The following is a 144,179-nucleotide window of genomic DNA, read 5'->3' as shown; positions in this document are numbered from 1 at the left end:
TTTGAACAAACTTGAATCTACACTACCTGAGGATGCTTTCACATGAGTTTCATCTTTCCTGGCCCAGTGGTTCTGGAGAAGAAGATTTTTTAAAGATGCCATTAATTTTTCATTAATTCATAATTATCTCCCCTTGGAAGAAGGCTTGGCCCTTCATTTGAACAAACTTGAATTCCCTTCACCCAAGGATACTTTGTGGCAAGTTTGGTTGAAATTGGTCCAGCGGTTCTTGAGAAGAAGTCGAAAATGTGAAAAGTTTACAGACAGACGGACGGACAGACGGACTACAGACAAAATGTGATCAGAAAAGCTCGCTTGAGCTTTCAGCTCAGGTGAGCTAAAAAATTAAATCTTCATGAGACAAAAAAAAAAAGATCAGGAAAATAAGTATGAAAAAATTCGTTCTTTCTGTATTTTTTTTTTTTTTTTGTCAATTGTATAATACATGTATGTTATTAAACTATGGAAAAAAAGATATTTCAAACAATAACATGATACGAAAGGGCTAGTCTTGTTTTACACGTGTTGAAGCACATGAGTATTGTATTTGATGGATATAGTTGATAAAATTTCAAGTCACACTTTGATTAAAGTGTGAAGGGAATGGAGAATATTTGAATTAAGATATTCTTACTAACTCTCAGTTTTATTATACCCCCCGCTTGAAAAGTGGGAGGGTATACTGTAATCGGTATGTCCGTTCGTCCGTCTCTCTGTTACGCTTTGGGGTACCCATCTCTTATCCGCAACTTCTCGCATACCAATGAAATTTAATGAAACTTTCACAGAATGTTTATTACATATTGCCATTGTGCACCTCCTATTTTACTTTTTGATCCGACACATATTTTGGGTTTTCCGGCCACAGCAAACATGGACTTTGCCATTACAACCACATGGGAGGCGGGGGGGGGGGGGTATCATTTATTGAGCTCATTGCTCACAGTTTCTCTACTTCACTTAACAATCATTATCATTAACAAGTCATTCAACTAAGTATGGAGAAGATCGCTATCAACAACGCCGGATGTGAACGGTTAACAGTGTATGCTTACTCCACAGGCACTCGACGTTACTTATTATACCCCCCGCTTGAAAAGTGGGAGGGTATATATTTTTCCAGAATACATCCGTCCGTCTGTTACGCTTTGGGGGTACCCATCTCTTATCCGCAACTCCTCTCAAACCACTGAAGGAAATTTATTAAACTTTTACAGAAACTTTAATACATATTGCCATTGTGCATCTCCTATTTTACTTTTTGATCTGACATATATTTTGGAGTTTCCAGGATAAAACATGAATACTGCCATGATAATTATATGGGAGGCTGGGGAAATAAGTGAGCTCATTGCTCACATTGAAGTTTTTTTTTAAAAACTGTAAAAATATAACTTACCTAGGAAATGGGTATATATTTTTTTATTAAAACAAAGCACAATTACTTTCACCTCTTTGGCTCCTGATACCAACTCTTGAAATTTCAAGGCGTCCGCGTTTTAGGTTTTCTTCACATATTTCTATTGCTTATGGATTGCGGTGGGTGGGTGGTGGGGGGGGATGTATCGATCATTGTTTGGTATCTTCACCTTTTACAAACTACTACACTACATGAGTATTTGCAATCTGTTAGAGATACCTTCATTCAACACAGTATCTTATGATCAGTTTCCATTCTCTTTCCCTCCCACCTCCATCCAGAACATAACCAAAATGTAGCTTGCATTATTCAATGTACACGCTGTGTTTACAGATAAGATCTGTTATTACCTTTTCCACACAGGCACCTGACGTTAATTATTTTTCTTTTAATGAAAAAAATATACCACTAACTAATAATTATTAGGCAGGGGTGTACTTTTTATTAAAAGAAAAATTACCAATAAATTATATTAATTTCTATCACTCTGTTGCATATGTTTACTGTTTGAAACAGTCCCCTGTTGTTAACAGCATCTTATTTCTCAAGGGATATCCTGACGAAACAAGGCATCCTATCAATTCGCGAATCAAAAAGAACGACACCCACACGACAATTAAATAGTCCGTTAAATAGTCTGATAAATAAGAGTATGTAGCACATTTATATAAATATTGTATTAAAAGGCTTAGTCTGCCCGGTATTTCTAAAATCTACAGTATATAATATTGTAGAAAGCACCAAATTTGGTCTTGCATTTAATTAAGAATTTTAGGTATTATTAGGCTTAATCACATGCGTCTTTTGTTATTTACTGAAAAAGATGTATTTCGTAATCCTAATTGCTTCCTTAATTTAATCAATATTTTATTATGTAAAGTCAGGTTACATAATTGGATTTGACATCAGGTATGGCCTATATAAGTTCTCTCCAAAGTCAAGGTTTCAAATGTTAAAGAATTGACAGTGGATTATTATGATGAAAAAAATCCTAAGTTATATTAATTACTTTTGTTTACAAGAAATGAGAAAAAAGTAAATTAGTTAAATTATATATAGAATAGTTATTACTAAGTATGTATACAAACTATACAATACAATGACAAGGAAAAAGACTGCAAATTAAGCACATAGGCAAGGTACCTTACCTACTGATAATTTTTCAAGATATTCTTAATTTAAACTTACAATACCATTACATGCTCTTAGACAAAAAAAAATCAGCATGCGTTACCAGGGGTTTTGCAAAGATTTCAAATTTTGAAAAAATTTTCATTAATCAAGGAAAAATGAACAAAAAATACAAAAAATAAATTCCAGATTTTTTTCATCAAAAACTGTTTTAGAAGAGGTGTACAAATCCATATATAAACATAAAAATATTGCACACAGGTCCTTCATTTAGTGGAACTCTTCAACTCCAGGGAAAACCCAATAAAGTTCGAACTACGTTGCGTATGACCTTAACAACAAAACAAATGAGTAAATATAGATAAAGTGCAAAAAACAAATACGCAAGGAAAAATACAAAAACGAAGAAAATAGTAACATTAAAAGATAAATAAATTTGGAGCAATCGACAACATTAAATGATAATAATAAAAAAAGAAAATGCGAAGAAAATGCAAAGAAAAATACAACATATACATGGAAATCTGAACTGCTTGGGAAGGGGAAAAACGAGACCTTGTCACCTTTCTGACTAATTACTTTACAGAGTTTCTCGTCTATCTCGGAATTAAAATCAATTTTGCTCGGGAATGGAAAAAAGAAATAATGACCCAGAAAGAGCGTGCTATCCGGGAAGAATTCTTCATAAATCACCATCAATTCATTTGCAGATGCTTTCCCATTATTAACGACTTTGCCTCGGGGACGGATTCCAACAGTCTCAGCAACAGTTTGTGGACGTCTTCCCACGTGACTAATGGCGTTCAATGCTCGACGGCGTAAAACCATTAGCCAAATGATGAAGACAGTACACGTGAAGCAGGCGTCTCTTCTAAAATCACATTGCCAAATAAATCGACGAGTCTGACGAATCACGCAATGAGTCAAGTGTATATATGAACTATTTGGTAGGCACGGTTCGGTTCATTGGTTCATACATATAAACTGGTAAATGCACATTCATGGATTTTATTATAGATATTCAATTACCAGTTATGTGGGAGGCAATTTTTTAGTGTGTAAAACACAGTTCAGAAAGATTTGTCTAATTTATTTTTAATATCTTGCTGCTAAGATTTGAAGCAGTTTGCCTCACAAATGTGCTGTGTTTGGATACTAGAAATAAAACATAATATTATTTCAAAATGAAATAGAAATGCTGATTGTAATTGTTTGAATTACACTTATTGTACATTTATATTTTAATGATAGGTCATTCTTTTCTTTTTTTTTTACTTTTCTTCACATAATGGTGAATTAGTTGAGATACTCACGTTCTGTGCCACATTTAAAAAAAACCCTAAAAAATCATATACATTTGCTCGGATTATTAAAAATATATATATGCATTCATATGCATTACTGCATTGGAAAACAAATTCCTGCTATTCGTTCAGAAATAGTTAAAATTGTGTTTAAATCTCTTTTTTAAACTTATCTCTGTTATTTCATCTTTATTAGCTTTGTTTATATTTAAAACTTGAAAATATTTACTTGTATGTCATACCTTTAAATAAGACAATGTTCTTTTAGTAAAAAAAAAAAAAGAAAGAAAGGTTAATAGATGAAATAAACAAACAAAATTCAATTTTTTTACGGATTCTGGAGTTCTCACAAGGACACGTCTAGTTGGTGCAATTAGTGAGAGAAAAAAATCAATAATTCTCCAGTCGCTGTACTCATGTATTCAATGTTACCAATTCCGTCCGCATATCGATTATCGGCCTTCTACAGGCAGCCGACATAAAAATACAAGCTTCACTGCGCATGTCTCAATTACAAGGACTGAACTCTCTGAAAGACTATTGATGTTTCCATAGCAATGATGTCATTGGATGTTTTATTATAATATACGTCTCCCATTTTGCCGGGATGGCCAATCAATATTCCGTAAAACTGTAGACAAGAATTTTCTTGGAATTATCCTTCTATGTATATACTGTTGACGTTTTGTGACTAATTCATATGGATCATGGATACAAACGCTTGTGAATAAGAAGTGTAAGAAGTGTTTCTTCTGGGAGTGGATTTTTTTGTATTTGTGTCCACTTTTTTCAGTTCTATTTGGAGATTTTCAGGGAATTATAGCTGACAATATGGGCACCGTCATGTCTTTTACACCTCGACCGCGGAAGCCGAATTATGAAGATCTTCACTTGCAGAATTTTGGATACGAGATGTTAAACAATGCTAAAAACTCGCAATCATCCCAGTCCAAAGACAAAATATATAAGAAACATACGGTGTTTTTGAGTGGACTAAGTTGGAAAAAATTGACCGTGAATGGCGGTAAGAAAAAAGACAAGAATTTTCTACTTCGTTCCAATGCTTCCATTGTTCCCGGAAAACTAGACAATAATTCTAATATAGACAATATAAACAGAAATATACCCAAATCTCTGTCGTTATACAACATCAAACCGGGCTCAGACGAAAACGTCCCTCCTTCCAGATCCACCGAGAAATCGGAGATCATCACCACAAGTCCCGCCAAACGCACAATTATCCAAGCCTCCACTTCGGAACTCCTCAAGTGTCTAGGAGAGTACTTATGTAGAAAGTGCAGAAAGCTCAAGACTTTTGAAGGCTGCGACCTAATAATGTGGTTGCGCACGGTGGATCGCTCCTTGCTACTGCAGGGTTGGCAAGATGTCGGATTCATCAACCCAGCAAACGTGGTATTTGTGTTCATGTTGGTTCGCGATCACTCGCATTCTGATATTGTCACTGAACAAGACTTACAAGCGACGGTGCTGACGTGTTTGTATCTGTCCTACAGCTACATGGGCAACGAGATCAGTTATCCCCTAAAACCCTTCTTAGTGGAAAACGACAAGGAGGCGTTCTGGGACCGATGTCTTTCCATTGTCAATAAACAAAGTAGCAACATGCTACGGATTAACAGTGATCCGGGCTATTTCACAGAGATTTTTGCTGAGTTGAAGTCTTATTCCCCCTGTATATGAACAATACCCTCACAGAGGTCAAGAAAATGTGGAAAATTTAGACAGCGCAATCTTATATTGGTATATATGTATTTAGCTAGATACGAGCCTTGTGATAGACATCTAGCGTTAATCTGTACAGTATCGATGTAAAACAAATTTTAATTTGAAATATTTGATATTTCATTATTTGCAATAATTTGCATGCGTAGAATTCAACCGCTGCTTTGACAATCCCATTTATTTTTGTCCTGGCATAGATAACTCATCGTGTGTATATGCCATTTATTGTATGACATATCATCTATCGTTACACATGTAACAAACCAGGTAGATTAATCAATATTAAAGTTTGCGAAAGTGCAAGGATTTTATCCTATTCAAAAGCTGGTAGCAAGGAATGTTGGTTCAAATTTGGCACAAATACCAATTCTAAAGAAAAAATAATCAATTTCCTCCAAAATATGCTCATTCTTTATTAAATTCGGAAAAAAATATATCCCGAGGAAAAAGTCGATATATTATATCCCTTCTTCCTACGTATTGGTACAATGTAATGAATGTATATTCGTCACTGTATGAGAATGTATGAATCGATAAATGTTTCTTGGCATCGGCGAAGCCAGAGAATTTGTTCCTTTTATACATATACCTTCACAATGGCTTCCCCTACGTATTATTTAGCTTATTAAGCTGTACCATGTTTGTGATATTCAAAAAGTGTATATTTCGTTAGTATGAAAAAGTACTGTTTTGGGGTTCTTGTTTAAATGGACTGGATTCTAAATTGTGTTATTGAAGTCAAAGGATAAGATATCTTTGTACTTTGTTTTTTTATTATTACTATTGATTACTCACCGAGCTGAAGTGGCTAATTTACAAGTCAAATGGAAGAAAATTCAAATAATTGATAAACAGTAGCTAAAGACGAGAAATATACATTTGAATTGAATCCAGAGAAATTTAATTATTTTAATTCAATTTCACCAAAATAGTCACACTTGTTTCATTGTCTGTAGATGAAAATGTTCGATAATTTCGAAGTCCAACCAATTTAGCAGAAGATCAACTTAAATTGATTCAATCAGTGCTTTAAATATTGTATTGATAAAAAAAATTACCAATGTCATTTATTTATTTATTTATTTATTCATTTTGAATTTTATTGATAAAAAATTCCTGCATCATTAATCCCTTATTCATACTGCAAGAGCACAAACTTTGTTTTCAATTCTGGAATCAAGAAATATTGATTATTTAGTACATCATGCGTACTAGTGCTATATGTTATGTGAAATCCAATTCATATAAATGATATAAATACTTAGAAAGGATAGATAATTCTTCATAATTTCCATACAATTTACAGACGTAAATAACAAATTGACTTTATCAATTTATGGAAGCAAAGGCATATTTTAAAGGTACTTCCCTTAAATTTCATATTTTGGGTACATACAATTATGTTATTTGCCATATTTGATTTTACATATTGTTAAATACTGTATAGATCACAGGATTGCTATGTCATCCTTCTTCCTATAATTAAGTTATTGATTTATTTTTTATCATTCTGTAATATGTCGTTATGTGTTAAAAGTTTTGCAATAAACGATTTTAAAACTTAGATTTGTATATTTATTTTATATACTAGTATATTTATATACTTAACACTACAGAAGTATGATATTTTGATTATTAGATTTTAAGAGAATAAACTCTTCTTTTTTTTTTTAAATCGATACTTAAGAGCGCCTTGCACTTGAAGTGAAAGTCACAAGCCTTTCAAATGAGACCTGTGATCATAAAATGTCGTCTTTTAATGAACATTATTTGGCAAATTAAAGATGAATCAAGCTAAAAATGTCAACAAATCTTTAACTTTTGTGTTTTAAAATTTTTTAAAGCACATACTTTATATAGAATATTAATTTTAATCGCATCAGCCCATTTTTTTTTTCTTGATAACCCCTCGTATTTACTTGAAATGGAGAGTTTTATCAATGGAAATTAAAACACTGGAGTTTATTTTCAAAAATGTCAAATTATAAAAAAAATCATATATTTGGGGGAAAAAGCAACTGAAAGAAAATGGGTGGAAAAGGATGTAATTTTTTCTGTATGTTAAGAGATAATATAAGCGATTTTACAAATCTTTAATACATTTAATTTCTCTCAAGCTCAGAATTATGAGTCATGTTCAATCGGGAAATGCTTTAAGAGATTTTATATTTTTATATTTGTTTCTGATTCGCATTTAGTGTTTAGTGCAGGGAAACGATTCTGTTCTGAGATAGGATTTTTAATTGGTTTTTAGGTCAGTATTGTATAGATTAATACAACTGCTAAAGGATCCTTTCTTTAAAAAAAATATGGTTTCTGAAAAGTATGGAAAAGATGGCCGAAAGACAGGTGTTTGTAACTTTGTTACCCGGGTTCACGTTCCAATAAACTAAATAGTACATGTATACAGATCCATCTTGTGGTCACTACTGGTATGTTACAACGCGAACTATCTAATTAAAATTAGATGTTAGATCCACTTGTATACTCGCTACAACATCCCATAGAGGGTCACGTCAGAGGTCAAACTCTATCAACCAATCAAATTGTCGCCTGCAAAATCATCGTTTATTGTTGAAGCAAATAAGTCTAGTGTAGTTCCGAGAGATGACCTCTGACGTGAATCTCTATAGGATGTTGTTAGATGTTAGTGTAGCGAGTATGCGAGCGGATCTAACATCTAATTTTAAATAGATTGCAATGTGAAGTGTAATAACAATAACGCAAATTATAATTATCCCGGTTTATTACATTTAACGCTGTTATTAAATTTCGCGTTGTAACACTGGTATACTGTATTAGAAAATCGAAAATCAGAAAAATAGATTTTTTCAGATATAATTTGCATAGCATTTATCAATCATACAAGTTGAATGAAAGTGTAATGTGCTTCAAACACACATATTTCAATAATTATAGTTATCTTGCAAAGCTTTCCGCATCTGAGACATATTTAATATTTCTCCATAGGTCTAATCTTCATTCGCCTCTCAAAAATCAATATCTCTTAAATACACAGTAATTAATTAGAATTTTTATCACGTCTTTAACACAAATATTACAACATGCAAACATGAAAAAAATCTACAGTCGATATTTAATTTTTAATTAATTCTAAAACTTTATCTTGAATCCAAGTTTGCTCTTTTCTAAAACTTAAAATTGTATATGCATGCTGTCTTTTTTAAATACCCTGAGAAAGTCAATATTCTATTAGTCTGATCTTCCATGTGGCGCAGTAGTTTGTGCGTCTGCTCTAAAGTCGCAAAGTAAGGAATTGATCCTTACGTCGCGTGTTCGAATCCCATTGCGCGATTAGGAGACCGGTCCTACATGTACGAATGAGACCGTATAAACCGAGGTCCCAGGTCGCAGTAGGTGTTGGCACGAAAAAGATCCCTTCCTGCTCAATGGCCGTAAGTGCCGAGTATGGGACGAAATTGGCAGCTCTCCACCGGCAAGTGGTGGCGTCTCCATATGAGCGGAAAATTCGAGAAGTGCGTTAAACAACAAACATTCAATCAATCAACTAGTCTGTAGACAAAGGCAATATCAGCTTTTCCAGCACAAATATATACATGGGAACACCTGTCTGTTGTTTTTCTCAAAGTACACGAATCTGTCTCCTAATTAACACTAGACAATGTAAACACTACGGAAAATTAAAACTTGTAGAATCATCCGTCAATTCGCCAAATCTACCCACACGTATACTTACAAGATATTGACTTCGAAAATTCATTGTTTGTTTCTTTGTTTGTATATTGTGTAGCGTCCCTCTCGACACTTCTTCACTAATATGGAGACGCCGGAAAACTCATTGTATAATTCATTTTATAACTGAGCCAAAGTTATATGAAAGATTGTCTTGCGATTTGAAACTTAACTGAAGATGTAATGAACGGCAACAAAAACGTGAATAGAAACTAATAAATAAAGGAAGGACTCCTGCAATTAGTATAACAAGTTCCTTCGGGTGAAACATAATGGAATATGAAGACAACGAACAGCAATCAAGCTCTGAAGTCCACAGAATCATTTCTAATTGGTTGCAGAGCAAACACGGACCTGTTAGAACACATCATCAGAAGTGGAATCAAATGTCGTGGAGAAATTAGCAACCCCTATTAAACGGTCATACACCGGACAAATGAAAAAAGACACAAATTCTTCAGTTTAAAAGTATACTCAAAGGAATTGTATGAAAAAACAGCAGTCAATATTCAACTTTAGAATTTTGCAAGAAGGTGCCTTTAAACATGTTAAACGAGACTGTTGATATTTTTGTTTCATCAACTTATTTTTGGAATTATAGCTTTTTGTAGAAATTTTGTACATAGGGTGTGTTTTGCTTATCAGCTGAGAGACATAAAGTCATGAATTACATAGACTAGTCAATAAGTTTATACTACTCTATAGTCGCGAAGCAAGCAGTTGATCCTCAGCCGCGGGTTCCAATCCCACTGTGGGAAAAGGAGACCGGTCCTTCGGATGAGACAAAATGAACTGAAGTCCCATGTCGCATTAGATATTGACATGAAAAAGATTCCTCAATGCTCAATGGCCGTAGGAGCGGAGTATAGAAAAAAAATTGCATCTCTCCAGCGGCAAGTGGTGGCGTCTCCATATGAGGGATAAATTCTCGAGAGGGACGTAATACAACATAAAAACAAATGAAATAAACAAAAAATATATACTGGTACCGGTCTCAGATGATAAAACAGACAGCTTCTTTTTCTTTATGTGAAAGGCTCATTATTTTGATTGTGTTTAACAGGAACTGGAGGATATTCTTTAAAATAATTTGTACGGAGAGCGGATTGAATTACAACCAGTGCATTTCAATAAAATTATCTTGCAACACTTTCCAAATTACCTGTGATTCGCGTGGCATCACATTGCCTCAAATTTTGATTAAGGTCTTACCGCGATTTGCTTCTCAAATGTCAATATTTCGTAGATTAAAATGTACTTATACTAACCATTTAATCAGACCATACGCTTAGTGATTAGTATACATAATTATGTGGCTTTCTTAAATATAAACTAGAGGTACTGTGACAACTGAGCTCACTATATGATACCCTATGATAACCCGAATGCTTCCCATATGATTATAATACATGTTTTGATCTGGGAAACCTGACATACGTGTCAGATCAAAAAGTAAAATTTATAGGAGGTGCACAATGGCATTGTGTAACAATAAATCTGTGAAAGTATCATTAAATTTTATTCAGTGATGTAGGAGGAGTTCCTGATAAGAGATGGGTACCCTTTAATATTATAGAAAGAATGCAGGTCAATGTTAGGCTATGGTAAGCCCAAAATATGTGTTCTATCAAAAAAAAATATAGGAGGTGTACAATGGCATTATGTAACAAACATTCTGTGAAAGTCTCAGTACATTTCATTCAGTGGTATAGGAGAAGTTGCAGATAAGAGATGGGTACGGACGGACACCCCGATCACTATATACGCTCCCACTTTTCAAGCGAGGGGTATAAATATTTTCTTGATGATTCATTAAAAGTCAAATAAATATTTTCGCATTAGTTAGAATCAAACACATCTCTTAAAAACAATTTAACGTGCTAATTGTTTCCTTTAATAAACAAATACTATACAATATTTTCGAAATTTTCTTTAAAAAAAAAACTAAAACGTTCACAATCTATAGACAACGAAAATGCATTTTTTTTCTTGTATACAAGTATATACAAGGGATAGGTCTTTTTGCCTGCCGTCTCTCTTCTCGAGTACAATAACCTGAAACATATTTTATGTAAGACATTGTAAACACTACGTCAAATACTTATAATTACGTCTGTGGATTTACCAAAATCTTCCCAAAATGCCAATGAGGTATAAGCTATACTTATTGAGCAAGAATACTAATTGTGTAATTAGATGAAAGAAACAAAAAAGAACAACAAATAAATTTGAAAATTATCATGATTATATGGAAGTTAAGATGAAAATTCTAAATTATAAAATGAGATGAAAATTATATGGAAATTTATAAATTCAAGAGTTTCATAAGTCTTTACGTGTGATTTAATTTACACCTGATCACAAAAACATGTGTATTTTGAAAAAAAAAAACACCATCGTATGATTTGATTTTAAAAAATTCAATGGTACGTACAGGTAGCAAGAATGCCCAAAGAGTAAAAAGTCCCTATGACAACAACATTGTACGAATACCTATTTTTTTCTATTGTTCCCGACTATTGTTCAACTAAAACAAAATGATATGAATAAGAATAAAATGTAATATTACTTCAACTGTAAGTTTTTTAAGTCTACAGACCCGATATTTCAAAATTGAAGCGATTTTTTCTCTAAATTTACCTGTTTCCATAGACATAAGTCTTCAATGATTAAAAACTGCTTATGAAATAATTTGAACAAACCTCCAAGGATACTTTCACGAAAGATTCAGTTTTTCTGGCCAAATGGATCTTGAGAAGATTTCTAAAGATGTTTCCTTTGTACATGTATTTTAAAGATGTTTCCTACGGCACATACAGCTCAACGCAGTTTTTAAACTCACATGGTTTTTCGCACAAATTAAAGTCACATTTTTCTTGCAATAAAACTTAAAATTATCGAGCTTCAGAACGAGATATAACCCTTATATTACTAAATATTTCATGTTAAAGGTGCATATTCTCTACAATCATCATCTTAAGTTTTAAAACTATGTTTTAAAAGGAAAGAAGTTTACAAATTGCATGATATTACATGTGTATGAGTCTACCATAGGTATTCAGAAATTAATTAATCGCGCATTCTTTGATACTATTTGGTTATATATGAGTATTTTTCTAAGTACTTTGCATATTTTCCGTACTTGTCTTGATTTTATCGAAATGCAGCACCGAAAAATGACATAACTGCATAAAGAAATCATGTCAAAGGATAGGATAATAAAGTATTGTCTATCTTTCAACATAATAAATTGTTACTATTGAAAAGAAGATTCTTTTACATGTGTGATCTCAAACTTTGAAATTTTGCATTGGAATATATCTTTCATGATGCTAGATTTCAGAGAGTTAACCTAGAAAAAATGTCTTCTTTTTAACATGGAAAGCAGTCGAACACATGAGAAATACTTCTATCACTTGCGCCATAGCGTCATATTAATGTACAAAAAATAAAGAAGTTACATGAACTCTACTGTTTCTGTTTTTAGGCAAGGCAAAGATATGCTTTAATATGAACGGATACAAAGACGGCTACATTTGACAAAAAACCATGAAAAAACCATTTGTGAACTGCCATAATCTATCATCCAAGAGCATATAAAAATCCTACCAATTATTATGTGTGAATTATGATTAAAGTTATGGAATAGGTTCAAAATTAAGTTATAAATCACTTTTAAAATATATTTTGTCGTCACGTTACACAATTTTGCATTATAACAATGTGACCTTAATTTGTGCGAAAAACGTGTGAGTTTAAAAATTAAGTGCGTTGAGCTGTAATTAAATCAATATAAAACTTGGATTTCCTATTGTGGTCCCGCTCTATCCCCAGGGGCCATCAATGAACAGTTTAAAATTTACACTGCCCAATGATGCTTTCACATAAGTTTCAGCTTTTCTGACCCAGTGGTTCATGATAAGAAAAAATTTCAAAGGTTATCTCTATTTATTTCATTGTAAAATATGTGTTCCGAAATGTGACCCCGTCTACCTGTAGGGGCCATGATTTGAACAATAGAAAAACCTATTCTACCCCAGGATGCTTCAAAATAACTTTCACCTACCTGGCGCAGTGGTTCTTGGAAAGAGATATTTAATAAATGTTTTATTTTATTATCTCCCTTTGAAAGAGGCTTGGTCCTTCATTTTAGCAATCTTAACTTCACTTACTTCACAATTTTACGAGGGGTGATCAAAAAGTTCGCAAACTATCTCTATATCTACAAAACCACAATTCAGATTAGAATGAAATTCGGTGCACACATAGCCATACACAAGGTCTATAAATAGCATATGCTGAATAAAGTTTCTCTCCTTGTTTGTGACGTCACAATGTGAAAATGACGTCACTGTTTAGGTCACTTATGACGAAAAATGGTTGTCTCAGTCGAACTCGTTCAACAAACGACTGTACAATTTATTGTAATATCTTAGAAATCCCTCTGCAGTATCATATAATAATTTGTACACAGTTTATAGAGATAAATGAGTTCCTATAAATTCAATTAATGATTGGATTAATCGTTTTAGTGAAGGAAGGCTGATGGTTAAAAATGATATTTGTCATCTTGCGCAGTGAAAGAAAATTTGAAAAGATATGCATTTTTAATTAAGCAATTTGCTATCAAAGACCTCCAATTAGCACTTTGAAAAATAGTAGAATATTTGGACAATGATATAAGTATTAAATATCTAAGATATCGTTTACTTTAGATTTTAAACATATTAGACATGTTAAAAAGGATGCATCCATTCTCTATCCACCTTGAATAAAGGTCTCTCCTGAGACAGAAGATTTGTGTTTTAATGGTCGCCATGCTTAATTTTGGAAAGGATGCTATTATCCACCCATTCTGTTGCCGAGATATGACCATTTCTGACAAATGAACTGTTCTTGTCATAAAAATTAACTCACATGGAAAGAAATATAAAACTCGGAAAAATCTTTCAACTTTTGTGACAGAACGCTACGGAGGGGGTCACGTGACCGCCAATATCACGTGATTCGCGCATGCGCAGAACGGTGGTTGATGTGCATTAAAATCGGGGAGGATCAATTTAAAATATAATCAACATTAAAACCAAATATTGTTTCTTGTATGGAAGTTATTCAATTAGTTTGCGAACTTTTTGATCACCCCTAGTAATTAAAGACATTTTCTTCTCCGAAATGTCTATATAGTTAATCTACATATGTTATCTGATAGATGCAAATGCTTTTACTTATTTTCTATTTATGAACCCTCTAAACGCATCTGCCGCCCGTGTGGCGTAGTGGTCAGAGCGTCTGCTCTCGAGTCGCGAGATTAAGGAGTTGTTCCTTACGTCGCGGGTTCGAATCCCACTGTGGGAAGGGGAGACCGGTCCTTCGGATGAGACCGTATAAACCGAGGTACCGTGTCGCAGTGGGTGCTGGCACGAAAAAGATCCCTCCCGGCTCTGAGTGCCGAGTATAGGTCCCCACCGGCAAGTGCTGGCGTCTTCATATGAGGGAAAAATTCTCGAGAGGGACGTTAAACAACATACAATCAATCAATCTAAAGGAATCATAGAGGGGAGATTTTCCCTTTATTATGAGACAATCCGGGAAAAGATATTCCGGTACAAGTCTTGTTTTAGTCATGTTCCGCTAGGTGGCGTTATTTTAGCTTAGAGACTATAAATAAAGGTGAATTGGCAAATTAATTCAATTGCGAAGTTGATGCTGAAGCGGTAAGACAAGGGGACCATTTGCTACGAGAGGTAATTTTAATTAATGATAATAAATAAATATTTAAAGCTTTCAGACGTGACTGAACAAGTCTTTCTTGGCTTTAGGTATTGTTTGTCATTAAAAGCGACAGTGGGAGCCAGCAAGAGCTGTACTACAGGAGCCAGCAAGAGCCGAACTGTATGAACTGCGCTGTAAGAGCCAGTATCAAAGAAAAGAGACTGTGGGAACCGTAAGAGCCGATCGCTTATGAGCCAGCATCACACTGATTTTTTGTACATAATTGATTAAAGACAAGTAGTCTAACATTTATCTGTATATATTGCTTAATCATATATTTGTATATATTGAACCTGCCAGGTCCTCAGAAAGTTAACTGAGGGGATTCAGCCGCCTCTGTTATTTGTTATCATATTATTAGGTTTCACGCTACAATTACATACTTCAGATTTAAGTTTGTTCATATAATAACTCCTGGAGGTAGGAGGGGGTCGAATTTTACATAGGAATATAAAGGAAATGTCTTCTTGAGAACAGCAAAACCATCGTTAGTCATATCATAAGTAAATTTCCTCAGGTTTTGTAGATTCAAGTTTGTTCCATTCATAACCCAAGAGGTAGGACAGGACCACAGCAGGGTCAAAGTTTATCGTAGGAATATAAAGGTCTTCTCATCTAGAAAAGCTTAGTCATTATTACTTATTAGTGGCAAGTATCCTAGGGAATTGATGTTGAGTTGAGTGTAGAAAATCTGAAGACAGTAAAGACAACCGGTTCTTATCTATAAATAGGCACCTATGGGAAGAAATACAGTGCAAGTAGTACCTTACCCAGTGGCGTCTCTATATAAGAGAAATCTTTCAAAAGTACTGTGTAATATACTGTATACAGGGGAATTTTCGCCCCCGTTTTATTTTCGACCCTTTCGCCTTAGCCTTATTTGGACGAATTTAAAACGTGGCGAATTCATATAATACAGTATAAGTACTTAAACAAAACTTTGACAGGGCGAATTTAAAACGGGGCAAAATTGTCCGCAAGTGTGAAAGGGCGAAAATAAAACGGGGCGAAAATAACCCTGTATACAGTACCCATAGACAGAGTTATCTTGATAATCATTCTAATCATTAACTCAGACAGAGTAAAAGGAAAACCCATATATTCCTAGTATGAACCTGATCATACATGTACGCTACATTAGGAAATATCTTTAGAATCTGCTGATGATCATGAACAATTAAGGCATTATTAGTCAAATTTTATATAAAACAAGCAACAGTCGTATGACCGTAGGTATTGTAGAATCAAGTTAAATCAAATTATGACAAAAATATAAAAACATTCACAGTCCACGTTGACATTCAGAGAATTTTTGAAACATTGTTAAAAGAAAACTATTACTTGTACTTTTATTTTTTTCTTCAAGTCAAAGATCATGCCATTTGAGTACGACAAACCTGCAACCCGTGTGTAAGCTGCTGATTAAATCAGAATTTGAAAAGGTACGAATAATAAGAAATAAAAAATTTAATTCTATTGTAGTTGTACCTCTGCACGTTTGTGAAGTTGCTAAAGTACGTGTATTCAAAAATTTCTGTTAATTCTTATAGGAAATCATGCCTTAATTGACCCTCTTTAAAAATTAATAGAATCCAAGATAACCTCGTCTTATTTGTGTCCTTTACAAAAAACACAACATTTTTCAAATCCAATTTACAAATTTGAACATTTCTAATCTAAGTAATAGAGGACATCTGTGTTATTTGGCATTAAAGAAAAATCATTAATAGTTAAAGAGATTTATATGTGAAGGTACCTGGATATTGACGCAAATCATTCGCCAGATTCTAGATAAAATGATATTTTATTAATTAAGGAATCTTGATTTTCATCCGACACATAAACTCCATGTAACCTTTTTGACACACTTGTATTCATTTTACTTAACTAAAATGACATTACAGATGTTTGAATCTATGTAGACGTTGTTCTATCGATAAATTTGTCTAGAAGGCTTCAGACTTAGAAGAAATATTTTCAAAATGTCAAAACAAGCATCATTTTTAAAAGGTGACATTTCTGTGTGTATATACTCAGTTTTATCTTCTCAAAATCTCGTTTTCGTGACATCTTTTTGTTAAGTTTTATAAAAGAAAAAAGAACTCTCAAAATGTGTAGGAAATATTACCAGAAACGCTTGTTAAATTTTTCAACAAGTGGACAAATAATTGATTTTCTTTATTTCACAATAAAAAAATAGGTAGCAACTGTACTGCACCAAGCACTCGGCACTTTGAAGTGAAAGTTGTGGGTCTTTATAGAGAAACCTTAAAAACCGAGGCCGCAGGTCACGACAGGCGTTGGCTGGATGAAGATCACTCACTGCTTGAATTCCATGAGTGCCGAGTAAAGGTCTTAATGCGATGCCCTTCACGGGTATATGGTGGTATCTCTATATGAGGGGAAAATTCTTGAATGAGATGTACATGTAAAACAACTTATAATCAATGCTCCTAAATTTACTAGTATTTTGCACATTTTGGTAGAGAATGAAGAAAATTTATATTTTTTTTTCAGCCAGTTTTGTTAAAAAGTGACAAAAGTAATCAGAAATAGTATATATTGCACAATATAAAGTGAAAGATATCAATTTTGATCGCTCATTTGATTTTTTTTGTAATTCAAAAAAAAGATATAAACTTATGACCTTAACCTATCAAGTTAGAGGGTTAATATAGGCTTTGAATGCTGCCCAATCCCATTCACTTTTGTGAATAAAATTTTGTATAAATAAAAAAAATATAAAGCCACAGTTTGCAACATCAAGGTATGAAAACTACTTTTATGTGTGTGTTTAATACCCTTGATGTTCTAGCAGGTATAAATAATTATGTTGTATGTAAGTACACGAGAAAATGCTATAATCTGTTTAAGCATAAACCCGATCGGTGCATGATTTATACTAAACCCCCGAAGCCCTTTCTCAATAATGATATAACTGCTCTTTTAAAGGACAAAATAACAACGTTTGGCGAACATTTGGCATGTTCGATAATGGGACAACCGATAGCACGTCATGTTTCACCGATCTGTATTATTTTGCCATGCAAAAGAGCAGAACCTCAGTTATTTTGAAAAAGTCTGTGAAAAGATCATAGCAGATTACAGCATTGATGACAGATATTTGGAAAAGATTAATATTATGTAATAATGTATAAGAAAATGTACTGAAAACTGCAAATAAAAAAAGACATAATGAAGAAATACACAATTCAATTCCATCCTCAGGTGTCTTAGATGTTGATTTCTCTTTTTTTTAAATTCTAAATTGATGCAGTTGATTTTTTTTTGCTCTTTATATCATATGTTCCATATGAAATATTCTGATATAGTATAAAAATATATATATTTTTTTCTTTTAAATCTTATTTACAAAAGTACAATTAGTTTTTCAAATAATTTTATAGATATGGACAGATGTAAAACGAGTTTAGGCATGTTTTTTTTTTTTTTTGTTGTTTTAAAATATATACGTCATTTGTATAATTAACTTTTATACTACATGTATTTTGCTGCTTTTCCTCTTTGTTCAAGAAAAATGAAAATTTCATAGGACATTTTTTTTCAATATGATTGTTTCATTTATTTAACTTTCGAAATTGTTCAAACTTACAATTTTAATCTAGGCCATACTAGTATACTTTTTTATATACTAAAGAGACATATTGAGATATAACATATTGTTTTGAAACTAACAAAAAACAAATAAAAGACAGAAGGGTAAATAATTTTGCCCCCTCCCATTTCCCTGTGGTAGAAGTATACGCAAAGATACATAACATTGGTAGAATTTTTTGAAAATCACTATAATTATTCTTTTTTTTTAATTTAATGAAACAGAAAGCAGTTCTAAGGGCAAAGAAAAAGGTCATTAATCTTCTTGTCACAAAATGAATCTTGTTATTGACAGATATATAGTATTACCAAAAGGTAGAATTTACTAATTTGTTTCTTAGAAGTACATTTAAGGTGGGAAGAAAACAGTCGGAGTCAGTTGGTCATGTCACGTGACTTGTCAGTCAAACCTGTTTGTTTTAACGGTCAAAGACTTTCATACAGAAAGTTGATGTTGACCAGTATTGATTTTATTAACCTATTTCATTTCTTGTTTTTAAGGAGGCTGGGGGGTCAACACATTAGCCATCAGATATAGCTTAATTTTTAAGATATGATATCTTAAGCTGTCAACTATCATTTGGCAAAGAAAAATGTGATACATTTTAGTTTTGAAATTTGATCATTTTTGTATACATGTATTTTTATATGGAGCTATTCTTCTAAAGGAGATCAAAATAGTCTGAAAATGGCTACACCCCGCAGCCCCATTAAGTGTTATTTTCTTATAAAAATTCCATATATTGTATTCCTTAAACTTATTCCACTTGGTATCTTTGCAACTAGTTTGTTTAACTAGAATTAAATGGTAGAATTTCAAGAAAATACCTCTTACTTATATACTACATGTAATTAGGTAATGAAAACCAACTGTTATTCGCATGCGAGTAAATTTCCCGATTTTTCGCGAGAGCCTCGTCATCACGAATTTCATATTTCTGAGAACTGGTCCTTAAAGTTTTTGTGTCTATTATCAAAAGATTCGAAAAAGGCTTGATCGCGAAAATTTATCGTCACAAACTACTTTACAACAGGTAAATCGCGGTAAATCGAAATAAAGTCGTCGCGATAAAAAGTAGGTTTACAGAATCCCCGTATGTTTAACGTATATTGTACTTATATGGTGTTCAAAGCACTCCATGGATGTATTCTTTCAATTTGTCTTAAACATGATATCAAAATTGGGAGTGCTTGGTTTAAAGTAAAAAGACAATTATCAGCATAGCTTGAACCTCATAACTTACAGACAGTTTTGGAAGAACTCTTTTATAATGCAAACATAATTATTTACCCAGAGAATTGTGTAATCAGACAAAATTTCACATAACAATACAAACTTAAATTGATTCTGAAAATCTAGCGATTCTGATCGAGCGTTAGAATTAATCATCTACTTACAAAATATCAATCACTTTTAACAAAGCATCAAGTTCTTATCCAATCTCAAATGACACTTTAACATTAATTCTTTTATCACATTCCGTTTATGTCACCCCAGTCGGCGTACCTCTGGAGGTTGTAGTGGACAACGCTGAAACAACCATTGAAGGAGGATCTACCTGAGAACGGGACCATGACGCATCAAATATCATCAGATGTATACAGGTATATGTTATGCCGATAATAATTTTTTTTTTAAAAGACGGAGTCTTCTTTTCTATAACTTATTGTACTGTTTATAAAACAGTTGCTTGAGGACAGGACCCCCCCCCCCCCTCGAAATAGACATTTTTTTCTCAAAATATCTTTCATCATATTTGTGATGTATACCAACAAATCGGAATATAAAACAAATGTTATAAAATCCGTATATATAAAAATTTTTTATATATAGAGAGTGGGGTAAAATTTTTATAAAATGTTTATTTAAGCAAATTTTCTAAATGGATAGGATATATAATATATCACAAATGTGTCATTCATATATAATTTATGTGAAAAAAAGTCTTATTGTACTGTTTATAAAACAGTGCAATTATCCATTCAATGAAATATATATAAATAAAGAACAGTTATAAAAATTCAATTGAAACACAAATCAAGAGCAGAGCAAACCATCATATGTAGGTTCAGGTGTCATCGAGGAGTGAGTATCCCCTGCCATCCTATCACAAAAGCTGCGAAACAGGGACACGACAAGGGATAGCTGTTCACCATTCTATTTCTTCATGATCAAAAATTCATTTTCTAATACACATTACGACGCCTAAATCATATAATATATATGTTACATAAAAGAAGATTTTACAATAATAATGTTATTGTGACTGTCAGCAGGAAGCTGCATATTCTATAGTTGCTGTAAGGTAGTGGACTTTTAAAGTTTAACAAAATAAGTCTTAATGTGAAATATATGGAGATAACGAACAGAATTCAAGCGCAAAAGTCCATTAAACAATACAAAATAAGAACAAAGCAAACATGGACCCCCAAAATATCAGAGGTGGGATCAAGTGTCATGGAGGAGTGAGCGTTCTCTGCCGACTGGTCACACCTGCATATCTGCAGCATCTGTCTAGAAACAAATATATGACAAAAATGCAGAGTTCAACAAGTAAAGTTTAGGAACTGTGTAATTCCATTGTTTTAAACTGACAGTATCTTTAATAACTGCTTTAAAGTACGTTCGCGTCTTTGTTTATCCATATCAATCAACTCATCTCTTTACTCTGCCATTTTGTAAGACATAATTCTATGTTGCCGGGAAATATGATCAAGGGATATAATATCTTCAATGTTTAGAAATGTCTTGCTACACTCCCTATGAATAAAGATCAATGATTAAACACAACATCCTGTTTTTATTCATTCAGTAACCTTCCAAGGAGTCGTTCACGTGCAAAAAATATAATATGTAACTCGTCTGTTTGCAACAATTTTCATAAACTGTCTCAGTGAACATGTAAAGTCTTCGATGAATTTTCATTCAACTGAGCACGTTTCTTACAAACACCTGACATATATTATTTTTGTTTGTGAAAAATATTTAATATAATGATAAATTTTAACACGTTATTGATTAACACAAAGAGAAAACGTGAAGAGCCTTGATATTATGAATAAACAATATCTTGATTATTGTGAAAATATTTCGTCTGAACATTTTAACATATGAATGACTTATACTTTCATTAAAAAGTAAGGTGAACAAAAGATTTTAATGAATTTAAATTTGTGGATCAGAGGAAAGGTCGTAGGTTTTATTGCCAAAAAAAAAACCAATAAAGAAACTTTTAATTTTATACATGTATCATGTGTAACTTACATGAACATCAGCATGCATACATACCGAGTTTAGGTAAATTTTATCTTATTACCATATTTTTTAGTCTGGGGTTTTTAATAGAATGTTTTATAAGACGGCTACATTTGCCATTGGATTAAATTAAAAATTGCAAAGTTTTACGCATTTAAAAGCAAGTTTTTTTTAACTTGATATGAGAATTTTTTTTTTAAAAAATGCCAGTTTAGTGTAAATAAACATTGGTTAATTTCACTATATTGCGCGAGGTATAACGTAGAAAAGCCATTGCAGTAGACCCTTCCAGGTACGTTATTAAAGAAACTCACAACTAATCCGAAAACTTGATTTTGTAAAATCGAGTTGAAGTGTCCATTATTTGGCTAAGACATTACTTGATTTTCAAGAGCTTTATTAAATTTTTCGGTGAAAAAGTCTTCTGATAGATGATAATGAATTACAGATGAATAAGTGGGAAAAGAGCTTTAGTTTTTTTTAATCTTTTTTGGTCATCAAAGATTTTATTGCTGTTAACTTGAAGTTTCTTAAGAATATACAGTAAAAACTATCTAATGCGACTACCATTAATTAACGTATTTAACTTGAAGTTTCTTAAGAATATACAGTAAAAACTATCTAATGCGACTACCATTAATTAACGTATTTAACAACAGTTCGGATTATAGAACATTTTAAACAATTTATATCACTGAAAGGGACATCGTATTATACGAGATTTTCGAATACACCTATTACAGGTATCATTATGAAATAAAGAAACATTTTTTTCTGATTCAAGGAAGAAAACATTTTTTTTCTTAATAATTAGTGAAAGATTAGACCTAAAAATCGATTAAATAATTTCTTTAGGCATGTATTATGGGGGTGGGGGGGTATGAGCAGGGGCCACTCTTTTTTCAACATTTCTTATTTACTTTTGTAAATGTTAATTGAAAGGATGATTACTCCCCTCTTTTCGTTGTAATAAGTCGAATAATGGTGTCGTACTATAAAATTAAATTTGGTCATAAAAGCCGTTGGACCGAGCAACGTCCATCTTCCCGCCCCTTGAATATCATTCTCGAGTGGGACAATTTTCTTTATTTTAGGCTTGCTTGATTTTCTCTTCCTGTCCTATCTCCTTTTCAAAAAAACTATACTAGTATATGCAGGATTTTCTGCCTTTCAAAAAAATTCCTGCTAGAAAATGACAGGAAAAAATGTTCACAGTTTACATTTTGAGTGATAGATGCAAAGATTAATTTTTCTACAGCTTTTGAATGCTGATGACAGATGCAAACTACAAAGGCATTGCAGCTATACTACACAACTTTTGAAGCTAATGACAGTACAATCTATACAAAAGCAATTCAACTAGACTATTTTGCTACAAATCTTTTTTTTCGATGTTATTTTCATTATAAATTATGTTGGTTAAATGTTTGTTGGCAGGGGATGCTCACTCCTCCATGGCACCTGATCCCACCTCTCATGTTTTGGAGGTCCGTGTTTGCTCTGCTCCTATTTTGTATTGTTTTACTGACTTTTGATCTTGAATACTGTTCGTTATCTCCATATGTTTCATTGCTTCTGATTATGTAGTTGGTTAGCAATTTTAAGATGTCCTCTTTCTACATAAAACTAACGTGATTCAAAAAAGTCTACTTTTGTGATAAAAAACACATTTGTCCCCAGAATGGCTGTTTAACATTTTAGAAATATCAAAATATTATAGTTTATAACTATATTCAGGGCATATTTAAACTGTCATATCAAACTTGTAATCTAATTTTGTCTCCACCTACCAATTTCCACTTTTTCCCATGGGTCTTGAAACGCGGTAAGCAACACGTAAGCAACTGATTTAACAATGGAATTACCGGAATATTGCTGATTCTATGCATGGCTTTTGATATTCATGTTATGAAATGCATTTTCTTGGACGAATATTAGTTTTACGTATTAATCTGGAAAAATCAGTGACAGCCGAAATTGCAAACATGAAGGGGGAAAAATCTTTCAATAAGGCAAAACGTGATCAAAGACTGCTTAATGGAAAGAGTGTTTCTGAACCGCATCTGTTTGCCATAATAAAATTGGCTCCATTTCTTCTTCAACTTTTCATTGGCTCTTATGTCGAAATCTGAGAAGGAATATGTAAAATACAATGTGAAATCAAAGACTGCGAAATACAACATATAAACAACATATAAATAACGCAGATAACAGCAGATACTGACATATACAGTTCTGAAATAAAAAAGATTTCTTAATCAAGTTTATTTAAATATAAGTAAAATCATTTTAAATTCAAAAATATTTGAACTATGGGATAACATGATTTATCCCAGTTTTACCTCTTTCTCTTATGGATATTACTCTCTGGATTTTTTTTTTTTTTTTGACATCCAACAGAATTTACTTTGTAAACTGGTTTTGCGTGAGAGTGAAGAAGTAAAGTAAAGTGGAGTCCGATATTGAACCGTGTAATACATTGATAATGCTGGATTAAAAATGGATAAAAATAATTTCCCATCAGTTGTGGTTGGATTTGATTTCTATCCAACTTCTTGTGTGTTTATATCCCTCACCAAGGCTTTGGAATAAATCTAAGTCGTTGGATAAAAAATCGTTTTCATATCTACAAATCATGGCAGATCTTAAATATATATCCTTTCCCAATGGGATAACTGAAAAATCTGAATTCATGTTCAGCACACAGAATTAGAGTTATTGGACTTTCCATTCTCATCTCAGAAGAGGAATAAAAAGTTTTCTGAGTAATAGTTTCTTTATTATTTTTATTATTTTTGTTTATTCTTTATAAAGAACGGCATGTTACATCTGCTGGACGCCTTGTATAATGATTTGAAAAGGAGCAATGATTTCTAAACCATAGTTTTAGTTGCTTTCTTAAATGTTAATTTGATGACATTTGAAAAAAAAGGCTTTTGTGTAATTTTTCAAATCTTCAAAGATTTCTTTTTGATATTATTGTCTTATTAAAGTGATATTTTTAAAGCATAATCTACTTCGGTATTGAAACAGAAACCTTAATATTTGTAATTGTTTTAATGCATAAAGAAAAGTGATTATTAGGTCATATTAACCACCTTGCTTCCCAAATTCGTACTAAGCTACAGTGTAGTAAGTTAGAAAATAAGTATTTACGTTAGGAAGTTTTTGTTGGTTTGATTTGTTTTACGCCCCTTTCAAGAATTTTCCCTCATATGAAGATGCCACCAATTAAGGATTGATTGCAAATCTCGACCTATATTGCGCACTCAGAGGGACAATGAACAGTGAGTAATCTCTTTCGTGCCAACATCTATTGTCATGTAAATATACGTTTCAAATTAAAAGTAAATGATAATTTTTTATACATTTGAAGGTCTCTCATCACAGAAGACGTTGGCACAAAAGAGATCACTCACTGGTTCAGTGTCACCGGGATACAACTGAGTTTGACACATCTGGTTCGTATTTGGATATTTTACTACAAAAAGACATTAATGGACATCGAACAGCTTTATTATAAACGTGATGACTGAAACTTTTCAATCATCAACTTCGAATTCCTTTACTTATACAGCAACTGCTTAAGGGGTTTATATCTCTCAGCTGTTTCGATACGCAAGAGCATTCTCTATGTATGAACAATTTCTAAAAACGAGTTTAATTATTGGAAAAAAAAAGTTTATGGAAACAAGAATATCAGTTTATGGAAACAAATATATCAGAAGTATCTTTAAAAGTCATCATTTCGTCATTTTGTATTGTTTCTATGATCGATAAAACGGCCTTTTCAGAATAAACAACTTATCGTTTTATGCAATACTTCTGTAAAATGATCTAGTCTGAAGCTTTTTGCGCTTATTACATGTATACATGATTATGATTATTATACACCCTTTTTTTAATTGCGAATTGTAAAATCAAACGGTTCTAAAAATATAAATCTCACTATTACATGCTTCTTGTTAAGACATTCTTCTATATATTAGGTTAAAAAACCCGCATATACATGCATCCTGAATGTGCTAGTTAATCCCAAAGAACTTGATATTTTGAACTGTATAACCTCTACTCATCTTCCATACAACTCAGAAATTCGGTGTCATGTCTGCAATGGTTCCTAGGGTCAGCACAACATACCTACAGAGATAGGTGGATAAGTATCCTACGCCAGGTCGGTAATTGTTTACACAGGAAAATGTCGTCTGGGCTTGTCCCGTTAGACCTACAAAGTTCTAAACCAGGAAGTTATTTATGCCATGTGTCTGCCATTCGGAACACCTCGGGTCTTTCACAGAAAAAAAGGCCCGAGGTGTTCCGGATGACGTTCCAAATTGTATTTGTGCAACACAACCAACTTTTGGTTATAATATTAGAAAGCTTTTATTAGTAGTAGTATTAATTAGTTTTTTTCACTTTATTTATGAACAAGGTAAATGGAAGGAATAGTTATCAATTGCAAAAATTCTGGAAAGAAGACGTATTTGGAACTTGGTAAATAAACGACAGATATCATATAGTATTGCTCCAGATGGCATATCGGTATATGGTATACATATATAGAAAATTGAGATTTTTTTCCAGTATTGTCAAAAACAATGTGATATAAGAAAATTCACCCACTTCCATCTGTCTACAATAAATAACACTGTGCTGGAGGTTGTTTAACATGAAATACGAAGATATTTTATGGTGACATTTAAAACATTCCAGTTATTGCACTGTAATAGTCCTAGGGAATTTACATCAAAGATGTCAAGTTGATTAATGCTTTTTCAATATCATTTGGATTTGATCTACCAGTAATAAAAAAAAATCTATCAGCTCCCCGTAGATGTTAAAGTCAAATTCCTCTGCATTAATTAATTTCTATCAGAATTTTTAAAATATAATTTGTTCCTGCAATGCAGATAACGAACAAACACCATCTTTGTATTGAAGAATTTTTTTTACCATATTCTCAATTAACAAACTTGAAAAAGACACTACTGACCTAATACAAACCTATTCAGTGAAACGTATTTGTTAATACAGTGAAAAACCACATTAAATAGCTAAGAAACACGTCTTCGATATCAGCTTTCAGAATATGATAAGAAGACATATAACTTTGCACGTATCAGTTTATACTTTGGGAAACTACCTCATTTGCCAAACAAATTGGTCAGTTCAATGCAAGATACTTGGCGTTATCTGACCAATTTGATCTCTTTTACAAACAAAGACAGACTTGTAATTTATATGAAATCTCTGAATTCTCGCTGAATCTGTCGTTGCTATCCATGAATGGATTGTCTTGTATTTTGATGTTTACTTATTAAATGTATTTTATGAGTTTTTGACGTAGAAAGTATCAATTAACCTTGACATTAATGTCCAGTGATTTGCCATGTAGTTCAATTAATTTCCACAATTACTTTTTTTTTACAATTTAATTAGAAAAAATTAAATTTTGTATTGATTACATAGAAAGAATCAACTTATCATGACTTTACCAGTTGCTGATCATAAAAAGCAGGATTTTCTATCGACAGTTTAAAATTCTTTTGTATCACACTACATTTACTGTGACCGTAAAATATTAGCGCAACAATATAATTCTCAACAGAGAACAAAAATATATCAAATTATACCTCTCCGTGACAGGGGATGATCTCTCACCCACGGCACCTGATCCTTCCTCATATGTTTTGGAGGTCCGTGTTTGCTCTGATCTTATTTTGTATTGTTTAATGGTCTTCTGACCTGAAAACTGTTTGTTATCTCCATATAATCTCAAAAAATCTCGAAATTACTTAACTGGAAAAAAAAAAGATTTTGGTATTCCTCATAAAAAAATTCGTTTAAATTTCGAACACCAGATCGTCCGAAAATAGGTTTAAATTTCGATTATCACTATTGTGCACTATTGTTGATAGAACTATTTTTATATTTTTATAATGCAGAATTTTAAACTCTTTCATTAAGAAGGGAAAGTTCTTGCGATGTCCTTCTAAAACAGACATATCACACGGCGGGTGTGACCGATCGGCAGGGGATGCTCAATCCTCCATGGCACCTGATCTCACATCTGATTTGAAGGTTCGCGTTTACTCCGCTCTTATTTTGTATTTTTTAATGGACTTTTGATCTTGAATACTGTTTGTTATCTCCATTTGTTTCATCGATGAAGATTTATATAGTTAAATATGTACTGACTATAGAGATCAAAAGTAACATAACTTTTTTTTACAAATGGGTGAATTCACTTTTTTTCCATCGTCAGCTTTCTTTATATATGAGACAATATTCCAACATAACCTGCATTTGGTTTTAGACTTCCCATTTGCAAGAGTATGCACTGAATACCCTCGCCTTTTAAACAGTGTAAACTATACTGAGATACAAGTTGATGTTACTAAGAGTACAACAATCACGTTTGAAGTAAGTTTTTCGCAGGTTTCACAGTCGATATTATAACCTTCATTATAGATACCACCTATTGTGTAGTTGTGTTTTCTAAAAAAAAAATCTAATTTCATACCATTTATAAGGTTTCTCTGGTTTTATACTACATGTAAGTTTCATCAGGAAATATTTCGTCCACATCTTCGTTAAATTGGCCTAAACATGCTAAAGGCGGGTGTGCAGTTGGCACTGGATACTTACTCTTCAAAGGTAATTGATCCTACCTCTGGCTTCCAGGAGGCCGTGTTTTTGTCCTGTTTACTAAGTGTTTTGTTTATTGGATTTATAAAATTAATAATATTTCATTATCTTCAGCTTTTACATTTTGCAAATTTTCCCTTACAATTCTCTGCAATCGCAACTTTTTATTACCAATTAATTACTCAGCTTCACTTTAAATACTACATATGTACTGTAAATATAAGATAATGTTCAATAGATTACAACGTCTTTGAAAAGCATTTGCATTATGGGTCAAAAATTGTGTACACCTGTTTTGTAATGTGTTGCAAGTGAAATTTTATTAGTTCGACCAAAAGCAAAAAGATTATGTAGATGAAGAGAGTTGCCCATAGAAATCTGTTATTGACGTCAACACGTATCTATAATTGATTATTTGTTGTTATTTTGCTATCATTTTATATCTGTAGTGAAATATCCAAATAAGAAACAGATATGGTAGACTCTCTTATTTACTATTCAAACAGATATCTTGATTCAACGTTTGAATGAAAGGCATATTGTTAACTGAATAAAGAACTTCGTTGTGAAGGCCAGAAAAGGTTTTTTTTTCCTTTTCATGTAGAAATTCTAATAGAAATTCTTTGTTTAGAACACACACAGTTGTGAAAAGAACGAGGCACAATAGGAATTCCAACAATTTTATTTAGAGTACTTGTTTATTGAATATTAGGATGTTATTCAACACTAGGATACCACAAAGCTGAACATCCTCTTACAAGAGCATATCTAAAAATCAAGTCAGCATTGGACATCGATCCCGATGAAAGTTACGTTTACTTATACATGTACTTCCGTTTTATACAGTGCTAACTCACTCACAAACGAACAAACAAAAGTAAGCAAATGGCCAATGTCAAAATATTAAATTTACAACAATGCACAAGTTCAATTTAATTAATGGAAAAATGCTTTTGATCTCAACATATCTAGGGGTTGTTTATGATTTTTCTGAGGGAATAGTAGTAAAAATGTTGGAGCGTCATTTGTTTTAATGTTTTGTGATTTTGAGAATTGTCTTACCTAAATTTTTCTTTTAAATAAAGCAAGCAATGCATCAATAATATCATCATAGAAAATATATTTTCTTATTTTGTGGTTAAAAGGAAATCACAAATTCCGTTAAGAAATTTAACCATAATAATATCATTTGTTTAAAAAAACAATTTACATATATATTTTCTTATAATGATGAGGTGGTTCTTACATGTGATTTATTATTAAAATCGTGTGCTTGGTTGTGAATGAAATATATAGAGAAAAATTCACAGGTGGGATCAGATGCCGTGGTGAAAAGAGCATTCCCTGCCCGCCGGTCACACCTGCCGTGTCATGTTCGGGAAATAACAGAAAATCCGTCGACAATCCAGTGTATATTAAATGACCTAAAATGCTTTTGAAAAACGCCAGTCAGCATTTGACTTATTATTGAATTGTATCGACCATAAAACTTACGAAATGACGATTTAAAACGAAACTGCTTATATCATTGTTTTAGCAATTTGTCAATAATTCAGATCATTTTAGAAACCATTCATACTTGAAAGTTTTGTGACCTTTCCATTGCCAGAGAATACCGTCTCCAATTATCTAATGGTACATCTTTCTGATTCAAATTTCTTCAGTATTTTTTTCTTTCCAGTATTCTTGCTATATAACTTCAAGAACCTTCAACCCTTTTGATAAATAAATTAATATCATTAATTCAGATGCAATTAACACAAGTAATAATATAACTAGTGCTAATTGTAACGGGAACCGTTACAGATGTTCCCCAAACGCTCCCCAACTCCCTTTCGGTGCCATATTCCCTGTAAGCTTCATTAAATAAGACAAACTCTGTGCATTTTTGACTTTAACAACGTTTTCTCAGAAGGAAACCAATTATATTCAATTTATAGCATTGCACCCAAGCGCATGTGAATGCATGTGCGTTATGACCATATCATCTTGTCTACACTATTTACATATTTTAATATACTATATATTAAAGCATTCAGCCAAAAAGTAATAAAAATCACTCATTCAATAGTATTTTTAAATATACTCGTTTCAAATGCACGCACGTGCGTGCACGTGCATGATGATCATACCTTCTTGTAGGAGTCCCTTACATCTATCTATGTTCTAAATCCCATCCTGTTTGGTTGAAAAACAAGGGAGTTATAGCCATTTAAAGTTTCAGCCACTCAGATTGCAGCACACGTGCATGCGCGTGATTTCATGATTTTTTTTCTATATCATTTTGTAGGATATCCTAATGCATGACTATATTTTAAATTTCAAAGAATTTCCTCAAAAAACAAAGGAGAAATAGCCATTTAAAGTTTCAGCCAATCAGATTGCAGCACACGTGCATGCGCGTGATTTCATGATTTTTTTTCTATATCATTTTGTAGGATATCCTAATGCATGACTATATTTTAAATTTCAAAGAATTTCGTCAAAAAACAAAGGAGATATTGCCATTTAAAGTTTCAGCCAATCAGCTTGCAGCACGCGCACATGCGCATGCTTTCATGAAAATTCTTATATATCATGCGGTAGATCTTCAAAATGTAGGACTATGTTCAAAATTTCAAAGGATTATGACAAGAAACAAGAAAGTTATTGAGACTTTAGTTTCAGCCAATCAGAGGGAAGCGCACGTGCATGCGCGTGAGATCTTGCTATTTTGACCATGCTATATTGTATATACTACTAATGTATCTTTACATTATGAGTTTCAAAAAATTTCATCAAAAAATAGAAAAGTTACGGCAATATCCATTATATTGGTAATTTCACATGTTGCACGTGCGCGCTCTTGCAAGCATGTGCGCGCAAAATGACCTTTGTTTGGCAACTCTACATAACATGCCTACTGACCCTAAAAAGGTTTCACCTAAGTCGGATGTGTAGTTTACAAGATCACTCGTGGACAAAATTTTCCCAGGAAGAAGAAAAATAATAATAAGAATAATAATAATAAGAAACAGAGTAAAAACAATATGTTCCCCAACTTCGTTTGGGGAACATAATTACCAGATGAGAAATTACGTGATATAACAGCAATACGGTTTGTTTATTTGGTAAATACTTTTCTCAGCTTTAAGATATTTTCTCCAATCATGGACTTTGAACAATTCCAAGATATCTCCTCTTAATATTATCAGACAAGTAAACACAGGAGAACATTTAATGTGCAGAAATAGTGCAATTGCGTAAGTATTACTCACGTTGTAATCAACGAATCATAAGTACATGTACACTAAACTTATCTCTTTCAAGTAGGCTTAGGAAACGGAGAGATGTTTAAATGTATACCTCTAAGAGCTCTGTATGAGCCAATAGTCATTCAATGTGTACATGCTTGTGCATGATAAATAGCAAATAATTATGTTTTTACTGTTAACGGTATACAGAATTTATATAAAGTGTACGCTGATACATGTACTTTTTATATATACAGCTCAACACACTTTTTAAACTCACATGGTTTTCGCACAAATTAAAGTCACATTTTTCTTGCAATAAAACTTAAATTTATCGAGTTTCAGTACGAGGCATAGCCCTTATATTATTAAATATTCCATGTTAAAGGTGCCTATTCTCTAAAAGTCAATGTTCTAAAGGGAATTTGTTTATAATTAAATTGTATGGTGTTAATGTGTGTGATTTTATCATAGGTATTTACAAATTAATTTATCAAACTTTCTTTGAACTGTTTGGTTGAAATGTTCAACATGACTTCTTACAGATGAGTAGTTTTCTAGGTACTTTGCAAATTTTCAATACTTGTCTTGGTTTTGTCGAAATGCAGCGCCAAAAAATGACAAAACTGCATAAAGAAATCATGTGAAAGGATAGGATGATAAAGTATTGTGTATCTTTCAACATAGTAAATTGTACATATTTAAAAGAAATTTCTTTTACATTCATGATCTGAAACTTTGATATTTTGCATTGGAAGGTACTTTCATGATGCTAGATTTCAGGAAGTTAACCTGAAAAAATGCCATCTCTTTAACATGGAAAGCAGTCGAACAGATGAGAAATACTTCTTTCATCTTGCGCCTTAGTGTAATATTAATGTACAGAAAATACAGAAATTACATGAACTGCTGTGTTTCTGTATGAAGGCAAGGCAAAAGTATGCTTGAAAATGACTGGATTCAAAGACGGTTGCATTTGACGAGAAACCATGAAAAAAATGGAAACACTCATAATAATGATATCATCCAAGAGCATATAAAAATCCTACCGATTATTATGTGTGAATTATGTTTAAAGTAATCCGCAGCACAGTTAAGGTTACAAATGGAAATATCGGCGATTTTTTAAGATAAAAAATACACATTTTATTAGGATGGACGAATCTTTTTAGGAATTCACTGTTATAAAAAAAATTAATGTGCTTTAAATCTACATGTTGGGGACATTTAGATTTTTTATTTAGACTTGTCATTTGATGTCGCCGTCACATGACTTTTGCAATTATTCTTGCAGTTTAGAGAAAAATTTCAATATTGCAAGTAAAAATCTTAGTTTATTTTATAATGCTTTTCAACATTATATGTAGTTTGTGAAAAGTGCTGCGAACCTATATAGATTCCCTTTTTTAATTGGTAAAATTTAATTTGTTGGACAGCAGGTTGAATATTTTGCTGGTCAATTACATTAAATATAGCTATAATTAATTAATTTGCAAATTTCAAGAGGTTCGCAGCACTTTTCAAATATCTTAATGCTTCTAGAGTTTATGTGTAAAATTTTGACAAGATACATTGATATGCAATTATTTAAATTACTTTTACAATGAATTGCATACAAACACACGAAGTATATAAATGCACGTACAGTTTATGAATAAAATACTAATATAAACCTCGCATCTAAGTTAATGGCTTTTAATTTTACTGCAAATTATTTTTTATTTGAGAACAAAAGACATTTTTCATTGTAAAAAATGTGACTTGATCAGCCTCTGACTGTGTAAAAACTGCGTCATTTTTGCGAGATGACGTCACATTGACAAGTGCATTGCGATCGATGCATCGTTTATATACTGTTGTGTGGGATTTAACAGACGACAAAACTGCAGGTAATAGTAAGTTTGTATGTAGTATACAGCTATCCAGCTGTTTGAAATAGCAAATAATTTCATTTTGTGGTATTTTGAAGACCTTATATTATGCGTGACGTCATAGGAAACATTTCCCGTACAAATTAGGCCCCGCCTCCTTACTGTAACCTTAACTGTGCTGCGTCGAATGTGATCAAAATTAAGTTATAAATCATTTTTAAAATATATTTTGTTGTCACGTTACACAATTTTGCATTATAACAATGTGCCCTTTATTTGTGAGTTTAAAAAGTTCGTTGAGCTGTAATTTATAATGAATTTGGACAAAGCTATAGTTTACCGGAATGGCACTATGTTACTATTGCACAAAGAGAAATATAGTAAAAATATTTTTAAATATTTATATCCCTCAAATATCAAAACGTGAAGATTGTAAATATAATGTAAATCTTAAGTGATGTCTGCTGCAATTTTTTTTTATTACATAATGTCTTTAAGGTTAAAGTCTGCCGTCAAAAAAAAGCGTTATTTAGCGTATAGGTCACAGTCAAGGCCACAAGGTCATTGACCACGGTGTCTTTTAGAATAGCTTAATAAGTGTTGTCTGTATACCAAATATGTAGTCTTTATCTTTCATGGTTCAAAAGTTATGGTGAAGGTTCAAAAAGCTATATTTAGCATATAAGACACAGTCAAGGTCACAAGGTCATTGACCTTGTTGTCATGTGAAAGGGCTTCATTAGTGGAGCATGCATGCCAAATATTAAGTCTCTATCTTTCTTCGTTCAAATGTTATGGTGAAGGTTAAAGTTTGCCGTCAAAAAGCTATATTTAGCGTATAGGTCACAGTCAAGGCCAAAGGTCATTGACCACGGTGTCTTTTAGAAAAGCTTACATTGTAATAAGTGTTGTCTGTATACCAAATATGTAGTCTTTATCTTTCATGGTTCAAAAGTTATGGCAAAGGTTATAGTTTGCAAAAAACCCATATGTTTAGCATATAGGTCACTATCAAGGTCACAAGGTCATTGACCTTGGTGTCATTTAAAGGAGTAGGCATACTAAATATGAAGTCTCTATCATTCATGGTTCAAAAGTTATGGCGAAGGTTAAAGTTTGCAGACAAACAGACAGACAGACAGGACAAAAACAATATACGCCTCGGATCTTTCGATCCGGGCGCATAGAAACAAACATTAAGAGTGTGTCTTTAAATACTTGTTTGCTGCTACGTTTAGAAAATGTAATCTGCATATATTTGGAAGGCCTATCATTTTTTTTTTATTTACACAATCCCTAACATTCTACGTCATGTTTCACGAAATTTTGTAGATTATTTTTCAGTTATTTAAATATTGAAATAGACAGAAAGTAATTAACGTTTAGACATTAAAATACTGTATTATAAAGAACCTCTTTCCAGGCTTTATTGTGGAGAAAATGGGGAGAAAATAATATCAACTAGTATAAAAGTAAGATATTTTTAAACGATTGTCCAGTATAATAAGACTTTGGATTTAAGAAAAAAAAAATTTAGCCAAAAGGCAAAAAAAAAAATATATTTGAACCACGTACAAGTTACAAAACAGATAACGTTTTGACCCTCTAAACGTAATTTCATTGATTTATATTGACAGTTTGATATAATTATTGTCCGAAATATTGAACTGTTTGAACTCCCATTTTACTCCGATAAACAATTCAACTTTCTTGTTCATTTTATATTTGTCAGAAAAGATTTTCTGTTGCCGGGAAATTTGAGCAGGGGGATTCTCTGCACCGAAGCAAAATGATTCGCTACAATCCCTTGTAAATTACAAACAAGTTATACGATAAAAACAAAGGTTTGTTACATTTGTGTGACACTCTTTCGAATGACATCAACAGGAAAAAATAATTATTTTTCAGAAATACTGTGGTGGTTTATTACACAATTTCGAAATTACTAACATCATTCTATTTAATCATTCCCTAAAATTTCAAACATAAGGGGAAGTTTCTCACACCTTTTTGAATCATAAACATCACCACGTGTGTTTTTAACATATACAGTGTAAAACATTTCAACACTGTTGTTAATGCACAAATAAAAAATCGTAGAACTGATTTTCCACTTAACTCAGTTCTGGATTTTTGAAAAAATAAATCAAAAGTTTTTTTTTTAAATATATTCATGCAAATCTGCAGTGTATGGATATTTTCAAATGTAAAATCCTGAACAAAGCAGAACAAGAAACAAAAGACAAATAAATCAGAGAAAATTCGAATTAAGTGTAGAAACGAATAAATTTTCTGAGTTAAACTAAAAATATTAGCATTGTATTATCATTTTAAAGTTGTATTACACTCACTGAGATATTCACACATTACTTCTCCATTTTGAACGACATTAAGAGAAAATTAGATGTCCGCCATTTTGAATCGCCATTTAGACCTCTTTGACGCCATTTTCATGAAGGCCAGCATATTTTTTTTTTCGGATTCAGCATACTCGAAATAGGTTTTAAAAACTCTGCTGGACCAAATAATAATTATTTGCCGTTAGATGTAATTTATAGCCTTCTTTTTAAAAATCAGGACCAGACTAAAAGAATTATCATACTGTTGTTCAAAGTAAGATAAGATGGACATAGAATATGATAATTTATCATGAGTATAAATCTAATTTCGGTATGTTCATGTGTGATGATGTGATGGTGTCTTTCTGAGAACAATGCTACAGGGACAGTAAAAAATTAAGGATGATCTAAACATGCTAAAGAGTCAAATTAACAATAAAGAATTCCTCTGTAGTCTGAATCTGACAATATTATAATCCATTTGGCTGCCCTTTATTTACACTTTACTGTCAGAAATGAAAACACCTATGTATACATGATGCCTATGGAAAGCAAAATATATTTCATTAAAAACGATCTTGACCTGGTTGTTATCAATCTTGTCAAGATTTAAACCTTTTTTACCATCTTGACCTGGTCAGGATTGATAAAAAATGATAATTGCAACATGGCCATTTTTGGCCTTTGAAAGGTGAACTTTTATAACACGATGATTGACAACATGGCCATCCTATCTTGGCCAGGTCAGGATTGAACATGGCGCAGTCAAGATTGATAACATGGCCAAGTCAAGATTGATAACATGGCCAAGTCAAGATTGATAACATGACCATCCAATCTTAGCCGGGTCCCCAATGTTGCCCTTACAACATGACCATCTATCTTGGTCGGTCATGATTGCATGTATATTACTTCCAAACGCAGTAAGATTTCTGTAAATGGTAATTTTAGTCATGTGTGTTTTTCTTTATGGTCATGATTGCATTGCGCCAGGATGTATCTTCCAAGCGCTGTCAAGATTGCAAATGCAAAGCGCTTCCCTAACAACGAAAACCCGCTAAAAACATGAAAAATGTCTCTCTCTGACAGTTTTTGAATTTTTCCATTTCTTACTAATTATGGCGTTGTCAGTGTAAAGTACATTGACTTTATCAAAGGTGTTTTCATGTATGTTATCAAATCTTGATTAATTAAATATGGCCATAACATGTTATACTTGACTTGGTCATGTTATGTTATCAATCCTGTCGGTAGAGCGCCAACATAGGATGGCCATGTTGTCTCTTGACTTGGTCATGTTATCAATCCTGAAGCCATGTTATCAATCCTGTGGTCAGTTCGAATAAAAATCGCCATGACTTGGTCTGGATAAGATGGCCATGTTACCAATCTTGACTTGGTCAACATTGAATCATGACTTGGTCAGGATAGGATGGTCATGTTATCAATCTTGACCTGGTCATGTTATCAATCCTGACCTGGTCAAGATGGTAAAAATCCTGACCTGGTCATGTTTAAATCTTGACATGGTCAGGATTGATAACATGACCAGGTCAAGAACGTTTTTCAAAATATATAGAACATAAAATTTGGTCATGTTGTCACTTATTGACACATCTTTGGATGGTCAATCAATCTTGACTTGGCCATGTTATCAATCTTGACTTGGCCATGTTATCAATCTTGATGTGTTCACCTGACCTGGCCAAGATAGGATGGCCATGTTGTCAATCTTGACTTGGTCATATATTGACTAACATTTTCATCAATCCTGGCACTTGGTCAAGATGGAAATGACCTGGCCAAGATTTGGCCATGCTGTAAAATCCAAGTTACCATGTTACCAATCTTGCCAACATTGATAATATTTTGAAAGTGGTGATGTTATCAATCCTGACCAGGTCAAGATGGTAAAAATCCTGACTTGGTCACAAATCTTGACATGGTCATTGATTATGTTTTTTCAATGAAATATATAGAACATGACATGGGGGTCCCCTATAGCTTTCCATATGATGCATCTGTAAACAAAGTTCATGTAACCGATAGGTTTAAATCTTTTAAACCTTTTCTTTTAAAAAATAATAATTGGCCTATTTTTGCCCTTTGAAAGGTGAGTTTTTATCAGATGTTGCCATGTAAGGAAACTCCTTAATTTATGAGCTTACAAAAATAGTCACTGTGTTTATTCTGTAAATGATTCTTAGTTCCAAAGAAATTCACACAAAGCGCAAAATTCTCTCTCTGATCCTTGAACTTCCATTTACTTGGCGTCAATGTAAAGTACATGGCTGCAAGGTATATGTACTCTTAATTAAATATCCATAACAGATACATCTCAGTCGGTAGAGCGCTCGCTTCTTGATTGGAAAGCCGTGAGTACGAATAAAAATCGCCATGCACTCGACATTTTGAAGTGAAAGTGTTTTCCTTATTGACACATCTTTTGGAATACGAAACTGGTTCCACGTATTACAAGTGATTTTTTTTTATTTTCATAACTTTCGGAGGTGGAAAACGACATTTTTTCCTACAGAATCCAAGTTGCCAGTAGCCAAATATATTTTGAAAGTATGATTGATGATGTCTTGACATTACTTTTATCTACCAAAAACTGTTCACAAACATGCAGCTTAACTTTTATGCAGCAGCGAATAGAAATAGTCACTGTGTTCTATAGTGGGCAATAAGGTTTCTGAAATCGCATTCTTATCCAGGGGGCCCGTGTAGGTAAAGAAAAATAAACGATGCTTTGCTTATTATGTTTCCTTCTTATGAAACTGGTTCAATATCGCTAAAAATTAATTGTGTTTTATTTGTAATAGCTTCTTTAGTGAGCATTTCAAAATCGCTAAATTTACATATTAATCTCGCTAAAAATAAAATACCAGTTTTAAGGACAAATCGCTAAAAATATGCGTCTGGCTAAAATTTCCACTTATACGGTACAAAATAAGTTGGGAACATTCAAATGCTTGGATGCTCGAAAAACTTTTTAATAATATTTGCCCCACTTTATGTTCATTCCTTTGATAAGAGAACTATATTATCAGGTGTTGCTATAGTGTATGTCTATAGAAACCCCTTAATTTATGAGCTTACAATGGCAAAGAGCAATATACCCCCAAAATGCTCTTATCTCTTTTGCATTTGTCTACTTTTGTTGGCTTCATAGCAATCCACACAATGCGCAAAATTGTTTCTTTAATTTTCTTAGTTCTATGTACTTGAGTTTCAGAAGTACATCGGAAATTATCATACATTGTGCTCACTTCGGGGCCTATGAAACCCAAGGGTATGCACATGCACTGAAATAGGCATTCATAACAAATAAATGCTATTGTTTTACATGTAGGTATGAAAATGTTTTGAAAAAAAGTCAAGCTGTGACTTGCTATAACAAAAAAAGGTGATAAAACAAAGAAATTAAATCTCTCGTTTAAAGTCATCTTTTTGCAAGTCCTATGCTCGATCCATTGACCTTGTCAGCAAATACAATCTATTATTTAATCAAATGCTTATTGGCGTTTTCACTCCAATTGTTAGTCAGCTGCTGACTAAAAAAGTTTTTCATACTAATTTTAAAGCCATTATTTAAACATTGAATTGTAGACGGATTTTTCCATCTTTCTGATCAATACAAGGAGAGCACACTGCGGGGGGGGGGGGGGGTAGTCGGCAGGGGATGCTAACTCCTCCATAGCACCTGATCCCACCTCTGATGTATTTGAGGTCCGTGTTTATTCTGCTTCTGATTTGTATTGTTTAAATGAACATTTGAGTTTAAATAATGTTCGTCATTTCCATATTTCATCGCTAATAACCAGGTAAAATGTTTAAAGATTTAAAAATTCGCTCAATCTCAGTTGTCTAAGAAATGCAGAAAATTTTGGCATTTTTTTTAACATTTAAAAGAACAGGAAACACGGATGTCTAGTTCAACGATACATTGTAAGCCTTGTTTTTCGGTCTGCAGTAATATATGTGGCTAATAAGCTAAAAGAAGAATAATTTACCAGCACGTTTTTAATGATTGGTTATATGTTGTTTTAAGTCTCATTCGAGAATTTTTCACACATGTAGAGAAGTCACTATTTACCTGTGAATTTTGACCTTAAATTTTCTCATCTCTCAGGGCCTTTTGTTTGAGCAGTGAGGGTTCTTTATAGTGCCAATGCCTGTCATGGCGTGAGACTTTGGTTTTAAAGGTCTCATTCGAAGGACCCGCAACTTCACTTCGAGAGTCGAGCGCATGGCGAAGGAACAATCGTAACTACTCGCGGTCATTTCCGTAAACACAAATAACTTTTTATCGGTTACGGAAAAGGGCGAGAGTGATCCGATTGGGCGAAAGAACAGATGCTACATCATGTACGTATTGTTGTCATCGACTTAAGGCAGTCGCGGCCGAGATTCGAACTCACGACCTCCCGATCACGGACGAGAGCTCTAGCTACCGACTGTCCAACCGACTGACCAACCGTGAACGGTCTTTCTTAAGGAATTTTAAGTTCGTGTCATTTATATAAGAACTTTAAATTCTTTCAAGCACATATCTTTTGCGAAGCAAAATTTGACACACTTAAATTTTAAACATTTATCTTACCTTATACCAAATAACCTGTCATTTTTGACTATTTTGATGCTAATACACCCACAGCAGAATTAACTGAATTAACAAAGGACCAACAAACCGAAAAATAATCTCGTGGTATCTCGGGTGTTTCTATTAGTAGAGGAAAAAGTGAGGGTTTTCAAATGTACACGATATAAACGCAAAACACGATACACGATTGTAACATAACATAGAATTTAACGATCTTCACAGAACCTGATACATGTAAATGGAAACATGATACGATGCTACTAAACGATCTTCACAATAAAATCAAAACATGATGGAATACGCAAAACCTGATAAACGCAAAACACGATACGATAGGATGCACGCAAGACACGATAGGATACACGCACGATACGATACGATATATAGAATTGTTAATGATAACGTTGCGGGTATTGGCATATTACTGTATAGTTATATAATTAACATGTACTTTTTCAACTATGATATAAAGATGTAAAGTTACTATTTTTTTCATATTCCAGCATTTTTTTAATGAATTTCTTACCTATCTATTTTCTGTCAACATGTAATTGCATTTAAGATTACTTTGGAAAAAGAAATTTGATCGACATATGACTTGTAGTTACGAAATATTACCTCAAATAATATAAAAAGAGATTTCAACAACATTTAAATGGATTTGACAACTAAGCAAAGGTCGTGCTTTAAATGAAATTATTTTCGGAGAGTGTATAAAATGACAAACTGCGCTTTGCATTAAGGATATTTAAAAGTACTGGGAATTCACCTATTAGATGTTTATCATATGTAGAATTCAAATCTGCGTTCTTGAACTTCTTCACTATATCTAATTCGTTCAGTCGATCGAATTGTACATGCATACCATCCCATGGTGAAGGAAAGTCACCTCGACATAAATATGTTTTTAAACATTTTTCTGTTGTGAGGATATTTTTAAAATTCTGATGACAATGAAATTTGTTTTTGCATATTCAATTTCTTTACTGTAAAAATATGTGTTTTTTGTTTATCTATTATGCAGCACTTTAGAAAAACTCTTATGAAAAAGTCACACGTAATGTATTTCTGCGTTTTAAAAAAAAATTCTTTAAGGCATCTTGTGGTTCAAATTTTCCATCCGGCGGCAGGTCCTTGTCTACGTATTAAATTATATTGTTCATAGATTCTTAGTTCATTTTAAAAACCAACGTTTACCTGGCAGTTGAATTTATCAGGTGTTTGTTAAGTCTTTCAATAACGCCGGGTAAAGATAACATTTTGTGGAAGAACTCGGCTCTTCAGAAGGTTCTCTGATTTTTGGTATCTTTGCCGCATTGGATTAACAGTTTAAATGGATAAAAGATAGTGCATGGACTTTTCAGTTTCTTTCGTTTGGTTTTATTGTAAAGTAGAATCTGACCAAAGAGGTTTTTGCATTGACTTATAGTGCCATATGGGAATGTACGTACAAGAATGGCGGAATACGATTTGAAAAGATACAATAGTTATACATCTCCGGAAATGATTGAACCGGAATATAGAAGGAAAGAGTCCGGATGTTTCGTTCGGGTGACTACGGGGTTTATCCTTTTACTACTTGCTTTAATTCTGGTGGCCGGTGTAGCGGCTATCGTTTATTTCGTACAGAAGGACAATTTAAGCAACGATAATAACGATGTTCCTGAAGTTATTTCTCCGGAAAAACTCAAAACTGATTGTGAAGCCCTTGCAGAGGCGGGAAAACTGGATCAAAATAAAGTCTGTGAGTAGAAATTCGACATTTTGTATATGCTCTGTTATGAATTATGTCAAGGTTCCTAATTTCCAATTTCAACTCAGCAGGAAATCTCTTTGAGTTGGCTTTTCAAGGTCTCCAAACATCAAGCAGGAAAAGTTGTATGCAAGAATTATAAGTTATTCATGTGTAAAATATTGCAGTTATGGAAAACTGATACAAATGTACATGAAGTTTTAAATGCATGTATTCATGAGGATATGAATTGTTTATATGAAATATTTGACATGGTATTTAAGGATTATAACTATATATGGATCTAGAATAAGGCAAATATTTGCCCTTTATGAATTCGAAGCTCTAGTATTGCTGATGTATTGAATATTGCAAATCTAGAGTGATACGCATTAATCCAAATGTTTTCTTGTGTGTGTTGGTTAATGTCCTATCAAAGTCCTATCTTTCTTAAGCACTCTACTCTAGATATATGCTCAGGCACTGCATGTACATAATGGAATTTTGTAAACAAATGTAGAAAAGGGAAGATTTTATCATTGCTGTGCAATAATTCACCACTGTACTTCATTGGGCGTCGATCCTTAACGCTGCTGCACCTGTGTTAAAAAAATAACAAAGTATTTCTAAGTTGATTGCCCAGTAGATTGGGGAAAAAATGGATCAAACAAATTGAATTCCGCACTGTCTTCCAAAGTCGTATTTAATTGTACGATAAGTAAACCATGCTTAAATATGCACCATTATAGAAATGCATGATATGAGACCGCTTAGTGGCGGATCCAGGAATCTTGAAAAGGAGGCGGCGACCACTTTTTGGGTCAGGATACGGAGCCCACAGCTAAACCACGAAAATATTAAATCTTATACACTAGTATATTATGTACACAAAAGGGGGAGGGTGCTGGGCTCCCTATTCCGCCAGTGGACTGAATACCTCAATGTAAATATGCGCAAGCGTTGGGTATTCGTGAACTCGTATGCTCTAGTTTGTTTAAGTTATCAAAATGAAGACAGATTTTTTTTAAAGTCGAGGACATATGCATGCTAATATCACCACGATATAAAAATCTTTCTTATTATGAATGGGTGTCCAGTCATGCATTACTGGTACGTGCTTCTCTAGATGCAAATGAATTTCACCTGAACTTTCAACATCGTGCTTTGTATAGTAGTAAATTATCCATCCATGCAAGGAAGTAAACATGTAAATTATATAAATGATTTATACGTACTTTATGTACTTTTTTCATCCATAGGAAGTGTAACAGACAGAAAAACGCATAGGTAAAGAAAAAAATTGGATCACCTCCACTCCACCCACCCCGCCCAATATGCATGCAGTTGTTAGGCAGGCAAAAAATAACCCCCCCCATTTTAGAAAACAAAGAACCATTTGTTAGTTGGTTAGAAGAATAACACTTTTTGAAGCTAGGGAATGGGTTTCTCTCAGAGAAAAGACAGTTTATTAAAAATTTAACACGGGAAAAATTCCATGATCCTCCCCATGATGCATGTAGCTAGGGTATCATTCACTGGCCTCCCCTCTAAATCCGCCACTGCCCAGTGCTTATACATGTACATCCAACAGAATTTGTGCTATATTTTGCAAGTAGACAAAAAAGTGCATGCATGTTTTTATTATGAACATGATTTATACACTGTAATTGATGCAATTATACTTATTAAATTGCTTTTTTTATGTAGTTTAATTATCTGCATTCAGGACCTGTTAATCTCAGTTATTACCGGTATCAATCATTTCACTTCACACCGTTCTCATGGAGTACAGAAAAATTATAGCTTCCTGGATTTTAACTACCCCCACCACACCATGCACACATACATATATAATAAATAAATGAATGAATAAATGAATGAATGAATGAATTAATTAATTAATTACATTTAGAAATAAATAACTTTAGAGGACAGTTTAACTCTTAGCTCTGTTGCTTGAGCCAATAACAACAGGACGTAACTGGCTGCCACAAACTGTATTTTATAAATTTGTAAATTCACTACACGCGTAAATAGGCTCTCGTCCATCCCCCACCCCCACCCCCTGCCCTTATTGCTTGTCCTAAAAAAATCTGAAAGGTCTGGTGGTAAGATAGGAAACTCGTTCTTGTCAAGTAGGCCAGGTACAAGCCCTACAATTTGAGATACCTTTCTAGTGGCTGTTACACAGGGTACCCTGATTTTACCTGACCTCCATGTGATTTCAACATGATCCCCTCTCCATTTTATCAAAGACCCATTGATCTGAAGTAAGACTATCAGACCGGCGTACAGCGGGATAGGGGACAAAAATAGGTGTCTTTAAATTCGATTGCAGTACCTGTATATTTTGGCTTAGTCTATCAAAATAGATAAAACCGTGCTTCTAGAGAGGAGAGAAAAACTTGTAAATTTTTAGTTAGATCTTTGTTACATACATGCATGCATGTAATTCATTTTGTTGCATGTTAATTTATTCATTTTGTTGCATATAAAATTAGCATTAAAGAAATTTGATTTATGAATTCATATTTATATATTATTAAGTTTGTCACCCGAGTTGAATATACATCGGATGATGCATTTGCATTAATATATGTGATGACATTGTAAAGTCATAAAAACAAGCTCAAATAATAACTTTTTGATAGCCCCTCGTATATAATTAAGTTTGTGAGTTGAATATACACGGATAGGGTGACCTAGCTCAATAATAAACAGAGCTCATTTGCTTGCTTAGTAAAACATTGCCCTTTGCATTGCAGTTAGGAAACGTATGTCCGCAATGGGCTATAGTCCGAAATATCTGACGCTTTTTTACGATTTTGATATTTTATGTGCCCGGACGTAAACTATCAAAATCGTAAAAAAAAAAAAAAAGCCTGGAAAACGTCAGATTTTTTTTCGGACTAGCAACATGAGCAATGGGCGTCTAATATTATTATGTACTCTATTACTAAATAAGGACGCCCTCGATTCGTTGTGGCATTTTGCAAATTAAAAAAAACAAAGAAACATTGACTGATTTCATACAAATTACTTCAAATTATTAAAAATTTTCTTTCATTTCAAAGGTGTTGCCTGCCCAACGAAGTCTCCGGCTACGTGCCCGCAATGGACGCCTTCGAAAACGACGCCATCAACGCTCACATCAACATCCCCAACACCAACTCCACCAACGAACTTCCGGTTACCAGATACCTTAATTCCCTTAGAATACGATCTAGCCATCCAACCCAACATGTTCTCCGGAAGTCCAGATTCGTTTGATTTTGAAGGCACTGTAAAAATCAAAATGAAGGTTCGAAAAGCAACTCATGAAGTCATCATGCACGCTAATAATCTGACCATAAGCAACGTTAAGTTTGGTGCCATCTCAGATTCCAAATCTGTACTTTCAAATCCGGATTTTGATCTCGAGCGACAGTTTGTGATCTTTCGATTAAACGAGGTTCTCGATACAAGCAAAATTTACGAGATAGAAATGAATTTTCGCGGACCACTGAAAAATGACATGAAAGGATTTTATCTAAGTTCATATGAAGATGGCGGGCAAACGAGGTACATGAATATATTTGATTTGTTTTTTCACCTTTATATCTTATCTCAATAATGCAACTCTTTTGTCTCTATAAGCTGTTTTTTGAAAAATATATCCTTTTCAACTGATACATAAAATGTATTGATCAGTCGAAAACGATATTTTTAAAAACAATCCTTCTACCAAAAAATGTAGCCCACCATACGTTACAATGTATAGTGGGGTATTTTTTTTCTTTTTGTAGAACGATTGTTTTGGGTTTTTCGCGAATTTTTTCCTATGGCACACATGATGAATAAGTGTAATAATTTATGAAAAAAATGTCCAACAAGTCCCGGGGTTGTTGGCCAGAAAATGAAATTAATAGTCGGATCGTAGTAAGTGTTCACACTACGGATTGAATTTTTTTTTTTTTTTTACAATATTCCTGATCACGTATGGCGAATTCTTATTTTTATTGAAGATAAAAAGGGATGCGTATTGTTTTTTTTTTTTTTTTTTTTTTTTTTAAATATTTTTTTTTATTGAAACTTTCACACATATCACAAGCATTACAAACTTCTGTATGAATATATGTACAATCAAAATCAAACAAGACTAATTATATTTGAAACATACAAAATTAGTGTAAAAGTTTATTAAGAGAGAGAGAGAGAGAGAGAGAGAGAGAGAGAGAGAAAGAGATGCGAAAGGATGCGTATTGGTGCTGTGTAGACATTACTCTTGATCATTTCTTTAATTTTCAAAAAAAAAAAAGAAAATATATGGTTGCTGTGTAAAAAAAAATATTTTATAAAATATATATATATATATAACGATATTTCTTTAACTTTTTTCTTCGAAAGATTACGATGAATGCATTTAGTTTACAAATACATTTATACTGTGATAATTTAAAAATTGTTTTAATTATTTTCACTCAAAATTAGACAGGAAACAAGTGGAGTTGACCCTGATTACTAAACACAGACATCCTGTGTAATGCTACGTGTATAGAGATTTAGAGATTTTTGACATCTTGATTATTGGGGGTCTCCAGGTAAATAACACCACTGTTGCCTAGACGACTCCCCCTCCTCAGGTAACCGCACGGTAAAAAAAAGGGTCTTTCAATTGATTCTTTTATCTCCATGGTTTTATAAGAGTAATGTTATATAAATTCTATTTTATTGAAACAATGAATTTAATCGTGTGAAATTTATGGTGTATTTCGAAAAATGACCTTGATAAGAGTTTACGCACGTTAAGTAGGCCTTACCGTTTTATTGAAAGTTAAATTTTTGATCGGGTTCATGATTCAAAAACATAAATGGCGCGGAATGCAACTCGGAAGCTGCAAAAACATAGTAAAGAAGTGTAGTAAACTAAGGGTGTAGTTAATTAGGCTTAAGGAACGGGTTACATGATTTTTTTTTTTTTTGAATTTAGAATTGTTTTTCATGTTGTTCTTCTGAAGTCTTTAACATGTTTAAATGGTTTATGGAAAAATATAGTCAAAAATCCCCAGATACAGAACTGTGTACATTGTATGACTAAAAATTAGGCCCTATGGCCTATGGTCATGTGGAGATATCCTCTTTCAGTCTTCAAACAATGTTGAAAGAGGATCTATGAACCAAGGTTGCAGAACATACTGAAAGTATCTGTTACAAAAGTAGAAAGTATTCACTTAAGAACAGTTATATTCTTTCTACTAAAAAATATGCATTTTTCTTTATCAGGTACCTGGCAACAACCCAATTTCAGCCAACTGATGCTAGAAAAGCTTTTCCTTGCTTTGATGAGCCGGGATTGAAAGCCAACTTCACCATAACAATAACTCGACCTATAGGCTGGACCTCTCTATCAAATTTAAATATACGTACACAGTCAAGTGTTGGGTTTGTATTTGTCTTGGTTTTAGACCTGTGGCGGTCAGCCGGGTTCGATCGCCGTTGGCCAGATAGCTCAGTTGGTAGAGCACCTGACCGGAGTTTCAGGGGGCCCGGGTTCGAATCCCGGTCTGGTCCGCGGCATTTTCTCATCTTCCATTACATTTGGTGCCTTGCCATGCCCTGGAATGGACAGGTGAAAGGCCTGCCAGGGATGAGCCTGGGTTGGGGTCTTTGGACGGCCAAAGACCTTTAAGGAGGGAGGAATGTGGCGGTCAGCCGGGTTCGATCGCCGGTGGCCAGATAGCTCGGTTGGTAGAGCACCTGACCGGAGTTTCAGGGGTCCTGGGTTCGAATCCTGGTCTGGTCCGCTGCATTTTTTCATCTCCCGTTACAGACCAAAGGATTTTCAATTAATATTATATTTGGAAATTGTACTTTTAGTATGAGATTTCTTGAATATTGACTTTTACTTATATATACATGAATTTCAAGTTCCATGTGTGTTTCAAATGTTTAAATAATTATAAATATAATTGATCATTAATTCTTAAACACAGTAAAAGATCAGTTTTAATTAATTGATTTTAAGGTCATTATGTACAATAAAACACATGCACTTATAACTAAGTGTCAGGGGTGAGAGATGTTGCTTATCTGTTAATGAAAATCATTTTGCTGTAACTGTTAATTCATTTTAAGCATTCTTTGAGCAGGTGTTACTGTCTTAAATGCCCAGATACCTAAATTCTTTCTTGTCATTGTTTTATAGCAGTACTAACTGGGTACATGATGTCTACCACACGACCCCCAAAATGTCCACGTACCTCGTGGCTTTTGTTGTGTCTCAGTTCCAGTCCAAGAGTGGAACATTTACAAATGGCAAAGTAAGAAATATCTCGTTTACTGACATGGCAAAGTAAGAAATATCTCGTTTACTAATGGCAAAGTAAGAAATATCACATATCATTTACCAACGGCAAAGTAAGAAATGTGTCATTTAATAAAGGTAAAGTAAGAAATATCTCATTTATGAACAGCTAAGTAAGAAATATCTCATTTAGTAACGGCAAAGTAAGAAATATCTCATTTACTAATGGAAAAGTAAGAAATATCTCATTTACTGATGGCAAAGTAAGAAATATCTCATTTACTAATGACAAAGTAAGAAATATCTCATTTACTGATGGCAAAGTAAGAAATATCTCATTTACAAATGGCAAAGTAAGAAATATCTCATTTACTAACAACAAAGTAAGAAATATCTCATTTACAAATGGTAAAGTAAGAAATATCTCATTTACAAATGGTAAAGTAAGAAATATCTCATTTACAAATGGTAAAGTAAGAAATATCTCATTTACTGACGGCAAAGCAAGAAAGCATAAAAAATCTAAGAAAACAGAACATTTACCAATGGCAAAGTATGAAAACATCCAAAGTCTAAAAAAAAAAATCCAGAAAATATACTGAAACTTTTAATTCTTAATTCTACATTTCATTTTAAGAAGAATTTTAAGAAGAATGCATGATTTTGTACTTGATGAGAAAGTCAGACGTATTATTCAAGTGACAAAGATTTTTTTCTTCTCAGTATCCCCACCCTTTCTCCATTCCTCACCCCATGTATTTTGTTTTTTTGCACATCTTATCTTCAATGTCACTTGACTTCACAACTTTTTAATCATATTGACTGTGTGTTTTGCCGAATTAATTTTAATTTATTTTAATTGAAATATTTACATTGATAATCATTCAGTCATTTTTAGCTCTACTGGTCAGAGACCAGAAGAGCTTATGCAATAGTAATGCGTCCATCGTCCGTCCGTCTGTCTGTCTGTCTGTCTGTCTGTCCGTCTGTCTGTCTGTAAACAATTTTTCAAAATGCTACTCCTCCTACAGTTTTGGTCTGATTTCAATATAACTTGGCACATAAGTAGACTACACTAAGATACATCATTCTGTATATCGGTTTTTGATTTCGATGAACGATGTTGCCGTGGTTACTAAAAATAGAAATTTCTGTGAAATTCTTTCAAAATGCTACTCCTCCTACAGTTTTGGTCTGATTTCAGTATACCTTGGCACACAAGTAGACTACACTAAGATACATAATTCTGTGTATCGGTTTTTGATTTCGATGAACAGTGTTGCCGTGGTTACTAAAAATAGAAATTTCTGTGAAATTCTTTCAAAATGCTACTCCTCCTACAGTTTTGGTCTGATTTCAGTATAACTTGGCACACAAGTAGACTACACTAAGATACATAATTCTGTGTATCGGTTTTTGATTTCAATGAACGGTGTTGCCGTGGTTACTAAAAATAGAAATTTCTGTGAAATTCTTTCAAAATGCTACTCCTCCTACAGTTTTGGTCTGATTTCAGTATAACTTGGCACACAAGTAGACTACACTAAGATACATAATTCTGTGTATCGGTTTTTGATTTCAATGAACGGTGTTGCCATGGTTACTAAAAATAGAAATTTCTGTGAAATTCTTTCAAAATGCTACTCCTCCTACAGTTTTGGTCTGATTTCAGTATAACTTGGCACACAAGTAGACTACACTAAGATACATAATTCTGTGCATCGTTTTTTGATTTTGATGAACGGTGTTGCCATGGTTATTAGAAATAGAAATTTCTGTGAAATTCTTTCAAAATGCTACTCCTCCTACAGTTTTGGTCTGATTTCAATATAACTTGGCACACAAGTAGACTACACTAAGGTACATAATTCTATATATCAGTTTTTCACTTCAATGAATGGTGTTGCCATGGTTACTAAAAATAGAAATTTCTGTTAAATACTCTCAAAATGCTACTCCAAATACAGTTTTAGTCTGATTATAATATAATGTGGCATGAAAGTAGACTACACTAAGAACATAAAGAGACTTAATCAAGGATCATTATTCTATTTATTGCTGTTGAAAAGTTTCAATTTCCAACTGCCTAAGTATTTTTCTCTTCCTTTGCTCTAAGTACAAACCAGTAGAGCTTCAGTCTCGACAGAGACTTCTGGTTGTCTTAAATGCATCCATCGTTATGCTATGAGTAAGAAGGCCCTCAGTCAACCTGTCACGTATGGTACAAGTATATTAACTAGGCATTTGTTTCAGAAGATGAGAAACTGTATTTGACTATTTCAGACCTACAATGCCTGGGCCCAGCCTTTGGCCATTAATCAGACTGAGGAAGCATTGTATGTTGGGACAAATGTTATCCAGGAGTATGAAAAGTTCTTCAACATCGAATTTCCTCTTCCCAAACAAGGTAGAGATACGTCTTCAAAATATTAAGACAGTATTTAGTCTCTCTTAAAAATGATTAGCTGTAGTTTCCTCTTCCTAAACAGGCTACGGATTTGTCTGTGATATAAAACAGCATTTTGTCTTTCTTTTTAAGAAAAAATAAGATTAGTTTTAGAAAATCAGAAGGGTTGTATTCAGTACAAAAAAGCAATTATTATGTTTTTCATGATTGATTACCCTAGTATCTAGAATAAGGCCATATGCAGTGATAAATTTCACCATAATCTGTTTCAGAAATGATTGCTGTTCCGGACTACCCTCTTGGAGCCATGGAGAACTGGGGCTTAATCACCTACCGCGAGTCCTCCATGCTGTTTGATCCGGAGGTCTCCTCAGAAACTAACAAAGAAAGAGTCACAAAGACCATCACCCACGAACTCTCTCATCAGGTCAGAGGTTAAGGGTCAAATATTAAAGTGTCAAGGGTAAGGGGTCATAGATATCAATTTTGATTTTACTACATACTGTAAAATCAGATATTTCCATGGGATCAAATTTTCGTGGTTTGAGGAAAATATATTGGTTTGTGGGGATTTAAGGCCATTCCAAGTTTTTTTCTCTGTTTAGCGTCCACCCATCTTTCAAAAACCTACCTACCTATTCGCAAAAAACACACAAGCCAAAACATAAAACACAGGCTTAAAAGTCATAAAAATGACGCCCTTCAAATGATTTGATCTAAATAAACTGCTTTAATAGAAGAAATATCTATTCTTAAGCAAAAACAAGGGATTAAATGCTCAAAATACACCTAATATAACTTACAGTACAGAATTATTTGGAGAAATTGACAAAATTCAATAATTTCGACTTAATTATTCAATTTCAGGACTCCTGATATTGTGTGTTTTTTCTTATATGGGGTGTCAAAAACCAAGGCGCACGTGGACGCTAAACATAGAAAAAAACTTGGAATGGCCTAATTTCATGGTTGAAGAATTGTTCAGTAGTAATATATATGTGAAAAAATTCAAAAAATGGATAAATTTGTAGGTCTCTTCATACCTTAAAAACCATGAAAATTAAACCCCCACGAAAGTTCGTGATTTCACAGTATTTTTGTTGCTGGTGAATTACTGCTAAATGTCCTATAGCAGAGTCAGAAGTTTTAAAAAAGGTGACAAATGTGTGAAATAATTTGCATCAAACAACTACAGAAGGTTTTCCTTTGTAAAATGTAATGTAATAAATGTAATATACTTGTGTAGAGTGGATAATGCTAAATGAATTGTGATTACAGTGGTTTGGTAACCTGGTTACCATGCAGTGGTGGGATGACCTATGGCTCAACGAAGGCTTTGCTACATTCATTGAATACTTGGGAGCAGACTATGTACGTCCTGAATGGAAGATCGTAAGTTGAGATGATCTACAAAGCAAGTTTATGAGGATAAACTTAATTTAAGATTCTTCAATGTTATGACTTTTCTAAGTGAAATCGTATTGAGTTATGGCTCCAGGGCAATACAACTAAGATAAAGTTAAAACTCACATTTGATCTCAGTCTTACTTAGACATATCAAAAATGGGTTCATCTAGGATTTTTGACCCTGGAGCCCAAATGTGGGTTCATGTAGATTTGTTGTTTAATTTTCAAGAGATGTTAGCTTTATAAGTAGATGCTTAATGATGGTAATCTTCTTATACTATGTAGGAATTCTAAATCCTTTTGCAGATGGAGTTGTTCACAGTGTCAGAGATGTTCCGGGCCTTTAACAAGGACGGTCTGACGACCTCTCACCCTATCTACGTACCCGTGTCAAATCCCGACCAGATCAACGAAATCTTCGACGATATCAGCTACCAGAAGGCAAAATCACAATGATACTTCGGATTAAAAATTTATTTTAAATACTGCTGATCAGTTAATTTTTGTGACACTTCATTTTCACGAGAATTTTGTTTGTTGTTTAATAGCAAAACAAAATTTTCATGAAATTTGGTTATTTTCATATATAATCTTTAACACATGTAGTAGAATTATATGAGAGAATGAAATTTTGGTGAGCAGAGGGTCTTGCATATTCACATAAAAATAAAGTTCTCACGAATAATAAGAGATTAACAGTGTTTCGTAAGATGTGTTTCTGAGGATCTGAAATTTTAAGTTATAAAAATCTTTTTCTGCTTGCAGGGTGGCTCTGTCATCAGAATGCTCCGATTCTTCATGGGTGAACAGACATTCCTAAAAGGTCTCCAGGTAAAAAATTGTATGAGTATATTTCAGTTTTCATATCTGTTTTATGCATTTGAGCATTTAATGTTTGCTGTTACAAAATGTTCATTTGTAAATATTCTTCATAATCCATATCTGCATGCATATTCTGGAAAAATCTGGGATGAGTTTTATGTTAAAGCAATATGGCTTTTTTTTTCTTTTCATATTCATATTGGTTCCTATATTTTACATCAAATGTGTGTTTATGCATGACCTCTTCTATATTCCGTACTTTATGAATGTTTCGTTTCAGGATTATTTGCAACAGAAGAAATATAGCAGTGCTTTCCATGATGACCTTTTTACTGCTTTAGATTCGGTAAGCAGAATTACTTTAAATTAAATAGTCATAATGTTTTGTAGACTGATGTAATTGTTTGTTAGACATGGCAATATGACAGCATGAATATGTTTAGTATTTATATTGTATGATTTTACTGAAATGTTCTCCGACTTCTAAAAGAATTAATTTTTGAAATTAAAGTAGGTCACAGTGACCTCCTTTGGTTCAAAAGATAATCCAGCAAGTCATATACAACTTATCTCTATTAATTTTGTAATTAACAGGTATTTTAAATACAATAAGTAACATGTACACTGAACAAAGTTCAATCAAACTTTGTTATCTCAAAACCTGATGGGACTGAGAAAAAACTTTGAGATATCCAAGGATTCGAGATATCGAAGGTTAAATACTTAAAGAATATGTGGTTGGGATTTCCACATCACTTTGATATATCCATGGTATTCGTGATATTGGAGTTCAAGATACCAAAGTTCAACTGTATCTATTTGAAGTAATTTGTACCTTGTTTTTATTTTACCCATTATAGAGAGCTCGGAGGGAGGGTAAGACATTACCCGCCACTATTAAGGAGATCATGGACACCTGGATCACACAGATGAATTATCCTGTCGTCAAGGTCTTCAAGAGTTCAAATGGACTCGTCCATGTGGAACAGAAGCGTTTCCTTGTCAACGACCCCTCAACTGACCCCAGGCAGTTTGTTTCCAAGTTCAAGTAAGAGATCTAGAGTGTTATGTACATGTACTTTAAGGGTAGACATGGTATACAAGGAGTGAAGTTCATGCAGATATTTTTTTATACAATCATATTAAACACAAGAGCAAAGCTGCTCTCTTGGCACAGATTAAGGTTTTCATCCCTGAACAGAAACAGGATTTATTGGGTTTAAGAATTGCTACATTTTTCATGAATTTGTTAAAACTGTATTATTTTCATACACAAAAATTCAATGTTCACACACAAATTGAAGTTTGTTTTAGGTATTATAACATGCTGTTTAAAACAGCTAGTGTGTTTCTTTCAATCAAAAAAGGTGTAACCAGTTATATGTTCTCTTACCCAGTTACATATGGAAAATTCCATTCACCTACAAAACCAGCAGGGATTCAAGTTTCAGTGTTACAGATGCAGATGTTAAGTGGATCATGGGGACAGGAAATGGTAAGGAATTTTTTTGTTACAGTGAAAAGTTCTGGCTAGTGGCTGGATAAAGACACCCCCCCCTCTCCAAGAAAAAGTTGATTGCATAGAGAACTTAATCATCTGTAAAAAAAACAAATTAAGAATTTATGCATAAAGAAAATATTCTTTTTACTTGACAATTTTAATAGCAAGTAATTTTTAAATAAAAACTTTAATATTTGTCTCCATAAACTGTACATTTTCCAGAGAAAATGTTAAAAAAAAAACTACCTCCATACAATTTTGTAAAATTAATTTTTCAATTCAGGGACTTTATTTTGTGGTTCCATTAAAAATGTACATTTTCCAGAGGAAAAAGTTTGAAAAAAAAACTTTCTCCGTAATATACATGTTTATTTTGATAAAAACCTTTTTTCCAGACATTCAGGGTAGCTCTTATCCAACAGAGCAGGATGCCTGGATTCTGGGTAATGTCCACCAGTACGGTTTTTACAGAGTTAACTATGAGGAGGCTAACTGGATGGCTCTGATGAAACAACTTAAACAAGAACATAAGGTAATCCTGTAATGCTGAGCTTAAAAAATACTTCAGGACTGACATTTCATGAACATCAGTTAAATTGAACTACTGTAAATTCCTTATTTTTTGCGAGTTCTTATTATCGCGAATATTTATTTGCAAATGGATGATTAATCAAAAGATTTTACGTAGATTTCAGTACCATGAAATATAATCAAATAATTTTATTTTGCGAGTGATGGGTTTTGTGAAATTACACAATAAATATTTCCACGTGCAATAAGGAATCTACAGTTATTATAGCTTGGAACTTTACAATAACGCGACATTAAAATTAACGACTAATTACACAAGTTGCAAGAAAGTTGATTTCTTTTTGCAATGATTGATGTTTATGATTGAGGAAACTTTCTTACAAACACACAGCAAATTGAATGGTTTACAGCAATAAAATTTGCAAGTTAGAGAAATTGGAAAGCTGTGAAACTCGTGGTCATTTCTCACACACTAATAAAAGTTGTTTTATAGTAAAGATGATTTATTTAATGCATCTAAGGCATAATTTATGAGAGTTTTTGATGCTAAATGAATTTGGTACATTAACAGTTACATATAAAACTCCTCTTAACTTACATAAATGTAAATGCTTTCTTTCCATTATTAACAGAGAATTCCTCTTCTGAATCGAGCCCAGATCATCAATGATGTGTGGAACCTGTTAAAGGCGGGGGAGGTCACAGTGAATGTGGCCCTACAGAGTCTGGAATATCTGGACTCCGAGGCTGATTATGTCCCCTGGAGGGCCGCCATTAGTGAGCTAGCTTATCTGTCAGACATGCTCGGGGATACAGAGGTGTTCGGGGATTTCCAGGTGATTTATTTATAAATACCGTATTAGCAGAATTTTTAGCAAGGATTAAATTTGTATGACCAGATTACAAGAAATTATTGAATTAAAATGAGGTGCTTTTGGTAGCATTTTAAAAATGATTTTTTATAATAATAAAGTGCCAATTTTTCATAATTGCCATATTTGTATAACCAGATTACAAGAAATTATTGAATTAAAATGAGGTGTTCGGGGATTTCCAGGTGATTTATTTATAAATTGGATTAATATTTGGTAGAATAACTAGGATGACAAGAAATTATAATGGATGAATTTATAAACATGTTAATAATTTTTTTTTGTAGACTTTTATGAAACAGAAATTAAACAATCTCTTCAAGAAGCTAACACTGGATGACTCCAACTCCACACACGTTGAAACGTAAGCCAGCATTCTGTCCAATAAATTCAAATCTTTTTTTTTGCAGATTTTTTTGAGTACTAGACTAATATTTTCATGAATGTTTATGTATTTGAGAGTACATGAGTTAAAGCAGTACACATATTATAAGATGAGAGAAGGATTTCTAAATATAAGATTTTTGTTCTGTTTTTCAGGCTGCTGCGTACCATGGTGGGGAGTGCTGCCTGTGGGTATGGGGTGTCATCCTGTATGTCACAAGCCAACAATCTGTATCAGGCCTGGATGGAGGACCCTCAGCAAAACAAGTTAGTACCCACCCAGTTGAAAAAAAACTTTTTTTTATTTTGCACCAAAATTTTGAATTGACATGCATGTATTACCTGTTTCGTACATCGTTGTTTTGTTTCAGAATATTGATTTCAAGAGATTTTCATACAAATATATAGTCTTGAAACATGTGAAATGAGATATAACTTTAATTTACACTTGTAAATCCAGGCTCCGGTTCATGAAACTTGGACAAACTCATATTTTGATCTCAGTTTCGCTTTTGCAAAATGAAATTGGGATAAGTGAGACTGTGATCGTGAGAAGAGCTCACTTTTGATCTCAGTCTCACTTTTCCACTATTTATCCTTTTTGAAATATAAGACTGAGATCAAAAGTGAGCTCATCTCAATTTTGTGGCCCTGAAGCCTGGAGCCAGATGTATTTTCTAGCTATGCATTTTTTACCAGATCTTGGGGTGGTTGTTCACTCTTTGTCTTTGTTAACAGGATAGACCCAGACATAAAGACCATTGTCTACTGTACTGGTATAAGGGAAGGGGGCCAGAAAGAATGGGAATTTGCCTACTCTCAGTACAAGACTACCACTGTAGCCTCAGAGAAATTACTCCTCTTATCAGCTCTAGCCTGCTCCTCAAAAACCTGGATCCTCAATCAGTAAGTGTGAAACATTCCTCAAAAACCTTGATCCTCCAGCAGTAGGTCTGAAACATTCCTCAGAAACCTGGATCCTCAATCAGTAAGTCTGAAACATTCCTCAAAAACTTGGATCCTTAATCAGTAAGTCTGAAATGCTCTTCAAAAACCTAAATCCTCAATCTGCAAGTGTGAAATGTTCCTCAAAAAACTGGATCCTCAATCAGTTAGTGTGAAATTTTCCTCAAAAACCTGGATCCTCAATCAGATAGTGTGAAATGTTCTACTAAAACATGGATTAACAATAAGTAGGTTTGAAACATTCATGCAAAACCTTAATCCTCCAGCAGAAGGTCTGAAAAATTCCTCAAAAACATGGATCTTCATCAGTAAGTGTGAAATGCTCCTTCAAAACATGGATCTTCATCAGTAAGTGTGAAATGCTCCTCCAAAACATGGATCCTCCATCAGTAAGTGTGAAATGCTCCTCCAAAACATGGATCCTTAATTGCTTAGTGTGTGTGAAATACTCCTCTAAAACCTTGATCCTCAATCTGTAAGTTTACATGTAAATCGTTCACCTCAATCAGAAAGTCTAAAATCTCTAAAACATGTGGATCCTCAATCAGTGTTTCCTTGGGCCCCTCCTCAATAACAAGGATTTACAAACAGTAAGTTAAAAAGTGTTTCCTTGAGGCTGTCTTTAGATACATAAATCAAAAATAAATTTCATACTTGATCTGATGGCCTGATCTGTTCAAAAGCATACATGTTAACCTATTGTGATGAAAAATAGGGAGATTCAGACCTCAAAAGTGGTAGCATTGCGCGTGCGTTGTTTTACGCTTGGATTACCGACATATTTCAAGTAATATATACATGTATGTAGCCTTAAATGAAACCTACAAAGCCTTAAATGAAACCTACAATAAATAAAAATATCAATTGCAAAGAAGAAGACAGAAATACCTTAAGTTTGACATAAATTGTACAAATTCAAATATTTTTCATGCTCATCATTTTGCTTGGATTGGCTGTTTAACTTAGCCTTTTGAAGAGTGATCTTTGCCAATATAGCCTAGAATGTTCATTCAGTTGTAAAACAAAACAAATGATGGCATGGTTTAAACTACATGTATATCTAAAACAAGTTCCTATCTTTCGTTATATAAATCAGATTTCCCGCGATGATCGAAAACGAAAGTAGAGATGTGCCACATGGCTTGGTCAATCGAGTGATTTCTATTGAATTTATTGATAAAATTGTGAGCTCCTGTGCTTTTACAGACGATGCCAAACGTTTTCATCTAATTATTAAAAGCTGTATCTCCTTTTTCATGGCAGTGATGTTGACTAAATTTATCGTAACCAATGTAATCACTGGTAATCTTGTGCTGTTGTCGTTGTCAAATTCGTGCTTGAATTCTATGTACACATCGATACAAAAAAGCGTTTGTATGCTTCTGAGTCAAATCACGCATGCAGATTTTATGAGAGTGGCTTCAAAAATGGATTGCGATCATGATTTTGTACTTTCTGAATTAAATCGGTAGGCGGGAAAAAAAACCCCGCCTAAATCGGTAGAGTTAACATGTATGTCAAAAGCATAGTTACTCAATGAGTTTTACATCATCCCCAATACACTTCTCAAGAGCATTCACCCTTGATCATGATTTCACTTTGTAGAAAAAAACATCTGTTGTCTTCTTGTGCATGTTAGATAAATTACTCAATAGCTGAGGCAATGTTAGAAGTCATTTCAAATTTATTTTTAGTAATATTTACTTGCCAATGGATATGAATTTATAAACCTGCACTTCTGTCATAAACTCAATAATGTACCATCCCTTAAGTTTTTAAAGCTATATTGATATGTATCAAACTTGGAGAAGGAAATGGATTAAAGCTGATTTGGTTCTGCTTTCAGTTATCTGAAGCTAAGCATGGATCCACAGGAAATTCGCAGCCAAGACGTGACCAGTGTCATCATTTATGTATCGAGGAATTCGGTTGGACGATATCTTGCCTGGGAATTTATGCAAGAAAACTGGGATATTCTGAGGGAGAAGTAAGTACGAAGAGGTTTTAACCAAAAAAGTGCAAAAAAATTAAACGATTAATTAAAAAAAAAAATATTCATGCTTTGTATTTACTGATCTTGTCTACAACTGTAGATCACTAAATTTTCGCGACACCTTATTAATCGCGAGATAGTCAGTGACTCTTTTTAAGCAAGACATAATTTTCATGAATTGTTTTTATTCCTCTATATAATCCAAAGGAACACTTTTATATGCCAGAATAAAATTTTTGCGAGCTCATTGTCTCGCTTAATTACATGAAAATAAGGTTCTCGCAAATAAAAAGTGATTTACAGTAACATAATTATTCATTTGTTAACATTTTCAGATTTGGAAGCAGCTTTTTCAAATTTCCCACACTAATCAAGGGAATCACAGAGTCTTTTAACACAAAGCATCAACTCAAACAGGTACATGTCCAAACTGTCCAAACAGACAGATCACATTCTTTATTTCCTCTGTAATATAGCGATTGCTTCTATGATACTGAGAAACATTTAAATTCAACAGTGCATTGGTCTCTTTAAACACAAAGCATCAAATCAAACAGGTAGGACCAAACTAAAAGAAGCAGTCTGTGTTTCAAGTAAACTTTGAAAAAAAAGAGTTGTTAAGATTTCGAGTTGATCTCATTTTCAGATTAAATCCCTTTAATAATTTCAAAATGTGTAAATGTATAAATCATCATAATGAAAATTAAAAGAAGCATGAAAATTTCTGTTAATTACAGGTATTAAAGTTTTTTTCAACATAATGAAATTCTCATATTAAGCACTCAGCAATACTACAGTGAAACTAGTATAATCTTGATATTGTGTATTCTGAAATCTTGCCTATTTGATACAGTTCTCAGCAATACTACAAAATAAATTTACTGTGAAACTGTTGGTGATCTGTTTTATACTTTTAAGTTTATAACTTGAAATTGTGTATTCTGAAATCTTGCCTATTTGATACAGTGTTCATTTTAAGTTCATTTCAGATATGTTGGCGATTGTTGTTTAATCCAGCCAATTTCTTTGGAACCAATGTTGTAAAGATTGGACAAGTTTTGCTGTATTATATTTTCTTTGCCTTTAAAAATTATTTTCTGTCTGAAGCTTGAAGACTTTGTGAGAACTCATCCAGACCTTGGAACAGGTAAAAGAGCTTTCCAAGAGGCCATAGAAAATACAAAAGCCAATAAGGCATGGATGGACAGAAACTACGACACCATCAAAAAGTGGCTCGAACAGGTGACGTCCTCCTCAGGTGAAAAAGCACTCACGGATGTCCGCTTGCCTCGATCTAACATCCCCACCCTGTACGAGATCGAATTGACTCCTGACATCTACTCGGCGGATCCCACGCAATTTAAATTCCGAGGCCGCGTCAAAATCAGCATCGACTGCTTGGATCCCACTAGCAACATCACCATGCATAAGAACAAGCTGACAATTTCTAACATTGCGGTATCGAATCAGAATCCTAATTTGGCTTCTCCGAGGTTCGTAAGACAGGCGGAGGACGAGGATCGATATTTTCTGATTATTCACCTGGACGGATCGCTGCAGAGGGGACAGAAGTACTTTGTGCAGATGGATTTTGTGGGAGATCTGACTGATGATCTCAAAGGGCTCTACCTCAGTTCCTATAAACGCGGAGATGATACTGTGTAAGATTTCAGAGGACAGGATTCACGTTTGTGTATTCTACTGTAAATTCACTTATTTTTGAGGAGTCTAAATTTTCTTTGTTAGAGGAATAAAGAATTTGGTTAATGGGCATTGGAGAACACAAATATAAGTGATTTTAGAGTATTTTCTTAAACTTGTTCATTTCACAGTAATTTTCTTAAAAATTTTGATTTTGTCTTGTCTGAATGGTAAAGGGTTTATTTCATTGTGTATTTCTGTGGATAGACAGGAAACATGGATCTATTTATAGATATATGGCGACTACACAAATGGAACCCACAGATGCGAGAAAGGCTTTCCCTTGCTTTGATGAGCCGGATATGAAAGCGCAATTCAAGCTGACTCTGCTGCGAAAACCAGAAAAAATCTCCCTGTCTAATATGCCAATTGTACAGAAAGATACGAACAGGTACTGTATGTCATAAATAAGGTTATGGGGAAAGCGCTTTCGTAACTGACTGTTTGAAAGAAATAATTACCGGTATTAGAATTGAATTCTTTGTGTTGCTATAAACAAAGCACTATTTACCAGAACTTTTAAAAGCAGTTTGTCATTTTAAAATCTTTCTGTGACTATTAATGAATAAAATGTGCAGCAGAGAAATTTTCTACATTAGTACTCAATGAAAGATGATGTTAATTCACAGCAATTAAAGTTTGAGAGTAGGAGAAGGTTAATATTGAAACTCAATATAAAATTTCTCGCACACGAATAAAAGTTTTACAGTGTACTTTTAGGTAGCACAGTAAAAAGCCTTTGTTGTTAATTTTTGGTGCACCATGGAATGATGGTGCAGATTCAGGAAATCTTGGATAAAATACAGTATAAAAAAGTCATCATACATTGTACAGTGGTCACAAAAAAAAAAAAAAACAAAACAAAAGCAGTAAAAAAAATTTAAAGTTTAAGTTAACTAAATTAAAAGTGGTGTAGTCTTGGATAAAATACAGTATAAAAAAGTTTTTATTTTAAAGTTTAAGTTAACTTTTATAAATAGTTTTGAATTTAAACTTTTATTCTAACGTTTAGACTGAAACTTAAAATATCTAATGTTTTTAATTTTTTTCAGACCTGATGGTTACGTTGCAGATATTTATCAGGTGTCGGAAAAAATGTCCACGTATCTCGTCTGTATTATCATCTGCGACTTTGTTCCCAGAACAGGAATAACCAAGAACAACATTACCGTGAGATGATTTTATTATTAATTAATTGTTATAGCCAACACAATAGTTATCGTAAAGCTATTTCAGTCTTCATTTTTAAACAACGCTTTTTAGCCACATATGTTGTATACTGTATAAATCTTTTGTTTTCGGTTATGGCAATTCAATGACAGACACATGGCCACAGGTTAAAGCAACAAAATTTCATGTCATTGTTTAAATTCAAAATTATTTGAAGTCCTAAACTCAAAATCTGTATTTAAAAACAGCAAACTGGTGATAAAAAAAAATAAAACCATTTTTTCAGCTCATAATGTGCCAAAGTCTCAACTGAGCTTTTTCTGAATATAAATAATTGTCCATCATCCAGCTGTATGTCTGAGTTTTCAGTCATTTTAAATATTTTGCAGTATTCAGCATGGTCAACTAAGGAGGCCTACAACCAGACAGAGCTAGCCTTAGACGTGGGGATGTCCACCATCACGTACTATGAGGAGTTCTTTGGCATTACATTCCCTCTCCCAAAACAAGGTACTGACTAGTGGAAAGATTATTGTTAAGTGGTGTTCTTTAATTCAAGGGTTTTAAGGGAGAGGAAGAGTGTTTACAGGTGAAAAATAGACCAGAGAGTCAGGAAGTTAGTAAGAGAGAGAAACTCCACCAGATTTTTACTATTTGAGTTTTTGCAATTAATCAGCTTTTATTAAAAGAGGGCATGACCTTTCATTTGAATTTGAATCCCCTTCATCCAAGGTTGCTTTTTGGCAAATTTGGTTAAAGGTGAAAACAAGTTTTTGTAAGTATTATTATGATACAATATGGTGAAGCTCAGCTGTTACTAAATACTACTTTCTTGTTGCAGACATGATAGCTATCCCAGACTTCTCGGCTGGAGCTATGGAGAACTGGGGCTTGATTACGTACAGAGAGACAGCCATGTTGTATCAGCCAGGCGTGTCCTCAGAAATAAATAAACAGAGAGTGGTAACAGTTATTACCCATGAACTTGCTCACCAGGTAAATGTACTTAAGTTACAGGTTTATTTACTGAAGTTACTGGTTAATGTACTGGGGCCCGTTTTACAAAAGGACTTACGACTTAAGAGCAAGTTTAATTATTCATATAACTTTTTAATTAACATTATATCGAAAATTATTTTAAACCTTTTAAAAAGAATGTGGTAAGATATTTTTACACAGACAATTTCAAAGAGAATTATTCATTTTGTAAAATTTTACAATAATCTGAAGTTTTTGGTCTTAGTATTAAGTTCTTTTGTAAAATGGGCCCCTGGAGTTACAGATAAATGTACTGAAGTTACAGGTAAATGTACTGAAGTTACACATAAATTTACTTAAGTAACAGGTAAATGTACTTACGTTACAAGTAAATGTAATGAAGAAAGAAGTAAATATGCTGAATTGACAAGTAAATGTAATGAAGTTACAGTTAAATGTAATGAAGTTGCAGTTAAGTGTAATGAAGTTACAGGTAAATGTAATGAAGTTACAGTTAAATGTAATCAAGCTACAAGTAAATGTAATGAAGTTACAGGTGAATGTAATGAAGTTACAGGTAAATGTAATAAAAGTTGCTTGTAGGTAATTTGCTTTAAGGTAAATTGACTTAATTTTTTTTATTCTTTTAGTGGTTTGGAGACCTTGTTACTATGTCTTGGTGGGATGATCTTTGGCTCAATGAAGGGTTTGCAACCTTTGTGGAATACCTTGGAGCTGATCAAAAATATCCAGAATGGAAAATGGTAACCTATTTAGTGTCTTTTGCCCACAGTCATGTTTGTATGATTTACAGTTTACTGTTAATTGAATTGGTTACTTTCAGTTTGAGCAGTTTACTGTAAATTCAACATTGTTGCTATCAGTTTGAGCAGTTTACAGTTTACTGTAAATTTAACATTGTTGCTTTCCCTTTGAGCAGTTTACATTTACTGTAAATTTAACATTGTTGCTTTCAGTTTGAGCAGTTTACTGTAAACTTAACATGGTTACTTTCAGTTTGAGCAATTTACAGTTGTTACTTTCAGTTTGAGCAGTTAACAATGTACTGTAAACTTAACATGGTTACTCTCAGTTTGAGCAGTTCACAGTTTACTGTAAATTTAACATTGTCACTTTCAGTTTGAGAAGTTAATAGTTTACTGTAAATTTAACATTGTTACTTTCAGTTTGAGCAGTTTACTGAAATTTAACGTTTTTACTTTCAGTTTGAGCAGTTTACAGTAGCAGAGGTTCAGGCAGCTTTCAGTTTTGATGGTCTGGTCTCTTCCCATCCAATCTATGCCCCAGTTTATAACCCTGCCCAGATTAATGAGATATTTGACACAATCTCTTATTCCAAGGTAGATTGATATATAAAAATAAAATTCTATATTATGAATGAATGTACAAGTATGTATCTATGTTTCCTAGCTATATATCTTGATGAAATATGAATTTCATGTCAGAGCATTTGTTTTAATATTAGAAAAAAATGATGGAGAGCAATAAATGTACATTTTGATTTTTTTTTTTGGGGGGGGGGGTTAATTTTTTTATGTTTCAGCTGTGGTGAAATGATCTATGAATATAATTTACTAACAGTGTGCTCATTATTTTGCTGCGTGAGAAGACAGAGTATTCTGAGAAGTGAATGTGATAAAATTTTGAATATTTTACCCTGATTTTGTATTCTTCAGAAATACATTGTTTTAAAATGATTTTTCAGGGTGGCTCCATCATTAGGATGATGCAGTGGTTCCTTGGAGATGAAACGTTCAAGAAGGGCCTGACGGTAAACTTTTTATAATTAATTAGATATATCTGGGGTAACTTTGATAATCATTTTAGTACATCTGTTTCTAAAAGAGTTTGATCAGAAAAAAGTAATTTATTTTTTTATATTAAATTAACTCGCTTTTACCCTCTTTTCAGCTGTACCTTAATAATAAGAAGTTTGGGAATGCTGCCCATGATGACCTGTGGAATGCCATGTCACAGGTTATTTATACATGTCATTGTGAATTTAATTACAGAGATAATTATTAAGAAGTGCAATATCTTTCGTCATTTTCTTATGTTCTGTGTATAAGAAGGGGATGGATAGAAAACTATTTAAAATTACTTTACAATGCTGTGAAATCATCGATGTTCGTGGGGAACCATTGTTTGTAGATTTTGTATGTCAAGCTCTTCCACACAATTTCATCCCCAAGCACAATTCGACTACAAATTAATCAATTGAATCTTCAGTTGATACAAGTTAGCAACATAATCAAGTCCCCATTTACAGACAAAATATTTCTTACCTAAGCACATCAACTCCTACAAATAAAAATGATTTTACAGTATTCTAATTTAATTGTGATTTTCCATTTCAATATGATCACAGCAAGCCCGACAGGAGGGAAGAACCACTGATGTCAAGAAGATCATGGACACTTGGACTTTACAGATGAATTATCCAGTAGTCATGGTAACCATTGCCAACAACAAGGTCAAAGTTCAGCAGAAGCGTTTCCTTCAAAACCCAACCGCCAAGGATCCCCTCAAGTACAACTCTACATTTGGGTGCGTTGATTTGGTTTTCCAGAGACTGTAATTTATTTTGTATTTTTTTAAATTCATCATGTAACATTACATTAGGATACTGTTTCAGTATAAACGTTTTTTGCCTTCTCACACTTGCAAACAATTTATCCTAGTTTAAAATTTTGCCTTGGCACTATTATTGCTGCCTTTTTTAAAACTATGCGATGAGATCAAAGTAGTGAAAATAAAAGGGGGGGGGGGCAAAATTTTTTAGTGTTTTTCAGCATGATATTGAAGAAACTGATGGTGTGCAACTGTATGGCTTGTACAGTGTATATTACATCACAGGAGTATGAAGTTTCTTTCGTAAAAAAAACCCCAAGATCAGGAAAAAATTTCCCACCCTTAATAACTAAAATTTTAGTTGAGGGTGGAAATTTATTTTCCGGATTTTTTTTCTATGAAAAAAACTTCAGACTCCTGTGAATATATTGATGTTTTTTTTCTCACAATGATAGATACCTGTGGGAAGTTCCCTTTACCTACACAACAAAGTCCCAGGCCAATTTCAACCAGAACTGGAGGAACGCTCAATGGTTCAACACAGCGATGCATGGTATGGAATCCTTAACTTTATATCTTAACCTTCACTAGTTTATAAACTTTTTCAATCAAGGCATGTAAAGAACCCATGAAAAGTTTTGAAAGTTGGCAAAATATAAATGTCTAAGCATACTATAAAGAATTTATTAGCTCATCATTCAGGAAAATAGACTCTTCCAAAGTCTTTATAAATTATCTGTTACCGGTAATTTTTCTGAAAAAAAATTAAATACCGTAAATCTGGAAATTTTTGCTGTAGATAATTTTTTAGCAAATTTGCGAGTTCATTGCATTCGCAAAAATATTGTTCTTAAAAATAATTCAACAATAAGAAAATGTAAAGAAACAAGTGGTCATTCGCAAAATTTTGAAACGTAAAAATTATGCAACAGCATTTTGACCCAGATTCGCAAAATAAAATCGACGTAAACATTTCCAGATTTACGGTAGTGAAATGAAAAAAACCTGTTTTTGACAGAGTTTGCAGCACAGACTACTATCAGTGGTAACGATTGGATTCTGGGTAATGTTCAGCAGTATGGCTACTATAGGGTGAATTACGACAGAGAAAACTGGATGAGGCTCATACAACAGCTCAAGACGGATCATCAGGTAAACTGAAACGCTCGTAGATTCATTGGGTAAACTGAAATGCTGGTAGGATCTTTAGGTAAACTAAAACGCTGGTAGGAAGACTCTATAACTATAACAGTTTTAATTGTCAGTCTTGAATATTTCAATAAAACATGGTAATAACAAAATTAAAGTGCCAAGGATGGTCAATTTTGCTTTGAATTTTACTGCGTGCTTTACTGTATGGGGCTGAATTAAAGTAAACCATGTGTAATTCAAAGTGCCAGTGACACACAATTTTGCTTTGTTTTAAGCATGTTTTGTTTTATCCGTTAAGTTCTAAACATCATTGACATTAGTCACATTACAGGGATTGAAAATCCATTCTCTATAAGAATTAATTTATTTTAAGCTATTTGGTGTTTGCTGTTAAATTGTTTTACTTTAGATGTAAAATATAAGAAAATTGTATTGATATCTTTTTTTTTCAAAAACAAACAAACAAACAAACAAACAAACAAAAAAAAAACAAACAAATATTTAAAGAGGCAGAAGCTGGCCGTTTTGAGATGGATGATTTTAAGTTTTATGGAGTTTTCAGTGAAATTGTTATAAATGCTTTTTCCTGAAAAAATTAGAAAGGAATTGTGTTAAGCAGACTTTATCTTTATATTGTAGAGCATTCATGTAATTAACAGAGGACAGTTAATTAATGATGCCTGGGCACTTGCAAAGTAAGTTTTTTGTAGCACATGGACTATTTGTCCAATGGGATTTTTTATGTTTAAATTGCCTGTTTTACAATTCTTTGTAAAGGTCTCTATAAGATGACATTTTAAATTCATACATTAAATAGGAAAAAGAATGTTTAAATAATGCCCCTTAATTTTGCGCCACATAAGGAGAACTACATGACTGTTCTGTAAAAAAGAAACTGGGAGGGGTGGTAATTTTGCATTGGCTTGTGCTTAGTGGAGATCGAGACCCATAAGTTCATATCTACCAAGAAATGTTGAGAGACTATACTGCGTTATGATGTTCCACTTTGATCTATATGAAATCAATTTCCCTAGCTGGAGCCATGCAATCATAATGCTTCAAACTATGCTCCATGTTGAAAATAATTGATTTAAAGTAAATTACAATTTTTACTAAAACAAAAAAGAACACACAGTCACCTGAAATATTCATTAACTGTTGGATAGATCTGGAGATACAGATATGGACATCGCTCTGAAGATGGTGGAGTACCTGGGGTCTGAGACGGATTATGTCCCCTGGTACGCGGCGCGAAAAGAGTTGTCTTATGTACAGAAGATGCTAGCCAGGAGTAATCTGTATGGAAAATTCAAGGTAAATCCATGATTTGTATGCAGCCTGTTCTTCCAATGCAAAGCAAGTACCCTTAATTATTCACTGCAAAGATACAGGAGGGAATATTGTAAACCGATTTTTATATAATTATGTCACTTTAATTTGCAAACCAGCAGTTTGAAATCAATTCATAACATTTATTTTTCCTTACCATTCTCTTTACAAATAAAGCCAAATAAAAGGCTTGCAGTGATAAATATTTGCAAGTTAAAGAAGGTCAAGAAACTCACAGATATATGTCAATAATACAGGAACATAGATTAAGATATACTGTAAATCACTTTTTATTCGCGAGAACTTTATTTTCGCGTAATAACGCGAGACGGTATGCTCGCGAAAATTTCATTCTCGCGTATAATAGAATTCCTTAAGATTATATAGAGCAATGACCACAATTCGTGAAAATTTTGTCTCGCTTATAAAGAGTCAATGACTATCTCGCGAAAATAAGGTGTCGCGAAAATTAAGTGATCTACAGTATTTGTCATTATAGAACTTCATGAAGAAACTTATAAAATCTCCATATGATAAACTTGGAATGGACAACTCAGGATCTGGGCACCTGGAAATGTAAGTCCACTCCAGATCTTTGCAAAAAAAAAAAAGATAAATCACTATTTAATATCAATATTTATCAAAATATGTATTTAGTACATAAAGGTATTTTTTCTTGTATATAGATACACAAGGTCACTATTGGTGAAGGAGGCATGTTCGTATGGTATAGAGAGCTGTAATTCAGGATCTCTGAGGATGTACCAACAATGGATGGAGGAACCCATTAACAAGAGGTACCATAATTTATAATGCACAAAATTAATATACAAAGAGAAGCTAGGCTAACAGTAAAGCAATTTATAATTTTACTTGTCAAACATTTTAAAATCCATTCCTTACTTGAATCAATTTCAACAGAACATTTCATTTCAAGTAGATATTTTGCAGAGTTTATTTGATTTTTTTCATCCTGTGAATGAAATTATAATTAATTAAACCTTGTACATGTATATGAAAATGTGTAAGTTTTTGTTGAATCCTTGCATAAAGAGTTGTTTAAAAATTATTGACACACTGTACAACAGAGTGGACCCAGATCTGAAGTCGACCGTTTACTGCACGGCGATTGAGGAGGGGGGAGAGGCGGAGTGGAACTTTGCCTACCAGCAGTATAAAGACACTAATGTAGCGGCCGAGAGGCGGACTCTAATGGGGGCACTGGCTTGTACAAAACAGACCTGGATACTCAGCAAGTAAGAGACGGAGAGAGGGGGGGGGGGGGGGGTACTGTATACATATACTGCTTACATATTATTTTCATCCCTTTCACACTACCCTCATTTGGGTAAATATAAAACAGGGCAAATTAAAAGTAAACAGTATAATTTCTTGAATAAAACTATGACCGGGTGAATTTAAAATTGTAAATGAGCAAAACTGCAAATGCAAAAGGGCGAAAATAACACAAGGGGGGGGGGGGGGGGGATAACCCTGTATACAGTATTCATTTTTTTTTGACTGATTTTGATTTGAAATGACATAAATAATAAATCCCTGAAATGTAAAGAAATCGTAGGTTTTCCTTGGTGCTTAGATTTGAGACTTATTGTTTTGCTTTCTATATATAAAATTCCATACAAAATTTTGCACAATTTTTAACCTAATGACAAAATCTTATAAAATTCTCCCACTTTACTTAGTAAACATTATTCAGGTTACCAATTTAAATGTAAATCTATGAGAATTACCGGTATTTCGGATTTCTGAAAAAAGTTTGTTTGTTTGTGTTATTTATCCCTAATATGTAGATTTCATGGTTTGTCATTATATATGAATGTCCTTAATACATCTTAATACAATTACGTGAAAATTTTGTTTTTGAGAAAATCATGACCTTGCACATAGGTCATGTAGATTGTGTAACTTAATCTTGCACTGAAAAAAACTACAAATTTTAATATTTCATACATATTTCATATTCAGATATTTGAGTTTGTCGCTAAATTCCTCAGAAGTTCGCAGACAAGATGGAACTTATGTTATCATTTATGTGTCGCGCAATACCATTGGTCGAGACCTGGCCTGGAACTTTGTCAAATCTAATTTTGATCAGCTGCTGAGAATGTAAGTTTCTGTAAAAGTGTGTGTTTCATTTTATATCCATTTACGCAGATTGCATGCAAAATCCGACTGAATTCACAACAAAGTTCAAAATTATTATGTCAACATGTATGCCATGGAATTTGCTAATGAGGCTGTAAATTAACATTAATAACTAGATATTAAGCATTAACATGATTAATAAATACAAGAAGGACAAAAGGCAGACATCAACAAATCCAGGATTGTTTACATGCAGAGTTTAGATTTATGAATATTTACCTGTAATTGAATTTAAGAATTCATGAAGGGGTTAATATATAAAATTGACATAACCAGTGAAGAAAAAGATTAGAATGCGAAATGAAGTATGCAACTGAAAAAAAATAAAAGAATTAATGGAATATTATGCTATGCTACCATATAAGCAGAATTTTAAGTGAGGATTTAATTTTGGCATTATTAGCGAGGCTACCAAGATCGCTAAAATTAAATGTCGCTAAAAATTAATTGCATTTAATGTGTAATAACTTCTTTAGTGACCTTTTAAAAATCGCTAAAAATTGCATCTCACTAAAAATAAAATACCGATTTTTAAGGACACATTGCTAAATTTGCGTCTGGCTAAAATTTCCACTTTAGGTATGGAGAATCCTCTTTTGCTCTGAAGAATCTTCTAAATGGAGTTCTAGATACATTTAACACTGAACAAGACCTGCAGCAAGTGAGTAAAGATTCTTTAATTATGTTTATTGTACATTTGTATGTTGGAATTGTACATTTATTGTAATACCCCCTTTTTTTTCTATGAAATAATAATCTATTGTGAAATTACATCCAGAGCCTGTTAAGTCATAATTCTCCTTCCTCTCTTGAGAAAATTGTGTTATGATGGAATGAGGAATTTAAAATAGAAAAATCATAGATTTTGAATGAACAGAAGAACCACTTGGCAATAAGCTGTAAACGATGTTTTATTGGTGTGCGAGAAATATCCCCTCGAGTTCCTTGACCAACATTAACTCGCGAATATTAATCGCCACGAACCAATCATTTTGCTTAGTATTTGTAGAGAATTAATCATCCCAGATTGATTTCAAACTGACGAATTGCGAATAAAAAATGACACCAATAATAGTTGGTTTACAGTACGCTGTAAAGTAATATCATAATGGTTCCTATTTTCAGCTGAGAGATTTTAAGCTGAAGTACCCAGATATGGGCTCTGGGACTCGAGCCTTTGATCAGATCATGGAGAAAACCACAGCTAACATTGATTGGATGTCTAAATATTACCACATCATAGAGAAATGGCTGGACGAATCAGCTGTGTCAGGGGACACAACTCTTAATGATGTCAGGCTACCGCGCTCAGTCCTACCAGAGTTATATACCTTGGAGCTCTTCCCAGATATATACCAGCCCAGTCCCGAGAACTTCACCTTCAGTGGCAAAGTCGATATTGACGTCCGTGTCGTTGAAAATACCAATAATGTCACGTTGCATATCAACAAACTGACGATAGCTGAGGGCAGTGTGAAAGTAACTAACAACGTCAGTGGTGCCGCCGTCACGGTCAGTGGGCTGAAGGAGGATAAACAGCGCCAGTTCCTCATCATACTTCTGGGGCAGAGTCTACAGAAGGGGATTAACTATACAGTCTCCATGAGCTTCCAGGGGCCCCTGAAGGATGACTTAGTGGGGTTGTACTACAGCACCTACAAAAGAGGGGGCAGTGATGTGTAAGTCTGTAATTTGATCATAATGATACTGTTGATAGAAATGTTACTGTAGAAAGGGCAGTGATTTGTAAGTCCCTAATTTGTTTATAATGATAGAGTTAACAGTAAAGTTATTATAAAAGACTTTTTAATTAGTATCTTAATTAAACTGTAATACTGTGGAATCCTTAGATTTTTGGGGTGACTCAATTAACATACTTGGAATTTGTGGGTACCCTTCATCCATGAATTCACATCCTCCCAAAGTAATATACTAGCTAGGATATCCATGTCATATTTCCTTTTGTAGATAGAGTGAACCCCAGGAATCTGTAAAAAATTAAAGCAATGCATAAAAATTTGCTCCCACATGAGTTTTGATGATACCACAGTAACTGTTTTCAAATTGATGCATTACAGCTTTTGCTTAACCATGATCTAAGTGTTGTTATCGTAGCATTTAGGAGGGAATAAAATTTTCATTAATTGTTCTCTCAGATACATGGCCACGACTCAGATGGAACCTGTGGATGCCAGAAAATCCTTCCCATGTTTCGACGAACCTGACATGAAGGCCAAGTTCAAGGTCACCCTCGTTAGAAAGCCTGAGAAGATTTCACTGTCCAACATGAGGAATATAAGAACAGAGAATAGGTTAAAATCCTATGCATCATTGCTCTTGTGTTGTGAAAATTAAAGATATACTGTATACAGGGAAATTTTTGCCCCCATTTTATTTTCGACCCTTTCGCCCTTACCAAGGTTGAGTGAATTTAAAATGGGGCGAATTCAAAGAAAACAGTATAATTTCTTAAACAAAAGTGTGACAGGGCGAATTTAAGACGGGGCAAACTAGTTTGCAAGATTAAAAGTGCAAAAATAAAGTGTGGCGAAAATAACCTTGTATATAGTAATTGGAAGCGCATCTCACCAATTCTTTTTTATTTAAATTCATGTACATATATTTTACAAGATTGTCATTTTGCATTATAGAGCCAATGGATTGTTAGCCGATGTTTATGAAGAATCTGTTCCAATGTCTACCTATCTAGCCTGTTTTATTGTCTGTGACTTTAAAAACATTTCCAAGGAAACTCCTAATGGCATTTTGGTTGGTTACATTTTCAAATTGTTATTAATTGAGATACAAAGGAATTGTTGTGGTTACAATGCTTAATTTGTATGTATAAATATACAATGGTGGTCAAATTTAAAATTGGCAAAATGATTTGCAAGTGTGATGGGGCCAAAAATAACACAGTAAAAGTTACTTCATTTACAAGAATCCAGCAGTTACTAAGTATTTGTAAGTTCCTACAGGAGTGTGAATTCTTTACCTCACTGTTGTAGTATGGTGCCTGGTCACGACCTGAAGCTATTCATCAAGCGGAGTTTGCTTTAGATGTAGGAGTGGATACCATTACTTTCTATGAAGAATACTTTAACATTCCCTTCCCACTCAAAAAACAAGGTTTGTGTCTTATACTTCCCAAATCTTTAATGATTCAGAAGTTCATAATAGGTCAAGTATTGCTAAACAGATCAAAAAGGTATGCAAGAGAGCAAGAGCCACTTTGGTCCTTATTTGGTTCTGAGAATTTCTGAGAAATCAAAACTGCTCTGTTTAGGTTGCAAATGCAGTATTTATCACTTGGAGTGTTGGTGACAACATATCTATTAATTATGATGTAATTTTCCCCTTGTCATTGTATAATGCTTCATAAAATGCGTCATTTTCCTCATATCCTGTAAATTCGTTTGAAAATGGCCTAAAGTTGAAGTTTTTTTTTCAATATTTTACATAGAGCACAACCTCTGATCCAAAAAATGCAAATACATAATGAAAGATCTGTTTCTGAAGATAAAAAAACATGGTTTATTTTTTGAATCGTGGGCTTTGCTTATATTTTTTAATTCTTTGCTGAAGGTAGTCAAATATGCATGTTTTCTGCAAATTTCAAGAACATTGCAATTTCTCAAAGACTGTTTTCCAATATCTGGATTCTCAAAAAGAAATTTCAGTATAGAAAATGAAAGCACCAAGTGTCTACTTTATTTTGATGTATGAAAAGGGAAAGAGTGTGATAGTTAATTAATTGATATAAGTACAGGGCCATTTTATGCATAAAGTGAACCAAGTTCTTTGTATGGAAATCATATGAGAAAATTTTGTGCAATCTGCAAAGTACATATAGGACAATGACTTTCGCATGTTGACAGTTTAGAGGTTAGTGGTTCAAGTCCCTATCTAACCCTTTCTGCTGTCTTTAATTACAGACATGATTGCTATTCCTGACTTTGTTTTATTTACAGACATGATTGCTATTCCTGACTTTGCCGCTGGTGCTATGGAGAACTGGGGCTTGATTACGTACAGAGAGACGGCCATGTTGTATGATCCGGTGATGTCCTCTGAGAGTAACAAACAAAGGGTCACCGTGGTTATCACCCACGAACTGGGACACCAGGTACACTGGTCTGGTAAACGTCTAATGATTGGCTGAGAATGTGGCATTGACCTCGGCTGAAAATGTGGCATTGAGCTTTGTAATTTTTTGGTTGGTTTGGAGGGGGGGGGGATGTATTGAAATTCTAAGTATTTGTTTGTACAATGTTCAGAAGTTGTTTTCACAATTGTTATTTGCCTGATAAGGGTACATACAATGCTATGTAAAATACCACTCTATTTAATCTCTGAATCGATAAGAGGTCTTTGGTAACTTTTTGTTAAAGAGTTATGTTATGATTTGGTTAAGCTGATATTGTTATCCGGAATTATATAATCTTTTGTTGGTTCTGTGTTTTGTAATACTGTAACAGTTGCGTAATGATACAATAAAATAGTTCCAAAATGGCAACCTGCTGTTGAGCAAACGTGTTTTGACTGTGTCCGAACCCATTGTCTAAAAAGACATAACATTGGCGACGAGGATCGTTCAGGATGGCAAAATTCGCAGCCATTGGTCGTATCGACATCTTCGACAACAATGTCGAAACCTGGAACTCGTACAGTGAGCGCCTTGACCAGTATTTTGTGTGCAATGATGTCAAGGAGGAAAAAAAGTTCCCGCATTGCTAAGCCTCATAGGGGGTAAGACTTACCAGTTATTGAGAGGTTTGACAGCACCGACTAAACCGGCAGACGTGGAATATGCCGCACTCGTGAAAATCCTTGGTGATCACTTGAACCCCCCTCCTGTAGTAATCTCCGAGAGATTTCGGTTTTACAAAAGGGACCAGCGGGAAGGTGAGTCTATTAGAGACTATATAGCGGATCTTAGAAGATTGTCAGAACATTGTGCATTTAAAGACAGTCTGAACGAATCTCTGCGTGACAGATTAGTTTGTGGCCTTCGGAGCGAGGCAATTCAGAATAAACTGTTAGCAGAAAAAGACTTGACATTAGAGAAGGCGACGCAGATAGCACAGGCTATGGAGACCGCATTCAAGGATGCAACCGAGCTGCAGTCCAAATACGTTGGAATGGTAAACAAGCTAGGGGTGAGACAGAAAAAGGGATATCACTCTGCTGGAACTGGAGTAAGGTCGCCACAACCCAACATGCCTAAGGTGAAACGAGGTACGAATTCAAAGAAATGTTTCCGTTGTAACAGTACAGCTCATGATCAAAGTCAGTGTTATTACAAAGACAAACAGTGCTATAATTGTTCAAAAATTGGACATTGTAAAAAGGCATGTAGGAAAACAAAGGAGGTACACAATGTGGACTGGAGTGAGAATCTCATTGGATCATTAGATGTGAATTCAGTTGAAAAGACTCATTCTGGAGCAATCGTAGTCAACACAAACATTGACGGTGTAGATGTTGATATGGAACTCGACACGGGCGCAGCAGTCTCCGTGATGTCAAAGAAAAAGTTCTGTGAGTATTTTCCAGGAAGGATTAAGAACTTACCTGAATCAAATATGTGTTTAAAGACATATACTGGTGAAATCTTGAAGCCTTGTGGAGTGGCACGTGTAAATGTGAGTCACAACAACCAGAAAAAGGATCTAGACTTGTACGTGATGCAGAAGGCAGGACCAACGCTCTTCGGAAGAGAGTGGCTTCAGCAGATTTCACTCGATTGGCCGTCCATCAAGTCCATGTCGTGTGTGACAGACAAGATTTCAGACACTTGTTCTGATAATGTGAAAGCGGACTTAAAACACATGTTGGAAAAACATCGTTCAGTTTTCCAGAGTGACATAGGTACGGTTAAGGGTATTGAAGCTACACTCAACTTAAAGCCGGACGCTAAACCAAAGTTCTGTAAAGCCCGCTCAGTACCGTATGCCCTCAAGCCTAAGGTCGAGGCTGAACTGGACAAACTAGTCAGAGATGGTATCATAACCAAGGTGGACTACAGCGAATGGGCAACGCCTATTGTCCCTGTCATCAAGTCTGATAAAAATGTGCGCATATGTGGTGATTTCAAGGTGACACTGAACCCTGTTCTTGAAATCGATCAGTATCCGCTGCCCCGCATTGAAGACATTTTTGCAGCACTCGCAGGTGGTAAGCGATTCACCAAGTTAGATTTACGACATGCATATCTACAAATGAGAGTAAATGAGGAGTCGCGCAACTTATTGACAATAAATACAGAGAAAGGACTCTACCGCTACAACCGTTTAGTTTATGGTGTGGCCTCAGCTCCTGCAATCTGGCAAAGGACCATCGACACAGTCTTACAGGGTCTCACCAGCGTCAAATGTACCATTGATGATATGATAATAACGGGCTCATCTGAGGAAGAACACCTGAAGAATTTGGAAGCTGTATTAACGCGCCTGGATGAATACAACTTGCGTGTGAACTTGAATAAGTGTGAATTCTTCAGAGAACGTGTTTCTTATTGTGGACATGAAATAGACTGTGAGGGTCTGCACAAAACGCAATCCAAGATTGAAGCAGTTGTCAGTGCGCCGAAGCCGAAGAATGTTTCAGAGTTGCGATCATTTCTGGGCATTGTTAACTATTATGCCAGATTTTTGCCTAACCTTTCAAGTCTTTTGTACCCGCTACACCAGTTACTGTCAAAGAGCCGAAAGTGGTCCTGGTCTAGCGAATGTGACAAGGCATTTTCTGAAGTCAAACAGCTTATTACCTCTGATGAGATTTTGACTCATTACGACCCACAGCGAGAGGTGCGATTAGCATGTGATGCTTCACCTTATGGTTTAGGGTGTGTATTATCCCATGTCATGGATGACGGATCAGAACGACCGATAGCATATGCATCTCGATCATTGTCGTCAGCAGAGCGGAACTATTCACAGATAGATCGTGAGGCTCTGGGGATAGTATGGGGTGTGAAACGTTTTCACACATACCTCTATGGAAGACACTTCTCTTTATTGACGGATCATGGCCCTCTTGTGTCCATCTTCAGCCCCAGCAAAGGTGTATCAGTTACAACAGCAGCACGCATGCAGAGATATGCTCTGTTTTTATCAGGGTATGATTATGACATTATGTACAAAAACACCAAAGCGCATGGAAATGCAGATAGCTTATCGAGGCTACCACTGTCTGACTGTGAATCTGATGATGATTATCAAGATATTGACTTGATGTACCTACCACAATTTGAAACATTACCAATCACCAGTGACCGTATTAGACAGGAAACTGGACGTGATCCTGTCACTGTGAAGGTATATGGTTATACCATGAATGGATGGAGCTTTTCGGTCAAAGCAGATGATAAGGACTTGTATCCCTACTTTACGCGTAAGGACGAGTTAACAATTCACAATGGATGTTTGTTGTGGGGAATGAGAGTTGTTGTTCCAACAAAGCTTAGGGATCACATACTTAAGGAGCTTCATTTAGGTCACATTGGAGTAGTGAAGATGAAGGCATTAGCTCGAAGTGTGGTATGGTGGCCCGGGATCGATCTTGATATAGAGAGGATCACGAAAGCATGCTCAGGATGTCAGGAGTTCAAGCGTGCACCTCCAGCAGCCCCCATTCATCCGTGGGAGTGGCCCACTAAACCTTGGGAACGTATCCATATAGACTTCGCTGGGCCTTTTATGAACTGGATGTTCCTGGTAGCAGTAGATGCACATTCTAAATGGCCTGAGGTCATAATGATGCGCGAGACGACATCCCACAAGACTATTGAGGTCTTGAGAAGTATCTTTGCTAGAAATGGTGTTCCTACAGTGTTGGTCAGTGATAACGGACCTCAGTTTACGTCAGACGAGTTTGGAAACTTCATTCGTACCAATGGAATAAAGCATGTGACTTCAGCTCCATATCATCCTAGCTCAAATGGATTAGCGGAACGTTTTGTACAATCGTTCAAGTCCGCAATGAAGTCAAGCAAGAAGGATGGAGGTTCTGTGGAAACGAAGTTATCTAACTTTTTACTAGCCTATCGCAACGCAGCACATTCAACTACTGGAGAGTCACCTGCAAAGCTATTCATTGGTCGTTCATTGCAGTCACGACTAGATTTGATAAAACCAGACATTGAACAAAATGTTAAAAACAAACAGTTTCACATCGCATCTAAGAGATCAAGTTCATTGCGTGTGTTTGAACCTGGGCACAGTGTAATTGTTAGGGACTACCGTCACAGTTCAAAGTCGGACTGGGTACCAGGAACCGTTCAAGAGCAGACAGGACCTGTTTCTTACAGAGTGCAAGTTGGGGACAATACTTGGAGAAGACACGTAGATCAGATATATGATTCTTCACTAAAGAATCAGGAAGTTGTACACAGTGATCTTGAGAAGTTTGTGCCACAGATACATGTACCAACTCCTACAGTTAGTGCTAAACAGTCTAGTCCAGAAGTCTTTCCGCAAGGTACGAAAGTCAGGCAGTCAACTCCAGAGGTCTTCAACAGGAAGAAAGCTAATAGTCCTATCCAGGAACAGAAATCTCAGCCAGAAGTTAGGACCGAGCCTACCATACTAGCCAGACAAAATCCAAGACGAAATGTTGGACCGCCCAAACGTTTCAGTGACTATGTTACTTTCAAATGAATTGTGCATTTTGTTTTGTGTATTATGGCACAGTATTGGGGCACAATAATCCCCGTGCCTTTGTGTTGACCAAGAGGTCATTTTCACTTTGTATACTGTATTGTGTTGAATGTATTGGCCTGGTAAAACATGTCTGTGAAGTTTAATATTTGAAATGTGTATATTGCCCAAAATTTCATTCAATTTAAGTTCTGATTTTAATTCTTGTGGAAGTCAAAATTTAGTGGGGAGGAATGTTATGATTTGGTTAAGCTGATATTGTTATCCGGAATTATATAATCTTTTGTTGGTTCTGTGTTTTGTAATACTGTAACAGTTGCGTAATGATACAATAAAATAGTTCCAAAATGGCAACCTGCTGTTGAGCAAACGTGTTTTGACTGTGTCCGAACCCATTGTCTAAAAAGACATAACAAGTTACATGCAATATTATCTCCAGGTAGTTTTGGATGATCTTGACAGATTCCATTATCAATTATGATTACACTTTTTTCAGTGGTTTGGAGATCTAGTAACTATGGGCTGGTGGGACGATCTTTGGCTCAATGAAGGGTTCGCAACCTTTGTGGAATACCTAGGAGCTGATCACAAATTCCCAGAATGGAAAATGGTATTAACTTAAGTTTCTTCATCATACTGTTTGAGATCAGTAGATATAAATCTGTTATAGATAATCCTTTTTTTTAATTTCCTTACCCATCTTTCCTTTCAATTGAAGTTTTTAGAAATTTCCTACTACAGTTAATTCTCGATAAACCGCCACCTTTTGTAATTTAGAAATCATGGCGGTATAACGAATTTGGTGATGAATTGAATTTCCCATCTTTTAGAAAACAAAAAGTAGAGTTATCATTCTTAGAAATACCATTTAGCGTTTCTATTCTTATTATCACATGTACATGTATATAAAAACATATTTCTGATTGAAAATACAACAAGTAATTTTATTAATGTACAATTACGCTAAAACAAAGACAAATATTTGTATATGAAATGAATGTAAATCTGCACGTTCGATATTGAAAAAAAAACATACTGGGTTGATCGTCGTGATATATTGCCGATAATAAGTAAAATGAATTCTTGAATATGTTCATTGTTTATGGTATCATTGTTGATGGAAGGTTAACAATTTATACCGTATAATTATTTTTTCCTTATCGGCGCACTTTAACAACGACCGCTTTCGTGGGGAAGCTATGACTAAATGATTTTATTAAACAGAAAACAAAATGATCATAACAGTTCATGTTTAAATTATTGTTTATTTAATTCTTGTTTAATTACTTAATTGCATGTACCTTGTCTGCAACAGGAATAGCGTCAACTAATTAGCCACGCTTCACTGACCACATGCACCTGTGGCGGTATATCGAGATAATTGACACTTAAAAATGGACGTTTGTTGTGAAAACGGTGGCGGATGGCGGTATGCGAATTTGGCGTTATAAAGAGAATTTTATTTAGCAGGAAAAACGTTCTTGGGAAAACATGGCGGTATTGCGAAAATGGCGATGAATCGAATGGCGATAATTCGAGAATTGACTGTATATTGAAAGGGTTAATGGGTTAAATGTACATAAGAATGAAACTTGACTTTGTGTGTTTTCAGTTTGACCAGTTTGTGACAGAAGACCTCCAGGTGGCCTTTGATTACGACGGTCTGGTGACGTCACACCCGATCTACGTACCTGTCGCCAATCCCGAGCAAATTAACGAAATATTCGACAAAATCTCCTACTCTAAGGTATGTAATTGAGGAGGCAAACTCTTTAAGAGCAAGGCAAGAAAGGTGGTTGTGATCTACAGGTACATCATATGAATATGAGATTGTGTGTAAGCATACAGTAAAACTTGTTTAGTACGAACACAGATTTTTCAAATTCATGGATATAGCGAAGTTATCATGGATCCCAAGCTATATAAATTTAACGAATTCTGTATACAGAGATAACGAATTATGGATATAGCGGAGTAATTTTATAGGTCCCAGAGACTTTGTTAAAACTGAGTTTTACTATACTAGTAATTGTATTAGACTGAAATAGTAAATAATTAAAGATTATTAGAGAATGAAGTTAAAGAATCATCAGAGTCTATAAAGTCGCAAGAATACACTTAAAATGCCTATTGTGTTTTGCCTTCATTATATAATTACCAATTATTTATTTGTGTCTTTGATTATCAGGGTGGCAGTATAATTAGAATGATGAGGTTTTTCTTAGGAGAGAAGATATTCAGAGCAGGTTTAACGGTAATGGATAGATAATTCTTAGAACATTATACAAAAATGAATATAAGAATGTAATAGTATACATAGCTTTTAGTAATGTGATTTTAAAGGGTAAAGCTTTTAAATATCTCAATTGGGTTTCCCTTGTCATCTCATTTGAATTTTGCTGTACCTAATAGAGTTCTAATTTTTTTAATGGCATAAATAAGATGAGAAATTTTTTAAAGTACTTTTCATGCATAGATGATGGTGATTTGCAATAGATGGGTATAATAGCATTACAGAAAATTCATTGAAAAGTCTTTTAGAATGATTATTTTAATGGATGTTTATTTCTTGTTTTATCAGGATTATCTAAATAGCAGGAAATATGGCAACTCTTTCCATGATGATCTTTGGAACTCCATGACAAAGGTTAGTATACAGTTAAAGTATGTCATTGAGGGAGTTAGCAAGATTCCAGTTTCCCAAGACCAGGACTATTTCCCGAGGCGCAGCGCGCCGAAGGACATAGTCCTGGTCGAGGGGATTTGGAACCTTTCTAACTCCCTCAATGATATACTTTTTAACTGTTTTATTATACCGATACAAATAGAGGATTACGAATGGCGGGGAATTAGCTTCAAGACTAATGCACGGGGAATTAGTCCAGTAACATATTAGACGGATACAAAAGTAAAACCTGTAAGTGAAATACATATGACAAAATATAATAGAAGCACTCTTTAACATTTCATGCTTCTTTTTATCAGCTGGCAAATCAGAATGGTCACCAGCTGGATGTGAAGACTGTTATGGACACCTGGACACTACAGATGAACTACCCTGTGGTCAAGGTGACCAGACAGGACAGTGGCCGCCTCCGCGTAACTCAGAAACGCTTCCTGGCCAACCCCATGGCCAAAGATCCCATGAAATACAATTCTACATTTGGGTGAGCCTCAATTTTTGCACAGAGTCTGAAATTATATAGAAAAAAAAAACAAAGAATAAATGTACAATATTTGGATAGATTACTGTTCATGTTCATAAATTGGCGTATTCAAAGTTTGTAGAGCAATTGCTTGGCATTTGGTTGTTAGTATATTTAAGAATTAACTCTTCACCCTATAATTTATTTATATATGATTTCTCTGCAGTATTCATGAATTAGCACATCAATGTCCGTGCAAAAACTGCTAAAATATGAAGCCCCCCTTTTTTATGCATAATTTATACAGTAATTTTGATCTGTTTGCTATACAGTGACATGGAGATGTTCACTCACTCACCGTTTTGTTTTAGATACAAATGGATGATACCCTTCACATACACGACAGAGGCTACTAAGAAGTTCAACCAATCTTATAGTGACTTAGTATGGGTCAATGATGCTACCAAAGGTCTGTTATCTGCTCTTAATTCATAGTCTTTACATTTGTTTTGATGTCTAATGTTCTATGTCCACAACTTTATAGCCATGGTTATAAATAAGTGTCATCATTTGTGATTTCAAGAGATATTTTCCATATTTTAATGAGGGTTTGGGTCTTTGTTCAATTTTTGTAAACAGTTCAATTTTCGAACTGAAAGATTTTGCTTCTACCAGTGGAAAGCCGTACGTTTTAGGGGAGACTCTTGTATTGAGTTTAGGCTTACAGTGAAATGAATTTCCTCCCCTGTTGGGATAAACTTGACAGAACTAGATTATTTTTCATTTCATTCTACTAAGGTATTGTGCAATATACATGTACAAGTAGGTCTAACATATTAAGTAGTAGATATTTATCCCCTGTAAATGTATTATTAATACTAGTCTTGTATTTTTAAGATATTTCAACAAACATCCCAGCAGCAGATTGGATTCTGGGTAATGTACAGGCGATTGGCTATTACAGGATGAACTATGACCTCGACAATTGGAATAAATTGATTGGTCAGCTGAAGGCAGATCATGAGGTACACAGAATCAGTTTTCTTTGGCACAGCTGCGCTATGGAAATCATGATTATTCAGAGAAAATGTTACCGTTAAACATTCAGGCCAAGAAATAAAATATGATCTTAATTTTTAAAAGAAATGAAATTCAATTCAGCCCATAGGTCCTTTTTTGGTGGGAGAGGTTAATATATATATATATATTTTTTTGTCAGACAACAGAAAAGAAATGTTGATATTGACTGACTCTCTCTGTTTTGTAATAGGTTATTTATTCAACAAACAGAGCACAACTGATAAATGATGCTTGGGCCCTGGCAAAGTAAGTGTTTGGAAATATGCAGTGTATTAATAAATTAACATATTTTTTTTTATGGATAGTTTTTAGCTCACCTCAACGAAGTTGGGGGAGCTTATGTAATACCCTCGGCGTCGGCGTCGGTGTCGGCGTCGGCGTCGGCGTCCACGTCGGCATCGGCGTCCCAGGTTAAGGTTAAGTTTTTTGGAGCAGTTTTCTTTTTAAGTACTTCTATGTCCTATATTGATTAGACATGCATGGAAGATTGTTCTAGTGTGTTTCACTGTACCAGTCAAAGTTTCAGATGCTGCAATTTCAGCAAAGGAATGACCAGGTTAATGTTTTTGGAGCAGGTTAACATTTTTGGTGCAGTTTTTGGTGTAGGTTTCATTTCCAAGTAACTATAATCCCTATGTTGACCAAACTTGCATGGATGATACATCTAATGATGGATACTACCAGGCTTGCTTCGGATGCTGAATCTGACCTACATTTTCCGGTTGAGTGAACAGGTTAAAGTTTTTGGTGTAGGTTTCATTTCCAAGTATTTTTAAGCCCTATGTTGACCAAACTTGCATGGATGATACATCTAAGGATGGATACTACCTAGCTTGCTTCGGATGCTGAATCTGACCTACATTTTCCGATTGAGTGAACAGGTTAAAGTTTTTGGTGCAGGTTTCATTTCCAAGTAACTTTAAGCCCTATATTGACCAAACTTGCATGGATGATACATCTAAGGATGGATACTACCGGGCTTGCTTCGGATGCTGAATCTGACCTACATTTTCCGGTTGAGTGAACAGGTTAAAGTTTTTGGTGCAGGTTTCATTTCCAAGTGACTTTAAGCCCTATGTTGACCAAACTTGCATGGATGATACATCTAAGGATGGATACTACCTAGCTTGCTTCGGATGCTGAATCTGACCTACATTTTCGGGTTGAGTGAACAGGTTAAAGTTTTTGGTGCAGGTTTCATTTCCAAGTAACTTTAAGCCCTATGTTGACCAAACTTGCATGTATGATACATCTAAGGATGTATACTACCGGGCTTGCTTCGGATGCTGAATCTGACCTTCATTTTCCGGTTGAGTGAACAGGTTAAAGTTTTTGGTGCAGGTTTCATTTCCAAGTAACTTTAAGCCCTATATTGACCAAACTTGCATGGATGATACATCTAAGGATGGATACTACCGGGCTTGCTTCGGATGCTGAATCTGACCTACATTTTCTGGATGAGTGAACAGGTTAAAGTTTTTGGTGCATGTTTCATTTGCAAGTAACTATAAGCCCTATGTTGACCAAACTTGCATGGATGATAAGGATGCACACTACCGAGCTTGCTTCGGATGCTGAATCTGACCTACATTTTCCGGTTGAGTGAACAGGTTAAAGTTTTCATCAAGAGATGAAAATTCTCAAATCTGCTTCAGATGCTGGATTTTGATTACATTTTCATGAATAAGAACTAGTTTGAATTTTTTATGTAGGTCTGTTTCCAAGTATCAGATCAAAATTGCTTAAATATTTTCATTTTTGGAATGTACACTTTTTGTTTGTTAATTGTGTGACTTTGCCTTACTTAAAGACAACATTCGTTGAGGTGAGCTCTGTAATCTCTGATTACCTATGTTTATTTTCTTTTTAATACTTTCCTTTAATTGATGCATATTTGAATTAACATGAAATAATTGCCACATGCAAATTAATATACAGTATATTTATGCTGTTTACAAGGGTTTAAGTTAAAAAGATTTATTCCTGTTTCTTTTTCCTTTTAATTAACACAGGGCTGGAGAACTGCCAATGGAGACAGCCCTACAGACTATCGAGTACCTGGGGGCTGAGATGGATTATGTCCCCTGGACTGCCGCTGAGAAGGAACTGTCGTACGTCCGTAAAATGTTGGTCCGCACCCCTCTGTATGGGGAGTACAAGGTACAAGCCAAAACGATTGAATGGAAAACAGTACCTATAATGAGGTTTGACCGTACATGTAATACAAAGTTCAAGTTTTGATGCTATTATTAAATTCTTGTAGAATTTCATGGCATCTCTATTAAAGAAACCATTCGGAAAACTTGGATTGGACAACTCTAATTCAAACCATTTAGAAATGTGAGTCTTTGAGCCCTTTTGCCAAAGAGGTATTCATTTTGTAGTTACATGTACACCTCTTTATTATGGTCTTCATGACTAACTCTTTCATTAATTCATGCATGAATGTATATTGAACTCAAAGAAATGGAATTTTTAGGGACAGTTTTATTACAGCGAAGGACTGTTGAGACTCTTATTTTCTTTGGGTAAAATTTGCTTGGTTACATGGAGAGAAAATAATGTTAATTCATTTAATGGATGAGGAAGTATCTATCGAGTTGCCACCTGTTGCACTTTTTGTGAGGCAAATAAATTTGGGACCGTTCATATCTGGCGAACAACAAACATTAATAAACCCACCAAAAGTGTATGATTTCATAGAATAAATGAAGCAGTAGAATAAGATTTGATTTTAGTCCTATGTATCAGCTTGCTGATGAGTTTCCTTTTTGTCACAGCTATACGCGATCGGATGTGGCTGACCTTGCCTGTACTTATGATGTCCCTGGCTGTAGAACTCAGGTGAAGGCAATCTTTGACAAGTGGATGTCTAATCCAACAGTTAACCTGTAAGTATTCTGCCTGTGCAATCCAATGGTAAACCTGTAAAATATTCCATCCAATCCAATAGTAAACCTGTAAGTATTCAATCCAATCCATTGGTAAACCAGTAGGTATTCTGACTGCCAGACTTGACAGTTAACTGTAAGTTTTCATCCAATATGATAGTTATGACATTCCAGTCCAACAGTAAACCTGAAAGTTGTTTACCTTTTCCCGTATAAAACATATTAAAGTATTCTGATTTTCTAGGCAAAACACTTATATTACAGTGTCTTCAATGCAGAAACTATGTAGTTGCAGTGTAATAAAATTTTATTTGTTTGCAGTGTGGATCCGAATCTGAAGACGATGGTGTACTGTACAGGGGTCGCCGAGGGTGGAGAGAGTGAGTGGGATTTTGTCCTTCAGCAATACAAGGACTCTACACTGGCCTCAGAGAGCAGTAGATTTCTGTACGCCATGTCCTGCTCAAAACAAACATGGCTGCTGAGCAGGTAAATAAAAAAAATCAATCTTTAGATAAACTGTGATTTAAAAAAAAAAAGTTGAGGTTCTAGTCATTGTCAGATGAAGATAGGTTCATATTTTGTCTGGTATCAAATATTCTTTTCAATTACAAGGTGAGTTGGGTCAATTTGCAACCTGGATTTGTTAAATGCATTTGTTAATTCTGAGTTTAATGTTTCTGAACTGTATTATAATAACAAACTTTCATTGAAAGCAAAATGGAAATGAAAATTTAGTGTGTGGTACAAAAAAATTAATTGAAAGTGAAGCCTACGGTGACATTTTACTTGAAATAGCTGACGACGAACTTGCAGCATCAGATAAGTCAAGCTCTACACTCTTTGATTTACAGGTACCTTGAGTATGCTCTGGACACTAATGTGGTTCGCAAGCAGGACGCTACCACTGTCATAACTTACATCTCACGGAACACGATCGGCAAAGACCTGGTGTGGAACTTCGTGAGACAGAACTGGGACCAACTCAGGAAAGAGTAAGATTTGTAGTATAAATATTCAGGCATGTTCATTTTGGGGGTTTGTAGTGAACTGCTTGTTCTGTTAGCGTTTATGTACATATTTGGGTTTTTAGATGATCAGATGTTTTTATTTTATTTTTAAGGTAGAATGTCCTTTTTCCTGCTCTAGAAAGTTTTAAATATACATACCACCCTTTACTTTTACGATTTGTTCTCAAGCTTTATTGTGTTTAAATTATCTAGAATTTCATATTCATTTCCATTTTTTATTAAATTGTCTGATAACACACTAAACTACACTTGGATGAGAGGATCATTCTACCTGACATATTCAATGCATTAAAATCTTACCACCCAGTGAATGCATGACTTATAATGGAACATTGTTGGAGTATTGAATGTTGTTCCTTTCATTAAGGCCAAGAAAAATATTCTTTAGTTTCTGTGGTCAAATATTTCTCACCAAAATTTTACAGGCTGTGTTTTTATTTAAATAGCAAGATTTATCTTTCTTTTTCCCATATCTATAGTAATGAAAAGGTGAAAAACTCAATTCTGAAAAAAATTATTTATTCCCCTTTTTAATGTTTGAAAATGATTGGCACTCAGCTTAATGCAGCAGTACCATAGAAACCGTTAAATTTTTTTTTGGCCTAACAGCAATATTAGTCTGCATGGATTTCAGGAAATGTACTGTTTATTACAGGTATTGGTGCATAACTTAGCTAATTGTTGATTAATTAATGTTGATGATGATGTTGATGCTAATGTTGATGAAGTTGATATAAATGTTGTTGATGTGAAGTTGATGTGTTTGCATGTTGAGCCTGTTGGTTTTCTAGCTATGGTGGGGGATCATTCTCCTTTGCTCGTCTTATATCTGGAGTCACAGAGTCATTCAATACTGAATTAGAACTGCAACAGGTACCTTCTACAATGATAAAAACAATTTCGAAAGGCATATTGACCTTAAGTCATTAAAGTATTTTAAACTTCAGTGAACAAAATCATTCTCTAAATGCAAGTCAGCAAAAAGCACATGATGTGAAAATTTGTAAATACTTTCAACTTAAAGGACATTTAGTTTGACTGGCTGATAATTTATTTAAAACATAGCCATTTTTCAATAGAGAGGAAGAATCTGACAGATGTATTTATTTGTTTTCAGCTGAGGGACTTCATAACGGGTAGAGATCTGGGATCAGCCACCAGGGCCGGGGAGCAGGCCATCGAGAAAGTCCAGGCCAATGTACAGTGGATGAAGAAGAATCTCCCCATCATACAGAAATGGCTGGACCGGACAGCACCCACAAAGCAGGTCAACAGAAACGTCCGCCTCCCTCGCTCCGTACTACCGGAACTATACACCCTAGAACTCTTCCCAGACCTCTACCAGCCCGACCCCAAAAATTTCACCTTCTCCGGAAATCTGACGCTCCTTGTGAACGTCACGGAAAGAACCAAGAATATCACGTTACACAGTAACATGATTACAATCGAGGAGAGCTCCATTGAAGTGAGGGCACTGGGAGGGGGAGGTAACTTGTTCAGCTCGTTGTCTCGCAAGGAAGAGCTCATGTTCTCGATCTTTAACTTGAACACCGAGCTGGTACCAGGACAGCAGTATGAGCTGAGCTTAAAGTTTTCTGGTCCCCTTAAGGATGACTTGGCTGGTCTCTATTATAGCACCTACACCAGCAACAATCAAACCAAGTAAGATGTCACATTCTAATGCAATTGTTTTGTAAAACACATTTTGATGGGATAATGCACTGATGCTTGAAGCAGTAAAACTGCTCTGCTCATGCCTGGCAGGTAAAACTCAGTTTGCGACCATTAAAATCAGCATTAACGGTCACAAATACCAAATTTGATTATAGTTATTCCCTAATTTAACAGTGTTCAGTACATTTTTGGATGGTTGCCTTCAATGTTATCTTTAGATTCTGATACTCTTTGAATAAATTTTTTAAATTATAATTTGCTTCTTATTTTCAGGTTTTTGGCCACTACTCAGATGGAACCTGTGGATGCCAGAAAATCCTTCCCTTGCTTTGACGAACCTGACATGAAGGCCAAGTTTAATGTCACCCTGGTGAGACGAAAGGATTTCAAATCCTTGTCCAACATGGAGATCCTGGAATATAAGGAAAAGTAAACAAACAATGATATTTATATGTACTTGAATTAAATTGATTGATTGATTGTGTAGACATAAAACAAGCTGAAATACAATAAAGGCATTAACCATTTGAATATTGTTTTTAAAAAAGTTTTCTTTTTTTTAAATAAATTTTGGTGATTTTACATTAAATATATTTTGTTTACTTAATTTCATGAAATGTTTCTAAGAAAAGTAGTAATTGTAAAATTTACTTGCAGGGGAAATAACTTTGTGGCAGATGTATATGACACAACTCCTCGAATGTCCACGTACCTATTAGCTTTTATTGTTTGTCAGTTTGAGAAGACCACTACCACCACCAAAAATGGAATAATTGTAAGTTTTTTTTCTTAACAAAATGATTGTACAAATATTAATGATAAACACTGTTATCCCCAAAAGTATGATTTTTAAGGACATTTTCTACAATCAAGCCTTTGAAGGTACTAATAAAGGAAACTGTTTAATTGATAATTTGAGATCGACTACCATGCATGTGCAGGTTATGATTAATCATTATAGGCAACCAAATCTGTACTGATTTTTTAGGACCTAGTTTTGTGGAAAACTCCTATACTTAAGATTTATTGATGCTATACATGGACAAGTCATCATTTTTGGTGATGTTCTTTCTTGGGTTCAACATGACCCACAAAAAGCACAAACAATTTGTTTCCCATGAACAATGATGACATTGATTCCACAGTACATTTTATGACTGAGGTATTGGTGTTTGTCAAATTAATATGGAAAGGGAGAGGGGTATGCCAGAAAAAATAATTGTGAAGGCTATCTTTAAAATAATGTTTGCTTGCCCTCTCCCAATGCAGGGTAAAATTATCAGATCAGTAAGTAGGTGGATAAAATCTTTTCTCCAGAAAATTTAAACATTTGTTGACTGGATAAGAGGAATAAAAAGAAAAAATATCTTGTCTTGGAATGTAAAAAAAAAAAGTTTAGAGTCAAGCTGTTTTTTACATGTAGTCAGTCGGTCAGGAGAGGGCAATCAAAATTTTTTTATAAAGATGGCCATATATTACATTTAAATTCCCGATTTGTCCATTACAGTACAGTGCCTGGTCTCTGCCTGAGGCCGTCAATGATACAAAGTTTGGTCTGGATGTCGGAAACAAAACCATCACTTATTATGAAGAGTATTTCGACATCCCTTTCCCACTGAAAAAACAAGGTATGTCTTTGAGATTTCTTTTATTAAGCCTAATTGATATTCATTTTTTCTTATTAAGTCGAAAAGGGAGGATGGTTCCATTACAATTAAGATTAATTTCTAGCCAGTATTTAAAAAAAATTAATTAAGGTATACCTTTACTCAGATGACCAAAAATTCCACTGATAAGAACGAAAAACCACCTATTGCACATTGTACACCAATGATTCTTGTGTTAAATTTCAATTTCAAATAACTAGGTCAATGACCTACTTTTCATGCTAGTGGCCCCTGAGTATTTCTCGGGAAATACCTCAATTTTTCACACTATGACCAATTTTTTCTATTCACACAAAACATTACAAGCAACTAAACTCTTTAAATAATTAAATATTATAGCAATGGAACAGCGTTGCTTCATATAAAGAAATGATTGGAGTTTGGGCCAGAAATGTGATAATTATAACAGTCCGAATTTCCTCTGTCATATTTATATTTTTTCCCCATTTTAAATCGAATATTACAAACATCTGACTGATAAAGACTCTAAACTATCTATAGCCTCGGATTACTTTTGATGCCCTAATTCTCATGGTATTAAAATTATATGGGGTCAATGATCAAATTATTGAGAAATATTGTCTGGAATGGTTTTTGTACATATTTTGGAATTTCTTTATTTCGTAGCATTCAATTATTTGAAATAATTTATGAGCTTTAACACATATAATATTTGCAAAATGATGTTTAAAAATAAATTTAACCTTTACCTCGTGATTATTATTGAAAGAAATGAAAATTTTTGACCAAAATGAAAAATTGAAAATTTAGTCCGAATTTCCTCTGCATTACCATTCACTGACTTTTGTACCTGTATATTTTCTTTAAATAATAAAATATTAAATTTTTAAATTGATTTCGATTTAAAACTTGCTTATTTTATCCATTTAGAACAATTTTTGATTTAACATATTATACTTTATAAAATTTCCTTTCTGTTATCTGAAACCTGAGTAAACGTCATCCTTAAATGGGAACAAAATTATACATTGAAGGGTATGATATGTATCACTCTGATTATAATTCATGGAATTTGCTTAATGGGGAAAATGTCAGTTTTTAACGTATAATTTAAATTGAACTTTCAAATATGACTTTTTTTTTCAGTTAAAACTTATGTGTAATGATTTGTTGACTACTTCGTCTGGATTTACAGCTCCACTACAGTTATATTAAAAGTTGTGGGACTTTCCTCATGATTGTTTATCATTTATTGTTGAAGAAACTGACAGTTTATCATCTTATGCTAATTATGCTGATAATATTTACTGATATTTTCTGTCTTTAGACATGATCGCTTTGTCTGACTTTGCAGCTGTGGACAGTCAATAGGTTCATTTTTTCAACACGTTCAAGTCCCTACATAACTTTTTCTGTTTTATTTACAGACATGATCGCTATTCCTGACTTTGCTGCTGGAGCTATGGAGAACTGGGGCTTGATTACGTACAGAGAAACGGCCATGTTGTTTAAACCAGGAGTCTCCTCAGAAGGAAATAGACAGAGAGTCACCACTGTAATTACTCATGAACTGGCTCATCAGGTAATTATAATCACTGTTACAGAACTAGCTCACCAGGTCATTATAGCCACTGTAATTACCCACAAACTGGCTCACCAGGTAATTATAGCTACTGTTACAGAACTGGCTCACCAGGTCATTATAGCTACTGTTACAGAACTGGCTCACCAGGTCATTATAGCTACTGTTACAGAACTGGCTCACCAGGTCATTATAGTCACTGTAATTACTTACGAATTGGCTCATCAGGTAATTATAGCCACTGTAATTACTCATGAACTGGCTCATCAGGTAATTATAGTCACTGTAATTACTCACGAATTGGCTCATCAGGTAATTATAGTCACTGTAATTATTCACAAACTGGCTCACCAGGTAATTATAGCCACTACAGTTACTCATGAATTGGCTCACCAGGTAATTATAGCCACTACAGTTACTCATGAATTGGCTCATCAGGTAATTATAGCCACTGTAATTACTCATGAACTGACTCACCAGGTAACTATAGCCACTGTAATTATTCACAAATTGGCTCATCAGGTAATAATGGCCAGTTTAATTATTCACAAACTGGATTATCAGGTGATTACAACTTGCAAATCAAAGCCAACTCATCATGTAATTAAAGCAACTGTAAAAACCTTCCAAACTGGTTCATAAAAGTCACTGTAACTATTCACAAATTGGCTCATCAGGTAATTATAGCCAGTAAATAGAACTGGCTCATCAGGTAATTATAGCCACTGTTACAGAACTGGCTCATCAGGTAATTATAACCACTGTTATCACTCGGGCTCATTGAGTGAACTTTGTGAAAATAAAAACCCTTTTAAACTCCACCCAAAATTTTGTATCAAGCAAGGATATACCTGATTTTCTCCGAAAAATGCGAAATTTTTACATAGGATTACAGTACATTGTATTCTTAAACAAATTACTTAGTCATGTACATACCTGTATATTTTATCATTGTGTTTTTTACAGTGGTTTGGTAACCTGGTCACTATGAAGTGGTGGGATGACCTTTGGCTCAATGAAGGGTTCGCGACCTTTGTCGAATATATGGGAGCAGATCATCTCTTCCCAGATTGGAAAATGGTTTGTTACCTTCTAAAAGAAAACATAATATGTCAGTCTAACTGTATTGGAATATTTCTATGACATGATAAACACAACAGTTTGGCTTCTGTGTCAATTTATCTGTTACAGTAAAATAGGAGTTTGAAAAAAATCATATTGTTGGAGTTTTTTACTGTATACATGAAACCTGATTTGATCTATGTTTACAAATGAATTGTCTACATTAGAGTTCATAAGGTTAATATCTTTATTGAAATGACATTATATTATATATTCAGATTCTTTCCTTTTCATAGTGGGATCAGTTTATTCTAAGTGAGCTGTATTCTACATTCAGCATTGATGCCTTTGTTACATCTCATCCAATATATGTGCCTATAAAAACAGTTGATGAAATGAATGCTGTATTTGATACAATATCATACTCCAAGGTTTGTAATAGAATGATCAATGCCATATGGTATGCACTTTTATTATCTCAATCATACTGATGTTTTACAGTATAACCAATGAAAAAGAAATTTGCTGATTCTCTGATTATATATCTCATTTCATCTTGTGACAGTGAATGCAACGTATTTTGTAAAGAAAGAACATTGGACCTGAAAAACTTTAAAAATCTGAAATTGGAACAACTGTGACTTATAAGAGAAATCTCAATTTTTCATTGATTCACAAGAATTTCTCTTGACTTAATATTTTTGTAATTTTTTAAAGCTTTTCTTTTTCTTTGAAAGCAAAGTAGTTCACCAGATTTATCCTTGTTTTTTAAGGGAGGAAGTATCATCAGAATGATGAGATTTTTCTTGGGGGAGGAGAACTTCAGAAAAGGCCTCAATGTAAGTACTAGAGTATGCTGAAGAAATTTTGTTCTTAATCTTGTGCGGGAAATTCCTCTCATCAGAGACCAAATTTCCTTTATGAAGCCTTGCTTGTTACAATTTTCCTGTAGAAAAAGCATGAATATCTGAATGTCAGAAGTTCTAGTCCATTTGCAAATTCATATACTCTTCTAACTCTTTAGTAAGAAGTATAGAACAATTTTGTTTTCTTTTAAGAAATATATTCTTCAACTAAAATAACTACAAGCAAGTTTACAGATATATTTATAGTTGTGTTAGACAATTTAAACTGTTTCATTATTTATGAAGGGTGTGTTATTCTTTGCAGCTATATTTAGAGAGTAGGAAGTATGGGAACGCCTTCCATGATGACCTCTGGGATGCCATGGATACAGTGAGTTTCTTGATAAAATTTTTAGAAAAGTTAATAGAATGTCAAGGTCATTTTTGATTTCTAATGTCAAGGTCATTTTACTTCCAATAAAAACTTCATGAAACTTTATTTTCTACTCCAATTTGAGGAATATAATAATTCTAGAGTAAAATGTGTTATCTTTCGCACTGAATCTAATTTAGCATGTTTGAGATGGAGGCTTAAAGCAAACAAATCAAAATTTAGAAAAAAAGATGTTGATGCTGATGTTAATGCATATGAACTGTTTTTCTCCAAAATACAGATTGTTCAGCAGAAAAATTTACAGTATCCAACATCAATTCGAGCAATAATGCACACCTGGATCAAACAAATGAATTACCCTGTTGTCACGGTAACAGTACCACGAAATGGAGTTGTCATGGCAACACAGAATCGGTTCCTAAGAAACCCTGATGCCAAAGATCCACTTGTTTACATTTCTCCATTTGGGTATGTCAGCTTTTCATTACTATGGGAAAAAATTTGGTTTTAGTCCACAAGAATTCTTTTCTTATATCATTGGATTGATGAATTGGTGAGATTTTTATGTAGACTTGTGGAGTGTTATGGTTAATTTTAGCTATAAATGGTGGGTGCCATTGACCTACACGACAAAGACGGAGAAGAATTTTAAAAAGAACAGCAATGATGTGAAATGGTTCAATACAACAAGTCAAGGTAAAAGATCGGACTAACTACACATACATGTATTTAACATTGTAAGGGGAATTACGGAGCAAAAATAGAGTTTAGAGCACGTTTGAGAGTTCATTTCGAAAATAAAACAAAAAATGATAAGAAAAATTGATTTTCTGAATTTAGTAAAATTTGATAGTAAATTTATAATACACCAGGATAAAAATATCTTAAAGTTTTTATCTGCATATCCTCATTCACATGCCACTTTTTTTGTATGCATTTGATGAAAGAATTTTACTTAAGAAACTAGAAATTCTTGTCTTTATGACTTCTTTATATACAAATTTTACTGAAAAAGGGTAACACTCCTTGAATGTGCAGATTTCAAATACATGTATTACAATACTGGATTGATTTTTGTGATGTCCATGATTTTGTTTCAGAATTCGCTGACCCCTCTGTGAAGACTTCTGATTGGATAATAGCTAATACAGACCAATATGGCGTCTACAGGGTCAATTATACCGAGGCAAACTGGAGAGCTCTGATAGCTCAACTCAATCAAAATCATACTGTAAGTACACACAATACATACACAGGGGTATTTTTTTAAGTGCATTAAAAAGTACATAATAGTTACTGTAGCTTATTAAGTTTAATTGATTTGATTATTATGATACATAGATACTTATGTTTTTGTTTGTGAATACAGGTCATATCCACTATCAATCGTGCTCAGATAATTAATGATGCCTGGAGCTTTGCAAGGTAAGAATAGCTTAACTTTAAAGAATAGTCTTCGGCAATGAGAGGAGAACATTTTGGTTTTAGCTTTTGTCTAAATGAATTAGATCAAACTGAAATTTGGCAAATTATTGACCTTGACCTAAAACTGAATCTAGAACAAAGTTGAAGGTCACAGAGCAATGAATAACTGGGGATATAAATCTCAAATCCGCTATACAAAAATCATTGAAATAAGTTTTAACTTATTAATTAAAACAATATAATGAATTATTTTCCTTACAGATCTAACCAGTTAGATATGAGTGTGGCTTTAGAGACAGTAGACTATCTATCTAAAGAGAGGGACTATATTCCCCGTCAGGCGGGGGAGGGACAGCTGTCCTACATAGACACCATGCTGTCTCTGACCAAGTACTACGGAGATTTCAGTGTAAGCTTTTAACCCCTGACAGCCATTGTACCCCAATCTTCTCTCGTCATTTACTCCTTTCATAGTTGTGAGGGAAAAAACTTGTCACTTGTTTAAAAGGAATATATTTTGTATGCATATTTTAACCACATTATTTTTTGCCATTTTACACAAAAAAAATGGATGGCTTACTTTTTAGGTCACCTGAGTAAACTCAGGTGACCTATTGCTATCTGTTTTCGTCCGTCGTCGTGCGTCGTCCGTCGTGCTTTAACATTTGGACATTTTCAGCTTCTTCTCTGCAACCACTGAACCAATTTCAACCAAATTTGGCACAAAGCATTTATGGGTGAAGGGGAACAAAAATTGTGAATTTCATGATCCCTGCCCCCCTAGGGCCTGAGGGGTGGGGCCAAAACCACTAAAATTAATGCAATCTTTAAAAATCTTCTTCTTTACTCCTGGACATCAAGGAGTCAAACTGTTTGCATGATTGTAATCAGCAATGAGTCCTCTACCAAAATTGTTAAATTCATGGCCCTGGGGTCAGGGGTTCTAGTGCTAGGGCGGGGCTAAATAAGTAGGTAGTGAAAATGCATTATTTCTTTGAAAATCTTCTTCTCTGCTCCTGGGTATTAAATAAACCAACTAAGTACATAGTTATGATGAGCAAGAGTGCCTCTACCAAAATTGTGAATTTTATGGCCCCAGGTCGGGGGTTCTGCTGTTAGGGTTGGGCTCTAATTGATTATATAGTGAAAATACATAAATTCTTTGAAAATCTTCTTCTCTGCTCCTGGGTATTAAATAAACTAACTAAGTACATAGTTATGATGAGCAAAAGTGCCTCTGCCAAAATTGTGAATTTTATGGCCCCAGGGTCAGGGGTTCTTGTTTTAGGGTGGGGCTTTAATGATTATATAGTGAAATGCATGAATTCTTTGAACATCTTATCCTTTGCTCCTGGTTAATATACTAATGATCTAATTAAATATTTAAGGCCAGGATTTATTTTATTATCAGTTTTACAAACCCTCCGCTTAAGGTTTTGAATTTTCTTTCCGATGTCAAATTTGAGTCGGGATCGAGATTTCAAATTTACGAACTCGCACTTCCGGTTTTAAGATGAAACGGCGGGTAATGAAGATAGCTTGGTTTAGTGTAAAATTCATCGATACGAGTGCCATTCAAAACGTTTCACCCGTTCAAAGGACAAATAAAATGCTGACGAATTTGTTGCACAATGATATGCTGGTGAGATAATTATGTATTCGTTTCAAAAGTATCTGTAAACTATTTTCCTCCCCCAGGTTTTAAACTGCCCGTGGTAGCTATTGCATATTGCCAGCGACATTGTTTAGGTCTCTGTTATAGCTTACAGTCTAAGCATCATTCTTCAGAAAAGGGTTGCTTATGCATCAGATGTAATGAATAAAACTATGGGAGAAGTTAAGTCCATTTGAGGAAGAAATAAACAATAACCTGAAGAAATAAAAAAAAATTCAACTATTAAAAAGCAAGAATATACAAATATTTACAGGCATGTAGTATCATTTGTATCAGCCAGAAAAAATTATTTTACACTTAATTGAAAAAATGTTCACCCTACTCACCAATACTCCCTGTCTGTTTTATGATAGGAATTATAATTTTAGGCATCAAGTAAATTTTAGAACATTGTCTACACATTCACCTAACATATATTAAAAAAATGAAGATACATTGAAAGACTTTTAAAGAATTGAATTTTTAAAAATATATTTTGACCAACATCACAAAATTTATTTAACTGGCCCAAACTGGCAGATGATGAAATAAGCAATTAAATGTTCTACTTTCCTATTTGTAAGCATTATGTGTCCAGTGGTAAGGACCCTATTAGAATAGCATAAAAAAAGAATGTACAAATGTTAATAATTGATTTATCAAATTTTTTTTATTTCCTTCTCCTTCTGGACTTTTTTATTCTCATGTTCATAACTAAACTTAAACATAAAAAAAAATGCTGGCCTTATAATGAAGAAAGGGGCCTCTTTCACAATAGATAATTTCAGGGCCGCTGGGTCAGGGGTACCAGGGGGTACTTTGACTAAAAATAAATTAATGCTTTGAAATTTGCCCTTTGAAAAGCAATGGTGCCTCCTTCAAAATTTGTGAATTTCATGGCTTTTGGATTAAAACACAAACCAAATACAACCGCTGGAAAGTTGTTACATGATACTCAGGTGACCTATAAGGCCCGTGGGCCTCTTGTTATTCACCCAGACACAGTTATGTTAAAGAGATAATGTCATTTGAATTAATCTTGAATTCTCTTCCTTTTAACTAGTGTAAAGGGGGCAAACTTAGATTATTCCACCTAATAAACGAATTTCATGTTTTTATTGACGTGCAGAAAAAGATGCAGAATCTAGTGAGAGACATTTACAATGAGATTGGTTTGAACAATACAGGAGCCACACATTTAGAATCGTAAGTCATTTATTAGTTAGTAACATGGAATATGATATGTTATTTGTAGTTATCTATTTATTTGCGGATTAAGTCTTGATTTCAAAGAAGCTTAAACAAATTCTCTGAAACGAGAAAAAAGAGGGAAATTTAATATAATTGTGTGTACCCGGTATTTATTAACCTAGAGTTTGGATAGATGTACAATTTGGATTATTTTTATCTGTTTTACAGGTATATGAGATCCAATGTTGCCATCACAGCCTGCTCCTATGACATCCCTGAGTGTCTGGCTGCAGCTGTGAAACAGTTCAAACAGTGGATGGACCAGCCCAGTAATAATCAGTAAGATTCATTGATTACTTATGAGTAGTCTACTATAGTTTTTATAAAAGGCATGTGAAGGAATTCACATGTCTGTCCTGCCTTATGACAAATCTTTTATCAGTTTAAAAACTGATAAAAATTATTAAATTAATGAAAAAATTTACTTGATAAACACTTTATAAAACTAATGTATCAGAAGGAGTTTGGTTTGTTCCTGAGTCAGACAGAAGCCTGATGGTAAAACAGGATTAGGAGAGACATTTCCAAACCTAAATATACAGCAAAAAAACTTAAGGGTGGGGTTTGGGTGGGCACCATAGTATACTGCTACCAGTCTGTCAATTTAACTTAATACAGATGTATTAAAGTTATAAAATAAGCATTTGATTTTGAGCTGTTACATGTATTAGTGGGTGTGTGTTTATATGTTTTTTAAGTTATCAACATTTTAATATTTTCCTGTATTTCTTTGTTCTACAGAATTGACCCTGGACTGAAATACACTGTCTACTGTACAGCCATTAAAGAGGGTGGACAGAAGGAGTGGGATTTTGCCTACAATCAATACAAAACCTCCCAAGTAGCCTCAGAAAGAGCCAAGATCCTAGCTGCCCTGTCTTGTACCAAGGTTCCCTGGCTTCTTCAGAGGTATGCGTAGTCAAACACGGCTATTAAAAAAAAGAATCACCATGCATGGTAAAATAAAAGTTTTTGGAGCTGATAAAAGTCATGTAACAGTAAGTTACTGTATCGGACACTATAATGAAGTGAAATTTGAGGTCATTTCTTAAATAGTAGGAAATGAAATACCCTAAAAGCTTGAAAATAAGACGGATTTAATAATAAGCCGGTTTTGAAAATAAGCCACCTATTTCTTGCATTAATAATTACTCGAAAATAAGCCTGTTTTGAAAATAAGCCGGTCATGACAATGCCTTAATTAAACACAGTATCAGTTTAATTATTTATTATAAATATTCCATGACATGACATTAAATTATGATTTAATTCAAAATTAAAAATAAAATGTTTACAACTGTAATAAAAGCATAAAAATTCAATCAAAGTCCAATATTTTGATTAAAAATGTTTGTTTCAGTTAGAATACCATGCGTAGCCTAAAAACCATAAAAATTCAAAGTCCACTATTTTGATAAAAACTTACATGTATTGTCTTAGTAAAAATACTATGCGCAGAATATTATGTCTAAAACTATAAAATAAAGGCTGTATTTAAACTGTCAAACTCTGAATTTTAGCTCAGCCAGTGGAATGTCCTCATCTGAATCACTTTCACCGTTTTTGTTCAAAATAAAACAGCTAAGTTCAGTGTCTTCAGTCTCCTCTTTCTCTGGCTCAAACGTATAATTGTCAATGCCTGTGAAGTGAATAAGATGGTCCTCACTGCCATCTGTTTTGTTTGAAATTCCACAGCTTTTAAAGCACTTCACCACAGCGGCCATTTGTTCCTTGCAGGTTTCTGACCAGGCTTCCCCTACCCATTTAGTCATAAGGATTCGCCTACAATTTAAATAAAATACATTCAAATCATTAACTAAATGTGTTTTTGAATTGTTAGAATACCGGTATCTACACACTTAAAGTAAAATGCACAGCCTTAAAACAGGTGTGAAAAACTATTCAATGTAAAAACAACACAGAGCTAACGTTTGATTATTTAGTAATTACCTTTCTGAAGCTGTGAAAGTGCCCTCAAGCCATTGTTTTCTGTTTGCATGCACATGCTTGTCCGTTATTTCCTCAATCTTTTTCTTCAATGGAGCGTGGAACACTCTATCAAGGGGTTGAAGTTCGCTTGTACATCCGCCTGGAATTAACGCTAACGTTGTGCCGATCTCTCGGAACTTTGATTTTACTGTTTCCGTATTTTGCGCTCTGTGTACATCGGCAACTAACATTGTTGGTTTGTACTGGATTGCTAGAGTTTTCCACATATTATTTATCCAAAACAACATAACTTGCTCGTCACACCATGCATTTTGTTGAAATTGAACCACAACGCGACTGTCATACTTCACTTTTTCACTGAACGGAATTCGCTGGCCTGTTCCCCTGAATATAACAAGCGGCTTTATGCGTTTAATTCCGTCCGAGAAAATACAACATTGTAATGTTGCCTGTCTGTAATCAAGTCCGGATTTTTTTGTTCTGCACCATACCTTAGTAGCACCAGTTGTTTCATATGTTTTCCCCTTATTTAGATCAAACGGGAGTGGAGATTGATCCATGTTGGCAACTAATTTAAAGCGACCATTAGGGTCGGTGCAGTCTCTGCTTGCATTTTTTCGGATAAATTTATGGAAACTGTTGAAGGCTTCAATTTTAGCGTCTGGTGGATTTTGAGCTCCACTGGTTGGTGCTCGATACGATATATTGTGCCGTTTTTTGAAATTTTTAAACCAGCCGCTACTGCATTTGAAGTCAGAATCTGCGAGTTCAGCTGCACGGGATTTGAACCACCATGATTTGGCCTTAAGTCCGTCCTCCCGAATTTCTTTGAATTCACGATGTAGTTGTCTTTCCATCTCAGGATAAAGCGATTTCCGTCCCGAGCCGTGCGATTTCGAACCTTTTGGAGTTTCTTGTAGTTTTATTTCGGACTTAATCCATCGCCGCACATTGCTTTCATCAATTCCAAAAAACTTAGCGGTTTCGATGATACGGTTTTTTGTATTCCCAAGTGACAATTCTTTATAATGTTCTACAACCCGAAGTTTGAATTCTCGGTTATAACTTTTCCTAGGAGTCGGAGTGCGACTACCATTCTCCATTGTTAAAAGCTCACTGTTTTAAAAACTGAAAAACGTGCGCCCAATATATTAGGCCTTTGAACACTTTTCATTTAATTGTTTACCTGAGTTTACCTGGATAATCTATTTTTAGAACGAATTGGTAGATTTCAATCGATCGATTACAATTTATTGTATTGATAATAAGCCTTGATTATGCTCTCACCGCTTACCAGATTTTTGTACTGAAAATAAGCCGTGATTTGAAAATAAGACGGTTTTGAAAATAAGCCCCTACTTTCTTACCAAAACTTAAAATAAGCCGCGGCTTATTTTCAAGCTTTTAGGGTATTAGTTCTTTTTTCAAATTTTCCATTTTTTCAAGTTCAGGTCAACTGACCTGACTGCTTGACAAATGGATAGTATCTTTTTTTTTAAATCATCCAGATCTATAATTAGTTTGCTGTATTTTATCAGTTAAGATATGAAGAAAGATACAAGATATTCAAGCATATTTGATCTTTGTACATCTTTTCAGTTTACATTTTGATTTTATCCCGTAGATTTTTGGAGTATGCTGTAACTGACGGTGAGGTCAGGAAACAGGACGGTACGAATGTCATCTCGTCAGTAGGCAGTACGATGATTGGTCGACCCATAGCCTGGAACTTTATCAGATCCCGCTGGGATTATATCATGAATGAGTAAGTCGTGTTTGCTTCTGGTCCAAGATGATGTTATATTTGGTATCAGTTATATCAACTGACATACTAAAAAGCTTGTATAGTTTCTATTGATATTAATATTCGAGTTTCACATACATGTATATAGAGCTCAGTGTAAACAAGGAAAAATTGTAACAGAAACCTACCCATGGAAGTGATCAACTATGTTTACATAATACACATATGTTTTTCGAAACAGAAAAAAAAATTTGGCAGACTATTAATTTTTTTTTTCGATCTCAGCCACAATTAAAAATTATGTTTCTGGAGTACAACATCACTCTCAGTTTTGGCTATAAGACAAAATGTCTTCTATGTTTTATAGATACAGTGAAGGGCAGTGGAATGCGGGACGCTTTATTAAGAGTATTTCTGGAGCATTTAACACGGAGTACCAGCTACAACAGGTATAGACTATAAATATATACAGGAAATGAAACTATTATTATTCTTAAGAGAGACTTTTATGAGAACTTTTTTACCAAGATGATGCCAATTCTATTCTTTTTTTTAAAAAATCTTTTCAGACATTTATTTATAAAATGGCACCGGTATGACATGAAGTTGAAATAAAAATAGAAAATGGATTGTATCCATTTAATGTCTTTCGCACCAATGCATGAAAAATTCAATTTTTTTTAATCTTTGGAATAACTTCGCACATTTTTTTTTTTGAATTTACAAAACAGCAGTTAAATTTTTTTTTTTGGAATTTATAAAACAGCAATTATAAAAAGTAAAAAAAAAAAGAAGTGAGGGGCTCTTAATCAGTATGAAATGCTAGTACATTGTATGTTTGAAAAGCACAACACCAGAATTGTCAATCATGTCGAAAGATTACAAGAATCTGGTCTCTTTTTTTCCCCAGCTGATTGATTTTGGCAAGGCACACCCTGATCTGGGTCGTTCTGCCCGCGCCTATGACCAAGCTGTAGAGGCTGTTCAATCAAACGTTCAGTGGATGAAGAAAAATATGAACATTGTCATTAAATGGCTTGAGAAAAAATAGAAAATGACTTTGCTAAATAAGTTGTTTTATTTTAAAAGACTTACATTACCATCATTTATATATATATTTTAGCATTATTTTGTGTGAGTCCAATAATCAGATTTTTAAAGGAGAGAAGCATAAGCTTATGTTAATACCTCGTAGTTTTTTTGGTATATTTTAAAATTCTGTTTAGAAAGAATTTCATGTGTGACTGTAGAAATGAAATGCATGTCTATGTTTTCTGAAAGTAAGGATGATGTTCATTCATTCGATATTAGTTGCTTATGTTATGCTTAATATTTCAAACTGTGTATATACTGGTTATAAATGTACAATAAATTGTTATACATGTACCATTGTAATTTATAAGTATTTTAATTCCTAAGGCTTTTAATTACCAATATTGAATTGGAGCTTGAAGATAGATAGGATGTACAGTGTACATGTAAAGCCCCTTGTTCCAAGTTTAATGAACCAAAACTTTGATCTTGACCATGTATTCTGTATGATTGGTACATTGTTTTTCACATTTGTCTTTTTGTGATAAGATTTTTAGGGCCCCGCAAGGATTTGCGGGTGCCCTATAGTAATCACTCTGTCTGTCCGTCCGTCTTGCTGTCCGTCTGTCATTCATCTGTCCACAAATTTTCTGTTTTTTTTCTAGTAACCTTTTAATGGTTGCCCAATTAAGTTCAAATTTGGTATGGTAGTTCAGTAGGCAAAAAGACATATTTTGATGCTAAGTTTGTTTTTCTTTGTCCTCTGGTTTGGAGCTGGGGTGGTGGGGTAGATTCCTTAACTTTATATAAGAATGAATTGGCAAAGAGAGATAATTTCTTAAAATGTTCCCATTGCAAACTGAATACTGCAAAGAATGAGTCCCTTGGGGATTAATTAGCTTTCCTCCTGAAGAAAATCCAAAGCATTATCTTTATCTGTCACATTGAGATTAATTACCACCTCTGTCTGCAAATGAAGTTTGCTTTGAAGATAAGTCCATTTGCAATGCTATGAACACTCTGAAATTTGGATTGAAGTATACAATGTAAATGTTTTTACTTTATTTTTGTTGAAATACCCTACACAATGAGTTCTGATTTCATTGAATTCTTAAAAACCAGAAATAGATTAAAGAAGATATATTTTTTTTATTTTTATTTATATATTTATTTACTTTTTTCTTGCTTCAAGTAAATTCAAGAAAATTATTAATTTTTAAGGTAGTAGGATAAAAACCTCATTCTATCATTACTGAAAAAGTTATTATAAATTCAGAAGAAAATGATGAGAGAGAAATACAGTTAATCCCTTGGATTAATTATTTAGTCCACTGCAGAAAATTTAGAAGGCTTATATTTATCTGTCGCTTTAAGATTAATGAAAACCTTTGTCTGCAACTGCTGTTTGTTTTTAAGTTAAGGTCAAGCCTTCATGATATGTATTTGCGTTCATTGAAGGCTGGCATTTTATATAACACAGGCTTCATTATTGTTTAGATATACATTCAGTGTTGAGTTGTTCTTTACTGCCTTATGTAAATACAAGGATATTATTTTACAGGTTTTTGGATATTCAGGAGTTATCTTGAAATTTCAAGAATAACAGTTGCTGTTTCTTATTTGTCATATATTTTTGAATCATTCCATAAGCTGCACCCTTATAATTCTACCCCATGGCGGGGCCCTTGCTGACTGGTCAGTTTTCTAGTTATTGAATGTCAACATTAATTCATTGATTTTTGACCACTATTTGAAAAAAAAAAAACATTTACCTTGGCATTCAGCGTCCATATAGGGGCATCACCCCCCCCCCATTAATGCTTTACAATCACGTCTTTATTATAAGTAGGATTTTCTGTTCATTGGAAATTACGTAAAACAGTTTATACACAAAATTGAAAAGTTGCAGGTCTTTAAATTGAGAACTTAAAATTAATTGCCCTTGTCATGGTAGGCTTCATTAGTCAGATGAAAAAAAAACCTTACTGCTAAATAGACCTTATTGCTGAATAAAGATATCGGTATATTTTGGTATATATGGTTAAATATATTCTCAGATGGGGCAAAAAAACAGCAATCAATCAGCTGAACTGCACTCTGAACAGGGAGAACGGTGACATAAATTTCAAAAATCTCTCCCTCTGACTCATCGCAGTTAAATATTTCGCCAAAAAATTGTATAAATGAATGTAGAACATAAAATTAATGTATTGCACATGTCACCGACGACATTTAGTGCTGGTGCTCAGTGTTGCCCTCTCTACAGGCTCTTATTGTCATTGCAATTGCTGGCAATATGTACAGGACGACAAAAGGTACCATCACAAGTTTTAATTAAAAAAGGAATCAAGGATATTATCATTATAGTTTGAAGCATATCGGTGGTTTAATTTTCATTGCAATCGGCAACATTTAAAATATATATTTGTATATATACATGTAAGTATGTGGTCGCCTGCGTGACACAGTGGTTAGAGCGTCTGCTCTAGAGTCGCGAAGTAAGGAGTTTATGCTTACCTCACGGGTTCGAATCCCACTGTGGGATGTGAACACTGGTCCTACGGATGAGGCCGTATAAACCGAGGTCCAGTGTCACATTAGGTGCATGCACAAAAAAGATCCCTCCCTGCTCAATGGCTCAAAGTTATATAGGACAAAAATTTGCAGCTCTCCACCGGCAAGTGGTGGCATCTCCATATAAGTGAAAAATTCTCGAGAGGACATTAAACAATATACAGTTAATCAATCATACATGTATCAGTGTCCTGGGATTAAATAAATCATACATGTACACATTTCAAACGTATACCATGTGTGAATTGAAGTAGCACAAATTACGTCCTTAGGGGACTAAAAGTTTCTTCCTTTTCTGTCCATCTGTCTGACCGTCTAGTTGCCCCTTTATCTGTCTGTTTATTCAATTAAATTGTCTTCTGCACATTTTCTAAACGCTTGCAGATACTAATTTTTGGTATGTGAAATCACCAAGTCCGAGGTGGGATCAGCCGACTAAGAGTAATAAGCATCCTGTGTTGACCGATCACACCCGATTGTATGCATGCTGTTTCACGTTGCAGTCAGGAATGTTTCACTCATATAGAGTCGTTTATTCTCATCAAAATTATGTAACTCCATGTTAAATTTCATTACAGGTATAAAATTCTTTTAATTTTTTGCAGAACAGAACAAAATAATTCTTTAGCACTGGTAAATTCGAAGGGCTACAAATTTAGTCCTTTTCTAGGCATTCAAAAACCATTGAGCACAGAGCCAAGTCAAATTTTGAATAAAAGATTAAGGCCTAAAGAAAGGGCATGAAACAAGTCAGCTAATGTACGACCTAATCATAGGTTATATTTGCTAAATATATATATATATGTCATTTTATTTACATTCAGGGTAATTAAATTTCTGTATGATATCCATTAGAAATCCACGACGTTCAAATCTCTATAACACACGCGAAACCTTGTCACCACGTTGTAGAATACACAGTAAGAACTATATGCATGTTCTATAATCTAGGAACACCAAAATGTTCAATGTTCCTGTTAAATTAACATAAAAATACCACAAATGTGCGTTTAAAATCAATTTGTCACTTTTTCCTTCGCAATGTTTGCGTTATTTATACGTACTTTGCAACATTACAAACGGCTCTTACGTCTATTAACCACGCCAGGTTTGACCGGCGTTAAATTTACATGAAAGATTAATGAAATAAGCAGTTATGAAGAAAGAAAATTAGAGAGTGTAAAAATAAGCATTGAATTCATATTTTTGGATGTTTTCGGACCTATAACACACCTGGCCGTGCCGACAAATTATCATACCGCGCTGGAACGCGCGGTATTGAATTTGTCGGCACAGCCAGGTTTGTTATAGGACCGAAGTCCAAAAATATGAATTCAATGCTTAAATTACAACCATAAATTTTACAAAATGCCAAAACGAGGTTGTTGAAATCCTGTAAGATCAACTTATCTGTCAGTAGCTGCCTTGGTAAACAAATTATCGTACTCAGAGCATGCTCTTTGGCATCGAATAAGTTTGGAGATATTAACACCATATTTAGGTGATTTTTAAAAACAATAAAATACTTTCTTTGTTTGTTATTACTGGAATGAACGGAAGCAGCTGCTGCAGAAAAAATACATAACCCGCGTAAGCGGGTTATCTAATTTTTTTCTGCAATAGCTGCGACCGTTCATTCCAGTAATAACAAACAAAGAAAGACATTTTATTGTTTATATTTATATCTGTTTAAATTATCATTTTAAGTAGGATTAAAAATATTAATTATTGTGTTAAAGATGCGAACGTCTTTGTACGTTTCATTGATGGAACGGCCACTGATCAAGAAATCTGTACAGGTGATATGCCTAATGTAGTTCATGCAGTGATGAACGCAATGGGTTTTCTTAAGAAATAAAGAAGAAAATATTCAGTGGATGTAAATATAGTGAGATACTAGTCGATTAATAATATAATTTGATTCTTTTTTATCATACACTTTTATTGTTAATTGACCTTGATCGTTTATTGCCAGTAAAACCATCCCAAAATTATATTTAAAAATGCGGCAGAATCTGTAGTTTTTTTTTTTATTTCAGGTTCACTCAGATATATTGAATCGACGTAAAAGTACATAATTGAACAATAACACATCGTCAATATATTTACTTGTCAAGTTGAAAGCCATGGCAAGTGTATTCTTCTCATGTTTTTGAATAAATTTTGCTTCATAGGAATAAAAAGAAAACAGATTAGCTAAATAGAAATCACAAAAAGTGTTCTTGGAAATTCTAACAGTTTGTTGAAAGATCGGTCCCCGAGGACTACTTTAATGTTTTAAATAAGGAACCCAGCACCCCTTTTAAGGAGGCTAGGGGATCAACAAATTATTTTTTTATTAACTACCTGATATAACTTAAATTTTGGGATATGATATCTTAAGCTGTCAACTACTTGGCATAGAAAAATTTCATAAATTTTTAACTCTTCTGAGCCAAAGGCTCAAAGAGCTAATGCTATGGCCATTTGTGCGGTGTGCGTAAACTTTTTAGAATATGGGCCATAACTCAAGAACCCCTTGGCCAATCATTGTCAAATTTGTCACAAGGTATCCTTGGCCCAAGGGCTACCATTTGTATTAAAAAAAGGGTTGGGACCCTTAAACAAGGGGAGACAATCAGGAAAATAAAACCAAAAGTACTGGTTCTTAAAGAAATCTTCTTCTCCATAACCACCAAGCAGATTTTCACCAAACTTACATATAAGCATTAGGATATGTTGAAGATATAAACTGGCACGGGAAATTACCTTAGGGCAAAGGGTGTGGTCTCAAGGTCACTTCAAAGTTGACCTAAGATTTACACTTAATAAAAACGCTTATATTTTGCTTATTATTAAGACTAGGATCATCAAATCTTGTAAATTAATGCATCTTAGGACTTCACATCATGTTAACTCAAAAGTAGGTCGTGTTGACCTACTTTTGTAATCTTGCGGGCATTTGTTTTCAAATTGATTTTAAGGCAACTTTTGGACACTTTAATATCATCAAACTTTGTCAGTTGATGCATCTTGGGTCTTCAAACCATGTAAACTTAAAAGTAGGTCACCGTGACCTACTTTTTAAGTTTTATGGCTAATCTTTTTTAAAACATTAAATCCCATTATTTTAGACACTGAGAGGTTTAGAAACATCAAATCTTGTAAGTTGATGCATCTTAGGGCCTCAAAACATATTTATGAAAAAGTAGGTAACGTTGACCTACTTTTGTAATTTTGCGGGCATTTGTTTTCAAATTGATTTTAAGGTATATTTTGGACACTTTAAGGCCTATGATTATCAAACTTTGTCAGTTGATGCATCATGGGTCACATTGATCTACTTTTGACATTTTATGGCTATATCTAAGTATCTCTCAGGTACTTATTGACTTAGAATGGTCGAACTTTGTCAGTTGATGCATCTTGGGTTTTCGGCGAATGTCGACCAAAAAGTAGGTCACGGTAACCTACTTTTGAATATCTCAGGTACTTAATTGGTTTGGATCATCAAACTTTGTCAGTTGATGCATCTTGGGTTTTCGAAGAATGACGACCAAAAAGTAGGTCACGGTGACCTACTTTTGACATTTTATACTATGTTTAAGTATTTCGGGTACTTATTGGGTTAGAATCGTCAAACTTTGTCAGCTAATGCATCTTGGGTTTTCAGAGAATGTCGTCCAAAAAGTAGTTCATGGTGACCTACTTTTGAATATCTCAGGTACTTAATGGCTTAGAATCATCAAACTTCGTCAGTTGATGTTTCTTTGGTCTTCAGATACGTCAGGGTGACCTACTTTTGACATTTTATGGCTATATTTAAGTATCTCTGGTACTTATTGTCTTAGAGATCATCAAACTTGGTCAGTTGATGCATCTTGGCTTTTTGGAGAATGATGACCAAAAAGTAGGTCTCGGTGACCTACTTCAGCTATTTTATTGCTATATTTAAGTATCTCGGGTATTTATTGGCTTAGAATTGTCAAAATTTGTCAGTTGATGCACCTTTCGTTTTTGGAGAATGTCTACCAAAAAGTAGGTCACAGTGACGTACTTTTGAATATCTCAAGTACTTATTGGCATGGAATCATCAATCTTTGTCAATTAATGCATCATGAGTCCTCAGAAAATTTCAATCAAAAGTGGGTCATCATGACCTACTTATGATATTTTATAGCTATATTGAAATATTTTCAGTCCTAACTGGCTAAGAATCATCAAACTTTGTCAGTTGATGCATCTTAGGTCTTAGGATACTCAGAGTTGGAGGCTTAAATAGAAATGATAGATTGTACAATTTATCAGAAGAGCGACCCAGCCCCTTTTAACATCAACCACCTGTATGATGAATCACAGAGTGATGTTAACGAAGTAATTTCGTTCATGACAATTTCCCGCCAAATAACAAAATAAATATATAAATGATTTAGATGTAACAAAAATAAGTAAAACTATTTTTATAATATTTTTTTTTAAATGTCAGAAACGTGCGTCTTTCATTTTTCATAAATTCAGGAATAAAGTATTTTTTTCCTTTCATTCCAATTGCATAATTTCGGTTGTAAAATAATTCTAATTTAAAACGAACCTTGAAATAAAACCCATTTAGTGAAACTCGAGGTTGGTACAACTTGTCTGGTTGCCTCTTATGAAATCATCACATGTGTATCTATTTTATTACTCCCTCTTTTTTGGAATGAACTATTTACATGCAACTTACATAAATGTCAGTTAATTATAGATCCAGTTATTGAAATTAATTCCGATGGAAAGAGGCATGTTTGTTATTTAAAAGGACTTTTGGATCGAGTAAGAATGATGAATTGTCATCTCAACATTATGTTACATTTATTGTAAAAAAGAAAAAGTTTCTTTAGATGACTTAAAATAAAGAACATTTTAGGAGAAAAATATGAAGACAAAAACTTTGATTCAAAATAAAGCTATTGTATAAAAAAAATGTCAAAAAATATGTTTGAATAATTCTTTGCATTACACATGCAAAAACATAATCTATTTTTGAAGAAATAAAAATTAATTTTACAAAAAAAAAAAAAAAAAAAAAAAAAAAAAAAAATGCAATTTTTTAAAATTAACAATTAAAAAAAAGAAGAAGATGACAATGTCATATTTTGGTTGAACTTGTAAATTATATCAGATCAATTAATATAGATTTAAAACAATGGAACATTTTTTAAAAATACATTACATAAGGGGAAAAAGACGTCTCAATACTTTTTTATGTTTTGATTATACGTTCCTTAAAGATCTATTTTGTTTCTCCTGCAGAAATATCAAAAATATTCTTAATTATTTTGCTATAATAATAAACTCTATACTGTTTTCAAAATGAAAAAAATAACCAAATGCTGTGATAATGCCATTTCTAAAGGAGGGTTATATAATACACCCTCCTCTGCTTACTTGTAGAAATACCGGATAAAGTACTTCAATCTTATGTGAGGAATCTTCTTTAAAAAAAAGTAATTCAATAATAACAATATTTACAGTCAAATGTATACATTTCTTGTGTTTAGATTGACTGATTGTATGTTGTTTAACGTCCCTTTCGAAAAATTTTCACTCCTATAGAAACGCGAAAGATACACGTAGAGACAATGTTTCAACAATGTATTAACCAATTCTAGGAATGTTTAGATTTTTTTTAGATTGAGACTTAGTAAAATTGCTTCATTCTATACAATTATTGACTTTTGATGAGGTCTTTTCTTGACTACACGGACCTGGTCAGGTATTGATTTACCAAGGCCGAAGACCGAGGTCAACTAATACCTAACCGGGTCCACTTAGTCACGAGTAGACCGAATTCAAAAGACAATAACCGTTTTATTAAAAAATCAGGAATTTTACAATATACATGTGTTTTACACCTTAACACTTGGTTTCATGAAATATATGGAAGTAACAAATAGAATACAAATGGAATTCAAGCTCAAAACTCCATAAAACAATACAAAATAGGGTCAGAGCAAACACAGACCTCCAAAAACACCAGAATTGGGATCAGGTGCCATGCGGAAGTGAGCATCCCCTGCCGACTGGTCACACCCGCTGAATGCCCCTTGTCATGATCGGGAAGTAACGAAAAAATCTGCCTAGAATTCAGTAGAGAGATGATGGACTAACAATTAATATGAAAAACGTCAGTCAGCATTTAACACAATGATAAATTGTATTTACTGATAAGATCATTGTATCAACCATAGAACTTATACTTACTGATGACTTTAAATGAAAATGCTGATATTATTGTTTCACCATTTTGTTTGTCAATAATTTACCTCTTTTTCACGTATAAGATTTTGGACAAATTCTGCATCCTATGAATACGAAAAAGGTCTTCTAATAACGGGGTGTAATTGGTATCCCATGAGAATTCAAGTAGATTGTTAGAAGAGCTGGACTCCAAAAACCACATAGAAATTGTAAGTCAGAAACTCAAGCATCTTTTTAATTTCAACTTCAGAGTACTTGTGTGTACAATCAGAATGTTTTTTTAACAAAATCATTTTGCAAATGACCAATGACAAGGTAAGTAAAATTATGAGTTCCATTTTTATTGAAAACGCAGTTCCCAATGATATTAAAAAGCCTGGACTATATTTATCGTGGAGAATGGTTGTGTATATAGCTGAAAAGTAAGTTTTTAAGCTGCTGATTTTTGTAAAATCTTGCAATTTCAAAATTTCCGAAAGTTCCTTGGAATTTTAAGTATCTACATCTGATTTATACCACTTCTCAAATACACTTAGTATATATTGTTGCACAGTACTCTTGAAGTTTCTCCTTCACTACTGTTAATATCTTAGAGAGGAGTAAAGGAAGTGGCTAGGTTTAACATTTACTGGAACCCGCTATGAATCTTTAATTGTAGGGATTTTCATGAAGTTTCGGAATCCAATATAGATGTGCATGGTAATTCACATTCATTTTGGCTGTTTGGAATGTTTAAAATATTCAAAACTGAAAAATTTCTTTCTTAGAAAGGGAGCTATAAGTATAAGTTGGATTAAATATAAACTATAAAATACAAAGACTCATGTGTAACAAAGCAAAATCATTATTTTTGAACAGTTAACAATTGTAAAGAATGGACTTTAGTACTAGCGTCTGCCATATTTACATTCACAACTACACATTCATTAAGACGTCTAATCTGATTGGTCGAAGAAAATATAAGCATATGTATGATTGGTCAAGAGGAAAAACCCAAATAAACCTCCCGGAACTTCATTTGAGGTGAACTCACTCTGAGGTACATCTCAGATGAAGTCGTCTAGACCGATAAGAAAGCATCAAAATTCCTGATCATTTAACAAACGTATACAGTGAAACCTGTCTAATCCAACATACACTGGGAGAAAATTTTGTGTTGGAATAGACAGGGTGTCGGATTGTACAGTGTAAAAATGTGAAAAATAGCAAAATGGGATAGAAATTTAACTTCAGAATTCATAGTGTGTCGGATTATTCAGGTGTCGGATTAGACAGTTTTCACTACACTTCACTCAGTCTGGCAAAATTCAAGTTCTGGATCGTCTAAATGCGATTATATAATTACCCCCCATATACTTCATATTAAAAGTATGTAACAACACAAGAGGTCTTTTAAGTAGGACAGTTTATTAATGTGTCTGCGATAAGCGCAATTTGATGATATAAAATCCTGCAATAAAGCGATCAAAACTGACGGTTTTATTAAGCTGTTTTAATAGTCTTAATGCAAATTTTGACATTTTTACTCTTCTAAACTAAATGTAAGGTAATATCCTTCCAACAAAAAAATTAAAAAGAGATGACTCCAAATGGTACATTAAAATGATTCAAAAAGCAAAATTCTCAAAGTATCTAATAATTAAACTAGTAAAACTCGAAAATAAGATCTAAACTTTTTTCTTCTAAGGGCCATTCTTTAGATCAAGTAAATTGTTAATAGCTTGATAAAATACATGCATAGACTTTGTGAAACTATATTGACATAAGATATTAAGTTTGGCGTAAGGGGCGCTAACATGATTTAGCGATAAACAAGCAAACGGTAGATGGACGACTCTATATGAATGAAAAATTCTCGAATGGGACGTTAATCAATATACAATCAATCAATCAATCAAACGATAGATGAATACAGGGGAAGTAACAACTTATTAAGTGCATATTACGTTATTTATAAAAGATGGTTTCTTCTTTTAATCTCAGTTTCTTAAGGCGGCAAATAAAGATTAATTTAAAAACTTTCCAGAAGGAAACTTGGTAAGGGGTACACTGTAAGAAGGGAAAAGTTTAAGAATAGAGTAATTATACCCCCCGCAAACGAAGTTTAGGGGGTATATTGGAATCACCATGTCCGTCTGTTCGTCTTTCTGTAGACGAGATTTTGTCCGGACCATTACTCAGAAACAGTTGGAAGGATTTGTCTGAAAATTTTCACACATATTATTCACCATGTGAAGGCGTGCACCTGATATTTTCATCTTGATTGGATGATTATTTTGAATTTTACAGATGTTTTTCATTTTTATTTTAAAGACCGTTTCTCAGAAACTATTGCAAGGTTTTTTCTGAAAATTTGTACACTTATTATTCACCATATGAAGGTGTGCACCTGGAATTTTCAACTTTATGTGTTCATTTTTCTGCATTTTACAGGTGTTTTTCATTTTTATTTGACTTGTTCATTTTCATACCTCATGTACTAGTATAAGGTTTGAGACATAGAATCTAGAATATCTGTACAAAAATGTGAATTACAGCTTAAAACTACTCATTAAAAAAAAAAAAAAGAAACATCATCAAGTGTTAGAAACAGTTTTTACATTACACAGAAGATAATGTAAATTAATTTGTCTCATGGGAATTATGACTGGACATGCATGCATCCAGTTAAAGATGAATTAATGAGTTTGGTGTGGGAAGTTGTTAAGGCATCTCTTATCAAGCATGTGTTATCTATATCTCCTGGAATTTGGCACAAGAATTAAAGATCTCTCTTCTCTAATTCTCTTAATTGTGACCTATTGTCTGTCTTCATTACTGGATGATCAGCTCTTTATTTTCAAAATGAATTTGATATAAAGTTATCAAGATTAATTTGATTTTGTATATCACCTTCTTTAAAAAACCCAGCAGGGGAAATTTGTCCCTATTGGACAGTTCTAGTTGAATGTCTTTCTCCTCGTAGACAATGTAAATGTTCTTTAAAATGGCCCATTTGTTTCTTAGATTAAGTGAAGAGCTATTTTTGTATATTGCTTTCTAAAGTAAAAGAAAGCCGTCGACTTGAAAAGTTAATTGTAGGAGAAGTTCAGTTTCCGAGAAACCATATCTAAAAACATATTTTATTTTGGAAAACGTTTAGTAGAGGTGCCAACTTTTGTTTCTTGGAAAACATACACAGTGCATAATATTTGTATATATTAACAGATCTTTTTAATTAATGCTCTTAAAAAACTGCGGGTAATTATAGTTTGCTGTTTTCATAGTATGAAGGGAACCACAAATTCATGTCCTGCACGATGTGCAAATTACATAGCACCATGATATAACACTTCTTCAATATCTCAAGGAACTTTTACTTTTATCTCAAATAATTAAAAATAAGCGATTTGACAGTAATTAAAGTCAGAAATAATAAAAAATACCTTTAAAAGATTTTTATAAAATCATTTGAATTTAAACAATTGCATACAGGTAAAACAAAATCATGTCATTCAAACGTTTTGGCATCAGCTAATAGAAAGATCAAGTAAATGTTTACACATGCAGGTTTTATAATCATTATCATAAGAACACTTGCATGCAGTCTCTCTAGATATAAATATAAACTGCCTACTCAAGGACAGATTAAACTAGTGTTAATTGTAACGGGGACCGTTACACTTGTTCCCCAAACGCTCCCCAAATCCCTTTTTGTGCCTTATTCCTGCAATACGTTTTTTTTTATTTGCTCAGTGTCGAAGCATTTAATTTAAGAATATAAAAGTTTCAATGATATCAACTATATATCATTAAACATTTCGCATGCGCACGCACGCGCATGCATTTGCAAGATGATCATGACATGTTGGCTAAGGAATTCCTGGGAATCTAAAGAGAATAATACAGATACAAATGTTACTATTTTTCAAGTATTTTAGTCATTTTACGCATTGCGCATGCGCACTTGCTGGCATGTCTATGCGTTCAACTTTGACAGAAGCATAATATAGGAATCTATTATACCTATTCATATTCTAAATGTTATCCTGATTTATTGAGAATTAAGAAAGTTATAGGCATTTAAAGTTTAAGCCAATCAGATTGCAGCGCACGTGCATGCACGTGCTTTCATGATAATTGCTATATATCATGTTGTAGAACCTTCTAATGTATGACTATATTTAAAATTTCAAAGTATTTTGTCAGAAAACAAGAAAGATATTGATACTTTAGTATCAGTCAAGCAGAGCGAAGCGCACGTGCATGCGCGTGATTTCATGATAATCTGACCATGTCTTGTTGCCTATACTACTACTGTAAAAGCACAAATATTCGTGGGGGATTAAATTTCGTTTATTTCGTTGTTAACAATATTCAACGAAATTAAATCCCACACGAAATTTTATATGACTATATATTGAATAGAATTACTTTCACAACAACGAAATTAAATGCCCACAAAACTATTTTTGAAGACAAAACAACGAAATTTTATGCCCACGAAAATTTGTGCTTCTACAGTATTTTATATTTATATTATTATTTTCAAAACATTCCATCAAAAAATAGAAAAGTTACGGCTACATCTATTATATTGGTCATTTCACGTGTTGCACGTGCGCGCAAAATGACTTTGATTCGGCAAATCTACATAACATGTCTACTTACCCTAAAAATGTTTTACCTACATCGGATGAACAGTTTACAAGATCATTCGCGGACAAATAAGTGCCCAGGAAGGAGAAAAATAAGAAGAAGAAGAAACAGACTAAAAACAATATGTTCCCCAACTTCGTTTGTGGAACATAATAAGATGACATTAGTTAAGTTTTACCATATTAGAAACAAGGCCATATCAACATTATCAGCATTTTTCTTGACATTAATAAAAAATATAACGGTTTTTAATCCTGCAATGACTATTTTTACTCCATCAGACTAAATGTTTTTTTTCGTTTAGCACAAGAAGATATCATTACATTTGGTCTATATGTTCGATTATTCTTTTTCAAGATAAGTGACTTATTTAAGGAGGTATTAGTTAACATAAAATTTTTCTATTTTCCTATAATTTCCAAGGAATATGTTAATTAATTTTATATTTCTCGTATGGTATTCTTTTCCTATTTTTATATTTGATGAATTTGACATACTGAATGATACAAATTGTTATAAAGACAAAAATATCGTCTATTTAGTAAAAAAAAAAAAAAAAACCCTTTACTGAAATCTATTCTCAGATTTGAATATCTATTACATGGAATTAGTTTAATAAATCATATTTTTGGATAAAATTCACATATTAATTCCAGTAACAAAATTCATTTATTTGTTGATTTTTTTATTTTATTTTATTCAGTCTTGGATTTTTAAGTCAGGTAAGAAATAAAGAAAAACCGCAAATAACATTCATCAATTATCTAATTCTATTGCAGTAAATACATTTCCATTGTATAATTCAGTGAAGACATAATTTGAAAATATAACTGAACGATCTACTTCGCATATGTACAGCAAAATCAGTATATAGTGATTACTTTCTGAACGATTGATTTTTAGAGTCAAAGGTTGCCGGTAATTTTTCAAGAAGACGATATTATAATAACAGGAATATATTTATTCGTGTTATAAATTTTATATTATTTGGGTTATTTTTTATGTATTAATAATATGATTATGTCCTTAAGTTGAAGATAAATCCGTTTAAATATTTGGAATTTTAATTCGAAGTTCTCCTGTAACAGTGAAATAGTGAAATAGACTTATTTCATATATATATATATATATATATATATATATATATATATATATATATATATATATATATATATATATATATATATATATATATAAGGCTTGCTTTTCCTCATCTCGTTAAATTAAAGAATCAAGCCACAACATATACTCATATACTAGATGGAGTAAATTGGTTTAAAAGTAAAAATTCAATCTGTTTCGATGAAAAAGACATGAAAACAGTTCCTCTGACGTAACTGTAAGAAGTAACTCTTAAGGACGTTCTTGCTGGGTTTCTTCGTCTTTCAAAAGGAGGTCCCATTGCTTTTCCAACACCTGTAAAGAGCGTATATGATTTTGTAAAACTTCTATGTAATTGAATAAACAGCAATCCTTTCTTATGCGAAATTCACTCGGAGACATTTTGTTTTGTCGCAACACATAGTATGAAGGATAACTGAATGAAAGCGGAGTTAGAAGCATAAAAATAGTGAAATGGAAAAGAAAAATAAAGGTGAGAAACGAAATACAAAGGTATTGGATAAGACAGGTTGACTGTCTAAAAGAAATAGGACAACTTTCACACTCTTCATCACTTCCATGCGTAAGGAACTTTTCCTTACACATATTTTCATGAAACACTTTAAAATTGTTATATATCACATCGTAAATCAAAATAAATGGGTTAAGAACATTTAAAAAAAAATATTTAGAAATTATTACTCTTTCTGTGATCAGAGCCTTAATGTGCTTTAACCCTCATATTTTATTGGGTTCAAAGCAGTATAAGTACATTAATTTCAACCTGATATCTTTTAATATAATTGATACTTACAAAAATGTTAAATCACCCCCTTTTGAAGATGTCAGACATAATTGAACACATTTAAGCATATCTCAGAATATCATGTTGATCAATTTTGGTAAAAATATAAATAAGAAGAATCGCAAAAAAACTAGTTTAAATTACATAATTTTATTTTTTTATGTTACAAAATGTAGCTCATTAGAATATCCGGTATGAACATTTTACAATTTATATACAGTATTGTAGAATGTTTCCCTATCTTCTTACGAAGTACTAGTATACATATGTATATATAATATTGAAATGCATGAATAAAGGATACTTAGAATAAAAAAAATGATCGATAAATTTAGGTTTTTATTTCTTTTACTAAACAACGTTTACTATGAACTTGTTACATGTAAAAGAATTGTTTTTTTTTCTTAAAAAGATATTTAAATATGGTGCACTTGCCTCGATTTGTTTTTTCATTTCTTCACAGTAATTATCCATCCGAAAATAATTTTTTTCTAATGTCTCCATCCTAGCATTTTCACTTTTTAGTTTCTTTATATAATCGATCCATGTTGTTAGTATAGATAGGGAATCATGCTCCATATTCCTGAAAAAACAATGTGATGAAGAGTCAATAAAAAGAATTAAACATGTAGAAAACAAATCATCTTCTTGTGGTCTCATTTTATTTTAAATTATGCTATTTATATTAATGATATTTATTGATAGTTTTAATTTGAAATCCAACGTACAGTATTTATTGTGTGAATAGAGTCTTTGCTTTTACTTGTGTAACAAAATAACAAAACTATAAAATTGATCATTTGGTCACATGGCATGGAAGCATATCATTAATTTTTGCTTTTTTGTCTTAAATTTAATTGCAAGTTCGTGAATTTCTCGCGTTTTTTCGATACTGCGTATACTAGAAATTGTATTTAATAAACTTCTGAATTAAAATTATTGCATTTTCCTTAAAACGATGAAATCATTACAATTTTCAAACATTTTATGTAAACAACTCGGAGGATCTTTTTTCTTTATTAATATACAGAATTAATAATTAAATACCTTTTAAATACGCTATATACCTGATATAATATATTCACAATTCTAAAATTATATTAGTATTTTTGAGAAAACTTTAGAAAGGAAAAAGGTTGCTTAAGAAATAATACTCACAAACAGCCAGTAACTTGTAGAATTTTTGCAATTTGTTTAATTGCTCTGTCAAAACTGTGGCTTTTCAACACCCCTTGAAAATTAAAATCAAGTTTTAGCTATTTCTTAAATAGAAAGACAGAAATACCTTTAAGATTTTTTAATAATTATTCTTGTTGCTGGTTTTGTTTTTATTGATTTTTTTTCAAATCAATTATCTGTGTCATTGACACGATAAAGAAAAGGAAAAAATCGTTTCCCTGATTTTTTTTTAAAACTGAAACTTTTTTCCAAAAAGGTTTTATAAGTGTTAAAATTTTTTATTACAATATCAACAAATTGTTAAAAACTGAATAAAAGTTAAATAATATTTAACACCAGTGAATTTATATTATTGTTTGTAAATGAAATAAAAACAAAATTATTTACATTTAACACCCTTCCCCGCAGTCACGCATTTTAACGCATATACCAATATGAGCTGCATGTTTGACATCAGAAAAAAAATATTTCAAATTTGTAATTAACTATTTCAATGACAGGAAAATAGAACGTTTATAAACTTATGTTTTTCATATTTGCTATGGAAGACCTTTTTATAAACTTTGTTTGAGGCAAAATTGAATTATTGACGTCCTATATAATAATGATTTCTTATATAATACTGTATATTCTGTTGTACAGAGATATTTCTTCTGAAACATTTTTAAACTTTATTGTGGTCTTATTGATCATAAGAGTTTAGATTACTTTAGAGAAAGAAATCAATGTCTTATTTCAGCATTTTCCCTCAATATCCATGAGCCCAAATGCTTTAATTTTGTGCAGGAACCCATCTTTGAAATAGTTATTCAAAAGAATAAAAATATTTTCTCTCTCTTTTTATTAGCTAGCAAAAGTATTTTTTGTATTAAACAAATATATTTTATATTTTTTTTTATTATATACATGTACTTACCTTTGTTGTTTTCCTTGTTATGTTTTCCTTTTAGATATCTCATCCTTTGAAATTTGAATTCTTCATCTGCAAGTGTGATTTTACAGTTTCTTACTCTGTTGGGGTTTTCTTTCAAAATAATACTTTTGCATTAATCAAACATCAATATGGAGACGCCTTCTCTCATTTTAACCCACAAAAGAAAAGTGCTCCAAATGCAAATAAAAATGTCCGCGAGCAATGTAATGTGCAGATGAAAATTTCGCTGACAACAATGACTTGTTTTTATTTGTCGTCAAAAAGTAAAATGACGTGACAGGTTCCTTTCTAGTCTGGACCTTTAAAAATTCATTCAAGTTTTGCAAACGATTCTAAATAAAGGTGATAAATTCAGTCAACATAAAGCACCTTTCTATTTTAGTGTCAGATGGGCATGAAAGAAGAAATGGTAGTACAGTTTTTGTAGAAGTTTGATTTTATGCAACGATGAAGTTACTTTATATATTCATTGCATAGTTATTAATACACCTTCGTTACAAGAAAAGACCTAAGAAGAACATATGCGTACATGTACATTGTACTTTAGGACAGTGATACAAACAAACAAAAAATGGATGCCTGGATTGAAATGTAATTTTTACTTATTTTGATGTCAATTGTAGACTTTTTTTTTATGAAATTGAAAATTCCACATTCCTGCAACCATCCTTATCAATCTATACCTTTTTTAAAATCAATTTAAATCAATTTGTCTTTAAACTCTGAATTGAAAATTAAAACCAGCCCTGATAAAGATTCATATTCCTTTTACTTACATAAATACGATTAAGTTTCTTTTTTTAAAAAAAATATGATATTAGATAAAACTTATTTTTTATAATCTATTCTTAAAGAAAAAGTCAAATTTTCTAATTTATATGTAAGCAGGAAAAGAACAATTTATGTTATCTAGACAGGGTCATAAATATCCCGTTCAAACATACAAAAACTGAGATGCAAAAATCCACTTTTCTACGCAGTGGCGTACATAGATAGTAAATATGTTGATAAACAAAATATGACATTTCCCTTTATAAATATAGAATAACAAAGTATTTCGAACATTTATTGACAGCAAATATGTTCATTACAAAAAAAATACTGTGTCATATTTGTGAAGTAATTAAAAAAGCTATTAAGATAATGGATTACAAATTCAGCGAAAATATAGAGTTCGTAAACAACATTCGGATCAGCAAGTGCAAATTAAGTAAAACAATTTCGAACAAATGATTTAAAGCAGTTTTCTGTAACATTTTCGCTAAATAATTTTCATTCTAGGCATCCGACAATTCCAAATCAAATTAAATAGTAAATTCGCGTTTCGCATTTAATTTGACAACCAAACAAATCCAGCTTTGTCTCGTGTGGCGATAAACACTTTAAGCTAGAAATAAAAACAACTTTATTGAATAAGTTTGAAACGTTTAACTTATTATATAATATATAAGTAAAAAGTTTCAAACTTATGAAGCATAAGCATAGTCAAATGCACCAATTGCAAATATGGTTATTCATCTATCGCTTAATAATTACTTTCAACTTATAAAGAGAAAAGAAAATTTATTATTGTATAAAATTTGCAAATGCTATGTATGGTCTAAAGAACTACATAAATTTATTGATTTCAGATTTAAAAGCATCCTGGCTCTAACATTCTCATTGTACTTTGCTGATTACGAACGAGAAATGCTACATAACATCGTGGGATTTTTTTTACATTAGTGAAAGATTAGGAGAAAATGAACAGCACTCTAAATCAAAAATCCATTAAACAATACAAATTTGGAGTAGAGCATAGACCACAAAGACATCAGAGGTGGGATCAGGTGCCTTGGAGGAGTGCATATCCTCTGCTGACCGGTCACACCCGCCATGTGTTCCTTATCATCACCGGGTAATGACAAAAAAAAATCCGTTGACAATTCAGTGTGTAAATAGCGGTCTATAGTAACAATAAATGTAAAAACGTCAGTCAGCATTTTCACAAAATAACCATCATTTACGTCAAAAACGCAACCTATTTATAAGAAACCGAATCTTGAGGAAATGAATGTGCTTTATTGCACTTTTATTAGTGTCATGCACGTTTGATGGAAAAACGCCTATGCATGACCATTTCATAAGAATGCCAACGACATTGAAAAATTACTCCTTTAAGCAATCAAATGAACTTTGTGGATCTATAGTATGATACGAAGAGATGAATAAGATTAATTTAGTTCCTCTCAATCTAAATTTTTTTGACCAGTTTTTACGGGGAAATTTTATTTGGTTATCAAATGTAAATGTTTAATTTTGAGAGTTAGGCCCCTATGCAGCTATACAATTATTGCAAAATTGATAAAATATTTGAAGAAAATTACAAATGAGTAATAAATGTAAATAATGTCATAGGTTTGCAGAATAATAAAAGCGCCTAAGAACGCGACAGGCTTCATGAATCTCGAGGAAAACACTGAAGTGTTTTAAAGTTTTTTTTTTTTAAATGCACAGTTTAAATGCCAAAACTATTTATTTAAACGTAGTATAAAGATTTCTACTATGAAAATTCTATTTTCAAATCAGTTAGATAAAGAATTGGTTGCTAACTTTGAAATTATTACAGGATTTTTTAGAATATTTTCAAGAGTTCCAAGCATTGTTAATAACTTATCATAACGTCACAGGATCGATATTCTTTGAATGCTTCGTCCACGGAGCATGTATTTCGATTGGTTGAAATATTAATGAAAATTAATGAGAGAGAAGTTCTGGGGAGTAGTCCTCAGAAAGAAGTGCCTTCTCACGGAAATAGACAATTCTATGGTGTTTTATGGTGTTCATTTTATGTAGCGTAATATCAGTAAGGGTACATGTATCATAAAACAATTAATATTTCAAACAATTTAACATTTATATAAAGATCGAATATCCATACAGGTGAAAAATAATGAGAAATCGTGCCAGCTAGTAAACCTAATCTTTGAAAATTATACATGTATAGGTAACTTTGTTATCTTAAAATATGGAGATAACACGCAGCAACCAATCTCAAAAATTCCTTTTAGACATTGCGAATTTAAACCAGAGCAACCATGGACCTCCAAAAAACATAAGAGGAGGATCAGGTGCAATGGAGGAGCAAGCATCTCCATTGACAAGAAATACCCGCTGAATCACTCTTCTCATGGTCGAAAATACTGGAAAATCTTCAAAATACCCAGAGTGTTTAAATGTGGCTCAACAATCAGTATTTAAAATACGTCAGTCAGAATTCAACCGGAACAGAGACTGCATTTGCCTGCATGGCCACTGCAACCACAGATCCTGCGAAATGGATGATCTTAAACACTACAGTTGACAACTCCGTTCAATCAACCTGTCTGCCAACAGAAATTTTTGTACGCAGAACACGCTCCTGAACACATATCCATCTGGGATACATTGACATAGAAACCAAACATGCATGTGACAAAGGCACACAAGCAACAGAAGTCGACGATAAAAAAAAAAACTGGTCATGAATCCAATCACAAAACTCTTCTGACAGGTCATAGTCACCACCTTGGTTTTTCTGAGAAAAAATATAAATATGAATCAGATGCCCCAGACCACGTGGCATCCCTTACCCTAAGACTATTGGGAGTCAGAACACCCACTCTCAGAAAACAACTCTGCAGATGACCAATGACAAGGTAAGTAAGTAAACAAGTTACACTCTCACTGAAATAACACCTTCCAATGATGTCAAAGACCCTGGACCCCTATCAATTGCGGAGAATGGCTTGAAAACGCGAAAGAAAGTCGAACGTCTTGATGTCACTGATACTGATTTTGATGAACCAATTGATTCCAAAATGTTCCCATTTATTTAAATTCAAAGTATCCATGACCAAACTAGTATTACTACAGCCCTCGAACATGCACTCGGCTGCACATCGCTCGAATCCTCTACTAGTCACTGTCATCATCTGAGTGAGGAGCATGATGAAGCTTGATTAATTGTTTGATTGATATTACGTTGTTTTACATCCCATTCGAGAATTTTCACTCATATAGAGACGTCACCATATACCATAGTGACAAGTGAAAGTGGCAAAAAAGTCCCTCTAATAATTGTATCATTAGTTTTTCAAAACCATTGAGGTCCTCTTCGAGCTGATTAATGTGTCGGCCCCAAAACAATAAAATTTTATTGACACAGTGACCTATTAAATTTGACGCATGCAACATAGTTATTATATAACGGAAAGTAAAATCTACGAGGGTAAGAAAATCAAGAACACTAATTCCTCAAATCGAAACATTATTTAATAAAATCTATTATTTACATATCCAATACGCACAGGGCACTTAAATAAACTTTTATTAGGCTTGAATATTTAGCCTTACCTCGCATTAATATAGTCAATTACGAAATAACCTTATTAGCTTTTTGAAATCATAAATCAAACATCTTATTAACATTAGAAATAAAGATATCATGAGTTCTTTTTTAAAATTGTATGTACCATTTTTTGAACAAAAAATAATGAATACAAATAAGGGGTGTGAATGTGATGCGAATATAACGCTTATTTATGCATCGTGCTAAACGTGCAACACTGAAAAAATTAAATGCCGGAAAACTATAGCCATTTTTTTTTTTATAATTATTTTCAAAAAATGAATTTACTTGAAGAAAATGATATCTCGTAAAACAAAAGTATCATCATTTGATTTTTTTCATTTTTATACATTTTGCTATAAGTTGATACAAAATAATTTTAATTACATGTACGTGTTTTTCTGAATATAGTTTGAACGGAAAGATATTTAAGTTATTGAATAAGAATTTCTCACGAATTTTGTTTTTGATAATCTTTCTCATCATAAAATTTGTATCAATCATAAAAGGTATAGACAAAACAAAAGATTCAAAATTCGTAGATTTTGTACTAATGTCCTATAAATATGACAATAACGTATTGTAAGAGAACCCCATTTGCATGTTCAATTTTAAATAAGTTTTATTTAGAATCCTATGTAGAACAAATCATTGTGTCAAATTTAATTCATTTTCTAAGTAGTTTAAGTAAATAATCGTTTAAATATAGCAACAACATAATTTGGTAGTAATGTTTGTAAAAGTGAAATCTTGATAGGGAATAGGTATCTATAAAAATCTAATTCATCTTCCACCGAAAGTTCTTTATAACCGAAAAAGAATTCGTTGCAGAAAATTCAATTTGAATCATTTTCGTATAGAATGTGCATACTTTGTACATTAATTCTCACAAATTATTCAAAGAAATAAAGGATAAAGAAGATAAGGATTAGGTCAAGTTATATTCAGAGAAAAATATGGACCTTGGCCCGTTTTACAAAAGAACTTACGACTAAGGCCAAAAACTTCAGATGACCGTAAAATTTTGCAAAAATAAGAATTCTCTTTGAAATTGTTTGTGTAAAAACATCTTACCACATTCCTTCTAAAAAGTCAAAAATAATTTTCGATATAATGTTAATTAAATCCCAGGATCATGAAGCATCTTAAGCTTAAGTCAGAAATTTTGTATTGCACAAAAATGTTGTTGAGGTAAAGCGGATCAAATTAAAATAAGTTTCAATACTGAGTCTAGAAAGTACTGTAATTTGCTAGTTTTGAGATTAATTCAATAATTATTAAACATTTTACAGGCGATTGAAAATTACTACTAATAGACTTAAGTCTAAGTTTGTTTCGTGATCCTGGGGCCAGATCTGCTTTTAAAACAAAAGAAACCAATTTCATTAAAATTTTGTTCTCTTGCTTCACTTGCTTTTCAATAAATAAGAATTAAAACTACATTAATTTTCAAAGAAGTTTTAAAGTTTCTTTACGCTTTGAGCTTTGAAATAAATACTGTTGTTCAAAGAATATACCTGTAGTTCTTTTTTCGTAAACATTTAAAGCTTTTTACCTAGGTTTTATGGCTTTTGGTACTGTCAAGGATAAAAAATGCTATGATTTAAGAAAAATTGCCTACTTCTCAGAAAATCAATTTGGAGTGAAAAGAAACATATCGTATGCAAGTATAGTTATATTAATACCTATGCACTTTTCAGCTACATGAATTTCGTGCAAGCTAATACGCTTAATATAATTAACGCCTAATTGGCCGTATTTTATTTAGCCTTGATCTATATTTTACATTATGCATGTAATACCGTTTGACATTTGCATTTTTCATTAGCAGAAATAGAGAGTTTCGCAACTCAAAAATGAATTTCATTAAAAGTATTGTGAAACATCCCATTTCATAATAAGTGAATGAGAAGTTTTTAAATAAGAAGCTGTCGGCAAAGTGTCAACGATTTAAAAATCACTCATATTTCAGATCTATTTATATATACATAATGCCGTGTTACATTCTCTTTTTGTTGCTATACAAAGGATTTTATCATAATCCATGTTAACTTTATTATAGAATACATGGATTCATTTTTTGAACAGACAGCAATAATAAATGATGATTTTTTTTCCTTGTTTTGAGTAACAAAGAGGATACTTCATTATTTCATTAAGATTTCTTCTTTTCCCTATCCATAGAATAAAATTCATAATAATATGATATCAATTACTTATAAAAAATATAATACTATATTATGATACCATAAAATACATGAATTTCTGAAAATCTTTATTTAAGGAAAAGCACTACCTGAGAAATATAAATGCATGTAAAACATTGAATAATAAAGAACGAAAACCAGGAACATGCTTATATTTTCTGGATTTTGTCCCTGTGATTAAATAAAATAATAAAATTGAGTGCAAGGGTGTAAAATGAGTTATATAGTTAAACCTCAATATCAGAATTTGATGGGTTTAGAGGAAAGACTTTGAAGTTTCAAAAGATGTAAAAATAATGAGATTAAAATGAATTAGAAAAAGATTCGAATTTCAATCATACGCTGACGTACTAGTATCTGGTAATTGTTTCTTGAAATATTTTTTTCTCTTAGAGAAATAATTCCACATGCATCCATAAAATATTCATTTAACCCATATTTATTTTATCATTAAGTTAAGCCAAAGTTATATAATGTCGATCTCAAGAATAAAAGTTTATTTATAGTATTTCTATATTTTAATTGTTGAAAGGCCTCCAGGTTATAAAAGGGCATTAACACAAAAATAGAAATAATTAGCACTGTGTCTTTTTTAATTTCTAATAAACGTCTTCTGTACTTGCATTATTGTTGAGAATACCAATTAATGTGATCACCATGACCGTATTTTCCCGTATCATTTAGTGGAAAAGAAATATTGCTTGAATACAAAATGCTTTTAGCAAAGGACGTTGATACAAACATCATTGAACCTTATTTGAATGCCACCTATTTTGTTTTTTTCCCCTATTTATTTTATACCTAATGTCCGCTGAATTATGAACATAAACAATCGGTTTTTGATTTTCCTGAAAACCTTTTATGGAATCTTTATTTTTGCTCATGCAAATCAAGTCCTGACCACACGTGACAGAATTAAAAAAAATCTTTGGATATTTTAAATTAATTTTTATCTATAATCTTTGATGTAGAGGTTAACAATATATTTTATTCATGATACATGAATTTAATTGAGCGGTAGGCATAAATGCCTTTAACCCTTCTCACCATGAGAAACCACGAGAAACACTCCCCGTGAGTAAATTAAAGAAATATCTAGAATAACTCTTTAACACAGATTAAAATAAAGTTTTGATGTTGTAATAGTTACAAGAGCCTTATGTATAACCAATTTTTAACGTTTTTTTTTATTTAGAATATATGGTTTTAAAATAAACATTTCACTCCACCTGACAAAGAGACATGAAAATTACACACTTTAAAATTTTCGTTATTCAGTTATTTTATTAATTACGTAGATCTGATAATGTTAAAAATCATAAGAGCTTACAGCATTGTGAAACTCTCTTATGTTTCACAATGATTGTACAAATTTTAACACAGCATTTCGAAATTCACAAGGTTCAATGTTAAATGCCACAATTTTTTTTTACAAAAAATATTTTTGACACTCAACCTGAAAAACTAAATTCTCTTGATGCAAAAATAAATTAAACTACGCGTAGTTACGGTCTGTTTTATTATGTTGTGTTAAAATTGGGTAGGACAGCATGTTGAAATCCAATTCCCATTGAATTTTGAATTGGCCCCGCCCAACTCTTTGAAGGTCTAGAAATATCTAAGCGCAAGTAGGCACATGAAGGATATGGAAACAACGAACAGTATTCAATATCAAAGTCCAAAAAAAAACAATACAAAATAGGAGCAGAGCAAACACGAACCTGTAAAACATCAGAGGTGGGATCAGGTGCCATGGAAGAGTGAGCATCCCTTGCTGACCGGTCACACCCGCCGTGTGCCCCTTGTCATGGTCAGGGAATTATGGAAAAATCCGTCGTGAACTCAGTGTATAAATAATGGACTAACAATTAGTATGAAAAACGCCAGTCAGCATTTGACTCAATGATAAATTGTATCTGCTGACAAGGTCATTGCATCGACCACAGAACTTACGAAATGATGACTTTAAACGAGACTGCTGACATTCTTGATTCACCAACTTATTTGTCAATAATCTACCTCGTTTTAAAAATTGTTAGTACGTAGATCATGCTCTTGCGTTTCGAATCAACTGAGATATATAAACGCCGCATGCAGGTGATGAAGATTTATTGCTGCATAAGTAAGAGAAGTTGGCAATTGAAAAGTTAAAGTCATCAGGTTTATCATAGAGAGACCTACACTTTGAAATATAGTTGAATAATTGAACAATAATATAATTATTAAATACCTAAGATATCGTTTACTCTAGATTTTAAACATATTAGATATGATAAAAAGGAGGCACCCATTCTCTATCCATCTTGAATAAAGGTCTCTCCCGAAACAGAAGATTTGTTTTTTTAATTATCGCCATGCTCATTTTAAAAAAAAGATATTCTTATCCACCCATTCTGTTGCCGAAATTTGACAATTTCTGACAAATGAACTGTTCTTGTCATAAAAATCTTTCAACTTTTGTGACAGAACGCTACGGAGGGGGTCACATGACCGCTAATATCACGTGATTCGCGCATGCGCCGAACGGTGGTTGATGCATGTGCATTAAAATTTTTAAAATTTTATGAAAGTTATTCAATTAGTTCGCGAACTTTTTGACCCCCCCCCCTCGTACGTCGTCGATATATCTAAATGTTGAATTGAAGGCCACAGCAAGTGTTTTTTTCTTTTCAAGCATAAGATTTTTTACAACTTCCATGCTCATAATTACAAAATTTTGATTTATTCTATAATTGCATAGTTTTGTAAGGCGATTGATGGACAATCGACTTCAGTATTCTCGAAATGAAGATTATCGAATACAAAATGCATGTAGATTGCTTGGTCCAAAACAATAGACGCTGAAGTTCCATGCATATTGTGATGCATAAAAGGTTTTTGTTGACCATTTAAAGTTTGAAATGAAGTAGAAATAATGTGTAAGTCGACCTTAACCACTTGTCTGTGATAAACTTGAAACATCTATTAAACCAGCAAGTTTTGTCATTCAGTCACTGGATTAAAATTGTTCTCTGTAAGCGACTATGTGCCAAAAAATAGCCATATTACAATAAGGTAGATTCCTCAGACATGCCTACCTATTGGTTTAAGACCAGCCTGTTCTATTCATCTTTATTCATCAAAGAACATACGGGAACAAACTAGGACAAATTTAGTTATCTTAAGTCTTACAATTCATAGATAATACAGTAATCTTTAAAATTTATAATCAATAGGATCTATCGACACTTTTCACGAAGTTGCATGTTTGAAAATAACCAGATCAATTGTAGACTTATTATACTTCATGAAGGAAAAAGGGGCCCAGACCATAGTTTTGGCAACGGAACCTTTTTTTCTAAAAGTGAGATAGAATGAAATATCCTCATAATAAGCCATGCATCATAAAATAGCATTAAAATTGCTTTAAAATAATTATGTAACTTAAAAACATAAATGAATCAATTACCGATAAATGATCGATTTTTTAATGAAACAATTTAATTGAAAAATGTTGTTTTTTTTTTAAAAATCACTGTGCATAATAGCTGTCTGATTTATTAAATCAAGAGTGTTCTTCACTGACATTATATCTGGTAACATATATAAATATTTCATCAATTTGATTAATATGAATGAGAGGATATCCTCAATAGGACATGGTAATTTTATGATTATATAACTTTAACTGCCGTCTGAAACAGTGCAAGTAAATCAAAAAAAATATCCTTATTGTTTTCCAGAAAATTATAAAAAATGAACTTTTATCACTCCGTTTGGACAATTTTAATACATACATTAACTTTTTTTTCATTTCAGTCGTCGCGGTGTAGAGAACATACTAAAAAAAAAAAAACGCTTAGTTTTCCCAAATATTTTTTTGGGGGGATATAAAAAAAACGGTACATCGTATATTAAGGTCTTGGGTTATTTTTGTTTTTTTTTTAAAGTTTCTGTGCAAAGTTTTCAAGTATAATAAATCGTCACCGCTTAGCAGTGGATGGCCATAAATTTAAACCTTTAAGTCCATTATTTGAGTGAGTGAACCTATTCGTGCCAGCTCCTACTACCACATGGAGCAAGATTTAAGCGGTCTTATCCGGCCTCTACATCGCACAGTAGATTCGAACCATCAAAGTTAGAATTATTATTTTCTATGCTACTCATAACTCATTCGTTCTGAGCCACGCGGGATAAACTTGGTGATATCGAAAACTGAAAGAGCTAGACTAGTTCAATTTTGCGCATTGTGATTTACACTGTGATTTTTGAAAAATACCATGTTTACTGGCCTTGTAACCATGGGATGCTAACACATTTCCCTACTTTTCAAAATAATTTATATAGCCGACATGCAGCATAGATTAGCATCAGAGATATAAATCTATTATAATGATGTGCAAAATACAGTTCACTTGACATATGAAGTATTTTGCACAAAAATTCCCCAGACTGGTTTATTTATTTCTTTTGAATTTTGAGACTAATTTATTATAATTAATATAAATATATGTCTACATATATTTTTGAACTCATGGCACTGTACTTTAATGCTGTTAAATGTGCAGTAATTACATAAGTTCCAAAATACACCTTGACTGGTATAATCCAGAGGGACCTTCGAAGTCTGTAGTTGTAAAAACTGAAGAAGAGTGTTAGAAACATTAATAATTTTATTGAAAATAATTCATTTGTTAATGATTATATCTCTATCTGACCTTCAGATTCTATTAGTCTTAATATATTGCTCCTGAATTAATTTTCTTTTCTTTTCAGACAGCTGCATAATCTATAACCATTTAATTTGGTAAGTGACTGACTAGATATTTCGAGAGAACCCATAAGTATTTTTAAGGAAATAATATGCTTGCTTAATTTGCTAAACAATACACAAAAGATATAGAATAAAACATATTTTTTTACAGAATGATTTAAAAGAAAGCAAGGGTGAACAGAAAGTAGAACCAGAAAAAAATTGGTTTGATTTACAACATTACATTATTCAAACAAGGAAAAAATGTCAAACAAAAAGTACCGAGCTGTAAGAATCGAAAGGTTACAATAATATTTCAGTTCAAAAATGAAGATTACATCTTCTGTTTTTGAGAATTGCATTTCCTGTTCATTTAATAAATAAGCAAGAGAAAGATCAGTGTACAGTAAACTTCCAAAAAAGTAGACAAGAGACAAGATGTATTAACATTTCCGTCAAATGTTTTTAGCTTACCTGAACTGACAGCCCATGTGAGCTTTTCTGATCACCCGTTGTCCGCCCGTCTGTCTGACTTTTCACATTTTGCCTCTTTTCAAAAACTACTGGGCCAATTTCAACCAAATCTGGTACAAAGCATCTTAAGTAAAGTGAACTTTCGATTGTAAAAAACTAAGGACCAATCCCTCTTACGAAGAAGAGATAATCAAGAAAAATAAAAATAGTGGGTCATTAAAAATCATCGTCCCAAGAACCACTGGTCCAGGGAAACTACCTAACAATAAATACTATTCATCAAATAAAATAAATTAAATACCTTGAAATGAATTCGGCTATTCACCAGTCAAATAAGCAACGTGATAAATTATGTGGTGTTTTTTGATAAATATTTACAATTTTCAATAATTACATTTTAACAGTAGATTTTACCTTTTCCCCAAAACTGTGATTTCAGTTTTAAAAAATCAATTAATTTTTTTTTTTTACAATTTCAATGAAAATCAAGCTTTTCTTGTCTTAAACAGATATATGTCATGTTTAAGATAGCCTCAAAAGCTGAGGTACAATCGCCTGTGGACTTGATTAGCAAGACGTAAAACTGTTTTCTGTTCATAATAATACCATGGTAAAAATCAACAAACTACTTTAAGATATCTACGAACAAACTTTGAATCTATGCTAATAATAACAACAACAAAAAAAAAAAAAACAAAAAAAAAACACTCTAAAGATAGCTATTAATTAATTTAATTTTCTTTATTTGACGTATTTTCAATTAAATTGACGGTTCAAAAAAGAATAAAAGTTAGACTTAAAGAAAGGAAAAGAAATCAATATCAATGTTTTCTATATCTATATTTGTCAATGTTGAAATAAAGCTAACAATTTTCATCAGCTCTAACATGTATTAAAGAAAAATAGAATTAGAATAAGAATTAGCCTTCTTCATAATTATAGATTTGAAGATACATGAATTTTTAAATTGGCAGTTTATTGGTGATGATTTAAATCATAAAATGAAAGAAATTAAAACTTCTCAACAACCTTTGTTAAAGGACAAACACTTACATGAGCTATAGCTTATCTATCGTTTTAATTCAAAATCATGATACATGCCACTGTCATATACACTAAATTAAGAAATCAGGTTTTCTGTTAAGTAGGACATGCTAATTTTTGATTATAAAACTCTACCTGAGTGACTGATATAAGTGAACGTTGATTAGATTCATTCGGTTTTCAAGGAAGAACAAAATAAAAATCAGAAGGTTATATAATCATTGGTTTGTTCCCATCTCGCCTTAACTGGAAAATTTAGCATTCCCATTTCGCCTTAGTAAGCTCTTAGGTGAATAAGGTGCTGAAGATTTTAAATAATTTGCATAAAGTATTTTTGGTTCTACATGTATTATTTCATTCACAGTATTCATAAATTCCCATTAATTGTTAAATTCAATCTAAAATTTTCTATCATTCAAATTTTTATATCAACCTAGTAATAATATTTACAAATAACAAAATTTCCATTTCGCCTTAGTACTTTTTAACTTTTTCTTACATGTATTTCACAGTGAAGGCGAAATGGGAACACACCTAATCATCAAATCGTACTGAGAGTTTGTTGACAAATTTTCACTGGAATGAATTTAAGAACCCTCTCTACACTGCATAATAAAGAATTCTAATTCTTCATTATAATTTTTTGCAGACAGGCTAATCTGCTTTGAGATTTAAATTGCAATAAAAGAAATTTACAGTATATTTCGCAATGTTTAATTAATTCAAGCATTCAAAACATTTAAAGACCAAGGTAAACTAATTAAACAATGTTATTTACATGTATTTTCCCCATGGAAGTAAACAACACTGATTTCTATTTACTGATACTGTGTTGTGTTTGAATATTTTTTTCCTGGGGGTAAATGCCACGTATCATATATTGAAAATTAAATAGATAAGATCACTATTTACATATTTATTCAATTTAATTTTCTCAATGTCTAAAAAACATTTTGCACTGGTATAGAAAGGGTCCTTTAGGAGTTACAGTAATTTGTGTTGTTTAACAAATACACTTAAAAGGCAAAGGACCAAAATGTAGTCAATGCAAAATTTCTTTAAGTATATTAAATGTATCATTTTGTGAAAATTAAAATGATATCTTTGTGTTTTAGCATATCGACAATTTATTCTTGAAGTTGGAGTTTTCAAAAAAAAAAAAAATATTTAAAGGACTATACATAATAAAAGTAAATTATAACACCCCCCCCCCCCAGCATTTCAGAATATCAGAATATGATTTAGATATTTGTGAATAATTGATTTTTTTCTTTCGTATTAGATTTTATATCAAATACGTTTCCAAAATATATTGTATTTTTACTTTAAATGCACTCAAGGGCTAAAAAAAGTATTATGCATTTGTGAAATTAAAAAGAAAAATATAATCAACATATCCTTAAAGTAGTCAGGTTGAGGTTGACAATGACATTTTCAGCGAATATAATTTTTCATGAAGTCAAATGCTTACTGACGTTTTTCATTCTAATTGATTAATTAATTTATATACACATTGAATTGTCGACATATTTCCCCTTTATTTCCCGATCATAACAAGGGACAAACGGCGTGTGTGACTGGTCAGCAAGGGATGTTCACTCCTCCATGGCACCTGATCCCACCTTTGAGCTTGAATTTTATAAGTTAGCTCCACTATTTCATTGATGTATCATATTATAAACTATACTGATATAAATTCATAAAAAAGGATTATAGTAATTTCATCTTGTAACATGATACACTGAAAATATACTTCAGTAAAACATTAATAAATAAAATAATTTAATAATGCAATTTAATTTACTTTATTAATTAGATTAAGAAATATTTAATTCATTTGATGAACATAGAAACACCGAAATATTAAATTAGCATACCTCATCAATTATGTTATTTGAATAAAACATGTGAAGTAAATAAATGAAATAAGATTTACAATAGCTATCTCAATTTCTTAATTAAGTTAATACCTAAGCATCCTCGAAAACAACGAATTAAATGTGGCCATTATAATCTGAGATGAGAATAGGATGCCTAGAGCAGAACCAGTGATTTGCAACAATTGCTGGTGTAATGAAAAATTTCAATTCATTGTAGCTTCTAAGTTATGCGTTTAATTGAAATATCTAATTATTTTTATTTATTCATTGCACATGAAAACGATTGAAGATAACATTGATCGATCTCAAAAGAATACGAGCGATTCAAAATGTTTGAACATAACATAGAGATGTCTAAGACATTCCAGAGGAGGGATAAGAGCCTAGGAGAAGTAAACATCCCATGTTGAATGGTCTTATATATTTATCAAGTGAATGAAGCATTCCATAGTCAAATTTAGTTCAAAGCAAAGGCCTAACAATGTATATAAAATCGGCCAAAATAAAACACGATGAAAAGTTAAATATTGTTGAAATTCCTGCAACATTAACTTAGGTTATATGTTGAAATAAACTTTATGTTTGTTTGGTTTTTTTCATGTTGTTAAAAGTCCCTCTCGAGATTTTTTTTTACTAATATGGGGACGCCACCACTTGCTAATTGAGAGCTGCAACTTTTTAACAAATGTGCAACGCTGAGGTTTGTTATGCCGTGCGGGATCTTTTTCATTCTAACACCTTGTACAACACGTGACCTTGGTTTTTACAGTCTCATCCAAAGGACCAGTCTCCACGTCCAATAGTGGGATTCGAACCCGCGACTTCAGGATTGACTCCATACTTTGCGACTCTAGAGGAGACGCTCTAATCAATGCGCCACGCGGGCGAAACATTAACAACATTGTTTAGCGGTTGCTCCGTCTTCGCTTGCCAAGGCTTTCCGATCCGAAATCTACTCTACAGTAGATTTCATATCGGAAACCCTTGGCTAGCAAAGATGCGGGTGCTCTTTCTAACGATTTGTTAAAGATAAAACACCAAATGCAGTGATAACAATAAGCGGCAATAACTTTCGAAAAAAGAGTGTTCTTAGAAACAATTTTTTGAAGCCAGAACGTTTTTTAGGGTTTAATTTGGCTTATGATAATTTGCTCTTGTTTCCTAGAGTATTGACGATTTGACAATTTTATATATTAAAATCCATCCATGTTCAAAACATTGAGCATAGAATGATGAATGAATGTGGAAATCATGAATAATCTTCTTCGGTCTAAAATCAAACCCATACATGTACATGTATTTATGGTATTGCATCTAGTAAATCCATATGAAAGAAAATTGTACAGTTTAGAAATTGTCATTTATACGTAACAAAATAGTAATACCTTTGTAAATTCAACAAATTTGAAAAAAAAAGGTTTGAAGTGTCAGTGTTCTTTGATTCAGTATATCAATTGCATTAAATGAAAGATATTTTACTTGAGGTGACATGATTACTTTCTTAACAATTCTGATTTTTGCTTTAAACTTGACATATAGTCTAGTATTTAGTCATATTTCAGTTGAAAAATTCATTCATGTGCAATAAATGAAAAATCAAGCTTTCTTAAGAGAAACACGATCATCTAGATGCTTTCTCCTGTGAACTCATCCTCTTTCCATTGCATCTCTAGCATCTGAAAAGATGACAGATTTTGAAAAAATGACAAATGACCTAGAAATCTATATAAAAAAAGAGTAAGTTTATCCTATGCAAATTCTTCAAGTCACTTTATTTTCTTTCCAAAGTCAAAAAAGGAAGCAATTATTCAAAAAAAAAAATAACAAGTTACATTACGCGGATCTCAGAATAAGAGTTGAACATCTTTTTTTAAAAATACAATATGCACACCGCGACCACGAATAACATATCGCTGTTAAGTTACATGGTTCATTTTAACAATTAGTTACAAATGTATTTCAATTAAAATAGCACACAGTTTTCTCATTAGAAACATTTTACCATAATGGTATTTTTTTCCTTTTGCATTTTAAAGCGAAAACAAAAATAACAATATAATTTTTAATATTAATACTTAGTATGGTAAATAACAGATAAATTTGTGAATTGAATGTATGTGTTGACTTCGTTCAGAAACGATGTAATTCAAATGGTCATATTCAATCATTTAATAACAAGATGTCCATGAGCAATACTGTTCATCCGAAAAATAACGTACATGATGAAAAAACTTAATAATTACACTCTGTGTCGTTGAATTAACTGTTAAGAATAAAAAAAAGATAACATTTTTATTCATTATATTTGGGAGAATTACAGATTCTGAAATAAGTACTTGAATGTTTCATTAGAAGTCATGTGAATTTGGTGAGAATGAGTTGTCACAAAATAAAGATATGGGAATAAAACCAAATCCTTATATGTTCACGTTTCGTTACTACTTCAGAACTAGAATGCACTTCAATTTTTCCAAATTATTTCTTTTAAAATATTTTTAAAATTTCATAGATTTTAAAAACTAACCTCTATTCGTTTATTCATATTTTGAAAGATGTTGTCTATCCGAGAATAATTTTTGATTATTGTCTCTATTCTCGAGTTTTCACTCTTAAGTTTCCTGATATAATCAATCCATAGAGTAAGTACATGCAGAACATCCTGATTCATATTTCTGAAAATAAATAAATAAAATATGTACAATATATTAAGTATATCAACAAAAAGGGCACATTTTCTCAATGTCCTTATATTTTAAAATGTATTGCTTTAATCAGAGGTGCACACTGTCAGTATTATTTTTTTAAATGAATTTTTGCTTCTAATCAATAACATATAATCATTGATACGACTTCTTTCATCCTCTTTGATAAATTGAAGCAAAGCAAAACTTTTTATTTATTGTTTTTTAAGGATGAATAACTGACATCCTTTTTTTAAATAGCACTTTTTCTCATACACTTATATTTAAATTGATAACCTAAATAATGTATAGTGAATCTAATTTAATTTTAATACTTACACACAGCCAGCGTTTTGAAGAATTCCTCTGATTTGTTTGAGTGCCTTTTCAAAGATTTTGCTTTCCAATACTTATGAAAAAATAGTATAAAGTAAATGTCGAATGTCAATTATGTTTAAAGCAAGCAAGATTATATTCAAAGCAAAAATCAGACATTTCATAAGTATTGATCAATTGCAAGGTGGAAGTGATAAATAAATCAAAATAAAACAAATTAAATTAATTAAAATTAATTAATCAGAATTAAAATAATTTAACAAAAACTTTTTAAGTGTTGCTGTTTTGATTGTTGTTATTTTATTTTATTTTTTTAAGTACGCCTGTTTAAATAAAAATAAAATTAAAATAAGACAAAGTTATCAATAACATAAATTTCATGAATCAGAGTTCCCATTAAGTAATTGAAAATCTTCCATATTACAAAACTTAAAAGATTAAAAACAATTTGTTATTGATTTTATTGTAAGTAGTTGCATTTCGCATTTAACAATCATTAGACGGAACAGCACGTACCTTTCCCGTTTTTCTTTTTTCTCCTAGTATATCCCAACAACTGCGATTTATCCACATTCATCTTACAAATTTTCCTTCAAAATATTTAACAGTTGCAAAGATTAAACACCAATACTAAATATCACTGTCAACGCCAGCTCCAATTTCAACCAATAATTTAAATTATTTTAAATGCAAATACAAATGCCCTGGAGAAATGACATGTGCAGATGTGTACATCAGCGATATAATGGTCTTTTCATTTGTTGTGGAGTTACTTGGTGTGACTGCTAATTTCTCGTTAAAACTAGAAATCGGATTCAACGGACACTTTACCATACTCGGCCATACATCCGCTAATCCTTGAAAGATGTGTTAATGATGGGTTGCCGATAAGGAGCGATGAGGGACATCGGTGGAGACATCGCTGATTTTTGAATGCAACTTATTTTCTACCGATGACCCCCACCGGTTCGCCAAATGGCCTCAGTCTATATGTGTCCGGCCGGCAACCACGCCACTTTTATCCAATCAAAGTACTCAGAAGTACAGAGAGCAGGCTCATTTACGGAGCAGAATGGATTTCTTACATGAATCATACGTTTATATTCTGATGAAAAAAATTATTTTAAAACTATCAATATAAATGATAAGACACTGACAGTGAGTTTTTCGATCATTATACCACGGTCCGATTTTGTCAGAATCTGTTACCACAGCTGAATGTAAACAGACAGGCCAGTCTGGTTCCCTCTCCTGCTTTACCTCGTATGTGTAGAGAACTACGATGACACTGATTATCAAAAATCCTTACGTTAATGAACTATGTTCTTTGACTTAGAACTGAAGTTTTCAAAGTCATAACTACTTATGTTTTATTAAGATAAAACTTCATTTTATTTTTTTTCTTTATTTAGCGTTTGTATTATCTCAAAAGCGGTTGAGAGCAAGAACTATATTTTTACTCGTAACTTTAAAATGGCGACTATGGGGTTGACTTCCTGCCTTGAACAGGATGACATAAGCCGGCAATTGCTCTTTGAGCAATAAGCCCGGCTAAAAACGCATCGGTTTCTCATCGCATTCCCAATCTCTGAATAATGTGACCGATACGTAAACAATTTACAGCTACATTATTGATATTTATTTCAAACAACTCATCATATACACTGAACCAAACTTCCAAGTGTTCACCTAACATTTTTTAAGTTTTAAAGAACAAATGCATACAATAAATAATTTCTTTAATTCCTGGTTGATGATGTCTATTTCAATTCGATGTTCCGTAAATTTCATGAAAGTATCTCGTCAGAATTTAAAGCAAAGTGTCAATGAAATGATGTACCTTCAAAATGAAAATTCACACAAAATAATCTTTATGGAGTACGACCACCACTCGCTCTAATTACTGCAAGACATCCTTTACTGTTGGATACAGACACAGAAACAGTCATGGATGTAGAAAAAAAGAGTGTATGCTGGACAAGATCAGTTAATCTTGCTGTAATCAGGCTGTCAATCGGGCACATGTTCAGTCATGGGCACATCTTGATTAAAGATGTGTATACAAGACAAGAACAGTTATGGATGTTGTTAATCAAATACATACAAATGTATGTATTCAGTCAAGGATGTACACTTCATGGTAAAAGTTTTAGAGCGATGATATGGATAGAAATTAGATTTATTCTTTATGTCCTTTAAGGTAGGCTTTTAGAAATTCTATCAAACAAGTAATTTTTTCATTGGAATACTTTTGGAATACTATTTGAATAGTCATATGAAGCAGAATTTGTCCCAAAATTATACGTAAAAAGAAGAAAACACTTGCCGTGGCCTTCAACTTGACATTTGGGTATATCGACAATGTCTCATCAATTAACAACGATTATTTCCATTAGTATATCGATGAAATATATCGAGATAACGATCAACATTCAATCTCAAAAGTCCATAAAACAATACAAAACAGGAGCAGAGCAAACGAGGACTTCCAAAACATCAGAGGTGGGATCAGGTGCCATGGAGGAGCGAGCACCTCCCGCCGACCGGTCACACCTGCCATGTGCTTCTTGTCATGATCGGGAAACAAGGGAAAAATCCCTTGTCAACGAAGTGTGCTTACGTGAAGATACGATATATCCCAATGAAATTGAAATTAAAGATACCACAATTTCCCACATCTGTTTCATATTTTTATATTTTAGTTGAGTAAGACGTTGATGGTAATCTAACAACCAAGCTTTATGACAAACGAGATGATTTTAACCTTACAATCGTCAATTTCCCTTACTTATTCAGCAATATTCCTTAATCAAAAGCATACGAAGTTTATATCTCTCAGCTGATTGATACACGTTCTTTGTATAAACAATTTTTAAAACGTAGTTATTCGTTGACAAACAAATCGTGAAACGAGAATATCAACAGTCACGTTTATAGTCATTATTTTGAAGGTTCTGTGGTCGATACAATGACCTTGTCAGCAAATACAAATTATCATTAGGTCAAATGTTGACCGACGTTCTCAAACTTATTGTTTGGCCTTTATGCACACACTGAATTGTCGACGGATTTTTCCGTTATTTCCCAATCATGTTAAGGAGCACACGGCGGTGTGACCGGACGGAAGGGGATGTTCACTCCACCATGGCACCTGATCCCACCTCTGCTGTTTTGGAGGTCCGTGTTTGCTCTAGGCCGTTTTTGTTTTTAATGGACTTTTGAGCTTGTATACGGTTCGTTATCGCCATGTATTTCATGCATGAATTGATTTTTCTATCAGCTACATTGTATAGAAATGGAGAAGATAATAATTTGTGGCTGTTACCTTATTCCTGTGAGTTTCAACTGTCCAATCTGAAAAAAAAACCCATTGATTTGCATGCGATTAAATAGAAGAATCAGACGCAACATAAAGCAACTTTTTTGAATATATTTGTTTAAATGATTTATGTTTTTGATATAAATTCAAGAAATTGAACATTTGACATGTTTACAAATTCGCATATGGTGCGTCCCAAGGTTGTTTATTTGATTAATCACTCGCTTAAACATTAGCTGAATTCCATATAAAATAACCCCAGCAAATGTGTTTTGACAGAAACCTGCTCATTATCTTCGTGAAACGTGTTTCTTAATCATTAGGTAATTTAAAAACCATTAAAACGTGGCAGAATTAAATACATATCAGAATTTAAGGAAAAAAGAAAAACGTATATATATCGTGTAAATAATGATTGGGCCAGACAGGTCATTTTAATTATAAAAATGTCTGGAAAATAAGAGTTAAAACTGCTTATATGGCAAAAGAAGTTACTTTTTTGCTGTCATTATTCACTATTACATTAATCAATGTCACTGCAGATTTACCTTGCACTTTATTTTAACAAACAAATGAAAAGTACATCAAAACTTGCTTTATGAAGGAAAAGATATCTACATATGCCTAATATATTGAGAAAGAAATTATAGTGTATATATCAAAATTATTTATGTAGTACAAATTAAAAAGAGAAATCAATGAATGTGTGAATAATGCTCAGAAATTTTACAAGCTATTACCACAAAATAAATTGGACAAGGCTCTTATTACTTTAGCATATTTCATTGGATAACATAACAAGGATTGGGCAACAGGCAAGGCCTATGTACATCCGCTCTTAATTGCATATGACAGGCTTATATTATAAAAATATTCTCGTTTTAAGCGAAATTGCTTCCGGATCTAAAATGCTAATTTTATGTGCCACAATTATTTGTATTTTATTTTGATTCCTTTTTGATTATTTTGAGTGCCTGGCCAGATTTTTATGTTAATATATCTTAATACTTCTGATGCAAGCAACCTTTTATCTGTCTGAAATTACGTGTGAAATTTGACACTATTTTATGAAATAATGTATATTACAATCAGAAACAGTAATTGTGGTAAAAAAAATCAGAAAAGGGGCATTATCATGCAAAATAGGACAGTCGATTGATACTCCTATTGACAATGGGAAAATGAGCAAAGATATGTATCTATGGATGCGATTTCTGATATAAAAATGAGTTGATCAAAGCAAATAATGCAATTTCCGCAAATTTATCCAACAAATACATGAAAAATGAAATGAAATTATCATTTATCATCACATTATGTATAATTCCTGCATAATTCAACTGAAAGGTTATACATTTCATGGGGTGTATGAAACACATGGGGATAACGAACAGTATTCAAGATCTAAAGAAAGTAAGAGACAATATTAAGTGACTGACGACTGCGATAACAGGAACAAAAAAGATGAAAGGCGAACGAAATGTCAATAGTGTAAGAAACATGAAAGTGAAAGATGAAATCTCAAGTACAACATTTTTTGTTGATAAAGAATTACATCTAACATGAAAGTAAATGATATTTTATGAGAAATTACTATAATTTGCTAAAATATCAAAATGAATGAAATGATTTCCCATAAAATCACTTTAACATACAATTTAAAGAGGACAGAAAGGATCACTTTCTCGTAGCATAACATAAAAATTTCAAAACGAGGAGGTCTTTGCTTCATTTTCTGAAACTTTATCCTGAAAAGTTGCAATTTTGCATAAAAACATAAATTATTATAAAAAAAAGACATGGAGTAAAGACCCCCTATCTTTAAAAATGCACCTTTCTGACAAAACAACCATCTTTTCGAGAAAGGCTTGAAGTCCATTCAGTCAAAGGCCATATACCCCCCCCCCCCCCAAAAAAAAGAAACAAACAAACAAAAAGACAACGAAATATTACTGAATATCTGGGGTTCTGTAGCATACTGGTTGGGATGTAAATATCAA

The 144,179-nt window shown here is 33.1% G+C and overlaps 3 protein-coding genes and 1 long non-coding RNA gene across 7 annotated transcripts; 2 read left to right on the top strand and 2 right to left on the bottom strand.

Moving 5' to 3' along the window:
- Nucleotides 1-4,463: 4,463 nt before the first annotated feature.
- On the top strand, nt 4,464-7,143 carry LOC134247146 (cyclin-dependent kinase 5 activator 1-like). The gene has a single exon (XM_062729477.1). The coding sequence runs from the start codon at nt 4,687-4,689 to the stop codon at nt 5,554-5,556; it is 870 nt and encodes a 289-aa protein (XP_062585461.1). The 5' UTR covers nt 4,464-4,686; the 3' UTR covers nt 5,557-7,143.
- Nucleotides 7,144-41,754: 34,611 nt separating this feature from the next.
- On the top strand, nt 41,755-104,041 carry LOC134247152 (putative aminopeptidase-2). 4 transcript variants are annotated; one of them, XM_062729486.1, is made up of 77 exons: nt 41,755-42,396; nt 45,459-45,945; nt 47,647-47,805; nt 48,572-48,683; nt 50,951-51,074; nt 51,347-51,501; nt 52,353-52,466; nt 52,788-52,922; nt 53,247-53,312; nt 53,584-53,649; nt 54,164-54,351; nt 54,701-54,798; nt 55,200-55,336; nt 55,968-56,171; nt 56,495-56,571; nt 56,748-56,858; nt 57,330-57,497; nt 59,404-59,544; nt 59,886-59,967; nt 60,658-61,211; nt 61,484-61,642; nt 62,304-62,421; nt 62,811-62,931; nt 63,263-63,417; nt 64,050-64,163; nt 64,626-64,760; nt 65,126-65,191; nt 65,332-65,397; nt 65,789-65,967; nt 66,447-66,544; nt 67,010-67,143; nt 67,783-67,838; nt 68,310-68,457; nt 68,972-69,048; nt 69,159-69,269; nt 69,561-69,728; nt 70,459-70,599; nt 71,218-71,299; nt 71,764-72,317; nt 72,795-72,950; nt 73,290-73,407; nt 73,647-73,767; nt 74,610-74,764; nt 79,795-79,908; nt 80,911-81,045; nt 81,487-81,552; nt 81,880-81,945; nt 82,284-82,465; nt 82,816-82,913; nt 83,342-83,469; nt 83,715-83,770; nt 85,537-85,684; nt 85,788-85,864; nt 86,305-86,415; nt 86,737-86,904; nt 87,270-87,410; nt 88,238-88,319; nt 88,564-89,108; nt 89,394-89,549; nt 89,778-89,895; nt 90,628-90,748; nt 92,176-92,330; nt 93,297-93,410; nt 93,689-93,823; nt 94,166-94,231; nt 94,563-94,628; nt 94,912-95,099; nt 95,230-95,327; nt 95,732-95,862; nt 96,001-96,056; nt 96,318-96,465; nt 98,840-98,916; nt 99,130-99,240; nt 99,703-99,870; nt 102,536-102,676; nt 103,023-103,104; nt 103,566-104,041. In XM_062729486.1, the coding sequence occupies exons 1-77, from the start codon at nt 42,108-42,110 to the stop codon at nt 103,704-103,706; spliced, it is 11,088 nt and encodes a 3,695-aa protein (XP_062585470.1). In that variant the 5' UTR covers nt 41,755-42,107; the 3' UTR covers nt 103,707-104,041. The 4 variants fall into 4 exon arrangements, with proteins under 4 accessions (XP_062585470.1, XP_062585469.1, XP_062585471.1 ...); XM_062729485.1 differs by having other exon boundaries at nt 48,569-48,683; XM_062729487.1 differs by lacking the exons at nt 41,755-42,396; nt 45,459-45,945; nt 47,647-47,805; nt 48,572-48,683 and adding an exon at nt 49,207-49,220.
- A 15,417-nt stretch (nt 104,042-119,458) lies between these two features.
- LOC134247135 (uncharacterized) lies at nt 119,459-121,341 on the bottom strand. The gene is made up of 3 exons (XR_009987773.1): nt 121,120-121,341; nt 120,183-120,255; nt 119,459-119,607 (listed from the first exon to the last, which is right to left on the bottom strand). It is a non-coding gene; the product is annotated as an uncharacterized LOC134247135 (long non-coding RNA).
- A 15,848-nt stretch (nt 121,342-137,189) lies between these two features.
- Nucleotides 137,190-139,516, bottom strand: LOC134247155 (uncharacterized). Its single transcript, XM_062729496.1, has 4 exons — nt 139,377-139,516; nt 138,864-138,933; nt 138,368-138,515; nt 137,190-137,519 (listed from the first exon to the last, which is right to left on the bottom strand). Exons 1-4 carry the CDS (start codon nt 139,435-139,437, stop codon nt 137,469-137,471), a joined length of 330 nt encoding a protein of 109 aa, XP_062585480.1. The 5' UTR covers nt 139,438-139,516; the 3' UTR covers nt 137,190-137,468.
- Nucleotides 139,517-144,179: the final 4,663 nt, after the last annotated feature.

The sequence above is a fragment of the Saccostrea cucullata genome, unplaced genomic scaffold (genome assembly GCF_032062105.1).
Source record: "Saccostrea cucullata isolate Sc308-1 unplaced genomic scaffold, CSIRO_AGI_Scuc_v1 ctg103, whole genome shotgun sequence".
Classification (NCBI taxonomy): Eukaryota; Metazoa; Mollusca; class Bivalvia; order Ostreida; family Ostreidae; genus Saccostrea; species Saccostrea cuccullata.
This window is presented reverse-complemented; position numbering and strand designations above follow the sequence as displayed.

What these genes read in the sequence shown, in the direction of transcription:
- LOC134247146 (XM_062729477.1), top strand. Translation starts at nt 4,687, where the DNA reads ATGGGCACCGTCATGTCTTTTACACCTCGACCGCGGAAGCCGAATTAT.
- LOC134247152 (XM_062729485.1), top strand. Translation starts at nt 42,108, where the DNA reads ATGGCGGAATACGATTTGAAAAGATACAATAGTTATACATCTCCGGAA. An exon ending in TTTGGAACTCCATGACAAAG is followed by an intron (nt 81,946 to 82,283) that starts GTTAGTATACAG and finishes TCTTTTTATCAG; the next exon opens with CTGGCAAATCAGAATGGTCA. An exon ending in ATCCTGGAATATAAGGAAAA is followed by an intron (nt 89,550 to 89,777) that starts GTAAACAAACAA and finishes ATTTACTTGCAG; the next exon opens with GGGAAATAACTTTGTGGCAG.
- LOC134247155 (XM_062729496.1), bottom strand. Translation starts at nt 139,437, where the DNA reads ATGAATGTGGATAAATCGCAGTTGTTGGGATATACTAGGAGAAAAAAG. An exon ending in AAAAAAGAAAAACGGGAAAG is followed by an intron (nt 138,934 to 139,376) that starts GTACGTGCTGTT and finishes TTTTTTCATAAG; the next exon opens with TATTGGAAAGCAAAATCTTT. An exon ending in CTTCAAAACGCTGGCTGTGT is followed by an intron (nt 138,516 to 138,863) that starts GTAAGTATTAAA and finishes ATTTATTTTCAG; the next exon opens with AAATATGAATCAGGATGTTC.